Below are 144,179 nucleotides of genomic sequence, written 5' to 3' on the forward strand. Positions count from 1 at the left end.
CTGATAGATTTATCACCAGGCAGTTGAAAGGACGACCTGCAACACAGCTGATAGATTTATCACCAGGCAGTTGAAAGGACGACCTGTAACACAGCTGATAGATTTATCACCAGGCAGTTGAAAGGACGACCTGTAACACAGCTGATAGATTTATCACCAGGCAGTTGAAAGGACGACCTGTAACACAGCTGATAGATTTATCACCAGGCAGTTGAAAGGACGACCTGTAACACAGCTGATAGATTTATCACCAGGCAGTTGAAAGGACGACCTGTAACACAGCTGAGAGATTTATCACCAGGCAGTTGAAAGGACGACCTGTAACACAGCTGATAGATTTATCACCAGGCAGTTGAAAGGACGACCTGTAACACAGCTGAGAGATTTATCACCAGGCAGTTGAAAGGACGACCTGTAACACAGCTGATAGGTTTCTCACTAGGCATTCTGAAGAAAATATATCAAATATATACCCAGACAGTAATTTAGTGCCTCTTTAACTACCCAACTCTGTCAAGAAACGGTAGCTGCTTTGGCAACAGTGGGGCAGTAGTATACTGTTTTTATACAGTAGTATACTGTATTTATAGGACCTTCAGGAGTGGAACAGCCTCCTCTGAATCGGTCAGAAGGCCTAAGTCTTAAATACCAGGGTCGCTGCCCAAACGAGATGTTGGTTCACTTGAGATGTGAGAAGTGTGAGTGATTCAGTCAGTGGGTGGCTGAGCTGAGCGTGGGACTTGTGGAATGCTAGCGAATGAGAACCTTTTCTAACACAGAGAGAGAGAGAGAGAGAGAGAGAGAGAGAGACAGACAGACAGACAGACAGACAGACAGACAGACAGACAGACAGACAGACAGACAGACAGACAGACAGACAGACAGACAGACAGACAGACAGACAGACAGACAGACAGACAGACAGACAGACAGACAGACAGACAGACAGACAGACAGACAGACAGAGAGAGAGAGAGACACACAGAGAGAGACACAGAGAGAAAGAGAGAGAGAGAGAGGATTACAGTTACGTAAATATATATTCAAATATTATTAGAATAGGTATTAGATTAACACATCAATAGGTATTAGAATAACACATCAATAGGTATTAGAATAACACATCAATAGGTATTAGATTAACACAGCAGGTATTAGATTAACACAGCAGGTATTAGAATAACACAGCAGGTATTAGATTAACACAGCAGGTATTAGATTAACACAGCAGGTATTAGAATAACACAGCAGGTATTAGATTAACACAGCAGGTATTAGAATAACCCAGCAGGTATTAGAATAACACAGCAGGTATTAGAATAACACAGCAGGTATTAGAATAACACAGCAGGTATTAGAATAACACAGCAGGTATTAGATTAACACAGCAGGTATTAGATTAACACAGAAGGTATTAGAATAACACAGCAGGTATTAGAATAACACAGCAGGTATTAGAATAACACAGCAGGTATTAGATTAACACAGCAGGTATTAGAATAACACAGCAGGTATTAGAATAACACAGCAGGTATTAGATTAACACAGCAGGTATTAGAATAACACAGCAGGTATTAGAATAACACAGCAGGTATTAGAATAACACAGCAGGTATTAGATTAACACAGCAGGTATTAGAATAACACAGCAGGTATTAGAATAACACAGCAGGTATTAGAATAACACAGCAGGTATTAGATTAACACAGCAGGTATTAGAATAACACAGCAGGTATTAGATTAACACAGCAGGATTTAGAATAACACAGCAGGTATTAGAATAACACAGCAGGTATTAGATTAACACAGCAGGTATTAGAATAACACAGCAGGTATTAGATTAACACAGCAGGTATTAGATTAACACAGCATGTATTCCCAAACTGAGGTATGCGCAATGCCGTCAGGTTTTTGTTTCTGGCCTGAGTTGCCTCGTTTCATTGCCAAAAATACGATTAAACCATCTAGTGTTCAGCGAAATAACAACACAATGTCAGATACAGGTACAGATACAGGTACAGGTTCTCTCTCTCAGGAAACCTTCACTCTTGCGCAGACAAGCAAGAATAAAGATGACTTCCGAGTAGTTAGACATGTATAAAAGCAACAGATACCATTAATAAGGAGGGGCTAGAAACGTCTTATATGGTGAGCTACCGAGTGGCTTGGACAGACAAGCCCCAAACTCTTGTGGAGGACTGGCTTGGACAGACAAGCCCCAAACTCTTGTGGAGGACTGGCTTGGACAGACAAGCCCCAAACTCTTGTGGAGGACTGGCTTGGACAGACAAGCCCCAAACTCTTGTGGAGGACTGGCTTGGACAGACAAGCCCCAAACTCTTGTGGAGCACGTAATTCTTCCTGCTGCCGCAGATATGGCTGGGAAAATGCTGGGGGAAAAGGCCCAAAAAACTATACAGACAATGCATTCATCAAACAACACTATTTCACAACGCATTAGTGACATGGCAGGAGATGTTTTGAAACAATTACCACTTCACATACCAGTGAATTATATGGTTACAGCTGGATGAGTCAACAGACGTGGCCTGGCACAGCTCCTGGTATATGTCTGTTACAGCTGGATGAGTCAACAGGGCCTGGCACAGCTCCTGGTATATGTCTGTTACAACTGGATGAGTCAACAGACGTGGTGGGCCTGGCACAGCTCCTGGTATATGTCTGTTACAGCTGGATGAGTCAACAGGGCCTGGCACAGCTCCTGGTATATGTCTGTTACAGCTGGATGAGTCAACAGGGCCTGGCACAGCTCCTGGTATATGTCTGTTACAGCTGGATGAGTCAACAGACGTGGTGGGCCTGGCACAGATCCTGGTATATGTCTGTTACAGCTGGATGAGTCAACAGACGTGGCCTGGCACAGCTTCTGGTATATGTCTGTTACAGCTGGATGAGTCAACAGACGTGGCCTGGCACAGCTCCTGGTATATGTCTGTTACAGCTGGATGAGTCAACAGACGTGGTGGGCCTGGCACAGCTCCTGGTATATGTCTGTTACAGCTGGATGAGTCAACAGACGTGGCCTGGCACAGCTCCTGGTATATGTCTGTTACAGCTGGATGAGTCAGACATGGCCTGGCACAGCTCCTGGTATATGTCTGTTACAGCTGGATGAGTCAACAGACGTGGCACAGCTCCTGGTATATGTCTGTTACAGCTGGATGAGTCAACAGACGTGGTGGGCCTGGCACAGCTCCTGGTATATGTCTGTTACAGCTGGATGAGTCAACAGATGTGGCCTGGCACAGATCCTGGTATTTTTTAAGTACTGGACAGCTTTGTGATATCAAATTAACTTTGGTGGTCAAGATGTGTTGGTATCTGTACTGATGACTTTGTTTAAGCAAGGCCGCTGAACTCTCGTGTATTTTATTCACTATGCAATGACATGGGCAGGGACCATGTAACGCTTTTACAACATACAGAAGTGCGCTGGTTATCAAGGGGCAAAGTATTGACACGTTTTTTTAAATTGAGAGACGAGCTTAATGTTTTCTTTACTGACCATCATTTTCACTTGTCTGACCGCTTGATGATGATGAGTTTCTCACACGACTGCCCTATATGGGTGATGTTTTTTCTCTCCTGAATGAACTGAATCAAGGATAACAGGGACTCTCCGCAACTATATTCAAAATTGAGGCTATGATTAAGAAGTTGGAGCTCTTCTCTGACTGCATTAACAAGGACAACACACGGGTCTTTCCATCATTGTATGATTTTTTGGGTGTAAATGAACTCAAGCTTACAGACAATGTCAAATGTGATATAGCGAAGCATCTGAATGAGTTGGGTGCGCAATTACGCAGGTACTTTCCCAAAACAGATGACACAAACAACTGGATTCCTCCCTTTCATGCCCTGCCTCCAGTCCACTTACCGATATCTGAACAAGAGAGCCTCATCAAAATTGCAACAAGCGGTTCTGTGAAAATTTTATTTTATCAGATTTCTTGCCTTGGCAAATCGCGTTGTTGAGACACTGATGACCTTTGTAACCACGTACCTATGTGAGAGTGAATTCTCAGCCCTCACTAGCATGAAAACTAAATACAGGCACAGATTGTGTGTGGAAAATTATTTTAGACTGAGACTCTCTCCAATAAAACCCAACATTGCACAGTTATAAGCATCCTTTCAAGCACACCCTTCTCATTAGCCTGTGGTGAGTTGTGTGTGTGGCAGGTTCAGACATAGTAATGTATAGTGTGTGTGTGGGTGGCAGGCTTACAATGATGGCAAAAAACAACATTTGAGTGTGCGCTGACCCTGGTGCTAGAGGGGGTACAGTTGACCCTGGTGCTAGAGGGGGTACAGCTGACCCTGGTGCTAGAGGGGGTACAGCTGACCCTGGTGCTAGAGGGGGTACAGCTGACCCTGGTGCTAGATGGGGTACAGCTGACCCTGGTGCTAGAGGGGGTACAGCTGACCCTGGTGCTAGAGGGGGTACAGCTGACCCTGGTGCTAGAGGGGGTACAGCTGACCCTGGTGCTAGAGGGGGTACAGCTGACCCTGGTGCTAGAGGGGGTACAGCTGACCCTGGTGCTAGAGGGGGTACAGCTGGAGGTTGAATGTTTGAAGGGTATGGGACTATAAAGCGTTTGGGAACCACTGTATTAGAGTAATATAGGTGCCATTGTAAGAGTACAGTGCCAAGAATGTAGTTTGGAGTATAAGCTTACATTAAAGAGGGGTGATCAACATTAAAGGTGCAACCCAAATAGGCTTTACATTGAATTAGCGGAGAGGTGATCAACATTAGACATTGACACTCCCTGTCTGTGGAGCAGGGCTCTCCAACCCTGTTCCTGGAGAGCTACCGTCCTGTAGGTTTTAACTCCAACCCTGTTCCTGGAGAGCTACCGTCCTGTAGGTTTTAACTCCAACCCTGTTCCTGGAGAGCTACCGTCCTGTAGGTTTTAACTCCAACCCTGTTCCTGGAGAGCTACCGTCCTGTAGGTTTTAACTCCAACCCTGTTCCTGGAGAGCTACCGTCCTGTAGGTTTTAACTCCAACCCTGTTCCTGGAGAGGTACCCTCCTGTAGGTTTTAACTCCAACCCTGTTCCTGAAGAGCTACCGTCCTGTAGGTTTTAACTCCAACCCTGTTCCTGGAGAGATACCATCCTGTAGGTTTTAACTCCAACCCTGTTCCTGGAGAGCTACCGTCCTGTAGGTTTTAACTCCAACCCTGTTCCTGAAGAGCTACCGTCCTGTAGGTTTTAACTCCAACCCTGTTCCTGAAGAGCTACCGTCCTGTAGGTTTTAACTCCAACCCTGGTTGGAGAGCCCTGCCGTAGCGTGTACAAACAGCGCTACCTACTGGTGAAACCATCACACTGCATCAATGTGGTGGCAATGGAAGTCAGGCCTTGATGTGGCTGTAACATGTTTGAAGAAGAGATTACTATGTTTGCCTCAGTTGAAATAGAAATCCATTGATTAACAACAAGACAATATTATCAACAAATTCCGGAAAACAAATAAAAACAACAACATTTGAATCACAACCTGCTGAAAATCTGAAAGGGCTTGGATGTTCCCCTCCCAACATCATCACTGAATAATAAAACCCCTACCTTTGACAAACACAGAACACAGAATCCCATCACCTAGGAGACGGACATTTCCATAATGTCGCTGAATACAACGCAGTGGAACATTCTATAAGTATTAATGACAGTATTCACAGTTTCATTCATACTAAGGTACTTTCATAGCACTTTGCTGGGACTGGGACTGGGGATGGGACTGGGACTGGGGATGGGACTGAGACTGGGACTGGGACTGGGACTGGGGATGGGACTGGGGATGGGACTGGGACTGGGACTGGGGATGGGACTGGGGATGGGACTGGGACTGGGGATGGGACTGGGGATGGGACTGGGACTGGGGATGGGACTGAGACTGGGACTGAGACTGAGACTGGGGATGGGACTGGGGATGGGACTGAGACTGGGGATGGGACTGGGGATGGGGATGGGACTGAGACTGGGGATGGGACTGGGACTGGGACTGAGACTGGGGATGGGGATGGGACTGAGACTGGGGATGGGACTGGGACTGGGGCTAGGCAAGTCAGTTAAGAACAAATTCTTATTTTCAATGACGGCCTAGGAACAGTGGGTTAACTGCCTGTTCAGGGGCAGAACGACAGATTTGTACCTTGTCAGCTCGGGGATTTGAACAACCTTTGAACAACATCTAACCACTAGGCTACCCTGCTGCCCCGGTATGACGACTGTGTGGTCCCATGGTGTTTATACTTGCGTACTATTGTTTGTACAGATGAACGTGGTACCTTCAGGCGTTTGGAAATTGCTCCCAAGGATGAACCAAACTTGTGGAGGTCTACAATTATTTTTCTGAGGTCTTGGCAGATTTCTTTTGATTTTCCCATGATGTCAAGGAAAGTGGCACTGAGTTTGAAGGTAGACCTTGAAATACATCCACAGTTACACCTCCAATTCACTCAAATTATGTCATTTAGCCTATCAGAAGCTTCTAAAGCCATGATATCATTTACAGCCCTTGGTTCACCCCAGACTTGACTGCCCTTGACCAGCACACAAATCCCCTGTGGCATACTGCACTGGCTTCGACTAGTCCCCGCGATATGCAACTTTTCAGGGAAGCCAGGAACCAATACACACAGTCAGTTAGGAAAGCAAAGGCTAGCTTTTTCAAACAGAAATTTGCATCCTGCAGCACTAATTCCAAAAATGTTTTGGGACACTAAAGTCCATGGAGAACAAGAGCACCTCATCCCAGCTGCCCACTGCACTGAGACTAGGATCCCCACTGATAAATCCACGATAATTGAGAATTTCAATAAGCATTTCTCTACGGCTGGCCATGCTTTCCACCTGGCTACCCCAAACCCGGCCAACAGCTCTGCACCATTGCAGCAACTGGCCCAAGAGCTGCAAAATCTACAGATCCCTACAAATCAGCTGGGCTAGACAATCTGGACCCTCTCTTCCTAAAATGATCCGCCGCTATTGTTGCAACCACTATTACTTGTCTGTTCAACCTCTCTTTTGTATCGTCTAATATCCCTAAGGATTGGGAAGTGGCCGCGAGACACTTTAGACCCAAACTGTTGCAGACCTATATCCATCCTGCCCTGACTTTCTAAAGTCTTCGAAAGCCAAGTTAACAAACAGATCACCGACCATTTCGAATCCCAACCTGTTTAAAGGCACAGTCAACTTATGTAAACTTCTGACCCACTGGAATTGTGATACAGTGAATTATAAGTGAAATAATCTGTCAGTAAACAATTGTTTGAAAAATTACTTTTGTCATGCACAAAGTAGATGTCTTATTAACTGACTTGCCAAAACTATAGAGATAAAATGGTGATGAAATGCATGAATGATATCAATTTTGTCAGTAAGATAGAATCTATGTAAATTAATTTATTGGGGGAGAGAAGAGACACAACCCTTCAGTGACTTAACATCTTTCCAACATGTAGCTGGGTTCCCCATGTGTATTAACATAATCATCTGATTTAGCTTTTTTAACTAGTTTTACACACAGATTTCTCAAATCGCCTGAAAGACTGCCAGCCTGGGCCCGAGTCTGTGAATCTAGCTTTGGCCCAGGCAGCATCTCTGTTGTGTATGACTTCAGATAGTTCTGGACTGAATCAAGGGGAAGACCGATTTTTCATTCTCAGTTTTTTTAAGGGAGCATGTTAATCTACAATACACTTCAGGTTCAGAGATAAAATAAATGAAATTCCTCTTGTTGATTAAACAAGGTCTGGATCAAAGCATCCGTATATCCCTGACACATATAACAGGACAGTGGCCACTAATATCCAAAGCAAATACTCCACTCCCAGGATATTTCTCTGCAGAATTTGTAAATATGAGCTCAATCAAAGTCGATTTTGTTGGGTCCTCTGTGTTTGGACATGTGGGCTTTTTAATCAGCTTGGTCAAATTTAGATTAGTACAAAAATAATTTAAACATCCTGCGTTCCCCATGCAAGATTAAAATCTCTGGCGATCGGGTAGTAAAAATGGCAATTAAATCAGTGAGTTCATCTAGTACACACTTCTTGGTGGAGGGTGGACGATAGATTCCTACTGTTATTTTTTTAGTTTGAAACCAGCTGAAGTAGGAATAGCAATGACATTTCTCCAGTTTGCACCATTTGGCACCACTTTCAGATACATCATGTGGAACTCACAGTGACCAATGAAACACTGATTGACATGTAATGATAATATTGTCCTCACATCAATTTAGTTGACCAAGAACCTTTCCAATGTTTGATGACAACAGCCGGGACCCATTTTCACCAAGGTGTATTCCGTCTTCCACAAAGTAGCCAGGCCTTTTCCAGAAGATGTCAAAATTGTCGACGAAGGACATGTCCAAGTCCTTGGTCAGAAACATTAACCACTGGTGAAGAGACCAAAGACGGTTAAAACTCTCAGTCCCACAATGGCGAGGAGATGGAATTGAGAAAATGATATGTCCAGCTAATTTCTGAGCATTCTCCAAGAGTTGTAAGAAATTGTCTCTTAGCTTTACAGATTTCACACGCATAATATTATTAGACCCAATATGCAACACAACAGTTTTCAGGGCAGAAATCTGTTTCTTGATGGTGAGCATGACTTCTGATAAGTCCAATACCTCCAGGAAAATAAAGGGTAGTTTAGACTTCCACCTGATCTAACCATGGATCTTCCCATAATAATGGTTGATGGCTGTTGTCCATTTCGATTCGGAGCCCTCAGCCCAACCCAAGCTCTGTTAGGGGCTCCTCTAACTCGCCCCCCACAAACGATAGGACTAGCAGAGTCAAAAGTAGACCCCGGTGAACCAGAACCCACCTTAGACCCCGGCGATGCTCGATCACAATGTTGGCCGATACCGAAGGAACCGCCGACGCTCCATGAGAAGATAGAGCTGGGACATCTCCAGAGCAGCGAAGCTATTCGATGTCAGCATGAATCCCTTCACTGCAGAAAGTGGAGGACGCCACCCTCGACTTCCACGATGAGCGGCGACGTGTCTCCCTGTCTGGCCAACCGGGTCCAGGAGAGGATCATCCCGCGACTCAGCAACAAAGATCCAGCCGACTCCATTCTCCGTCAGTAAGTGATCACTTCCGAGCAGCGGCCAGTCCACGGAAGATAACCTGCCCGAAGGCGAGACTCCCATCAGCCCAGTGCAATGCACTGCCCTCGGCATGGAGGAAAATGAGAAAATAGCAGGTCTTGGAATTTCCCAGCCCTCTGTGAGCAGGCAATTGTTGCACTGAAAGTCGGGGTGTTCGACTCCATCCTGGAACAGGGCAAAGTCCAACAACTCCTGCAGCGTTGATAGCACAACGAGTTAAGTCCAAGCCAAAACTCACAACATCTAGTGGGATGAGTACTCTCACCCTTCTAACCCACAGTTAAGTCCAAGCCAAAACTCACAACATTTAGTGGGATGAGTACTCTCACCCTTCTAACCCACAGTTAAGTCCAAGCCAAAACTCACAACATCTAGTGGGATGAGTACTCTCACCCTTCTAATCCACACTTAAGTCCAAGCCAAAACTCACAACATCTAGTGGGATGAGTACTCTCTCCCTTCTAACCCACAGTTAAGTCCAAGCCAAAACTCACAACATCTAGTGGGATGAGTACTCTCACCCTTCTAATCCACACTTAAGTCCAAGCCAAAACTCACAACATCTAGTGGGATGAGTACTCTCACCCTTCTAACCCACAGTTAAGTCCAAGCCAAAACTCACAACATCTAGTGGGATGAGTACTCTCTCCCTTCTAACCCACACTTAAGTCCAAGCCAAAACTCACAACATCTAGTGGGATGAGTACTCTCTCCCTTCTAACCCACAGTTAAGTCCAAGCCAAAACTCACAACATCTAGTGGGATGAGTACTCTCACCCTTCTAACCCACAGTTAAGTCCAAGCCAAAACTCACAACATCTAGTGGGATGAGTACTCTCACCCTTCTAACCCACAGTTAAGTCCAAGCCAAAACTCACAACATCTAGTGGGATGAGTACTCTCTCCCTTCTAACCCACACTTAAGTCCAAGCCAAAACTCACAACATCTAGTGGGATGAGTACTCTCTCCCTTCTAACCCACACTTAAGTCCAAGCCAAAATCACGTGTGTTTTAAAAGTTTGTAAATTGCATGACACGTTTTCCATCAGGCAACATGCAGAAAAGTGGGTGTGTTCTACACATATAAATATATGGACAATGTCAGAGCGGCATAGACTAAGATACAGTAGAATAGAATACAGTATATACATATGAGATGAGTAATGCATAGACTAAGATACAGTAGAATAGAATACAGTGTGTACATATGAGATGAGTAATACATAGACTAAGAGACAGTAGAATAGAATACAGTATATACATATGAGATGAGTAATGCATAGACTAAGATACAGTAGAATAGAATACAGTGTGTACATATGAGATGAGTAATACATAGACTAAGATACAGTAGAATAGAATACAGTATATACATATGAGATGAGTAATGCATAGACTAAGATACAGTAGAATAGAATACAGTATATACATATGAGATGAGTAATACATAGACTAAGATACAGTAGAATAGAATACAGTATATACATATGAGATGAGTAATGCATAGACTAAGATACAGTAGAATAGAATACAGTATATACATATGAGATGAGTAATACATAGACTAAGATACAGTAGAATAGAATACAGTATATACATATGAGATGAGTAATGCATAGACTAAGATACAGTAGAATAGAATACAGTATATACATATGAGATGAGTAATGCATAGACTAAGATACAGTAGAATAGAATACAGTGTGTACATATGAGATGAGTAATGCATAGACTAAGATACAGTAGAATAGAATACAGTGTGTACATATGAGATGAGTAATGCATAGACTAAGAGACAGTAGAATAGAATACAGTATATACATATGAGATGAGTAATGCATAGACTAAGAGACAGTAGAATAGAATACAGTATATACATATGAGATGAGTAATACATAGACTAAGAGACAGTAGAATAGAATACAGTGTGTACATATGAGATGAGTAATACATAGACTAAGATACAGTAGAATAGAATACAGTGTGTACATATGAGATGAGTAATACATAGACTAAGATACAGTAGAATAGAATACAGTATATACATATGAGATGAGTAATGCATAGACTAAGAGACAGTAGAATAGAATACAGTATATACATATGAGATGAGTAATACATAGACTAAGAGACAGTAGAATAGAATACAGTGTGTACATATGAGATGAGTAATGCATAGACTAAGATACAGTAGAATAGAATACAGTATATACATATGAGATGAGTAATGCATAGACTAAGATACAGTAGAATAGAATACAGTATATACATATGAGATGAGTAATGCATAGACTAAGATACAGTAGAATAGAATACAGTGTGTACATATGAGATGAGTAATGCATAGACTAAGATACAGTAGAATAGAATACAGTGTGTACATATGAGATGAGTAATACATAGACTAAGATACAGTAGAATAGAATACAGTGTGTACATATGAGATGAGTAATACATAGACTAAGATACAGTAGAATAGAATACAGTGTGTACATATGAGATGAGTAATGCATAGACTAAGAGACAGTAGAATAGAATACAGTATATACATATGAGATGAGTAATACATAGACTAAGATACAGTAGAATAGAATACAGTGTGTACATATGAGATGAGTAATGCATAGACTAAGATACAGTAGAATAGAATACAGTATATACATATGAGATGAGTAATACATAGACTAAGAGACAGTAGAATAGAATACAGTGTGTACATATGAGATGAGTAATGCATAGACTAAGAGACAGTAGAATAGAATACAGTGTGTACATATGAGATGAGTAATACATAGACTAAGAGACAGTAGAATAGAATACAGTGTGTACATATGAGATGAGTAATACATAGACTAAGAGACAGTAGAATAGAATACAGTGTGTACATATGAGATGAGTAATGCATAGACTAAGATACAGTAGAATAGAATACAGTGTGTACATATGAGATGAGTAATACATAGACTAAGATACAGTAGAATAGAATACAGTATATACATATGAGATGAGTAATACATAGACTAAGAGACAGTAGAATAGAATACAGTGTGTACATATGAGATGAGTAATACATAGACTAAGATACAGTAGAATAGAATACAGTATATACATATGAGATGAGTAATACATAGACTAAGATACAGTAGAATAGAATACAGTATATACATATGAGATGAGTAATACATAGACTAAGATACAGTAGAATAGAATACAGTATATACATATGAGATGAGTAATACATAGACTAAGATACAGTAGAATAGAATACAGTATATACATATGAGATGAGTAATACATAGACTAAGAGACAGTAGAATAGAATACAGTGTGTACATATGAGATGAGTAATACATAGACTAAGATACAGTAGAATAGAATACAGTATATACATATGAGATGAGTAATACATAGACTAAGAGACAGTAGAATAGAATACAGTGTGTACATATGAGATGAGTAATACATAGACTAAGATACAGTAGAATAGAATACAGTGTGTACATATGAGATGAGTAATACATAGACTAAGATACAGTAGAATAGAATACAGTGTGTACATATGAGATGAGTAATACATAGACTAAGATACAGTAGAATAGAATACAGTGTGTACATATGAGATGAGTAATACATAGACTAAGATACAGTAGAATAGAATACAGTGTGTACATATGAGATGAGTAATGCATAGACTAAGATACAGTAGAATAGAATACAGTATATACATATGAGATGAGTAATACATAGACTAAGAGACAGTAGAATAGAATACAGTGTGTACATATGAGATGAGTAATGCATAGACTAAGAGACAGTAGAATAGAATACAGTATATACATATGAGATGAGTAATGCATAGACTAAGATACAGTAGAATAGAATACAGTATATACATATGAGATGAGTAATGCATAGACTAAGATACAGTAGAATAGAATACAGTATATACATATGAGATGAGTAATACATAGACTAAGAGACAGTAGAATAGAATACAGTGTATACATATGAGATGAGTAATGCATAGACTAAGATACAGTAGAATAGAATACAGTGTGTACATATGAGATGAGTAATGCATAGACTAAGATACAGTAGAATAGAATACAGTATATACATATGAGATGAGTAATACATAGACTAAGAGACAGTAGAATAGAATACAGTGTGTACATATGAGATGAGTAATGCAAAATATGTTACCATTATTAAAGTGACTAGTGTTCCATTTATTAAAGTGGCCAGTGATTTCAAGTCTATGTATATAGAGCAGCAGCCTCTAATGTGATGAATATTTAACAGTCTGATGTCCTTGAGATAGAAGCTGTTTTTCAGTCTCTCGGTCCCAGCGTTGATGCACCTGTACTGACCTCGCCTTCTAGATGTTAACGAGGTGAACAGGCAGTGGCTTGGGTGGTTGTTATCCTTGATGTTTTTGGCCTTCCTGTGACATTGTGTGCTGTAGGTGTCTTGGAGGGCAGGTAGTTTGCCCCCGGTGATGCTTTGGGCAGACTGTACCACCCTCTCGAGAGCCTTGCGGTTGTGGGATGTGCAGTTGCCATACCAGGTGGTGATACAGCCCGACAGGATGTTCTCAATTGTGCATCTGTAAAATAAAATGGAAAGTTTTAGTTGCCAAGCCCAATTTCTTCAGCCTCCTTAGGTTGAAGAGGCGCTGTTGCGCCTTCTTCACCACGCTGTCTGTGTGGGTGGGCCATTTCAGTTTGTCAGTGATGTGTACAAAGAGGAACTTTAACTTTTACACCTTCTACACTGCGGTCCTGTCGATGTGGATAGGAGGGTGCTCCCTCTGCTGTTTTCCTGATGTCCACGATCATCTCCTTTGTTTTTGTTGACGTTGAGTGAGAGGTTATTTTCCTGGCACCACTCAGCCAGTGCCCTCACCTCAGCAAGGGGCTGAGCATGTACTCTTGTCCAGCCCCTGTGTTGAGGATCAGTGAAGTGGCGGTGTTGTTTCATACCTTCACCACCTGGGGGCAGCCCATCAGGAAGTCCAGGACCCTGTTGCACAGGGCGGGGTTCAGACCCAGGGCCCCGAGGTTTCTATGGTGTTGAATGCTGAGCTATAGTCAATGAACAGCATTCTTACACAGGTATTCCTCTTGTCCAGATGGGTTAGGGCAGTGTGCAGAGCGATGGCGATTGCATCGTCTGTGGATCTTTTGGGGCGGTAAGTAAATTGAAGTGGGTCTAGGGTGACAGGTAAGGTAGAGGTTATATGATCCTTGACTCGTCGCTCAAAGCACTTAAATGTTGACAGAAGTTACCTTCGGTTTCTTGGGTACAGGAACAATGGTGGCCATCTTGAAGCATGTGGGGACAGCAAACTGGGATAGGGAGACGTTGAATTTGTCCTTAAACACACCAGCCAGCTGCTCTGAGGGCGCTTGCAAGGGTTTACATGCTGAAATTGTTGCATGTTGCATTTATATATTTTTTCAGTATACATTTAAAGGTATCCCAAACAGCAAAGATATTTGCTGAACCTACATTGTACTGGGAAAATGTAGTTATACATTTAACAAATTGTCCTCCAGTAGATTTTAATACAGTTTACGACATCCCTGCCCAAGATTAAATTCTGAAAGAGCAATGTAAGTTATATGATGGTATGATCATATTCGGTCTCTTATCAATACTTTCTTGTGAAGAGACAAGAAAGCAGTCAAGACGACTAGCTTGATTAAGTCTCCTCCATGTATACGTCACAGGGTTTTTTAGTCTCCAAATATTCACCTTTTATAATGTGTCCATAATATTTGTGATCTCCTTAAGGGCACGGTAATGATAGTTTGTAGAGTGATTTCCTTTACGGTCCATTAGGGTACTTAACACTGTGTTATAGTGTCCCACCATAATGATTAGTGACCCAATTTAGGAAACTAGGTGTGTTACATGTCACTACTTCACAGGAGAGCCATTTGAAGATAAACTTTTTTTAAATCAAAATGTGTTTTTTTGGCAGAAATGTCTTCTGGAACATGTGAACTTTCATGTGCCTTAATAACAATCTTGTATGCCATCTGTAAATACGAATAAAATGGTTAAATTATGACCCTAGTTGGTTTAGTCACAGAAAAAGTGAGCAACCTTCCCGCTAGCCATGATTGGCTGAGATAATGAGTGGGCTGGACATGCCGAGAGATGAGATGGTCTGTCTATTTCAGTTGGTCAGTGTGTGTGGGTAATCCTGTCTTGTTTTGAAAATGTATTGCGTAGTAGAACTGCATAAGTGTTGCTCTCCACTTTCTGGAAGACTGAGTTTTGAAATCAGTGGAATTAGAGTATGATAGCTAAGGAGATGAAGAAAACACCTGTCTCTGGATTACATCTTCAAACTAAGTGCAACCATGGCATATGTGACAGAGAGAGGCATCCATACATGATGTATATGGGTAAGATAGTCTAGCTAGCTATAATCTCAGATATTACAAGTTAAAAAAAAATATTTTTAATTTTAAATTTTTAATTTCACCTTTATTTAACCAGGTACGCTAGTTGAGAACAAGTTCTCATTTACCATTGCGATCTGGCCAAGATAAAGCAAAGCAGTGCGACACAAACAACAACACAGAGTTACACATGAAATAAACAAATGTACATTCAATAACATGTTACTCCTTTAATTCATCCTACATGTTACTCCTTTAATTCATCCTACATGTTATACTCCTTTAATTCATCCTACATGTTATACTCCTTTAATTCATCCTCCATGTTACTCCTTTTAATTCATCCTCCATGTTACTCCTTTAATTCATCCTCCATTTTACTCCTTTAATTCATCCTACATGTTACTCCTTTAATTCATCCTACATGTTACACCTCTTTAATACATCCTACATGTTACACTCCTTTAATTCATCCTACATGTTACTCCTTTAATTCATCCTACATGTTACTCCTTTAATTCATCCTACATGTTACTCCTTTAATTCATTCTACATGTTACTTCTTTAATTCATCCTACATGTTACTCCTTTAATTCATCCTACATGTTACTCCTTTAATTTATCCTACATGTTACTCCTTTAATTGATCTTACATGTTACTACTCCTTTAATTCATCTTACATGTTATACTCCTTTAATTCATCCTACATGTTACTAATCCTTTAATTCATCCTACATGTTACTCCTTTAATTCATCCTACATGTTATTACTCCTTTAATTTATCCTACATGTTACTCCTTTAATTCATCCTACATGTTACACTCCTTTAATTCATCCTACATGTTACTCCTTTAATTCATCCTGCATGTTACACTCCTTTAATTCATCCTACATGTTACTCCTTTAAATCATCCTCCATGTTACTCCTTTAATTCATCCTACATGTTATAACTTCTTTAATTCATCCTACATGTTACTCCTTTTAATTCATCCTCCATGTTACTCCTTTAATTCATCCTACATGTTACTCCTTTAATTCATCCTACATGTTATACTCCTTTAATCCATCCTTTTTGTTACTCTTTTAATTCATCCTACATGTTATTACTTCTTTAATTCATCCTACATGTTACTCCTTTAATTCATCCTACATGTTTTACTCCTTTAATTTATCCTACATGTTACTCCTTTAATTCATCCTACATGTTACTACTCCTTTAATTCATCCTACATGTTACTCCTTTAATTCATTATACATGTTACTCCTTTAATTTATCCTACATGTTACTCCTTTAATTGATCTTACATGTTACTACTCCTTTAATTAATCTTACATGTTACTACTCCTTTAATTCATCCTACATGTTATTACTTCTTTAATTCATCCTACATGTTACTCCTTTAATTCATCCTACATGTTTTACTCCTTTAATTTATCCTACATGTTACTCCTTTAATTCATCCTACATGTTACTACTCCTTTAATTCATCCTACATGTTACTCCTTTAATTCATTATACATGTTACTCCTTTAATTTATCCTACATGTTACTCCTTTAATTGATCTTACATGTTACTACTCCTTTAATTAATCTTACATGTTACTACTCCTTTAATTCATCTTACATGTTATACTCCTTTAATTCATCCAACATGTTACACTCCTTTAATTCATCCTACATGTTACTCCTTTAATTCATCCAACATGTTTTACTCCTTTAATTCATCCAACATGTTACACTCCTTTAATTCATCCTACATGTTACTCCTTTAATCCATCCTACATGTTATTCCTTTAATTCATCCTACATGTTACTCCTTTAATTCATCCTACATGTTTTACTCCTTTAATTCATCCTACATGTTACTCCTTTAATTCATCCTACATGTTTTACTCCTTTAATTCATCCTACATGTTACTCCTTTTAATTCATCCTCCATGTTACTCCTTTAATTCATCCTACATGTTACTCCTTTAATTCATCCTACATGTTATACTCCTTTAATCCATCCTTTTTGTTACTCTTTTAATTCATCCTACATGTTATTACTTCTTTAATTCATCCTACATGTTACTCCTTTAATTCATCCTACATGTTTTACTCCTTTAATTTATCCTACATGTTACTCCTTTAATTCATCCTACATGTTACTACTCCTTTAATTCATCCTACATGTTACTCCTTTAATTCATTATACATGTTACTCCTTTAATTTATCCTACATGTTACTCCTTTAATTGATCTTACATGTTACTACTCCTTTAATTAATCTTACATGTTACTACTCCTTTAATTCATCTTACATGTTATACTCCTTTAATTCATCCAACATGTTACACTCCTTTAATTCATCCTACATGTTACTCCTTTAATTCATCCAACATGTTTTACTCCTTTAATTCATCCAACATGTTACACTCCTTGAATTCATCCTACATGTTACTCCTTTAATCCATCCTACATGTTATTCCTTTAATTCATCCTACATGTTACTCCTTTAATTCATCCTACATGTTTTACTCCTTTAATTCATCCTACATGTTACTCCTTTAATTCATCCTACATGTTTTACTCCTTTAATTTATCCTACATGTTACTCCTTTAATTGATCTTACATGTTACTCCTTTAATTTATCCTACATGTTACTCCTTTAATTTATCCTACATGTTACTCCTTTAATTCATCCTACATGTTTTACTCCTTTAAATCATCCTACTTGTTACCCCAAGAATACCATCCCAACCATGAAGCATGGAGGTAGAAACATCATTCTTTGGGGATGCTTTTCTTCAAAGGGGACAGGACGACTGCACCGTATTGAGGGGAGGTTAGATGGGGCCATGTATCGCGAGATCTTGGCCAACAACCTCCTTCCCTCAGTAAGAGCATTGAAGATGGGTCGTGGCTGGGTCTTCCAGCATGACAACGACCCGAAACACACAGCCAGGGCAACTAAGGAGTGGCTCGGTAAGAAGCATCTCAAGGTCCTGGAGTGGCCTAGCCAGTCTCCAGACCTGAACCCAATAGAAAATCTTTGGAGGGAGCTGAAAGTCCGTATTATTGAAGGATCTGGAGAAGGTCTGTATGGAGGAGTGGGCCAAAATCCCTGCTGCAGTGTGTGCAAACCTGGTCAAAAACTACAGGAAACGTATGATCTCTGTAATTGCAAACAAAAGTTTCGTTACCAAATATTAAGTTCTGCTTTTCTGATGTATCAAATATTATGTCATGCAATACAATGCAAATTAATTACTTAAAAATCATACAATGTGATTTTCTAGATTTTTGTTTTAGATTCCGTCTCTCACAGTTGAAGTGTACCTATGATAAAAATTACAGACCTCTACATGCTTTGTAAGTAGGAAAACCTGCAAAATCGGCAGTGTATCAAATACTTGTTCTCCCCACTGTATATAGTGAAGTCAGAAGTTTACATACACTTAGGTTGGAGTCCTTAAAACTTGTTCTTCAACCACTCCACAAATTTCTTGTTAACAAACTATAGTTTTGGCAAGTCGGTTAGGACATCTACTTTGTGAATGACACAAGTCATTTTTCCAACAAAACACCACCTTTTGTAGAAAATACATGGAAAACACGCAACATTAAGGTTACCTTTAACAATACGGTGTCAAAAAAGACACACTCTAGAACTAAATATGGTACACTGAGTGTACAAAACATTAGGAACACCTTCCTAATATTCAGTTACCCTCAGTTTTGCCCTCAGAACAGCCTCAATTCATCAGGAGTATGGGACTCAATTCATCAGGGTATGGGACTCAATTCATCAGGGTTCACCTACTATTCACCTACTACCATACCCTGTTCAAAGGCACCTCCTACCATACCCTGTTCAAAGGCACCTACCACCATACCCTGTTCAAAGGCACCTACTACCAGACCCTGTTCAAAGGCACCTACTACCAGACCCTGTTCAAAGGCACCTACTACATACCCTGTTCAAAGGCACCTACTACCATACCCCTGTTCAAAGGCACCTACTACCATACCCTATTCAAAGGCACCTACTACCATACCCTGTTCAAAGGCACCTTCTACCATACCCCTGTTCAAAGGCACCTACTACCATACCCCTGTTCAAAGGCACCTACTACCATACCCCTGTTCAAAGCCACCTACTATTCACCTACTACCATACCCTGTTCAAAGACACCTACTACCATACCCTGTTCAAAGGCACCTACTACCATACCCCGTTCAAAGGCACCTACTACCATACCCTGTTCAAAGGCACCTACTACCATACCCTGTTCAAAGGTACCTACTACCATACCCTGTTCAAAGGCACCTACCACCATACCCCGGTTCAAAGGCACCTACTACCATACCCTGTTCAAAGGCACCTACCACCATACCCCGGTTCAAAGGCACCTACTACCATACCCTGTTCAAAGGCACCTACCACCATACCCTGTTCAAAGGCACCTACTACCATACCCTGTTCAAAGGCACCTACTACCATACCCCTGTTCAAAGGCACCTACTACCATACCCTGTTCAAAGGCACCTACTACCATACCCTGTTCAAAGGCACCTACTACCATACCCCTGTTCAAAGGTACTTCAATATTTTGTCTTGCCCAGTCATCCTCTGAATGACACACATACACAATCCACGTCTCAATCGTCTCAAGGCTTTAAAAAAGTATTCTTTATCCTGTCTCCTCCCCTTAATGTACACTGATTGAAGTGGATTTAACAAGTAACATAAATTAGGGATCAAAGCTTTCACCTGGATTCACCTGGTCAGTCTGTGTCATGGAAAGAGCAGGTGTTCTTAATATTTTGTCCAATCAGTGTATAGCTTCACTTACAACAGTGCTGTCTATAGATTGAGGTCTTGGGGGATATCTTCTCTCTGCTTTGTAGCTAGTGATGAGGGGAACGTTAGGGGCACGTTAGGGGAACGTTAGGGGAACGTTAGGGGCACATTAGGGGAACGTTGGGGGCATGTTAGGGGAAAGTTAGGGGCACGTTAGCCTACCTCTCTCTCTCTGTCAAACACACACACACACAAGCGGGGGACATTAAACAAGTATACAGCATTAATATAAAACACACCCTGTCGTGGCTCTGACAGATGGCCTTGATTACATGAACCCTTTAATAGATTTATAAAGAGATGTGTGGTCATAAACCAGAACCCTTATTAGATCAACTAACAACCTGCCCTGCAGTATGGTCTGTCTGGACAATTATACAACACACACACACACGCAAACGACCTGCACTGGGCATCAACCAGACCCAGCCAGCCAGGCTGACTGCATCATATACCTTTTTATTTGCATTGTTATTTAACTAGGCAAGTCAGTTAAGAATAATTTCTTATTTTACAATGACGGCCTACCAGAAGGCAACAGGTCTACTGCAGGGGGACGGGGGATTTAATATAAGGTCAATTAAAGTAAAAAAACATAGGACAAAACACAATCACACAAAATCACGACAAGAGAGACAACACAACACTACATGAAGAGAGACCTAAGACAACAACATAGCAAGGCAGCAACACATGACAACACAGCATGGAAGCAACACAACATGACAACACAACATGGTAGCAAAACACAACATGACAACAACATGGTAGCAACATAACATCAACATGGTAGCAATACAACATGACAACAACATGGTAGCAACACAACATAACATCAACATGGTAGCAATACAACATGACAACACAACATGGTAGCAACACAACATGACAACAACATGGTAGCAATACAACATGACAACAACATGGTAGCAACGTAACATCAACATGGTAGCAATACAACATGACAACAACATGGTAGCAACATAACATCAACATGGTAGCAATACAACATGACAACAACATGGTAGCAACACAACATAACATCAACATGGTAGCAATACAACATGACAACACAACATGGTAGCAACACAACATGACAACAACATGGTAGCAAAACACAACATGACAACAACATGGTAGCAACGTAACATCAACATGGTAGCAATACAACATGACAACAACATGGTAGCAACACAACATAACATCAACATGGTAGCAATACAACATGACAACACAACATGGTAGCAACACAACATGACAACAACATGGTAGCAATACAACATGATAACAACATGGTAGCAATACATGACAACACAACATGGTAGCAACACAACATGGTAGCAACACATGGAATGAAGTGACCTCTATCTCCAAGTATATGTGAAAGTTAGTTCCTTAAGAAGGTTGTACCAGTTCCTGTAAAGACCTACACACCAGATGCCGTGTCTTTATTTGATGATCCTGTTGTTGCAGGAAATGCAAACATGTATTGAAGGTTTATAAAGGATTTTAAAGTTTGTAATTTCCGAAAAATGTAAGACTTGATTTGCCCTACAGAAAAAAATGATCAAACCCATTTAATAATTCATATTTCGTGTTGCTGTTGAATTATTTTTCTGCTGTGAGAAACTGGGTCAAAGTAATATGGCATCTGTAGCCACAGGATGTTGTACAATTAAATAACAAGGTGTCCTGTTAGTTAAGCAGAATGACTCCAAATAGCAGCTTCAAATTGCACCCATTGGTGTAATCAGGATAAGGGGAGTGTCTAAAGATATCACAGACTGGAGACCCAACATTACCTCAAAACCCCTGTCATTATTATAATGAGACTTCTGGAGAACGTGTCCCCTTATATGTCAATGAATTACGCCAGCCACAAAACCATGTGGCCCATTTAAATGTGTCATGAATGAGAGGTTGTTACTCATATGGGATCTTTTTAGGTGACTCATTTTTCAGGCCCAACATTTAACGGGGCATGAGAAATATACCCAGGCTGGGATTGCCTCTTCTCCTTATTTAACATCCAACATTTAGTACTCAACTGTTGATATCTATCCAACACAACATAGGAGATTTTTATTTAACTAGGCAAGTCAGTAAAGAACAAATTCTTATTTACAATGATGGCTTACTCCGGCCAAACCCGGACAATGCTGGGCCAATTGTGCACCGCCCTATGGGACTCCCAATCACAGCCGGTTGTGATACAGCCTGGAATCAAACCAGGGTCTGTAGTGACGCCTCTAGCACTGAGATGCAGTGCCTTAGACCGCTGCGCCACTCGGGAGAAAGATACCATTGTTTCCCAATAGACCAACACAAATCAGTGAGCTAGGCTTACTAGGTACAGTCTATTGTTATTAAACAGATAATTTTTTGCTTAAAATCGCCTGGACAGTATAGGCATATATATATAGTGAACTAAAACCCTCCAAACCCTCCTCAACAGGCCTACTTCTTTACTATAGAACAGTTTATGTTGGCTGTGGCCACTAGGTGGCAGTCTATAGCAGGTTTTTTTCTCCCCCTCCCATGCAGAGCATCCTCACGCAGAACTAGAGTTTGATCGTTCATTCTGACTGCTGTCGTTCACTTTGGAACACTCGGCAAGATTCTAATACTGAATATGTTTAGTGGGGAGTCTAAAAGCAAAATGAATCAAAAATGTGGATCGGTATAATGTTCATTTGGCCTATTCATGTGCAGTATGCTTAAAGGTAAATTGATCAGGTAAGTTAAAGGTATTTAGTCTATTAATACAAGATATATATGCGCTACACTCTACTATACTGTATATTATATTGCATTGTGTAGCTCCAAACAGCTTAGACTCGTGTTTTTTTTTTAAATAGCAAAAGAAACATTGTTCTTGAAACTTTCCCAACAGTTTTATTTCTCTTTCTCTTTGAATTAAAAATAATAATAATTGCACACCGTTTATTGTATATGAGGCAATGCATCCCAGTGCATTCAGTCTCTGCCAATGTGGCAAAACGAACAATTATTTTCTCTAATTATAAAAAAAAATAAAAAAAATAAAAAAAAATAAGGACCTGTAGCTTTAAGAAAGAGGTGTGTTGTACAGGGATGACGCAGGAATAATAATGAAAAGATGCTTCAAAATCCCTCCCCCCCCTCAGCCAGCGTGTGTGGTAGCTGTCTGGGCAGTTACCATATTTAAACAAGAGGAATGACCAGAGAAACAGGAGAATTAGTTAGCAAAACAGAGGGGATACTTCCATCAGTTGAGGAGGTTGCAGGAGACTCTCTGTGCAGGAGCATACACTTCATACATTTAGAATTTTTATTTCATTCATTCAAAGAAAAAGGTTACTTAATTTAGATAATTTATTTTGGAAGACTCCACATTGGTATTTGCAATTTACCTGTGTACTCGGAAGTCTGCGGTTCCAGGGACGCAGTTGACTTGGAGAGCGAGATAAACATTTATTCATGATTATAGACAAAGCATAACTTTTAAAGTTGCATCATGCCATGTTACATTTCAGTGTGTTTGTACATTTGGCTGGGGTTGTTACCTGGCCGGACAAGTGCAACAGTGATTGAGGACATCGAAGTATTGGTGATGTTGCCAAAAAATAACTCTTATATGTTCTCAATAGCAAGAGTGGCCCCGGCAATAGAGTATGCAAAGCAGAGGTTGAAAATCGGAGGTGGTGTGTATTCCGGATTTAACTTTAATTTGCGCTATGAGGATTCTAACTGTGGCAATGATGCGCTCTTCTCCCTGGTGGACCGTTCCTGCGAGAAGAAACCGGACTTGGTGCTCGGTCCGGTGTGTGAATACGCCGCGGCGCCGGTTGTAAGGATGGCATCTCACTGGAACATCCCGGTAATATCGACAGGTGCTCTGGCCAGCGGTTTTAGTGACAAGGAGAAAGAATACTCTCACCTGACCCGAATCTCCCCGTCTTACCTGAAAATGGCAGAAACATTCTCGGCGATGTTCCGTCACTTCAACTGGAAAGACGCGCTGCTGATCTTCGATGACGACAAAGAGGAGAGAAATTGTTACTTCACTCTGGAAGGGGTGCACCTCAAACTCATGGAGGAATATCAGACCGTACACATAGCGATCAACACTAAAGAAGAGGGCCTGAACGCAGATGACATCATCAACTACATCTACGAGAGTGAAGGTAGGCTACTGTACTGAGGAAAGTCTCTACACTGTCCCATTGTATAGCGTAAATGTCAGAAATGTTCAACCATCTACACACGCTACCACTCATTATACTTATTGCACTTAAAATGTTCGCGTTCGTTCACACCCGTTGATTTCCCCCCCCCCCCCCCCCCCCACATTTTGTTGTTACCGCCTGAAAATACAATTGATGAAATTGAGATTGAGTCACTGGCCTACACACAATACCCCATATTATGTTTAAGACGTTTTTTTACAAATGTATTCTAAATGAAAAGCTGAAATGTCTTGAGTCAGTAAGTATTCAACCCCTTTATTATGGGAAGCCTAAATATGTTCAGGAGTAAAAATGTGCTTATCAAGTCACATAATAAGTTGCATGGAGTCACTCTGTGTGCAATAGTAGTGTTTAACATTACTTTTGAATGACTGCCTCATCTCTGTACTACACAAATACAATTATCTGTAAGGTCACTCAGTCGAGCAACGAATTTCAAACACAGATTCAACCACAAAGACCAGGGAGGTTTTCCAATGCCTCGCAGAGAAGGGCACCTATTAGTAGATGGGTCAAAATTGAGAAAAAACCCAGACATTGAATAACCCTTTGAGCATTGTGAAGTTATTAATTACACTTTGGATGGTGTATCAATACTCCCAGTCACTACAAAGATACATGTGTCCTTCAGGTGTCCTTCATTCCTTCAACTCAGTTGCCGGAGAGGAAGAAAACCACTCAGGGATTTGACCATTGGGCCAATGATGACTTTAAAACTGTTACAGAGTTTAATGGCTGTGATAGAAAACTGAGGATGGATCAACAACATTGTAGTTACTCCATAATATGAACCTAATTGACAGAGTGAAAAGAAGGAAGCCTGTGCAGAATAGACATATTCCAAAACATGCATCCTGTTTGCAATAAGGCACTAAAGTAAAACTGTAAAAAATGTGGCAAAGAAATTAACTTTATGTTCTGAACACAAAGTGTTATACTTGGGGCAAATCCAACACATCACTGAGTACCACTCTTCATATCTTCAAGCATGTTATTGGTATGCTTGTCATTGGAAATAACAAGGGAGTATTTTAGGATAAAAATAAATGGAATTGAGCTAAGATGGGAAAAATTCAGAGAGTAAAACCTGGTTCAGTCTGCTTTCCAACAGACACTGGGAGACTAATTCACCTTTTAGCAGGACAATAACCTAAAACACAAGACCAAATATACAATGGAGTTGCTTACAGAGATGACATTGAACGTTCCCGAGTGGCCTAGTTACAGTTTTGACTTAAATTGGAGTGAAAATCTATGGCAAGACTTGAAAATGGCTGTCTAGCAATGATCAACATCCAACTTGACAGAGCTTGATGAATTTTGAAAAGAATAATGTCAGAATATTGTACGATCCAGGTGTGCAAAGCTCTTAGAGACTTACCCAGAAAGACTCACAGCTGTAATCACTGCCAAAGGTGCTTCTACAAAATATTGACGAAGGGGTGTGAATCATTTTGTAAAATAGATTTTTCTGTATGTCAGTTTCAATAGATTTACTACAAATGTAAAAACATATTTAGACTTTGTGAGGAAAAACATTAAGGATGTAATACAACAAAATAATAGAACAAAATGTGTAATATGTCAATGGGTATGAAGACTTTCTGAAGCCTCTGCTTTTCTGCTGCCCAATGTCCAATATGGGAGGAAGTTATTCAGAATATGGGAGGAAATATGCCAAATATTTACAGCTATGTGAAGAATACATTATCTCCAACATGTTGAATCAAGTATAAATTAAAGTGTTTGTGGAATTTACTTCTTGCTTACTTCAATAGCACATAATGCTGTAGGCTGCTGGGCCAACTGCACTGGGACGACTGCACTATGTATAATAGGCTACTGGGTCGACTGCACTGGGACGACTCCACTATGTATAATAGGCTACTGGGTCGACTGCACTGGGCCGACTGCACTATGTATAATAGGCTACTGGGTCGACTGCACTGGGACGACTGCACTATGTATAATAGGCTACTGGGTCGACTGCACTGGGCCGACTGCACTATTTACAATAGGCTACTGGGCCAACAGTACTGGGCCTACTCAAACCCATGATGGGTCCATTCTTGCTACTATTGAATTACTACATGATTTAGCTTCCCTCCCTGTACTGTGTGGAGAGTGGCCTTTGTCTCAGGACACTGTTGCTGTGATATGAGGAGAGAGTGATCTCCCTCCCCCTCTGTGTGTTGTCACAGAGGGGTGAGATGGGTCTTCCCTCCTTTTCAGTTGGCTGTTCCCCCCCTCCCTCCTGCTCTGTATGTTGTCACAGAGGGGTGAGATGGGTCTTCCCTCCTTTTCAGTTGGCTGTTCCTCCCTCCCTCCCTCCCTCCCTCCCTCCCTCCCTCCCTCCCTCCCTCCCTCCCTCCCTCCCTCCCTCCCTCCCTCCCTCCCTCCCTCCTGCTCTGTATGTTGTCACAGAGGGATGAGATGGGTCTTCCCCTCTTTTCAGTTGGCTGTCCCTCCCTCCCTCCCTCCCTCCCTCCCTCCCTCCCTCCCTCCCTCCCTCCCTCCCTCCCTCCCTCCCTCCCTCCCTCCCTCCCTCCCTCCCTCCCTCCCTCCCTCCCTCCCTCCCTCCCTCCTGCTCTGTATGTTGTCACAGAGGGGTGAGATGGGTCTTCCCTCCTTTTCAGTTGGCTGTCCCTCCCTCCCTCCCCTCCCTCCCTCCCTCCCTCCCTCCCTCCCTCCTGCTCTGTATGTTGTCACAGAGGGGTGAGATGGGTCTTCCCTCCTTTTCAGTTGGCTGTTCCTCCCTCCCTCCCTCCCTCCCTCCCTCCTGCTCTGTATGTTGTCACAGAGGGGTGAGATGGGTCTTCCCTCCTTTTCAGTTGGCTGTCCCTCCCTCCCTCCCCTCCCTCCCTCCCTCCCTCCTGCTCTGTATGTTGTCACAGAGGGGTGAGATGGGTCTTCCCTCCTTTTCAGTTGGCTGTTCCTCCCTCCATCCCTTTATAGCTGGAACACTTCATGCCCCTAACTAATGCCCACACACACATGCAGACATACATGCAGACATACATGCAGACATACATGCAGACATACATGCAGACACACATGCAGACACACATGCAGACATACATGCAGACATACATGCAGACATACATGCAGACACACATGCAGACATACATGCAGACATACATGCAGACATACATGCAGACATACATGCAGACACACATGCAGACATGCATACATGCAGACATACATACATACATGCAGACATACATACATGCAGACATACAGTTGAAGTCGGAAGTTTACATAATCGTTAAAGAATCTAATCTTAATGGAGTCATTAACTAATTTTTCAACCACTTCACAAATTTCTTGTAAACAAACTATAGTTTTGGCAAGTTGGTTAGGACATCTTTTGTGTGCAATACACAAGTCATTTTTCCAACAATTGTTTTCAGACAGATTATTTCACTTATAATTCACTGTATCACAATTCCAGTGGGTCAGAAGTTTACATACACTAAGTTGACTGTGCCTTTAAACAGCTTGGAAAATACCCCCAAAAATTATGTCATGGCTCTTAAAAGCTTCTGATAGGCTAATTGACATCATTTGAGTCAATTGGAGGTGTACCTGTGGATTTATTTCAAGGCCTACCTTGAAACTCAGTGCCTCTTTTCTTGACATCATGGGAAAATCAAAAGAAAAAAAATTGTAGACCTCCACAAGTTTGGTTCATCCCTGGGAGCAATTTCCAAACACCCAAAGGTACCACGTTCATCTGTACAAACAATAGTACGCAAGTATGAACACCATGGGACCACACAGCCGTCATACCGCTCAGGAAGGAGACGCGTTCTGTCTCCTAGAGATGAACGTACTTTGGTGCGAAAAGTGCAAATCAATCCCAGAACAACAGCAAAGGACCTTGTGAAGATGCCGGAGGAAACAGGTACACAAGTATCTATATCCACAGTAAAACGAGGCCTATATCGACATAACCTGAAAGGCCGCTCAGCAAGGAAGAAGCCACTGCTCCAAAACCACCATAAAAAGCCAGACTACGGTTTGCAACTGCACATGGGGACAAAGATCGTACTTTCTGGAGAAATGTCCTCTGGTCTGATGAAACAAAAATAGAACTGTTTGGCCATAATGACCATCGTTATGTTTGGAGGAAAAAGGGGGAGGCTTGCAAGCCGAAGAACACCATCCCAACTGTGAAGCACGGGGGTGGCAGCATCATGTTGTGGGGGTGCTTTGCTGCAGGAGGGACTGGTGCACTTCACAAAATAGATGGCGTCATGAGGATAGAAAATTATGTGGATATATTGAAGCAACATTTCAAGACATCAATCAGGAAGTTAAAGGTTGGTCACAAATTGGTTGTTGCAAAATGGCTTAAGGACAACCAATTCAAGTATTGGAGTGGCCATCACAAGGCCCTGACCTCAATCCTATAGAAAATGTGTGTGCGAGCAAGGAGGCCTACAATCCTGACTCAGTTACACCAGCTCTGTCAGGAGGAATGGGCCAAAATTCACAAAACTTATTGTGGGAAGCTTGTGGAAGGCTACCCTTAATGTTTGACCCAAGTGAAACAATTTCAGGCAATGCTACCAATTACTAATTGAGTGTATGTAAACTTCTGACCCACTGGGAATGTGATGAAATAAATATAAAGTTGAAATAAAATCACTCTCTCTAATATTATTATTATTTCCCCTCTCATAACTTAGCCTACTGTTCTGACTTGGTGGTGCACAGAAATGTAATCATTGAATATTGTAAGAGCTTTCACTGTCTGCTTATAAGCCCTCTTTATTTATCTTAGAGTTCTGACTTGGTGTACAGGGAGAACACTGTAAGAACGGCCCATGTTCTGAATTCTGTCGCTGTACGTTTCAAAAGTGCTGAACAAATAGTTATATTGACTACGTCCGTCCTAGCTTGCTCATTAATGTCTTAATCGAAATTACGGATTGCCTCTTATCCGCTTGTCGTCCCCTTATGCCAAAGTTTGTACATCTCAATCGCCAGTAGAAACCACATTTGCTTGTTTGTACATCCGCCAATATCAGCCATGTTTTTTTTAAAGAAAGTAAATGAGGCTGAGTTAACTGTTGGCTGCCAGACTCTGCTGATAGCCAGGTGTACCAGTGGTAAGGTGTTGGGACTGCTGTTGGGACTCTGCTGTTGGGACAGCTTTATGTAGGCCCTAACAGTTTGTGGGCACCGTTTGTCACCGTTATAATGCAATTAATGTATTGTTTAGTGTTGTGTAGTGGCTTTGTTGCAGCTACATCATTTTTTTGCACCACCAAGATTTACATACTGGAATTGCCACTGAAGCTGACAGTCTGCACTTTAACCTCACAGTCATTGTATAATTTCAAATCCAAAGTGCTGGTGTACAAGCCAAAACAACCAAACGTGTCACTGTCCCAATACTGTTGGAGCTAGACACACAAATATTCTATTTCTCCACTGCCAATCACATTATGCTGTGGTGAAACTCTCCCCCATCACTCTTTGCCAAAGACAACACCTGCCCTCCTGTGCCCCCTGCCTGCCTGCCTGCCCCACTCTCTCCCAATGGCAGCTCCCCTCAGCTCCGTCGGTGGCTGTGCCCACTGTTTCCTTTGGAACAGCCCAGGTGTCAACATATCTGCCTGCTGTCAAAACGATCCATTGTCTCTCCGCTGCAGAGCTCTGCGAGATGGCCAGCCATTCCACCATCCTCTGTTCTGAAAAAGAATCACTATTCAGTCAGATCTCATTTCATTGGCACTGAGCAGAGGGATGGGCAGAAGGGTGGAGAGCTGGGTAGATGGGTGGATAGCTGGATGGTTGGACGGTTCTATGTTGTCTTATCAGGGCTATTCCCGACAAAAAATAATAATCTTGTTCGACCAAGAGTCGTCTTTAACATTTTTAAACGTGTATTTTTCCATATATAGACACATCCTATGTGTTTTAATCAAATATACCATTCAACAGTTTGGGGTCACTTAGAAATGTCCTTGTTTTTTAAAGAAAAACACTTTTTTTGTCCATTAAAATAACATAAAATTGATCGGAAATACAGTGTCGACATTATTAATGTTGTAAATTACTACTGTAGCTGAAATGGCTGATTTAAAAAATATATATATATATATCTACATAGGTGTACAGAGGCCCATTATCAGCAACCAGCACTCCTGTGTTCCGATGACACATTGTGTTAGCTAATCCAAGTCTATCATTTTAAAAGGCTAATTGATCACTAGAAAACCCTTTTGCAATTATGTCAGTACAGCTGAAAACTGTTGTACTGATTAAAGAAGCAATAAAACTGGCCTTCTTTAGACTAGTTGAGTATCTGGAGCATCAGCATTTGTGGATTTGATTACAGGCTCAAAATGGCCAGAAACAAAGACTTTTCTTCTGAAACTCGTCAGTCTATTCTTCTTCTGAGAAATGAAGGCTATTCCATGCAAGAAATTGCCAAGAAACAGAAGATCTCGTACAACGCTGTGTACTACTCCCTTCACAGAACAGCACAAACTGGCTCTAACTAGAAAGGAAGAGGAGTGGGAGGCCCCGGTGCATAACTAAGCAAGAGGACAAGTACATTTGAATGTCTTTGCCTTTATTACAGCATTGCACATTCTTGACATTCTCACAACCAGCTTCATTAGGTAGTCACCTGGAATGCATTTCAATTAACAAGTGTGCCTTCTTAAGTTAACTTGTAGAATTTCTTATTTTTTTATGAGCCAATCAGTTATGTTGTGACAAGCTAGGGGTGGTATACAGAAGATAGATCAAATAAGCAAAGAGAAACGACAGTCCATTACTTTAAGACATGAAGGTCAGTCAATACGGAGAAGTTTCTTCAAGTGCAGTCTCAAAAACCACCAAGCACTATGTTGAAACTGGCTCTCATGAGGACAGCCACAGCAAAGGAAGACCCAGAGTTACCTCTGCTGCAGAGGATAAGTTCATTAGAGTTACCAGCCTCAGAAATTATAGCCCAACTAAATGCTTCACAGAGTTCAAGTAACAGACACATCTCAACATCACCTGTTCAGAGGAGACTGCGTGAATCAGGCCTTCATGGTCGAATGTCTGCAAAGAAACCACTACTAAAGGACACCAATAAGAAGAGACTTGTTTGGGCCAAGAAACACAAGCAATGGACATTAGACGGGTGGAAATCTGTCCTTTGGTCTGATGAGTCCATATTTAAGATTTTTAGTTCCAACCGTGTCTTTGTGAGACGTGGTGTGGGTGATTGGATGATCTCTGCATGTGTATTTCCAACCGTAAAGCACAGAGGAGGAGGTGTGATGGTGTGGGGGTGCTTTGCTGGTGACAAGAGAGACGGTGTGCTGCATCAGATGACCTGGCCTCCACAATCACCTGACCTCAACCCAATTGAGATGGTTTGGGATGAGTTGGACCGCAGATTGAAGGAAAAGCAGCCAACAAGTGCTCAGCATATGTGGGAACTCCTTCAAGACTATTGGAAAATCATTCCAGGTGAAGAGTGTGCAAAGCTGTCATCAAGGCAAAGGCTCAAATGTAGCATATTTTGATTTGTTTAACACTTCTTTTTGGTTACTACATGATTCCATATGTGTTATTTCATAGTTTTGATGTCTTCACTATTATTCTACAATGTAGAAAATAGTTAAAATAAAAACCCTTGAATGAGTAGGTGTTCTAAAACTCTTTACCAGTAGTGTACAGTGGGCACTATCAAGCCTGTAGTCTGACTAGGATATACAGCTGTTACTATCAAGCCTGTGGTCTGACTAGGATATACAGCTGGCACTATCAAGCCTGTGGTCTGTAGTCTGACTAGGATATACAGCTGGTACTATCAAGCCTGTAGTCTGTAGTCTGACTAGGATATACAGCTGGCACTATCAAGCCTGTAGTCTGACTAGGATATACAGCTGGTACTATCAAGCCTGTGGTCTGTAGTCTGACTAGGATATACAGCTGGTACTATCAAGCCTGTAGTCTGACTAGGATATACAGCTGTTACTATCAAGCCTGTGGTCTGACTAGGATATACAGCTGTTACTATCAAGCCTGTGGTCTGACTAGGATATACAGCTGGCACTATCAAGCCTGTGGTCTGTAGTCTGACTAGGATATACAGCTGGTACTATCAAGCCTGTGGTCTGACTAGGATATACAGCTGGTACTATCAAGCCTGTGGTCTGACTAGGATATACAGCTGGTACTATCAAGCCTGTGGTCTGTAGTCTGACTAGGATATACAGCTGGCACTATCAAGCCTGTGGTCTGTAGTCTGACTAGGATATACAGCTGGTACTATCAAGCCTGTGGTCTGACTAGGATATACAGCTGGTACTATCAAGCCTGTGGTCTGTAGTCTGACTAGGATATACAGCTGGTACTATCAAGCCTGTGGTCTGTAGTCTGACTAGGATATACAGCTGGTACTATCAAGCCTGTGGTCTGTAGTCTGACTAGGATATACAGCTGGTACTATCAAGCCTGTGGTCTGTAGTCTGACTAGGATATACAGCTGGCACTATCAAGCCTGTGGTCTGACTAGGATATACAGCTGGTACTATCAAGCCTGTAGTCTGACTAGGATATACAGCTGGTACTATCAAGCCTGTAGTCTGTAGTCTGACTAGGATATACAGCTGGTACTATCAAGCCTGTGGTCTGACTAGGATATACAGCTGACACTATCAAGCCTGTGGTCTGTAGTCTGACTAGGATATACAGCTGGTACTATCAAGCCTGTAGTCTGACTAGGATATACAGCTGGTACTATCAAGCCTGTGGTCTGACTAGGATATACAGTTGGTACTATCAAGCCTGTGGTCTGACTAGGATATACAGCTGGTACTATCAAGCCTGTAGTCTGACTAGGATATACAGCTGGCACTATCAAGCCTGTAGTCTGACTAGGATATACAGCTGGTACTATCAAGCCTGTGGTCTGTAGTCTGACTAGGCTATACAGCTGGTACTATCAAGCCTGTAGTCTGACTAGGATATACAGCTGGTACTATCAAGCCTGTGGTCTGACTAGGATATACAGCTGGTACTATCAAGCCTGTAGTCTGTAGTCTGACTAGGATATACAGCTGATACTATCAAGCCTGTGATCTGTAGTCTGACTAGGATATACAGCTGGCACTATCAAGCCTGTGGTCTGTAGTCTGACTAGGATATACAGCTGACACTATCAAGCCTGTAGTCTGACTAGGATATACAGCTGGTACTATCAAGCCTGTAGTCTGACTAGGATATACAGCTGGCACTATCAAGCCTGTGGTCTGACTAGGATATACAGCTGGTACTATCAAGCCTGTAGTCTGACTAGGATATACAGCTGGCACTATCAAGCCTGTGGTCTGACTAGGATATACAGCTGGCACTATCAAGCCTGTGGTCTGACTAGGATATACAGCTGGTACTATCAAGCCTGTGGTCTGACTAGGATATACAGCTGGTACTATCAAGCCTGTGGTCTGACTAGGATATACAGCTGGTACTATCAAGCCTGTGGTCTGTAGTCTGACTAGGATATACAGCTGGCACTATCAAGCCTGTGGTCTGTAGTCTGACTAGGATATACAGCTGGTACTATCAAGCCTGTGGTCTGTAGTCTGACTAGGATATACAGCTGGCACTATCAAGCCTGTGGTCTGACTAGGATATACAGCTGGTACTATCAAGCCTGTAGTCTGACTAGGATATACAGCTGGTACTATCAAGCCTGTAGTCTGTAGTCTGACTAGGATATACAGCTGGTACTATCAAGCCTGTGGTCTGACTAGGATATACAGCTGACACTATCAAGCCTGTGGTCTGTAGTCTGACTAGGATATACAGCTGGTACTATCAAGCCTGTAGTCTGACTAGGATATACAGCTGGTACTATCAAGCCTGTGGTCTGACTAGGATATACAGTTGGTACTATCAAGCCTGTGGTCTGACTAGGATATACAGCTGGTACTATCAAGCCTGTAGTCTGACTAGGATATACAGCTGGTACTATCAAGCCTGTGGTCTGTAGTCTGACTAGGCTATACAGCTGGTACTATCAAGCCTGTAGTCTGACTAGGATATACAGCTGGTACTATCAAGCCTGTGGTCTGACTAGGATATACAGCTGGTACTATCAAGCCTGTGATCTGTAGTCTGACTAGGATATACAGCTGGCACTATCAAGCCTGTGGTCTGTAGTCTGACTAGGCTATACAGCTGGTACTATCAAGCCTGTAGTCTGACTAGGATATACAGCTGGTACTATCAAGCCTGTGGTCTGACTAGGATATACAGCTGGTACTATCAAGCCTGTGATCTGTAGTCTGACTAGGATATACAGCTGGCACTATCAAGCCTGTGGTCTGACTAGGATATACAGCTGGTACTATCAAGCCTGTAGTCTGACTAGGATATACAGCTGGTACTATCAAGCCTGTGGTCTGTAGTCTGACTAGGCTATACAGCTGGTACTATCAAGCCTGTAGTCTGACTAGGATATACAGCTGGTACTATCAAGCCTGTGGTCTGACTAGGATATACAGCTGGTACTATCAAGCCTGTGATCTGTAGTCTGACTAGGATATACAGCTGACACTATCAAGCCTGTAGTCTGACTAGGATATACAGCTGGTACTATCAAGCCTGTAGTCTGACTAGGATATACAGCTGGCACTATCAAGCCTGTGGTCTGACTAGGATATACAGCTGGTACTATCAAGCCTGTAGTCTGACTAGGATATACAGCTGGCACTATCAAGCCTGTGGTCTGACTAGGATATACAGCTGGCACTATCAAGCCTGTGGTCTGACTAGGATATACAGCTGGTACTATCAAGCCTGTGGTCTGACTAGGATATACAGCTGGTACTATCAAGCCTGTGGTCTGACTAGGATATACAGCTGGTACTATCAAGCCTGTGGTCTGTAGTCTGACTAGGATATACATCTGGCACTATCAAGCCTGTGGTCTGACTAGGATATACAGCTGGCACTATCAAGCCTGTGGTCTGACTAGGATATACAGCTGGTACTATCAAGCCTGTGGTCTGACTAGGATATACAGCTGGTACTATCAAGCCTGTGGTCTGACTAGGATATACAGCTGGCACTATCAAGCCTGTGGTCTATAGTCTGACTAGGATATACAGCTGGTACTATCAAGCCTGTGGTCTGACTAGGATATACAGCTGGTACTATCAAGCCTGTGGTCTGTAGTCTGACTAGGATATACAGCTGGTACTATCAAGCCTGTGGTCTGTAGTCTGACTAGGATATACAGCTGGTACTATCAAGCCTGTGGTCTGACTAGGATATACAGCTGACACTATCAAGCCTGTGGTCTGTAGTCTGACTAGGATATACAGCTGGTACTATCAAGCCTGTAGTCTGACTAGGATATACAGCTGGTACTATCAAGCCTGTAGTCTGACTAGGATATACAGCTGGCACTATCAAGCCTGTGGTCTGACTAGGATATACAGCTGGTACTATCAAGCCTGTGGTCTGTAGTCTGACTAGGATATACAGCTGACACTATCAAGCCTGTAGTCTGACTAGGATGTACAGCTGACACTATCAAGCCTGTGGTCTGACTAGGATATACAGCTGACACTATCAAGCCTGTGGTCTGTAGTCTGACTAGGATGTACAGCTGGTACTATCAAGCCTGTGGTCTGACTAGGATATACAGCTGGCACTATCAAGCCTGTAGTCTGTAGTCTGACTAGGTTATACAGCTGGTACTATCAAGCCTGTGGTCTGTAGTCTGACTAGGATATACAGCTGGTACTATCAAGCCTGTGGTCTGTAGTCTGACTAGGATATACAGCTGGTACTATCAAGCCTGTGGTCTGAAGTCTGACTAGGATATACAGCTGACACTATCAAGCCTGTAGTCTGACTAGGATATACAGCTGGTACTATCAAGCCTGTGGTCTGACTAGGATATACAGCTGGTACTATCAAGCCTGTAGTCTGACTAGGTTATACAGCTGGTACTATCAAGCCTGTAGTCTGACTAGGTTATACAGCTGGTACTATCAAGCCTGTAGTCTGACTAGGTTATACAGCTGGTACTATCAAGCCTGTAGTCTGACTAGGTTATACAGCTGGTACTATCAAGCCTGTAGTCTGACTAGGATATACAGCTGGTACTATCAAGCCTGTAGTCTGACTAGGTTATACAGCTGGTACTATCAAGCCTGTGGTCTGTAGTCTGACTAGGATATACAGCTGGCACTATCAAGCCTGTAGTCTGACTAGGATATACAGCTGGTACTATCAAGCCTGTAGTTACTTTGACCTTTTTATCACCTTGGGAATATATCTTCAGACCAGTTTACCTCGATAACCACGAGAGGGCTAAGGTTTGAGACCAGACCAGTACCTCTATCACAGAGGGAAATAACATTTGAGTAGATTGCTGAATCTTTTAACCATCCCACGTGGTTAAACTCTTAGACTATCAATATCAACAGAATAAGACCAAGTCTTTGATATTCATTACTAGTCTGCAGCTAGGAATTCGGTATCATTGAACACGAAGACCGACAACCGCCGAAACATATATTCTATAACAACATCGCTGAACTATCCATTCTAACCATGGAAGAGAGAGAGGGTGGACAAACTTCAACAGAAACAAACATTCCAACGACACACTGAGCGTAAATATATATATATTGCAATTATTCCCGAATGAGTGAGCATTCATGTGCAAAGGATTGGCATTTCAATTGTTATAATTATCACTCTGTCTAACAAGCCGCCATACCGGTTTAGCCCACATGAGACTAACGTGAGGTAAATAATAATTAATTAATTAAGACTAAGTGATCAGATATTAAAATATCTGAAAGTTATAAGGAAAATTATAACTTTGTAATCTGAATATTTTCCTTGGTGCCCCGACTTCTTAATTAATTATAGTTATATACACAGGGGATTATATACACAGCTAGACTAACAGGGATTATATACACAGCTAGACTAACAAGGATTATATACACAGCCAGGCTGCAATGGGGATTAAATACACAGCTAGGCTGTAACAGGGACTATATACACAGCTAGACTAATTACAGAGAATTTTTGATGAAGATTCATCTTCAATTTAATGACACGACACTAGGCTGTAACACTGTCATTAGTTTGAGGATTAGGAACTACCAATACGTATACACAGCCAGGCTGCAATGGGGATTATATACACAGCCAGGCTGCAACGGGGATTATATACACAGCCAGGCTGCAACGGGGATTATATACACAGCCAGGCTGCAACGGGGATTATATACACAGCCAGGCTGTAACAGGCATTATATACACAGCCAGGCTGTAACAGGGATTATATACACAGCTAGACTAACAGGGATTATATACACAGCCAGGCTGTAACAGGGATTATATACACAGCCAGGCTGTAACAGGGATTATATACACAGCCAGGCTGCAACAGGGATTATATACACAGCTAGGCTGTAACAGGGATTATATACACAGCTAGGCTGTAACAGGGATTATATACACAGCCAGGCTGTAACGGGGATTATATACACAGCTAGACTAACAGGGATTATATACACAGCCAGGCTGCAATGGGGATTATATACACAGCTAGGCTGTAACAGGGACTATATACACAGCTAGACTAACAGGGATTTTATATACACAGCTAGACTAACAAGGATTATATACACAGCTAGGCTGCAATGGGGATTATATACACAGCTAGGCTGTAACGGGGATTATATACACAGCTAGGCTGTAACAGGGATTATATACACAGCCAGGCTGTAACTGGGATTATATATACAGCCAGGCTGCAACGAGGATTATATACACAGCCAGGTTGTAACAGGGATTATATACACAGCTAGGCTGTAACGGGGATTATATACACAGCTAGGCTGTAACGGGGATTATATACACAGCTAGGCTGTGACGGGGATTACAGCTTGGCTGTGACGGGGATTATATACACAGCTAGGCTGTAACAGGGATTATATACACAGCTAGGCTGTAACGGGGATTATATACACAGCTAGGCTGTAACGGGGATTATATACACAGCTAGGCTGTAACGGGGATTATATACACAGCTAGGCTGTAACGGGGATTATATACACAGCTAGGCTGTAACAGGGATTATATACACAGCCAGGCTGTAACAGGGATTATATACACAGCTAGACTAACAGGGATTATATACACAGCTAGGCTGTAACAGGGATAAATATACAGCTAGGCTGTGACGGGGATTATATACACAGCTAGACTAACAGGGATTATATACACAGCTAGGCTGTGACGGGGATTATATATACAGCTAGACTAACAGGGATTATATACACAGCTAGGCTGTGACGGGGATTACAGCTAGGCTGTGACGGGGATTATATACACAGCTAGGCTGTAACAGGGATTATATACACAGCTAGGCTGTAACGGGGATTATATACACAGCTAGACTGTAACAGGGATTATATACACAGCTAGACTAACAGGGATTATATACACAACTAGGCTGTAACGAGGATTATATACACAGCTAGGCTGTGACGGGGATTATATACACAGCCTGACTAACAGGGATTATATACACAGCTAGGCTGTGACGGGGATTACAGCTAGGCTGTGACGGGGATTATATACACAGCTAGGCTGTAACAGGGATTATATACACAGCTAGGCTGTAACGGGGATTATATACACAGCTAGGCTGTAACGGGGATTATATACACAGCTAGGCTGTAACGGGGATTATATACACAGCTAGGCTGTAACGGGGATTATATACACAGCTAGACTAACAGGGATTATATACACAGCTAGGCTGTAACGGGGATTATATACACAGCTAGGCTGTAACGGGGATTATATACACAGCTAGACTAACGGGGATTATATACACAGCTAGACTAACAGGGATTATATACACAGCTAGGCTGTAACAGGGATTATATACACAGCTAGGCTGTAACGGGGATTATATACACAGCTAGACTAACAGGGATTATATACACAGCTAGGCTGTGACGGGGATTATATATACAGCTAGACTAACAGGGATTATATACACAGCTAGGCTGTAACGGGGATTATATACACAGCTAGGCTGTAACGAGGATTATATACACAGCTAGGCTGTAACGGGGATTATATACACAGCTAGACTGTAACGGGGATTATATACACAGCTAGACTAACAGGGATTATATACACAACTAGGCTGTAACGAGGATTATATACACAGCTAGGCTGTGACGGGGATTATATACACAGCCTGACTAACAGGGATTATATACACAGCTAGGCTGTAACAGGGATTATATATACAGCTAGGCTGTAACGGGGATTATATACACAGCTAGACTAACAGGGATTATATACACAGCTAGGCTGTGACGGGGATTATATATACAGCTAGACTAACAGGGATTATATACACAGCTAGGCTGTGACGGGGATTACAGCTAGGCTGTGACGGGGATTATATACACAGCTAGGCTGTAACAGGGATTATATACACAGCTAGGCTGTAACGGGGATTATATACACAGCTAGGCTGTAACAGGGATTATATACACAGCTAGGCTGTAACGGGGATTATATACACAGCTAGGCTGTAACGGGGATTATATACACAGCTAGACTAACAGGGATTATATACACAGCTAGGCTGTAACGGGGATTATATACACAGCTAGGCTGTAACGGGGATTATATACACAGCTAGACTAACGGGGATTATATACACAGCTAGACTAACAGGGATTATATACACAGCTAGGCTGTAACAGGGATTATATACACAGCTAGGCTGTAACAGGGATTATATACACAGCTAGGCTGTAACAGGGATTATATACACAGCTAGACTAACAGGGATTATATACACAGCTAGGCTGTGACGGGGATTATATACACAGCTAGGCTGTAACAGGGATTATATACACAGCTAGGCTGTAACAGGGATTATATACACAGCTAGACTAACAGGGATTATATACACAGCTAGGCTGTGACGGGGATTATATACACAGTAGCAACACCTTAAATCCTGTAGCCTGATGACTTGGAGTTCAAATCAAATGGTATTGGTCACATACACATTGTTAGCAGATGTTATTGGTCACATACACATGGTTAGCAGATGTTATTGGTCACATACACATGGTTAGCAGATGTTATTGTTCACATACACATGGTTAGCAGATGTTAATGTGAGGGTAGCGAAATGCTTGTGCTTCTAGTTCCAACAGTGCAGTAATATCTAACAAGTAATCTAACATTTCCCCAACAACTACTTTATACACACAAATCTAAAGGGGTGAATGAGAATATGTACATTTAAGTATATATAATGTATTGTTTAGTGTTGTGTAGTGGCTTTGTTGCAGCTACATCATTTTTTTGCACCACCAAGATTTACATACTGGAATTGCCACTGAAGCTGACAGTCTGCACTTTAACCTCACAGTCATTGTATAATTTCAAATCCAAAGTGCTGGTGTACAAGCCAAAACAACCAAACGTGTCACTGTCCCAATACTGTTGGAGCTAGACACACAAATATTCTATTTCTCCACTGCCAATCACATTATGCTGTGGTGAAACTCTCCCCCATCACTCTTTGCCAAAGACAACACCTGCCCTCCTGTGCCCCCTGCCTGCCTGCCTGCCCCACTCTCTCCCAATGGCAGCTCCCCTCAGCTCCGTCGGTGGCTGTGCCCACTGTTTCCTTTGGAACAGCCCAGGTGTCAACATATCTGCCTGCTGTCAAAACGATCCATTGTCTCTCCGCTGCAGAGCTCTGCGAGATGGCCAGCCATTCCACCATCCTCTGTTCTGAAAAAGAATCACTATTCAGTCAGATCTCATTTCATTGGCACTGAGCAGAGGGATGGGCAGAAGGGTGGAGAGCTGGGTAGATGGGTGGATAGCTGGATGGTTGGACGGTTCTATGTTGTCTTATCAGGGCTATTCCCGACAAAAAATAATAATCTTGTTCGACCAAGAGTCGTCTTTAACATTTTTAAACGTGTATTTTTCCATATATAGACACATCCTATGTGTTTTAATCAAATATACCATTCAACAGTTTGGGGTCACTTAGAAATGTCCTTGTTTTTTAAAGAAAAACACTTTTTTTGTCCATTAAAATAACATAAAATTGATCGGAAATACAGTGTCGACATTATTAATGTTGTAAATTACTACTGTAGCTGAAATGGCTGATTTAAAAAATATATATATATATATCTACATAGGTGTACAGAGGCCCATTATCAGCAACCAGCACTCCTGTGTTCCGATGACACATTGTGTTAGCTAATCCAAGTCTATCATTTTAAAAGGCTAATTGATCACTAGAAAACCCTTTTGCAATTATGTCAGTACAGCTGAAAACTGTTGTACTGATTAAAGAAGCAATAAAACTGGCCTTCTTTAGACTAGTTGAGTATCTGGAGCATCAGCATTTGTGGATTTGATTACAGGCTCAAAATGGCCAGAAACAAAGACTTTTCTTCTGAAACTCGTCAGTCTATTCTTCTTCTGAGAAATGAAGGCTATTCCATGCAAGAAATTGCCAAGAAACAGAAGATCTCGTACAACGCTGTGTACTACTCCCTTCACAGAACAGCACAAACTGGCTCTAACTAGAAAGGAAGAGGAGTGGGAGGCCCCGGTGCATAACTAAGCAAGAGGACAAGTACATTTGAATGTCTTTGCCTTTATTACAGCATTGCACATTCTTGACATTCTCACAACCAGCTTCATTAGGTAGTCACCTGGAATGCATTTCAATTAACAAGTGTGCCTTCTTAAGTTAACTTGTAGAATTTCTTATTTTTTTATGAGCCAATCAGTTATGTTGTGACAAGCTAGGGGTGGTATACAGAAGATAGATCAAATAAGCAAAGAGAAACGACAGTCCATTACTTTAAGACATGAAGGTCAGTCAATACGGAGAAGTTTCTTCAAGTGCAGTCTCAAAAACCACCAAGCACTATGTTGAAACTGGCTCTCATGAGGACAGCCACAGCAAAGGAAGACCCAGAGTTACCTCTGCTGCAGAGGATAAGTTCATTAGAGTTACCAGCCTCAGAAATTATAGCCCAACTAAATGCTTCACAGAGTTCAAGTAACAGACACATCTCAACATCACCTGTTCAGAGGAGACTGCGTGAATCAGGCCTTCATGGTCGAATGTCTGCAAAGAAACCACTACTAAAGGACACCAATAAGAAGAGACTTGTTTGGGCCAAGAAACACAAGCAATGGACATTAGACGGGTGGAAATCTGTCCTTTGGTCTGATGAGTCCATATTTAAGATTTTTAGTTCCAACCGTGTCTTTGTGAGACGTGGTGTGGGTGATTGGATGATCTCTGCATGTGTATTTCCAACCGTAAAGCACAGAGGAGGAGGTGTGATGGTGTGGGGGTGCTTTGCTGGTGACAAGAGAGACGGTGTGCTGCATCAGATGACCTGGCCTCCACAATCACCTGACCTCAACCCAATTGAGATGGTTTGGGATGAGTTGGACCGCAGATTGAAGGAAAAGCAGCCAACAAGTGCTCAGCATATGTGGGAACTCCTTCAAGACTATTGGAAAATCATTCCAGGTGAAGAGTGTGCAAAGCTGTCATCAAGGCAAAGGCTCAAATGTAGCATATTTTGATTTGTTTAACACTTCTTTTTGGTTACTACATGATTCCATATGTGTTATTTCATAGTTTTGATGTCTTCACTATTATTCTACAATGTAGAAAATAGTTAAAATAAAAACCCTTGAATGAGTAGGTGTTCTAAAACTCTTTACCAGTAGTGTACAGTGGGCACTATCAAGCCTGTAGTCTGACTAGGATATACAGCTGTTACTATCAAGCCTGTGGTCTGACTAGGATATACAGCTGGCACTATCAAGCCTGTGGTCTGTAGTCTGACTAGGATATACAGCTGGTACTATCAAGCCTGTAGTCTGTAGTCTGACTAGGATATACAGCTGGCACTATCAAGCCTGTAGTCTGACTAGGATATACAGCTGGTACTATCAAGCCTGTGGTCTGTAGTCTGACTAGGATATACAGCTGGTACTATCAAGCCTGTAGTCTGACTAGGATATACAGCTGTTACTATCAAGCCTGTGGTCTGACTAGGATATACAGCTGTTACTATCAAGCCTGTGGTCTGACTAGGATATACAGCTGGCACTATCAAGCCTGTGGTCTGTAGTCTGACTAGGATATACAGCTGGTACTATCAAGCCTGTGGTCTGACTAGGATATACAGCTGGTACTATCAAGCCTGTGGTCTGACTAGGATATACAGCTGGTACTATCAAGCCTGTGGTCTGTAGTCTGACTAGGATATACAGCTGGCACTATCAAGCCTGTGGTCTGTAGTCTGACTAGGATATACAGCTGGTACTATCAAGCCTGTGGTCTGACTAGGATATACAGCTGGTACTATCAAGCCTGTGGTCTGTAGTCTGACTAGGATATACAGCTGGTACTATCAAGCCTGTGGTCTGTAGTCTGACTAGGATATACAGCTGGTACTATCAAGCCTGTGGTCTGTAGTCTGACTAGGATATACAGCTGGTACTATCAAGCCTGTGGTCTGTAGTCTGACTAGGATATACAGCTGGCACTATCAAGCCTGTGGTCTGACTAGGATATACAGCTGGTACTATCAAGCCTGTAGTCTGACTAGGATATACAGCTGGTACTATCAAGCCTGTAGTCTGTAGTCTGACTAGGATATACAGCTGGTACTATCAAGCCTGTGGTCTGACTAGGATATACAGCTGACACTATCAAGCCTGTGGTCTGTAGTCTGACTAGGATATACAGCTGGTACTATCAAGCCTGTAGTCTGACTAGGATATACAGCTGGTACTATCAAGCCTGTGGTCTGACTAGGATATACAGTTGGTACTATCAAGCCTGTGGTCTGACTAGGATATACAGCTGGTACTATCAAGCCTGTAGTCTGACTAGGATATACAGCTGGCACTATCAAGCCTGTAGTCTGACTAGGATATACAGCTGGTACTATCAAGCCTGTGGTCTGTAGTCTGACTAGGCTATACAGCTGGTACTATCAAGCCTGTAGTCTGACTAGGATATACAGCTGGTACTATCAAGCCTGTGGTCTGACTAGGATATACAGCTGGTACTATCAAGCCTGTAGTCTGTAGTCTGACTAGGATATACAGCTGATACTATCAAGCCTGTGATCTGTAGTCTGACTAGGATATACAGCTGGCACTATCAAGCCTGTGGTCTGTAGTCTGACTAGGATATACAGCTGACACTATCAAGCCTGTAGTCTGACTAGGATATACAGCTGGTACTATCAAGCCTGTAGTCTGACTAGGATATACAGCTGGCACTATCAAGCCTGTGGTCTGACTAGGATATACAGCTGGTACTATCAAGCCTGTAGTCTGACTAGGATATACAGCTGGCACTATCAAGCCTGTGGTCTGACTAGGATATACAGCTGGCACTATCAAGCCTGTGGTCTGACTAGGATATACAGCTGGTACTATCAAGCCTGTGGTCTGACTAGGATATACAGCTGGTACTATCAAGCCTGTGGTCTGACTAGGATATACAGCTGGTACTATCAAGCCTGTGGTCTGTAGTCTGACTAGGATATACAGCTGGCACTATCAAGCCTGTGGTCTGTAGTCTGACTAGGATATACAGCTGGTACTATCAAGCCTGTGGTCTGTAGTCTGACTAGGATATACAGCTGGCACTATCAAGCCTGTGGTCTGACTAGGATATACAGCTGGTACTATCAAGCCTGTAGTCTGACTAGGATATACAGCTGGTACTATCAAGCCTGTAGTCTGTAGTCTGACTAGGATATACAGCTGGTACTATCAAGCCTGTGGTCTGACTAGGATATACAGCTGACACTATCAAGCCTGTGGTCTGTAGTCTGACTAGGATATACAGCTGGTACTATCAAGCCTGTAGTCTGACTAGGATATACAGCTGGTACTATCAAGCCTGTGGTCTGACTAGGATATACAGTTGGTACTATCAAGCCTGTGGTCTGACTAGGATATACAGCTGGTACTATCAAGCCTGTAGTCTGACTAGGATATACAGCTGGTACTATCAAGCCTGTGGTCTGTAGTCTGACTAGGCTATACAGCTGGTACTATCAAGCCTGTAGTCTGACTAGGATATACAGCTGGTACTATCAAGCCTGTGGTCTGACTAGGATATACAGCTGGTACTATCAAGCCTGTGATCTGTAGTCTGACTAGGATATACAGCTGGCACTATCAAGCCTGTGGTCTGTAGTCTGACTAGGCTATACAGCTGGTACTATCAAGCCTGTAGTCTGACTAGGATATACAGCTGGTACTATCAAGCCTGTGGTCTGACTAGGATATACAGCTGGTACTATCAAGCCTGTGATCTGTAGTCTGACTAGGATATACAGCTGGCACTATCAAGCCTGTGGTCTGACTAGGATATACAGCTGGTACTATCAAGCCTGTAGTCTGACTAGGATATACAGCTGGTACTATCAAGCCTGTGGTCTGTAGTCTGACTAGGCTATACAGCTGGTACTATCAAGCCTGTAGTCTGACTAGGATATACAGCTGGTACTATCAAGCCTGTGGTCTGACTAGGATATACAGCTGGTACTATCAAGCCTGTGATCTGTAGTCTGACTAGGATATACAGCTGACACTATCAAGCCTGTAGTCTGACTAGGATATACAGCTGGTACTATCAAGCCTGTAGTCTGACTAGGATATACAGCTGGCACTATCAAGCCTGTGGTCTGACTAGGATATACAGCTGGTACTATCAAGCCTGTAGTCTGACTAGGATATACAGCTGGCACTATCAAGCCTGTGGTCTGACTAGGATATACAGCTGGCACTATCAAGCCTGTGGTCTGACTAGGATATACAGCTGGTACTATCAAGCCTGTGGTCTGACTAGGATATACAGCTGGTACTATCAAGCCTGTGGTCTGACTAGGATATACAGCTGGTACTATCAAGCCTGTGGTCTGTAGTCTGACTAGGATATACATCTGGCACTATCAAGCCTGTGGTCTGACTAGGATATACAGCTGGCACTATCAAGCCTGTGGTCTGACTAGGATATACAGCTGGTACTATCAAGCCTGTGGTCTGACTAGGATATACAGCTGGTACTATCAAGCCTGTGGTCTGACTAGGATATACAGCTGGCACTATCAAGCCTGTGGTCTATAGTCTGACTAGGATATACAGCTGGTACTATCAAGCCTGTGGTCTGACTAGGATATACAGCTGGTACTATCAAGCCTGTGGTCTGTAGTCTGACTAGGATATACAGCTGGTACTATCAAGCCTGTGGTCTGTAGTCTGACTAGGATATACAGCTGGTACTATCAAGCCTGTGGTCTGACTAGGATATACAGCTGACACTATCAAGCCTGTGGTCTGTAGTCTGACTAGGATATACAGCTGGTACTATCAAGCCTGTAGTCTGACTAGGATATACAGCTGGTACTATCAAGCCTGTAGTCTGACTAGGATATACAGCTGGCACTATCAAGCCTGTGGTCTGACTAGGATATACAGCTGGTACTATCAAGCCTGTGGTCTGTAGTCTGACTAGGATATACAGCTGACACTATCAAGCCTGTAGTCTGACTAGGATGTACAGCTGACACTATCAAGCCTGTGGTCTGACTAGGATATACAGCTGACACTATCAAGCCTGTGGTCTGTAGTCTGACTAGGATGTACAGCTGGTACTATCAAGCCTGTGGTCTGACTAGGATATACAGCTGGCACTATCAAGCCTGTAGTCTGTAGTCTGACTAGGTTATACAGCTGGTACTATCAAGCCTGTGGTCTGTAGTCTGACTAGGATATACAGCTGGTACTATCAAGCCTGTGGTCTGTAGTCTGACTAGGATATACAGCTGGTACTATCAAGCCTGTGGTCTGAAGTCTGACTAGGATATACAGCTGACACTATCAAGCCTGTAGTCTGACTAGGATATACAGCTGGTACTATCAAGCCTGTGGTCTGACTAGGATATACAGCTGGTACTATCAAGCCTGTAGTCTGACTAGGTTATACAGCTGGTACTATCAAGCCTGTAGTCTGACTAGGTTATACAGCTGGTACTATCAAGCCTGTAGTCTGACTAGGTTATACAGCTGGTACTATCAAGCCTGTAGTCTGACTAGGTTATACAGCTGGTACTATCAAGCCTGTAGTCTGACTAGGATATACAGCTGGTACTATCAAGCCTGTAGTCTGACTAGGTTATACAGCTGGTACTATCAAGCCTGTGGTCTGTAGTCTGACTAGGATATACAGCTGGCACTATCAAGCCTGTAGTCTGACTAGGATATACAGCTGGTACTATCAAGCCTGTAGTTACTTTGACCTTTTTATCACCTTGGGAATATATCTTCAGACCAGTTTACCTCGATAACCACGAGAGGGCTAAGGTTTGAGACCAGACCAGTACCTCTATCACAGAGGGAAATAACATTTGAGTAGATTGCTGAATCTTTTAACCATCCCACGTGGTTAAACTCTTAGACTATCAATATCAACAGAATAAGACCAAGTCTTTGATATTCATTACTAGTCTGCAGCTAGGAATTCGGTATCATTGAACACGAAGACCGACAACCGCCGAAACATATATTCTATAACAACATCGCTGAACTATCCATTCTAACCATGGAAGAGAGAGAGGGTGGACAAACTTCAACAGAAACAAACATTCCAACGACACACTGAGCGTAAATATATATATATTGCAATTATTCCCGAATGAGTGAGCATTCATGTGCAAAGGATTGGCATTTCAATTGTTATAATTATCACTCTGTCTAACAAGCCGCCATACCGGTTTAGCCCACATGAGACTAACGTGAGGTAAATAATAATTAATTAATTAAGACTAAGTGATCAGATATTAAAATATCTGAAAGTTATAAGGAAAATTATAACTTTGTAATCTGAATATTTTCCTTGGTGCCCCGACTTCTTAATTAATTATAGTTATATACACAGGGGATTATATACACAGCTAGACTAACAGGGATTATATACACAGCTAGACTAACAAGGATTATATACACAGCCAGGCTGCAATGGGGATTAAATACACAGCTAGGCTGTAACAGGGACTATATACACAGCTAGACTAATTACAGAGAATTTTTGATGAAGATTCATCTTCAATTTAATGACACGACACTAGGCTGTAACACTGTCATTAGTTTGAGGATTAGGAACTACCAATACGTATACACAGCCAGGCTGCAATGGGGATTATATACACAGCCAGGCTGCAACGGGGATTATATACACAGCCAGGCTGCAACGGGGATTATATACACAGCCAGGCTGCAACGGGGATTATATACACAGCCAGGCTGTAACAGGCATTATATACACAGCCAGGCTGTAACAGGGATTATATACACAGCTAGACTAACAGGGATTATATACACAGCCAGGCTGTAACAGGGATTATATACACAGCCAGGCTGTAACAGGGATTATATACACAGCCAGGCTGCAACAGGGATTATATACACAGCTAGGCTGTAACAGGGATTATATACACAGCTAGGCTGTAACAGGGATTATATACACAGCCAGGCTGTAACGGGGATTATATACACAGCTAGACTAACAGGGATTATATACACAGCCAGGCTGCAATGGGGATTATATACACAGCTAGGCTGTAACAGGGACTATATACACAGCTAGACTAACAGGGATTTTATATACACAGCTAGACTAACAAGGATTATATACACAGCTAGGCTGCAATGGGGATTATATACACAGCTAGGCTGTAACGGGGATTATATACACAGCTAGGCTGTAACAGGGATTATATACACAGCCAGGCTGTAACTGGGATTATATATACAGCCAGGCTGCAACGAGGATTATATACACAGCCAGGTTGTAACAGGGATTATATACACAGCTAGGCTGTAACGGGGATTATATACACAGCTAGGCTGTAACGGGGATTATATACACAGCTAGGCTGTGACGGGGATTACAGCTTGGCTGTGACGGGGATTATATACACAGCTAGGCTGTAACAGGGATTATATACACAGCTAGGCTGTAACGGGGATTATATACACAGCTAGGCTGTAACGGGGATTATATACACAGCTAGGCTGTAACGGGGATTATATACACAGCTAGGCTGTAACGGGGATTATATACACAGCTAGGCTGTAACAGGGATTATATACACAGCCAGGCTGTAACAGGGATTATATACACAGCTAGACTAACAGGGATTATATACACAGCTAGGCTGTAACAGGGATAAATATACAGCTAGGCTGTGACGGGGATTATATACACAGCTAGACTAACAGGGATTATATACACAGCTAGGCTGTGACGGGGATTATATATACAGCTAGACTAACAGGGATTATATACACAGCTAGGCTGTGACGGGGATTACAGCTAGGCTGTGACGGGGATTATATACACAGCTAGGCTGTAACAGGGATTATATACACAGCTAGGCTGTAACGGGGATTATATACACAGCTAGACTGTAACAGGGATTATATACACAGCTAGACTAACAGGGATTATATACACAACTAGGCTGTAACGAGGATTATATACACAGCTAGGCTGTGACGGGGATTATATACACAGCCTGACTAACAGGGATTATATACACAGCTAGGCTGTGACGGGGATTACAGCTAGGCTGTGACGGGGATTATATACACAGCTAGGCTGTAACAGGGATTATATACACAGCTAGGCTGTAACGGGGATTATATACACAGCTAGGCTGTAACGGGGATTATATACACAGCTAGGCTGTAACGGGGATTATATACACAGCTAGGCTGTAACGGGGATTATATACACAGCTAGACTAACAGGGATTATATACACAGCTAGGCTGTAACGGGGATTATATACACAGCTAGGCTGTAACGGGGATTATATACACAGCTAGACTAACGGGGATTATATACACAGCTAGACTAACAGGGATTATATACACAGCTAGGCTGTAACAGGGATTATATACACAGCTAGGCTGTAACGGGGATTATATACACAGCTAGACTAACAGGGATTATATACACAGCTAGGCTGTGACGGGGATTATATATACAGCTAGACTAACAGGGATTATATACACAGCTAGGCTGTAACGGGGATTATATACACAGCTAGGCTGTAACGAGGATTATATACACAGCTAGGCTGTAACGGGGATTATATACACAGCTAGACTGTAACGGGGATTATATACACAGCTAGACTAACAGGGATTATATACACAACTAGGCTGTAACGAGGATTATATACACAGCTAGGCTGTGACGGGGATTATATACACAGCCTGACTAACAGGGATTATATACACAGCTAGGCTGTAACAGGGATTATATATACAGCTAGGCTGTAACGGGGATTATATACACAGCTAGACTAACAGGGATTATATACACAGCTAGGCTGTGACGGGGATTATATATACAGCTAGACTAACAGGGATTATATACACAGCTAGGCTGTGACGGGGATTACAGCTAGGCTGTGACGGGGATTATATACACAGCTAGGCTGTAACAGGGATTATATACACAGCTAGGCTGTAACGGGGATTATATACACAGCTAGGCTGTAACAGGGATTATATACACAGCTAGGCTGTAACGGGGATTATATACACAGCTAGGCTGTAACGGGGATTATATACACAGCTAGACTAACAGGGATTATATACACAGCTAGGCTGTAACGGGGATTATATACACAGCTAGGCTGTAACGGGGATTATATACACAGCTAGACTAACGGGGATTATATACACAGCTAGACTAACAGGGATTATATACACAGCTAGGCTGTAACAGGGATTATATACACAGCTAGGCTGTAACAGGGATTATATACACAGCTAGGCTGTAACAGGGATTATATACACAGCTAGACTAACAGGGATTATATACACAGCTAGGCTGTGACGGGGATTATATACACAGCTAGGCTGTAACAGGGATTATATACACAGCTAGGCTGTAACAGGGATTATATACACAGCTAGACTAACAGGGATTATATACACAGCTAGGCTGTGACGGGGATTATATACACAGTAGCAACACCTTAAATCCTGTAGCCTGATGACTTGGAGTTCAAATCAAATGGTATTGGTCACATACACATTGTTAGCAGATGTTATTGGTCACATACACATGGTTAGCAGATGTTATTGGTCACATACACATGGTTAGCAGATGTTATTGTTCACATACACATGGTTAGCAGATGTTAATGTGAGGGTAGCGAAATGCTTGTGCTTCTAGTTCCAACAGTGCAGTAATATCTAACAAGTAATCTAACATTTCCCCAACAACTACTTTATACACACAAATCTAAAGGGGTGAATGAGAATATGTACATTTAAGTATATGGCCGATCGGTATCGGCAAGGTGCAGTAGATGGTCTAAAATATAGTATATACATGTGACATGAGTAATGAAAGATATGTAAACATTATTTAATGTGGCATTTGTTTAAAGTTCTCAGGTTTTGCAGTACATGTTTTTAGGCCAAATCGCCCTAAAATTACATCTTGATTTGTTTTTAAATGATGGCTGATTCACTATATACTGTATCTCGATGAAACATGTATGTTTTTTAAAATAAATTAATGAAATGATTAGTGGGTCTTATGGTTGTGGAAGGCTTATATTCAGCCTCAATATAATATCACAAACCCTGAATTCATTAGATTATTGCTGACTGTTTGAAATGCAGTGTATTCCTTATATAATTGTGTTTTATGCTTATTGCTATTTTTTTTATAAAACACAACAGAATAGACAGCTGGTATAACAGTCTTTGGCTACAATGCTGATTGTGGTTCTTGCTCAAGGCCGCGCACAACAAACTGAGCATTCATTTTCAGAATCAGTGTTCACTGATACTCCCGTTTTTAGTAGAGTTGAGAGATACTGTAAAACGGTATTGTCACGTACATGTGGAGAGACAGACCAAGGCACAGCGGATGTTGAGTTCCGCATAATATTTATTAAAGTGACTCTTAGCAAAAACAATAAATCAATAAACGAACAACGAAACGTGACTATGTGGTGCACAAAACAAAATAATATCCCACAAACACAGGTGGGAAAAATAATTCCTAAATAATGATTATCAGCTGCCTCTAATTGGCCATCATACAAATCACCAACATAGAATAATAAACTAGAACCCCACATTAAAAAAATAAACTGGAATACCCTGATTTACTACACTTTAGAGAAACAAAGGCTGTCTATGGTCAGGGCGTGACAGTACCCCCCCCCCCCCCCCCCGCCGGAGGTTCCGGACTGTGGACCGTCGCCGGAGGTTCCGGACTGTGGACCGTCGCCGGAGGTTCCGGACTGTGGACCGTCGCCAGAAGCTCTGGACTGTTAATACTCGCTGGAGGCCTAGTACGTGGAGCAGGGAAAGGTGGCACTGGACTGGTGACACACACTTTAAGGTGAGTGCGGGGAGCCGGCACAGGACGTACCGGACTGGGAAGGCGCACTAGAGGCCTGGTGTGTGGAGCCGGCACAGGACGTACCGGACTGGGAAGGCGCACTAGAGACCTGGTGTGTGGAGCCGGCACAGGACGTACCGGACTGGGAAGGCGCACTAGAGGCCTGGTGTGTGGAGCTGGCGCAGGACGTACTGGGCTGGGAAGGCGCACTGGAGACCTGGTGCGTAGAGCCGGCACAGATTTCACCAGATGGCTAGCACGCTCCTCAGGGCGAGTACGGAGAGCTGACTCAGGTGGCATTAAACTGCTAACACCCTCCTTAGGGCAAATGTCGTGCATCTTGCACCAACTCCACAACTCTGTCCTTTTCTTTCTCCTCCAATACCTCCATCCACTCTCTGACAGACTCTGACTCTCTCCGTTCACTCTCCTCCAGTTTCTCCCTCTTCTCCCAGACTGGCTTTGGTTCACTCCTCGGCTCCGCTGACAGCTCTATGTGCCCCCCCCAGAAAAACTTTGGCGACTCCCGCCAAGCAAGGGTCTCGTGTCCTCTCATGTCCTCCCAAGTCCAAAACTTCCTTACCTCCTTTTCACACGTCTTGGTCCTCTGTTGGTGGGATATTCTGTCACGTACATGTGGAGACCAAGGCGCAGCGGATGTTGAGTTCCGCATAATATTTATTAAAGTGAATCTTAGCAAAAACAATAAATCAATAAACGAACAACGAAACGTGACTATGTGGTGCACAAAACAAAACAATATCCCACAAACACAGGTGGGAAAAAATGCTACCTAAATATGATCCCCAATTAGATACAACGATTATCAGCTGCCTCTAATTGGCCATCATACAAATCACCAACAGAATAATAAACTAGAACCCCACATAGCAATAATAAACTAGAATATCCCCCCCAGTCATGCCCTGACCTACTCTCAAAGGCTCTCTATGGTCAGGGCGTGACAGGTATCGTTAGAATGACTATCTTGTCCTCTAATATAGTGAAATAATGTCTCAATGTGTCGATGTCCATATGTCCCCTTCTGTGGGTCTGAATTTTGTATCTTGTATAATACATTAGTTTATATCAAATCAAATCAAATCAAATGTATTTATATAGCCCTTCGTACATCAGCTGATATCTCAAAGTGCTGTACAGAAACCCAGCCTAAAACCCCAAACAGCAAGCAATGCAGGTGTAGAAGCACGGATACTTATACTGGATTACGTGCACATTTTCATAAACTGTCATTTTGTTTGTTATGCTCCAACTTCCCCTCGATCTTGTCCCTTCATCGGTTATTTTTTAAATCTGATGTATCGTATGAACATCCTGTGTCTGACTCAAATAAGATTCCCTCAAGGTTGCTCTGATGTCCAAAAGATTTAAAATTGAAATTTCGTGATATGTAACTTTAAAAAAAAGTTGTATGTATTTTGAAACCATCTAGATTAGTCAGTCCAAAATGAATTATTTCATGGAAATAATGTATCTCCCGTTACCAAGTCATTTACGGGTTCTATGCCTTTAGTTTTCCATGTGGAACAATTTATCGGTGAATTCTGACACGAATGGTTCCATATGGTTGTGTTTCTAAGGAGTGATATTGGTTCTTGTAAAATAAGACTGGTTCCATATGGTTGTGTTTCTAGGGAGTGATATTGGTTCTTGTAAAATAAGACTGGTTCCATATGGTTGTGTTTCTAAGGAGTGATATTGGTTCTTGTAGAATAAGAATGGTTCCATATGGTTGTGTTTCTAAGGAGGGACATTGGTTCTTGTAAAATAAGACTGGTTCCATATGGTTGTGTTTCTAAGGAGGGATATTGGTTCTTGTAGAATAAGAATGGTTCCATATGGTTGTGTTTCTAAGGAGTGATAGTGGTTCTTGTAAAATAAGAATGGTTCCATATGGTTGTGTTTCTAAGGAGTGATATTGGTTCTTGTAGAATAAGAATGGTTCCATATGGTTGTGTTTCTAAGGAGTGATATTGGTTCTTGTAGAATAAGAATGGTTCCATATGGTTGTGTTTCTAAGGAGTGATATTGGTTCTTGTAGAATAAGAATGGTTCCATATGGTTGAGTTTCTAAGGAGTGATATTGGTTCTTGTAGAATAAGAATGGTTCCATATGGTTGTGTTTCTAAGGAGTGATATTGGTTCTTGTAGAATAAGACTGGTTCCATATGGTTGTGTTTCTAAGGAGGGACATTGGTTCTTGTAGAATAAGAATGGTTCCATATGGTTGTGTTTCTAAGGAGGGATATTGGTTCTTGTAGAATAAGACTGGTTCCATATGGTTGTGTTTCTAAGGAGGGACATTGGTTCTTGTAGAATAAGAATGGTTCCATATGGTTGTGTTTCTAAGGAGGGACATTGGTTCTTGTAGAATAAGAATGGTTCCATATGGTTGTGTTTCTAAGGAGTGATATTGGTTCTTGTAAAATAAGAATGGTTCCATGTGGTTGTGTTTCTAAGGAGTGATATTGGTTCTTGTAAAATAAGTTTCATTTTCTTCATTATTGTTATAATTTTCTCACCTATAAAGTTGTTAATGTTCTCAGCTTTATCCTGTGAAAACAGACACGTAAATATTCTGGGGATGAGCATCTTCAATGTGTACCCATTGTTCCTCTTTGTCGTAAGTAAAAGGTGAGTTGATACAATTACATGTCTGGAACGTTAAAACCACCCTCAGTCTCTGGAACGTTAAAACCACCCTCAGTCTCTGGAACGTTAAAACCACCCTCAGTCTTAGGAAGATGTAAAACCACCCTCAGTCTCTGGAACATTAAAACCACCCTCAGTCTCTGGAACGTTAAAACCACCCTCAGTCTCTGGAACATTAAAACCACCCTCAGTCTCTGGAACATTAAAACCACCCTCAGTCTCTGGAACGTTAAAACCACCCTCAGTCTCTGGAACATTAAAACCACCCTCAGTCTCTGGAACATTAAAACCACCCTCAGTCTCTGGAACGTTAAAACCACCCTCAGTCTCTGGAACGTTAAAACCACCCTCAGTCTCTGGAACGTTAAAACCACCCTCAGTCTCTGGAACGTTAAAACCACCCTCAGTCTCTGGAACGTTAAAACCACCCTCAGTCTCTGGAACGTTAAAACCACCCTCAGTCTCTGGAACGTTAAAACCACCCTCAGTCTCTGGAACGTTAAAACCACCCTCAGTCTCTGGAACGTTAAAACCACCCTCAGTCTCTGGAACGTTAAAACCACCCTCAGTCTCTGGAACGTTAAAACCACCCTCAGTCTCTGGAACATTAAAACCACCCTCAGTCTCTGGAACGTTAAAACCACCCTCAGTCTCTGGAACGTTAAAACCACCCTCAGTCTCTGGAACGTTAAAACCACCCTCAGTCTCTGGAACATTAAAACCACCCTCAGTCTCTGGAACATTAAAACCACCCTCAGTCTTAGGAAGATGTAAAACCACCCTCAGTCTCTGGAACATTAAAACCACCCTCAGTCTCTGGAACATTAAAACCACCCTCAGTCTTAGGAAGATGTAAAACCACCCTCAGTCTCTGGAACATTAAAACCACCCTCAGTCTCTGGAACATTAAAACCACCCTCAGTCTTAGGAAGATGTAAAACCACCCTCAGTCTCTGGAACATTAAAACCACCCTCAGTCTCTGGAACATTAAAACCACCCTCAGTCTTAGGAAGATGTAAAACCACCCTCAGTCTTAGGAAGGTTAAAACCACCCTGGGTCTCTGGAAGTTTAAAACCACCCTCAGTCTCTGGAACGTTAAAACCACCCCAGTCTTAGGAAGGTTAAAACCACCCCCAGTCTTAGGAAGGTTAAAACCACCCTCAGTCTTAGGAAGGTGTAAAACCACCCTAGTCTCTGGAAGGTGTAAAACCACCCCTGTCTCTGGAAGGTTAAAACCACCCCAGTCTCTGGAAGGTGTAAAATCACCCTCGGTTTCTGGAAGATGTAAAACGTTGCTGTTTATTCTATGAGTTTTATTTGTCCAGTTAAAGTCTCTTATGACCAAGTATGCTTTTTTAACCATGTCTTCAATATAAAGCTTTGACCACCATGCCATTCTAAAGAGGTTTATTCTACCTGGAAAATGTATGGGCATCAACATAATAAGCTAAATCACTGAACTCCTCCACTCCCCTCTCTCCTCCACTCCCCTCTCTCCTCCACTCTACTCTCTCATCCACTCCCCTCTCTCATCCACTCCCTCTCTCATCCACTCTTTCTCTCCTCCACTCCTCCTCCTCACTCTACTCTCTCCTCCACTCCTCTCTCTCCTCCACTCCTCCTCCTCACTCCACTCTCTCATCCACTCCTTCTCTCCTCCTCACTCCACTCTCTCATCCACTCCTCTACTCCTCCTCCTCACTCCACTCTCTCCTCCACTCCTTCTCTTCTCCTCACTCCACTCTCTCATCCACTCCTTCTCTCCTCCTCCTCACTCCACTCTCTCCTCCACTCCTCTTCCTCACTCCACTCTCCCCTCCATTCCTCCTCCTCACTCCACTCTCTCCTCCACTCCTGCTCTCCTCCTCACTCCACTCTCTCCTCCACTCCACTCTCTCCTCTACTCCTCCTCACTCCACTCTCTCCTCCACTCCTCTTCCTCACTCCACTCTCTCCTCCACTCCACTCTCTCCTCCACTCCTCCTCTTCACTCCACTCTTTCATCCACTCCACTCTTTCATCCTCCTCACTCCTTCACTCCACTCTCTCCTCCACTCCTTCTCTCCTCCACTCCTTCTCTCCTCCACTCCACTCTCTCCTCCACTCCTTCTCTCCTCCACTCCTCCTCACTCCACTCTCTCCTCCACTCCTCTTCCTCACTCCACTCTCTCCTCCACTCCACTCTCTCCTCCACTCCTTCTCTCCTCCTCACTCCACTCTCTCCTCCACTCCACTCTCTCCTCCACTCCTCCTCACTCCACTCTCTCCTCCACTCCACTCTCTCCTCCACTCCTCCTCTTCACTCCACTCTTTCATCCACTCCACTCTTTCATCCTCCTCACTCCTTCACTCCACTCTCTCATCCACTCCACTCTCTCCTCCACTCCTCCTCTTCACTCCACTCTTTCATCCACTCCACTCTTTCATCCTCCTCACTCCTTCACTCCACTCTCTCCTCCACTCCACCCTCTCCTCCACTCCTTCTCTCCTCCACTCCACCCTCTCCTCCACTCCTTCTCTCCCCCACTCCACTCTCTCGTCCACTCCTTCTCTCCTCCACTCCACCCTCTCCTCCACTCCTCTCTCCTCCACTCCTTCTCCACTCCACTCTCCACTCCTCCTCCTCACTCCACTCTCTCATCCACGCCTTCTCTCCTCCTCCTCACTCCACTCTCTCCTCCTCACTCCACTCTCTCCTCCACTCCTCTTCCTCACTCCACTCTCTCCTCACTCCACTCTCTCCTCCACTCCTTCTCTCCTCCTCACTCCACTCCTCCTCCTCACTCCACTCTCTCATCCACGCCTTCTCTCCTCCTCCTCACTCCCCTCTCTCCTCCACTCCACTCTCTCATCCACTCCCCTCTCTCATCCACTCCCTCTCTCATCCACTCTTTCTCTCCTCCACTCCTCCTCCTCACTCTACTCTCTCCTCCACTCCTCTCTCTCCTCCACTCCTCCTCCTCACTCCACTCTCTCATCCACTCCTTCTCTCCTCCTCACTCCACTCTCTCATCCACTCCTCTACTCCTCCTCCTCACTCCACTCTCTCCTCCACTCCTTCTCTTCTCCTCACTCCACTCTCTCATCCACTCCTTCTCTCCTCCTCCTCACTCCACTCTCTCCTCCACTCCTCTTCCTCACTCCACTCTCCCCTCCATTCCTCCTCCTCACTCCACTCTCTCCTCCACTCCTGCTCTCCTCCTCACTCCACTCTCTCCTCCACTCCACTCTCTCCTCTACTCCTCCTCACTCCACTCTCTCCTCCACTCCTCTTCCTCACTCCACTCTCTCCTCCACTCCACTCTCTCCTCCACTCCTCCTCTTCACTCCACTCTTTCATCCACTCCACTCTTTCATCCTCCTCACTCCTTCACTCCACTCTCTCCTCCACTCCTTCTCTCCTCCACTCCTTCTCTCCTCCACTCCACTCTCTCCTCCACTCCTTCTCTCCTCCACTCCACCCTCTCCTCCACTCCACTCTCTCCTCCACTCCTTCTCTCCTCCTCCTCACTCCACTCTCTCCTCCACTCCTCCTCACTCCACTCTCTCCTCCACTCTCTCCTCCACTCCTTCTCTCCTCCTCACTCCACTCTCTCCTCCACTCCACTCTCTCCTCCACTCCTCCTCACTCCACTCTCTCCTCCACTCCTCCTCCTCACTCCACTCTCTCCTCCACTCCACTCTCTCCTCCACTCCTCCTCTTCACTCCACTCTTTCATCCACTCCACTCTTTCATCCTCCTCACTCCTTCACTCCACTCTCTCATCCACTCTCTCCTCCACTCCTCCTCTTCACTCCACTCTTTCATCCACTCCACTCTTTCATCCTCCTCACTCCTTCACTCCACTCTCTCCTCCACTCCTTCTCTCCTCCACTCCACCCTCTCCTCCACTCCTTCTCTCCCCCACTCCACTCTCTCGTCCACTCCTTCTCTCCTCCACTCCACTCCTCCTCCTCCACTCCTTCTCCACTCCACTCTCCACTCCTCCTCCTCACTCCACTCTCTCATCCACGCCTTCTCTCCTCCTCCTCACTCCACTCTCTCCTCCTCACTCCACTCTCTCCTCCACTCCTCTTCCTCACTCCACTCTCTCCTCACTCCACTCTCTCCTCCACTCCTTCTCTCCTCCTCACTCCACTCCTCCTCCTCACTCCACTCTCTCATCCACGCCTTCTCTCCTCCTCCTCACTCCACTCTCTCCTCCACTCCTCCACTCCTCCTCACTCCACTCTCTCCTCCACTCCTCTTCCTCACTCCACTCTCTCCTCCACTCCACTCTCTCCTCCTCACTCCACTCTCCTCCTCACTCCACTCTCTCATCCACTCCACTCTCTCATCCACTCCACTCTCTCATCCACTCCACTCTCTCATCCACTCCACTCTCTCATCCACTCCACTCTCTCATCCACTCCTTCTCTTCACTCCACTCTCGCATCCACTCCACTCTCTCATCCACTCCTTCTCTTCACTCCACTCTCTCATCCACTCCACTCTCTCATCCACTCCTTCTCTTCACTCCACTCTCTCATCCACTCCACTCTCTCATCCACTCCACTCTCTCATCCACTCCTTCTCTCCTCCTCCTCACTCCACTCTCCACTCCACTCTCTCATCCACTCCACTCTCTCATCCACTCCTTCTCTCCTCCTCCTCACTCCACCCTCTCCTCCACTCCTTCTCACTCCACCCTCTCATCCAACTCCTTCTCTTCACTCCACTCTCTCCTCCACTCCTTTTCTCCTCTTATACTTGTTCTCTCCTCTTCTCTCTGCCTCTGCCCACAGCAGCATTCTCAGCATCTCAGTAGTAACAGACAGGCAGATAGGCAGGCAGGGAGGCAGACAGGCAGGCAGCGTTACAGATTTGCACAACGTCGTTCCCCTATTTGCATAATGCACTCACACAACACCATGTTTATAATGAGCCAAGGAGACACATAAAACGTCCTGTGAGCCACGATAAGTAGGGCCCGTGTGTAGCGCCCCTTCTCTGCATTCCTGAGCTCAGTGCTCCCTACCTAGAGGGGAGAACAGACAGACAAACAGACAGACAGGGAGATGCAGACAGACAGACAGGCAGGGAGATAGACATACAGGCAGACAGACAGGGAGATGCAGACAGACAGACAGGCAGGGAGATAGACAGACAGGCAGGGAGATAGACATACAGGCAGACAGACAGGGATACAGACATACATAGGCAGGCAGACAGACAGACATAGGCAGGGAGGCAGACAGACATAGGCAGCGAGGCAGACAGACAGGCAGGGAGGCAGACAGACAGACACAGGAAGACACCGACGCACAGTCGCAGGGAGACACACAGACAGACGCAGGGAGACAGACAGGCGCAGGGGGACAGACAGACGCAGGGAGACACAGAGCTGGTATTGTTGTCTCTGTCCCAGTAATGCTGTCAGCAGGACTGAGGTGAAGTGTGTCCCCTCTCTGGACCCCCCCTGACCAACCGGGCGCTACAGTGACAGGGGAATGTTTCAGCAGACTCTGGTTGTGTTCCAAATGGCCCCCCGATTTCTTATTTAGTGCACTACTTTGACCCCTATCCTTTTATATAGAGCCCTATGGGCCCTGGTCAAAGTAGTGCACTATATAGGGGATTGGATGCCATTTGATGCTCAACCCTATTAACCACGGCTGGTCAACGCTGGGACACTCCCCGAGTTATTTCCAAACCTTTTCCAAATGCCCCCTTGGCCTCTCCTCGTTGTTTGTTTGTGTGCCTGTTTTGTTGGGTTGTATTTTTAACCTCGCTCCATAGTAACCAGACAGGTTTTCTGTTGATGTTTGGGTCAGGACTAGGGCCGCCGAGCCCCTCTCTGACTGTCCCCTACTGTATCTTACTTATGTACTGTAACTAGCGCACAGGTTTTCTGTTTGTTGGAGCTGGGTCTACCTTCTCTACTGTACGCTGCTATGAGCTGTTGCCTAACCTGGCGTATATTTCAACAAGGTACAGTATCACAAATTTAATTTCAGAATCAGCTGTTTTCAATTCACTTTCGGAATCAGCTGTTTTCAATTCACTTCGGAATCAGCTGTTTTCAATTCACCTCGGAATCAGCCGTTTCAATTCACCTCGGAATCAGCCGTTTCAATTCACCTCGGAATCAGCCGTTTCAATTCACCTCGGAATCAGCCGTTTCAATTCACTTCGGAATCAGCCGTTTCAATTCACTTCGGAATCAGCCGTTTCAATTCACTTCGGAATCTTCGGAATCAGCCGTTTTCAATTCACTTCGGAATCAGCTGTTTTTACAGTGGAGATAACCACCTCACCCATAGATATTTAACTTGACACGTTGTTACCCTATGGACTATGTTACCCTATGGACTATTGTTGTTACCCTGTGAACTATGTTGTTACCCTATGGACTATGTTGTTACCCTATGGACTATGTTGTTACCCTATGAACTATGTTGTTACCCTATGGTCAAGATCAAGATCCTGCTAGTCCCCACTGTAACAACTGGCAACTGTAGTGATCCAAGATGGCGTAGCAGTAAGTCGTCCTGTCGTGTCGTGTCCCTGTATATTTTGTTTATTTTTCGTTTTTTACATATTTTTCGTTTTTTACATAGCTATCCCTTTAAAAACATTTTGCTAAACCTAAGCTTCCAAATACGCTGGATCTTCACAACTAGCTATCTAGCTAAACCGCAACCCCGGATGATTACCCCTGGCTAGCGTCTCCACCCACTTAGCTTGAAGCTAGCCCGGCCTGCGCTACCACCGTAGCATACTCCTGAGCTACAATACCCGGGCCCACGACCGGTCTATCGATGTCACCGCATGAAGAGGAATAAACAGACTCACCCCATCGCGACGTCCCCCAAAGGCTAACTCTCTAGCCCTCGCTATCTCCCTGCTTGCTAATTCGGCCTGCTAACTGCTAGCTTGTCCAGCTCCGGTCCGCTAACTGCTACCTTGTCTAGCCCGGGCCTACAAACTGTTAGCTTGTTAGCACAGGCCTGCTAACCGCCTGAATCGCCGCGTCCCAAACGCCCACCGGACCCATATTTACTTTCTATCTCTTTTGACTTTTAATTTGTTTATACCTTCCGGAAATCTGCCTCACCCAATGTGATACGGAATCGCTATTGTTTTTTATTTATTTTTAGAACACACTCAAGAACCTCCAGAAGCTAACCAGCTAACTAGCTACAAGCTATTTAGTCATTGTTCGTTTTTTTTTTTTTTTACCTGGATAACACTCGCCAGTCCAGCTTCCCTTCCCCATCCACCGCTGCCCCCTGGACACTGATCTCTTGGCTACATAGCTGATGCACGCTGGACTGTCCATAAATCACGGTACTCCATTCTGCTTGTTTGTTTTATCTGTTGGCCCCGTTGCCTAGTCTACGCCATTTTACCTGCTGTTGTTGTGCTAGCTGATTAGCTGTTGTCTCACCTACTGTTTTAGCTAGCTTTCCCAATTCAACACCTGTGATTACTGTATGCCTCGCTGTATGTCTCTCTCAAATGTCAATATGCATTGTATACTGTTGTTCAGGTTAGTTATCATTGTTTTAGTTCACAATGGAGCCCCTAGTTCCACTCTTCATACCCCTGATAACTCCTTTGTCCCACCTCCCACACATGCGGTGACCTCACCCATTACTACCAGCATGTCCAGAGATACAACCTCTCTCATCATCACCCAGTGCCTGGGCTTACCTCCGCTGTACCCGCACCCCACCATACCCCTGTCTGCGCATTATGCCCTGAATATATTCTACCATGCCCAGAAACCTGCTCCTCTTATTCTCTGTCCCCAACGCTCTAGGCGACCAGTTTTGATAGCCTTTAGCCGCACCCTCATACTACTCCTTCTCTGTTCCGCGGGTGATGTGGAGGTAAACCCAGGCCCTGCATGTCCCCAGGCACCCTCATTTGTTGACTTCTGTGTTCGAAAAAGCCTTGGTTTCATGCATGTCAACATCAGAAGCCTCCTCCCTAAGTTTGTCTTACTCACTGCTTTAGCACACTCTGCTAACCCTGATGTCCTTGCTGTGTCTGAATCCTGGCTCAGGAAGGCCACCAAAAATTCAGAGATTTCCATACCCAACTATAACATCTTCCGTCAAGATAGAACTGCCAAAGGGGGAGGAGTTGCAGTTTACTGCAGAGATAGCCTGCAAAGTAATGTCATACTTTCCAGGTCCATAACAGTTCGAACTACTAATTTTGAAAATTACTCTCTCCAGAAATAAGTCTCTCACGGTTGCCGCCTGCTACCGACCCCCCTCAGCTCCCAGCTGTGCCCTGGACACCATTTGTGAATTGATCGCCCCCCATCTAGCTTCAGAGTTTGTTCTGTTAGGTGACCTAAACTGGGATATGCTTAACACCCCGCCAGTCCTACAATCTAAGCTAGATGCCCTCAATCTCACACAAATCATCAAGAAACCCACCAGGTACAACCCTAACTCTGTAAACAAGGGCACCCTCATAGACGTCATCCTGACCAACTGGCCCTCCAAATACACCTCCGCTGTCTTCAACCAGGATCTCAGCGATCACTGCCTCATTGCCTGTATCCGCTACGGAGCCGCAGTCAAACGACCACCCCTCATCACTGTCAAACGCTCCCTAAAACACTTCTGTGAGCAGGCCTTTCTAATCGACCTGGCCCGGGTATCCTGGAAGGACATTGACCTCATCCCGTCAGTTGAGGATGCCTGGTCATTCTTTAAAAGTAACTTCCTCACCATTTTAGATAAGCATGCTCCGTTCAAAAAATGCAGAACTAAGAACAGATACAGCCCTTGGTTCACCCCAGACCTGACTGCCCTCGACCAGCACAAAAACATCCTGTGGCGGACTGCAATAGCATCGAATAGTCCCCGTGATATGCAACTGTTCAGGGAAGTCCGGAACCAATACACGCAGTCAGTCAGGAAAGCTAAGGCCAGCTTCTTCAGGCAGAAGTTTGCATCCTGTAGCTCCAACTCCAAAAAGTTCTGGGACACTGTGAAGTCCATGGAGAACAAGAGCACCTCCTCCCAGCTGCCCACTGCACTGAGGCTAGGTAACACGGTCACCACTGATAAATCCATGATTATCGAAAACTTCAATAAGCATTTCTCAACGGCTGGCCATGCCTTCCGCCTGGCTACTTCAACCTCGGCCAACAGCTCCGCCCCCCCCGCAGCTCCTCGCCCAAGCCTCTCCAGGTTCTCCTTTACCCAAATCCAGATAGCAGATGTTCTGAAAGAGCTGCAAAACCTGGACCCGTACAAATCAGCTGGGCTTGACAATCTGGACCCTCTATTTCTGAAACTATCTGCCACCATTGTCGCAACCCCTATTACCAGCCTGTTCAACCTCTCTTTCATCTCGTCTGAGATCCCCAAGGATTGGAAAGCTGCCGCAGTCATCCCCCTCTTCAAAGGGGGAGACACCCTGGACCCAAACTGTTACAGACCTATATCCATCCTGCCCTGCCTATCTAAGGTCTTCGAAAGCCAAGTCAACAAACAGGTCACTGACCATCTCGAATCCCACCGTACCTTCTCCGCTGTGCAATCTGGTTTCCGAGCCGGTCATGGGTGCACCTCAGCCACACTCAAGGTACTAAACGACATCATAACCGCCATCGATAAAAGACAGTACTGTGCAGCCGTCTTCATCGACCTTGCCAAGGCTTTCGACTCTGTCAATCACCATATTCTTATCGGCAGACTCAGTAGCCTCGGTTTTTCAGATGACTGCCTTGCCTGGTTCACCAATTACTTTGCAGACAGAGTTCAGTGTGTCAAATCGGAGGGCATGCTGTCCGGTCCTCTGGCAGTCTCTATGGGGGTGCCACAGGGTTCAATTCTCGGGCCGACTCTTTTCTCTGTGTATATCAATGATGTTGCTCTTGCTGCGGGCGATTCCCTGATCCACCTCTACGCAGACGACACCATTCTATATACCTTCGGCCCGTCTTTGGACACTGTGCTATCTAACCTCCAAACAAGCTTCAATGCCATACAACACTCCTTCCGTGGCCTCCAACTGCTCTTAAACGCTAGTAAAACCAAATGCATGCTTTTCAACCGGTCGCTGCCTGCACCTGCATGCCCGACTAGCATCACCACCCTGGATGGTTCCGACCTAGAATATGTGGACGTCTATAAGTACCTAGGTGTCTGGCTAGACTGCAAACTCTCCTTCCAGACTCATATCAAACATCTCCAATCGAAAATCAAATCAAGAGTCGGCTTTCTATTCCGCAACAAAGCCTCCTTCACTCAAGCCGCCAAGCTTACCCTAGTAAAACTGACTATCCTACCGATCCTCGACTTCGGCGATGTCATCTACAAAATGGCTTCCAACACTCTACTCAGCAAACTGGATGCAGTCTATCACAGTGCCATCCGTTTTGTCACTAAAGCACCTTATACCACCCACCACTGCGACTTGTATGCTCTAGTCGGCTGGCCCTCGCTACATATTCGTCGCCAGACCCACTGGCTCCAGGTCATCTACAAGTCTATGCTAGGTAAAGCTCCGCCTTATCTCAGCTCACTGGTCACGATGGCAACACCCATCCGTAGCACGCGCTCCAGCAGGTGTATCTCACTGATCATCCCTAAAGCCAACACCTCATTTGGCCGCCTTTCGTTCCAGTACTCTGCTGCCTGTGACTGGAACGAATTGCAAAAATCGCTGAAGTTGGAGACTTTTATCTCCCTCACCAACTTCAAACATCAGCTATCTGAGCAGCTAACCGATCGCTGCAGCTGTACATAGTCTATTGGTAAATAGCCCACCCTTTTCACCTACCTCATCCCCATACTGTTTTTATTTATTTACTTTTCTGCTCTTCTGCACACCAATATCTCTACCTGTACATGACCATCTGATCTTTTATCACTCCAGTGTTAATCTGCAAAATTGTAATTATTTGCCTACCTCCTCATGCCTTTTGCACACATTGTATATAGACCCCCCCTTTGTTTTCTACTGTGTTATTGACTTGTTAATTGTTTACTCCATGTGTAACTCTTTGTTGTATGCTCACACTGCTATGCTTTATCTTGGCCAGGTCGCAGTTGCAAATGAGAACTTGTTCTCAACTAGCCTACCTGGTTAAATAAAGGTGTTCTCAACTAGCCTACCTGGTTAAATAAAGGTGTTCTCAACTAGCCTACCTGGTTAAATAAAGGTGAAATAAAAAAATAAAAAAAAATAAAATGGACTATGTTGTTACCCTATGAACTATGTTACCCTATGGACTATGTTGTTACCCTATGAACTATGTTGGTACCCTATGGACTATGTTGTTACCCTATGAACTATGTTACCCTATGGACTATGTTGTTACCCTATGGACTATGTTGGTACCCTATGGACTATGTTGTTACCCTATGAACTATGTTACCCTATGGACTATGTTGTTACCCTATGAACTATGTTGTTACCCTATGAACTATGTTGTTACCCTATGAACTATGTTGTTACCCTATGAACTATGTTGTTACCCTATGGACTATGTTGGTACCCTATGGACTATGTTGTTACCCTATGAACTATGTTGTTACCCTATGAACTATGTTGTTACCCTATGGACTATGTTGTTACCCTATGGACTATGTTGTTACCCTATGGACTATGTTGTTACCCTATGGACTATGTTGTTACCCTATGGACTATGTTGTATCCAGGTATCCCCTGGCTGTGATGTGTAGTGTTGCCATTAACAGATCTGGGACCAGCCTAAGGACAGGTATCCCCTGGCTGTGATGTGTTGTTTTGCCATTAACAGATCTGGGACCAGCCTAAGGACAGGTATCCCCTGGCTGTGATGTGTAGTGTTGCCATTAACAGATCTGGGACCAGCCTAAGGACAGGTATCCCCTGGCTGTGATGTGTAGTGTTGCCATTAACAGATCTGGGACCAGCCTAAGGACAGGTATCCCCTGGCTGTGATGTGTAGTGTTGCCATTAACAGATCTGGGACCAGCCTAAGGACAGGTATCCCCTGGCTGTGATGTGTAGTGTTGCCATTAACAGATCTGGGACCAGCCTAAGGACAGGTATCCCCTGGCTGTGATGTGTAGTGTTGCCATTAACAGATCTGGGACCAGCCTAAGGACAGGTATCCCCTGGCTGTGATGTGTAGTGAATTGCCATTAATGGAATCTTAGTACTTGTAGGGACAATTGGTTGAAGCTACTGTGGGGCTACTTAGCCTGCGGTACTTGGTATGTCTCCAGGGAAGACTTGACTTCTTTTTCCTTGTGATCGTCACCTAGAAGTAGGTAGGTCCACTATGTAGTTACATTTACATGACCAGCACATAATACTATTGCAACTGTGTTGTCTGTCACCAGCCCCCCTCTTGTTGTCCTTCACCAGCCCACCCACCCTCTTGTTGCCCATCACCAGCCCCCCTCTTGTTGTCCGTCACCAGCCCCCCTCAACTGTGCGGGAGGCTCATGCCTCTAGCTGTGACATCGGTTTCTCTTCATCACCTCATTGTCCCGCTTGCTCAGCTTCTGATTGATTTTATTTGCTGTTGTCTGTGCCCAATAATGTTTGTACCCTGTTTTGTGCTGCTACCATGTTGATGTTATGTTGTGTTGCTACCATGCTGTGTTGTCTTAGGTCTCTCTTTATGTTGTGTTGTCTCTCTTTATGTAGTGTTGTGTTGTCTCTCTTTATGTAGTTTTGTGTTGTCTCTCTTTATGTAGTGTTGTGTTGTCTCTCTTTATGTAGTGTTGTGTTGTCTCTCTTTATGTAGTGTTGTGTTGTCTCTCTTTATGTAGTGTTGTGTTGTCTCTCTTTATGTAGTGTTGTCTCTCTTTATGTAGTGTTGTCTCTCTTTATGTAGTGTTGTGGTGTCTCTCTTTATGTAGTGTTGTATTGTCTCTCTTTATGTAGTGTTGTGTTGTCTCTCTTTATGTAGTGTTGTGTGTTTTGTCCTATATTCTTATTTAATTTATTATTATTTTTAATTCCAGTTTATTTTTATTTTTAATTTAGCCTTTTGTTAGGCTGTCATTCTTAATGAGAATTTGTTCTTAACTGACTAGTTAAATAAAAGGTTAAATTAATAAAACAAAACATACACACACACAGAACAGGCGGCTGGTGGCACCTTCATTGAGGAGGACGGGCTCATTATAATAGCTGGAATGGAATAAATGGAACGGGTATCAAACACATTGTTTCCATATGTTTCAATACCATTCCAGTCTCTCCATTCCAGCTATTATAATAAGCCGTCCTCCCGTCACCAGCCTCCCGTGACACATGGCACATACATGGAAATAAGTTAGTTCCACCTGTTGAAATGAGGAGGCATAAGCAGAAAAGAACCCCATACCTACTGAGAAATATGGTGGTGTAACATTTGATGTAATGGGGTCAAAGGCATCATGAACCCTACCTAGTACCTGGACATTTGTCTTAGCCGTGTCTGAATCCTGGCTTAGGAAAACCACCAAAAACCCTGAAATCTCCATTGCTAACTATAACGTTTTCCGCCAAGATAGAACTGCCAAAGGGGGCGGTGTTGCAATCTACTGCAAAGATCAAGAGTAATACAGAACTCTACAGGCTAAGTCTGTACCCAAACTATTTGAGCTTCTACTTCTAAAAATGAACCTTTCCAGAAACAAGTCTCTCACTGTTGCCGCTTGCTATAGACCACCCTCTGCCCCCAGCTGTGCCCTCGACACCATATGTGAACTGATTGCCCCCCATCTATCTTCTGAGCTCGTGCTACTAGGTGACCTAAACTGGGACATGCTTAACACCCCGGCCATCCTACAAACTAAGCTTGATGCCCTCAATCTCACACAAATGATCAATGAACCTACTAGGTACAACCCCAAATCAGTAAACACGGGCACCCTCATAGATGTCATCCTAATTAATTCGCCCTCCAAATGCACCTCTGCTGTTTTCAATCAAGATCTCAGCTATCACTGCCTCATTGCCTGCATCCGTAATGGGTCTGCGACCAAACGACCACCCCTCATCACTGTCAAATGCTCCCTAAAACACTTCTGCGTGCAGGCCTTTCTAATCGACCTGGCCGGGGTATCCTGGAATGACATTGACCTCATCCCGTCAGTAGATGATGCCTGGCTATTCTTTAAAAGTGCCTTCCTCAACATCTTAAATAAGCATGCCCCTCTCAAAAAAATTTGAACTAGGAATAGATATAGTCCTTGGTTCACGCCAGACCTGTCTGCCCTTGACCAGCACAAAAACATCCTGTGGCGTTCTGCAATAGCATCGAATAGCCCCTGTGATATGCAACTTTTCAGGGAAGTTAGGAGCAAATATACACAGGCAGTTAGAAAAGCTAAGGCTTTTTCAAACAGAAATTTGCATCCTGTAGTACTAACTCAAAAATGTTCTGGGACACTGTAAAGTCCATGGAGAATAAGAGCACCTCCTCCCAGCTGCCCACTGCTCTGAGGCTAGGAAACATTGTCACCACCGATAAATCCGCTATAATTGAGAATTTCAATAAGCATTTCTCTACGACTGGCCATGCTTTCCACATCGCTACTCCTACCCCGGTCAACTGCCCGGCACCATCCACAGCAACCCGCCAAAGCGCCCACCATTTCTCCTTCTCCCAAATCCAGATAGCCAATGTTCTAAAAGAGCTGCAAAATCTGGACCCCTACAAATCAGCCGGGTTAGACAATCTGGACCCTCTCTTTCTAAAATGATCTGCCGAAATTGTTGCAACCCCTATTACTAGCCTGTTCAAAACGACATCATAACCGCATAACCGCCATCGATAAGAGACATTGCTGTGCAGCCGTATTCATCGACCTGGCCAAGGCTTTTATACTCTGTCAAACACAACATTCTTATTGGCAGACTCGACAGCCTTGGTTTCTCAAATGATTGCCTCGCCTGGTTTACCAACTACTTCTCTGATAGAGTTCAGTGTGTCAAATCGGAGGGCCTGTTGTCTGGACCTCTGACAGTCTCTATGGGTGTGCCACAGGGTTCAATTCTCGGGCAGACTCACTTTTCTGTATACATCAATGATGTTGCTCTTGCTGCTGGTGATTCTCTGATCCACCTCTACGCAGACGACACCATTCTGTATGGTGGCCTCCAACTGCTCTTAAACGCAAGTAAAACTAAATGCATGCTTTTCAATCGATCGCTGCCCGCACCTGCTCGCCCGCCCAGCATCACTACTCTGGACGGCTCTGACTTAGAATACGTGGACAACTACAAATACCTGGGTGTCTGGTTAGACTGTAAACTCTCCTTCCAGACTCACATTAAGCATCTCCAATCCAAAATTAAATCTAGAATCGGCTTCCTATATTGCAACAAAACATCCTTCATTCATAAAACTGTAAAACTGACCATCCTACCGATCCTCGACTTCGGTGATGTCATCTATAAAATAGCCTCCAACACTCTACTCAACAAACTGGATGCAGTCTATCACAGTGCCATCCGTTTTGTCACCAAAGCCCCATACACTACCCACCATTGCGACCTGTACGCTCTCGTTGGCTGGCCCTCGCTTCATACTCGTCGCCAAACCCACTGGCTACAGGTTATCTACAAGTCTCTGCTAGGTAAAGCACCGCCTTATCTCAGCTCACTGGTCACCATAGCAGCACGCGCTCCAGCAGGTATATCTCACTGGTCACCCCCAAAGCCAATTCCTCCTTTGGTCGTCTTTCCTTCCAGTTCTCTGCTGCCCATGACTGGAACGAATTGCAAACATTTCTGAAGCTGGAGACTCACATCTCCCTCACTAGCTTTAAGCACCAGCTGTCAGAGCATTTTTACAGTTCACTGCACCTGTACTTAGCCTATCTGTAAACAGCCCATCTATCTACCTACCTCATCCCCATACATATTTATTTATTTTGCTCCTTTGCACCCCAGTATCTCTGAGGCTGAAAACGTGTTGTAACAGTTTCCTCCATGTCTTCTCGTCTTGTTGTTGCTGGGTTGAGTTGTAACAGTTTCCTCCATGTCTTCTCGTCTTGTTGAAGCTGGGTTGAGTTGTAACACAGTTTCCTCCATGTCTTCTCGTCTTGTTGAAGCTGGGTTGAGTTGTAACAGTTTCCTCCATGTCTTCTCGTCTTGTTGTTGTTGCTGGGTTGAGTTGTAATACTGTTTCCTCCATGTCTTCTCGTCTTGTTGAAGCTGGGTTGAGTTGAAACAGTTTCCTCCATGTCTTCTCATCTTGTTGTTGTTGCTAGGTTGAGTTGTAACACTGTTTCCTCCATGTCTTCTCGTCTTGTTGTTTTTGCTGGGTTGAGTTGTAACACTGTTTCCTCCATGTCTTCTCGTCTTGTTGTTGCTGGGTTGAGTTGTAACACTTTCCTACATGTCTTCTCGTCTTGTTGTTGCTGGGTTGAGTTGTAACACTGTTTCCTCCATGTCTTCTCGTCTTGTTGTTGCTGGGTTGAGTTTTAACAGTTTCCTCCATGTCTTCTCATCTTGTTGTTGCTGGGTTGAGTTGTAACACTGTTTCCTCCATGTCTTCTCGTCTTGTTGTTGCTGGGTTGAGTTGTAACACTGTTTACTCCATGTCTTCTCGTCTTGTTGTTGCTGGGTTGAGTTGTAACACTGTTTCCTCCATGTCTTCTCGTCTTGTTGTTGCTGGGTTGAGTTGTAACACTGTTTCCTTCATGTCGTTTCCTTGCAGTTGTTATCATGTGTGCGGGAGCAGACATTGTCCGAGACATCATGCTAGCGGTTCACAGAAGGAGGCTCACCAACGGCAGCTACATCTTCTTCAACATCGAACTCTTCAACTCCTCGTCCTACGGTAAAAATACACATCAGCACAACGTTGCCAGCCCTACATATATACTCTGTTCCCAGCCCTACATATATACTCTGTTGTTCCCAGCCCAACATATATACTCTGTTGTTCCCAGCCCAACATATATACTCTGTTGTTCCCAGCCCTACATATATACTCTGTTGTTCCCTACATATATACTCTGTTGTTCCCAGCCCTACATATATACTCTGTTGTTCCCAGCCCTACATATATACTCTGTTGTTCCCAGCCCTACATATATACTCTGTTGTTCCCAGCCCTACATATATACTCTGTTGTTCCCAGCCCAACATATATACTCTGTTGTTCCCAGCCCAACATATATACTCTGTTGTTCCCAGCCCTACATATATACTCTGTTGTTCCCTACATATATACTCTGTTATTCCCAGCCCTACATATATACAACCATGTTGTAATGCTTGGCCATGTTGTGATGCTTGGGCATGTTGTAATGCTTGTAAAGACCTTCCCACTATGCACATCTCCATGCCGAGCGCTGCACTACATGGTTATAGACAGAAACTTTTCAACATGTCAAAAATGTCACCTCTTTTTCATCTCTCCCTGTTTGGTTTCCTAGGCAACGGCTCGTGGAAGCGAGGGGATAGGTACGACAGTGAGGCGCGACAGGCGTACTCTGCCCTCAACACGGTCACGCTGCTCCGGACGGTCAAACCAGAGTTTGACAACTTCTCCCTGGAGGTCAAGAGATCAATTCAGAAAGCTGGACTACCGGACTGTGACGACTGTGACAATGTACGTATGTCTGGCATCCTAAACTCTAAACCAACTGTTAACTGTGAAGACTGTGACAATGTACGTACGTCTGGCATCCTAAACTCTAAACCAACTGTTAACTCAAATCAAATCAAATCAAATTGATTTATATAGCCCTTCGTACATCAGCTGATATCTCAAAGTGCTGTACAGAAACCCAGCCTAAAACCCCAAACAGCAAGCAATGCAGGTGTAGAAGCACGGTGGCTAGGAAAAACTCCCTAGAAAGGCCAATACCTAGGAAGAAACCTAGAGAGGAACCAGGCTATGTGGGGTGGCCAGTCCTCTTCTGGCTGTGCCGGGTGGAGATTATAACAGAACATGGCCAAGATGTTCAAATGTTCATAAATGACCAGCATGGTCGAATAATAATAAGGCAGAACAGTTGAAACTGGAGCAGCAGCACAGTCAGGTGGAAGTTGAAACTGGAGCAGCAGCATGGCCAGGTGGACTGGGGACAGCAAGGAGTCATCATGTCAGGTAGTCCTGGGGCATGGTCCTAGGGCTCAGGTCCTCCGAGAGAGAGAAAGAAAGAGAGAAGGAGAGAATTAGAGAACGCACACTTAGATTCACACAGGACACCGAATAGGACAGGAGAAGTACTCCAGATATAACAAACTGACCCCAGCCCCCCGACACATAAACTACTGCAGCATAAATACTGCAGTTAACTGTGAAGACTGTGATCATGTATATACAGTACCAGTCAAAAGTTTGGATACACCTACTCATTCAAGGGTTTTTCTTTGTTTTTACTATTTTCTACATTGTAGAATAATAGTGAAGACCTCAAAACTATGATATAACACATGGAATCATGTAGTAACCAAAAAAGTGTTAAACAAATCAAAATATATTTGATGACAGCTTTGCAAACTCTTGTCATTCTCTCAACCAGCTTCACCTGGAATGCTTTTCCAACAGTCTTGAAGGAGTTCCCACATATTCTGAGCAATTGTTGGCTGCTTTTCCTTCACTCGCTGGTCTGACTCATCCCAAACCATCTCAATTGGGTTGAGATTGGGGGATTGTGGAGGCCAGGTCATCTGATGCAGCATTTCATCACTCTCCTTCTTGGTAAAATAACCCTTATACAGCCTGGAGGTGTGTTGGGTCATTGTCCTGTGGAAATACAAATTATAGTGGGACTAAGCCCAAATCAGATGGGATGGCATATCGCTGCAGAAGGCTGTGGTAACCATGCTGGTTAAGTGTGCCTTGAATTCTAAATAAATCAGACCGTGTCACCAGCAAAGCACCCCCACACCATCACACCTCCTCCATTACACCATTACACTTCTTTCTCCATGCTTTATGGTGGGAAATACACATTCGGAGATCATCCGTTCACCCACACAGCGTCTCACAAAGACACGACGGTTGGAATCAAACATCTCAAATTTGGACTCATCAGACCAAAGTACAGATTTCCACCAGTCTAAATGTTCATTGCTCGTGTTTCTTGGCCCAAACAAGAGTCTTCTTCTTATTGGTGTCCTTTAGTAGTGGTTTCTTTGCAGCAATTCAACCATGAAGGCCTGATTCACGCAGTCTCCTCTGAACTGTTGAGATGTGTCAGTTACTTGAACTCTGAAGCATTTATTTGGACCTACATTTCTGAGGCTGGTTACTCTGAACTTATCCTCTAAAGCGGAGGTAACTCTGGGTCTTCCTTTCCTGTAGCGGTCCTCATGAGAGACAGTTTCATCATAGCTCTTGGTTTTTTTGCGACTGCACCTGAAGGAACTTTCAACGTCCTTGAAATGTTCTGTATTGACTGACCTTCATGTCTTAAAGTAATGATGGACTGACCTTCATGTCTTAAAGTAATGATGGACTGACCTTCATGTCTTAAAGTAATGATGGACTGACCTTCATGTCTTAAAGTAATGATGGACTGACCTTCATGTCTTAAAGTAATGATGGACTGTCATTTCTCTTTGCTTATTTGAGCTGTTCTTGCCATAATATGGACTAGGGCTATCTTCTGTATACCAACCCTACCTTGTCACAACACAACTGTGTGTGTGTGTACTACATGTCTGTGCTATGCTAGGCCCAATGGCTGTGTGTGTGTGTGTGTGTGTGTGTGTGTGTGTGTGTGTGTGTGTGCACTTCATGTCTGTGCTATGCTAGACCCAGCGGCTGGGAAACCTCTCCAGTTAGTCTGTAGTTGAGTCAAGGTAAACAACATAACGGACTGGGCCTAGAAACGGACTGGGCTATACGCTCTTAGAAAAAGGATTCCAAAAGGGTTCTTCATCCCAGAGAGGATGAGGGGGGATGATACGGGGGAGAGGATAGGGTCATATTTTACCAGTACCACCCCCTACTCCCCATATACTTTATGATTCCCTATAATGTAACATAAACATAACACACCAAACTCTCTGGCCTGGTTGGACCAGTTGTTAGCTAGTTAGCTGGTGCTCCAAGCTGAGGTAATGTGAAGTTCTTTCACTATGGCAGAGAGGATCAGGGGGATGTCTGGGAGGGAGAAAGGAGGCGTTATTCTTGGGGGAACTCAGCACCGCTAATTCCTAGGCTGCTCGTCAGATATATGTAAATTAGACACGCCAGCCACAACCATCACAAGAGACTTCATTGTCAATAAGCCGTTCAGCTAGGGCTCTGCAGGAGGAGGGAAAGAGGGAGAGAGGGAGAGAAAGATTTCTTTTCACATGGCCGTGGGTTGAGACAGGGATGCAGCTTAAGCCCCACCTTCTTTAACATGCAGTTGAAGTCGGAAGTTTAGATACACTTAGGTTGCAGTCATTAAAACTCGTTTTTCAACCACTCCACAAACTTCTTGTTAACAAACTATAGTTTTGGCAAGTCAGTTAGGACATCTACTTTGTGCATGACACAAGCAATTCTTCCAACAATTGTTTACAGACACAGTAAATTATAAGTAAAATAATCTATCACGATTCCAGTGGGTCAGAAGTTTGCATACACTAAGTTGACTGTGCCTTTAAACAGCTTGGAAAATTCCAGAAAATTATGTCATGGCTTTAGAGGTTTCTGATCGGCTAATTCACATCATTTGAGTCAATTGGAGGTGTCCCTGTGGATGTATTTCAAGGTCTACCTTCAGACTCAGTGCCTCTTTGATTGACATCATGGGAAAATCAAAAGAAATCAGCAAAGACCTCAGAAAATAAATGGTAAACCTCCACAAGTCTGGTTCATCTTTGGGAGCAATTTTCAAATGCCTGAAGGTACCACGTTCATCTGTACAAACAATAGTACGCAAGTATAAGCACCATGGGACCACGCAGCCATCATACCGCTCAGGAAGGAGACGGGTTCTGTCTCCTAGAGATGAACGTACTTTGGTGCGAAAAGTGCAAATCAATCCCAGAACAACAGCAAAGGACCTTGTGAAGATGCTGGAGGAAACCGGTACAAAAGTATCTATATCCACAGTAAAACGAGTCCTATGTCGACATAACCTGAAAGGCCGCTCAGCAAGGAAGAAGCCACTGCTCCACAAACGTCTGACCCACTGGGAATGAAAGAAACAAAAGCCGAAATAAACAATTATCTACTATTATTCTGACATTTCACATTCTTAAAATAAAGTGGTGATCCTAACTGACCTAAGACAGGGAATTTTTACTTGGATTAAATATCAGGAATTGTGAAAAACTGTGTTTAAATGTATTTGGCTAAGGTGTATGTAAACTTCAGACTTCAACTCTATATATCAACAAATTGGAGAGGGCACTAGAACAGTCTGCAGCACCTGGCCTGATCCTGGGGCTCTGTTCACAAACAGACCCGACAGAGCACAGGGACAGCAACACAATTAGACCCAACCAATTCATGAGAAAACAAAAATATAATTACTTGACACATTGGAAATAATTCACAAAAAAATAGAGCAAACTAGAATGCTATTTGGCCCTAAACCGAGAGTACACAGTGGCAGAATACTTGACCACTGTGACTGACCCAAACTTAAGGAAAGCTTTGACTATGTGCAGGCTCAGTGAGCATAGCCTTGCTATTGAGAAAGGCCGCCGTAGGCAGACATGGCTCTCAAGAGAAGACCAGCTATGTGCACAGTGCTCACAAAATGAGGTGGAAACTGAGCTGCACTTCCTGATCTCCTGCCAACTGTATAACTGTATTAGAGACACATATTTCCCTCAGCTTACACAGATACACAAAGAATTTGAAAACAAAATCAATTTTGATAAACTCACATATATATTGGCTGAAATATCAGTGTGCCATCACAGCAGCAAGATGTGTGACCTGTTACCACAAAAATAGGGCAACCAGTGAAGAACAAATACCATTTGTAAATACAAACGGTTTATGTTTATTTATTTTCCCTTTTGTACTTTAACTATTTGCACATCATTACAACATTGTATATAGACAAATATACTTGCTTTGGCAATGTAAACATATGTTTCCAATGCCAAAACATCCCCTTGTGGAGAGAGCGAGCGGAGAGAGAGAGAGCAGAGAGAATTTAAGTGGATGGCCATAACTCCAATATTTCTATCCAATCACAACCAGTAGGTGGGTGTGTTGCATTAAAGCTCTGTTTTTACTTTCACTAACGTGACGTGACACACAGTACGTTGGTAAAAGGACCAGGCATGAATCATTTGATTTGTGTCAGGAATCAAAACAAGAACAGGCCCTGAACGTCCAGAACAGACTGATGCTTTTCAACAGCTCCAAACACATTCAGCCCTGACCAACGGCTCCAAACACATTCAGCCCTGACCAACGGCTCCAACACACATTCAGCCCTGACCAACGGCTCCATACACATTCAGCCCTGACCAACGGCTCCAAACACATTCAGCCCTGACCAACTGCTCCAAACACATTCAGCCCTGACCAACGGCTCCAAACACATTCAGCCCTGACCAACGGCTCCAAACACATTCAGCCCTGACCAACGGCTCCAACACACATTCAGCCCTGACCAACGGCTCCAACACACATTCAGCCCTGACCAACGGCTCCATACACATTCAGCCCTGACCAACGGCTCCAAACACATTCAGCCCTGACCAACTGCTCCAAACACATTCAGCCCTGACCAACGGCTCCAACACACATTCAGCCCTGACCAACGGCTCCAAACACATTCAGCCCTGACCAACTGCTCCAAACACATTCAGCCCTGACCAACGGCTCCAACACACATTCAGCCCTGACCAACGGCTCCAACACACATTCAGCCCTGACCAACGGCTCCATACACATTCAGCCCTGACCAACGGCTCCAACACACATTCAGCCCTGACCAACTGCTCCAACACACATTCAGCCCTGACCAACGGCTCCAAACACATTCAGCCCTGACCAATGGCTCCAACACACATTCAGCCCTGACCAACGGCTCCAACACACATTCATCCCTGACCAACGGCTCCAACACACATTCAGCCCTGACCAACGGCTCCATACACATTCAGCCCTGACCAACGGCTCCAAACACATTCAGCCCTGACCAACTGCTCCAAACACATTCAGCCCTGACCAACGGCTCCAACACACATTCAGCCCTGACCAACGGCTCCAAACACATTCAGCCCTGACCAACGGCTCCAACACACATTCAGCCCTGACCAACTGCTCCAACACACATTCAGCCCTGACCAACGGCTCCAAACACATTCAGCCCTGACCAACGGCTCCAACACATTCAGCCCTGACCAACGAGTCCAAACACATTCAGCCCTGACCAACGGCTCCAACACACATTCAGCCCTGACCAACGGCTCCAACACACATTCAGCCCTGACCAACTGCTCCAACACACATTCAGCCCTGACCAACGGCTCCAACACATTCAGCCCTGACCAACGAGTCCAAACACATTCAGCCCTGACCAACGGCTCCAACACACATTCAGCCCTGACCAACGGCTCCAACACACATTCAGCCCTGACCAACGGCTCCAACACACATTCAGCCCTGACCAACGGCTCCAACACACATTCAGCCCTGACCAACGGCTCCAAACACATTCATCCCTGACCAACTGCTCCAAACACATTCAGCCCTGACCAACGGCTCCAAACACATTCAGCCCTGACCAACTGCTCCAACACACATTCAGCCCTGACCAACGGCTCCAACACATTCAGCCCTGACCAACGGCTCCAAACACATTCAGCCCTGACCAACGGCTCCAAACACATTCAGCCCTGACCAACGGCTCCAAACACATTCAGCCCTGACCAACGGCTCCAAACACATTCAGCCCTGACCAACGGCTCCAACACATTCAGCCCTGACCAACGGCTCGGTATGTTACTTCGCCATGTTTTGTTGAGTTGTTCTGAGAGCTCAAGTAAAAAGGTTTACAAGAGGGCATTCTCCCTGACCTTGTTGTGCAAGAAGCACTTAAAGCAAATCCTGTTCTATTCCCTGGATCCATCAAATCATATTTTAGAAAGTTCACCCTATCTGCCGTGGAGCAACTCTACCGGTAATTTACTAACGTTACCGGATTCCTCAGTAATCTTGGCAATTAACAGAAAATCTATTTTAACTAATTTTCACTCAAACTTAAAAATATTCCTATATATTTAGTCCATGTTGTTTTTATGTTGTTTTTATTACATATTGAGTTTCTAGTAGATAGACCATTCTGTTTAAGTGGAAGAAGTCTAATTAATGAAAAAAGCATTTAATGAACGATGACATTATTTTCAATTACCTCTACAACTCTTATGGGTCTTCACTTTTTTCACAACTGCCACCAGTTTGGCGCCAAAACTACACACTGACACAGTAAAAGGATGTGTCACTACACACTGACACAGTAAAATGATTTAGGCAGCAGGCTGTTATGGTCTTTATTCAGGCAGCAGGCTGTTATGGTCTTTATTCAGGCAGCAGGCTGTTATGGTCTTTATTCAGGCAGCAGGCTGTTATGGTCTTTATTCAGGCAGCAGGCTGTTATGGTCTTTATTCAGGCAGCAGGCTGTTATGGTCTTTATTCAGGCAGCAGGCTGTTATGGTCTTTATTCAGGCAGCAGGCTGTTATGGTCTTTATTCAGGCAGCAGGCTGTTATGGTCTTTATTCAGGCAGCAGGCTGTTATGGTCTTCATGCAGGTATCAGTGTGTGTGTGTACACATGCCTTATTGTGTTGTTGATTGTGCATGTATGTATGTGTGTGTGTGTGCGGTCTCTCTAATATCTACCGTGTGTCAGGGAGAGACAGGGCATCAGGTCGGTACTTGAAGCAGCCCCCTCAGTGGTAAGTTATTAACAGAAAGGTTGTCATTCCTGACAGACTGTCAGAGCAGATTTTAATCCTACCTCCAAGCCGATCGATTTACGCAAAAGGACTGAGGAAGTGAATAGCACTCGTCCATTCCTTCATAGCATTATAGCTGGCTTGCATATGCGTGTCGCAGAGGGCTACGTTACCAACTAGCAAACAAGACCAAAAGAAACATTCTATGAAATGGCCAGATTTATTTTTTATGTTATGTGTAATTCATATTTAACCATCGTTTAAACGAAGGAAGTGTCATTAAGAGGCAAGACATGGCCAAGCACGCAATATAAGGCAATAGGAGACGATAAATAATAAATAAGTTAATGGTCTTGTCTTAAGGCCCAACAGAGTGGAACCAGCTCTTTGAAGAAACCCCCTGTAGAGTCACATTACATCCCAGTACACTTCACTAGTCAGCAGATAAATGTAGACTTCCTTTTGTCTCTGCATGCATAGAGACTGGCTTCTGGGGCTAGTCTGATGGGGGTAATAACTGTGTAATAACCATGTCTAGTCCACTGGGGGTAATAACCATGTCTAGTCCATTGGGGGTAATAACCATGTCTAGTCCGCTGGGGGTAATAACCATGTCTAGTCCGCTAGGGGTAATAACTGTGTCTAGTCCGCTGGGGGTAATAACCGTGTCTAGTCCTCTGGGGGTAATAACCGTGTCTAGTCCTCTGGGGGTAATAACCGTGTCTAGTCCTCTGGGGGTAATAACCATGTCTAGTCCACTGGGGGTAATAACCATGTCTAGTCCACTGGGGGTAATAACCGTGTCTAGTCCACTGGGGGTAATAACCGTGTCTAGTCCACTGGGGGTAATAACTGTGTAATAACCGTGTCTAGTCCGCTAGGGGTAATAACCATGTCTAGTCCACTGGGGGTAATAACCGTGGCTAGTCCACTGGGGGTAATAACCGTGGCTAGTCCACTGGGGGTAATAACCGTGGCTAGTCCACTGGGGGTAATAACTGTGGCTAGTCCGCTGGGGGTAATAACCGTGTCTAGTCCGCTGGGGGTAATAACCGTGTCTAGTCCGCTGGGGGTAATAACCGTGTCTAGTCCACTGGGGGTAATAACTGTGTAATAACCATGGCTAGTCCGCTGGGGGTAATAACCGTGGCTAGTCCGCTGGGTGTAATGACCGTGTCTTGTCCACTGGGGGTAATAACCGTGGCTAGTCCTCTGGGGGTAATAACTGTGGCTAGTCCGCTGGGGGTAATAACCATGGCTAGTCCGCTGGGGGTAATAACTATGTAATAACCATGGCTAGTCCGCTGGGGGTAATAAATATGACATAACTTCTTCTTATGGCTTAGATCCCGCTAACGGGATCGATATGACAACAGCCAGTGAAAGTGCAGGGCGCCAAATTCAAAACAATAGAAATCACATAATTAAAATTCCTCAAACATAGAAGTATTTTACACCATTTGAAAGATAAACGTGTTGTTAATCCCATGACAGTGTCTGATTTCAAAAGGCTTTACGACGAAGCACACCAAACGATTATGTTAGGTCAGCACCTAGTCACAGAGAAACAGCCATTTTTCCAGCCAAAGAGAGGAGTCACAAAAATCAGAAATAGAATTAATCACTAACCTTTGACGATCTTCATCAGATGACACTCATAGGACTTCATGTTACACAATACATGTATGTTTTGTTCGATAAAGTTCATATTAATATACAAAAATCTGAGTTTACAGGTGCGTTATGTTCAGTAGTTCCAAAACATCCAGTAATTTTGCAGAGAGCCACATCAATTTACAGAAATACTCATCATAAATGTTAATGAAAATACAAGTGTTATGTATGGAACTTTAGATAAACTTCTCCTTAATGCAACCGCTTTGTCAGATTTCAAAGAAGCTTTACGGAAAAAGCACACCATGCAATAATGAGTACTGCGCTCAGACAACAAAACAAGCCATACAGATATCCGCCATGTTGTGGAGTCAACAGAAGTCAGAAATACATTATAAATATTCCCTTACCTTTGATGATCTTCATCAGAATGCACTCCCAGGAATCTCAGTTCCACAATAAATGTTTGATTTGTTCGATAAAGTCCATCATTTATGTCCAAATACCTCCTTTTTGTTTGCGCGTTTAGTACACAATCCAAACTCATGATGTGTGGGCAAGTCTAGGAGAAAGTTTAGACGAAAAGTCATATTACAGTTCGTAGAAACATGTCAAAAGAAGTATAGAGTCAATCTTTAGGATGTTTTTATCATAAATCTTCAATAATGTTCCAACCGAAGAATTCCTTTGTCTGTAGAAATGCAATGGAACGCAAGCTACCTCTCACGTGAGCGCGCGTGATCAGCTCATGCCACTCTCGCAGACCTCTGACTCATTCAGCTCCCATTCCCCCCTCCTTCACTGTAGAAGCATCAAACAAGGTTCTAAAGACTGTTGACATCTAGTGGAAGCCTTAGGAAGTGCAATATGACCCCATAGACACTGTATATTCGATAGGCAATGACTTGAAAAACTACAAACATCAAATTTCCCACTTCCTGGTTGGACGTTTTCTCAGGTTTTTGCCTGCCATATGAGTTCTGTTATGCTCACAGACATCATTCAAATAGTTTTAGAAACTTCAGAGTGTTTTCTATCCAAATCTACTAATAATATGCATATATTAGCAACTGGGCCTGAGTAGCAGGCGGTTTACTCTGGGCACCTTATTCATCCAAGCTACTCAATACTGCCCCCAGCCATAACAAGTTACAGACTGACTATACAACAGAAACTCATTAACAGACTGACTATACAACAGAACCTCGTTAACAGACCGACTATACAACAGGGCCTCTTTAACAGACTGACTATACAACAGGACCTCTATAACAGACTGACTATACAACAGGACCTCTTTAACAGACTGACTATACAACAGGACCTCTTTAACAGACTGACTATACAACAGGACCTCTTTAACAGACTGACTATACCACAGAACCTCTTTAACAGACTGACTATACAACAGGACCTCTTTAACAGACTGACTATACAACAGGACCTCTTTAACAGACTGACTATACAACAGGACCTCTTTAACAGACTGACTATACAACAGGACCTCTTTAACAGACTGACTATGCAACAGGACCTCTTTAAATTAACAGACTGACTATACAACTGAGGCTACACAACACAAACTCTGTTTGCAGAATATGACCATCTTTGGTAGGAAGCTGATTGGTCCAGTATGTGTGTTCCAGAGATGTTGTATTGTGGTCAAGATAACTAACCAGCAAACCCACCCAGCCATTCTCACTATCACACACTACATTCTGGCCCAGTTATTCAGTGCAGAGCAACTAGACAAAGGCCCCAGTCTCTGTTTCTCTGTGCCCTGTCAGATTAGGCTGTGCAGTAGGGTCACTCCTGTGTCACTCCAAGTCTCCCCTTTACAGAGCACTACTTTGGACCAGGACACATAACTCTGGTCAAACGTATTTCACTATGTAGAGAATAGAGTGCTATTGGGGAACTCCAGACTGGAGGACAGGGGAAGGCTGTGGCTCGACCTACTGTGGGAGGGAGATAACTATTTCAGTCGCTCTCCAGGCTCCTTGTTCCCAGCAGATATCACCATCCACACTGTCCTGTTGGGAGAGATAACGGTCGGTAGAGGTTGCCACCAACAGACCAGACCTGCAATGCCTCAACGGCATATAAACCACCTTATTGTTCAGTTGTCCCATTATTCTGACCAGTTGCCATTCGACTCTAGCCAGTTGTCCCAAAAGTGTTTGTGCTGTGAAGTCTTATGGTCGTTCACATGTTCAACTAATTCAACTGTCTCTTCTGGTTCAACGGCTGCAGGATCAGAATATCCTCAAGACAAGACAAGGCTAGGTTACTGTTAGGCTGCAGGATCAGAATATCCTCAAGACAAGACAAGGCTAGGTTACTGTTAGGCTGCAGGATCAGAATATCCTCAAGACAAGGCTAGGTTACTGTTAGGCTGCAGGATCAGAATATCCTCAAGACAAGGCTAGGTTACTGTTAGGCTGCAGGATCAGAATATCCTCAAGACAAGGCTAGGTTACTGTTAGGCTGCAGGATCAGAATATCCTCAAGACAAGGCTAGGTTACTGTTAGGCTGCAGGATCAGAATATCCTCAAGACAAGACAAGACAAGGCTAGGTTACTGTTAGGCTGCAGGATCAGAATATCCTCAAGACAAGGCTAGGTTACTGTTAGGCTGCAGGATCAGAATATCCTCAAGACAAGACAAGACAAGGCTAGGTTACTGTTAGGCTGCAGGATCAGAATATCCTCAAGACAAGGCTAGGCTAGGTTACTGTTAGGCTGCAGGATCAGAATATCCTCAAGACAAGACAAGGCTAGGTTACTGTTAGGCTGCAGGATCAGAATATCCTCAAGACAAGACAAGGCTAGGTTACTGTTAGGCTGCAGGATCAGAATATCCTCAAGACAAGGCTAGGCTAGGTTACTGTTAGGCTGCAGGATCAGAATATCCTCAAGACAAGGCTAGGCTAGGTTACTGTTAGGCTGCAGGATCAGAATATCCTCAAGACAAGACAAGGCTAGGTTACTGTTAGGCTGCAGGATCAGAATATCCTCAAGACAAGACAAGGCTAGGTTACTGTTAGGCTGCAGGATCAGAATATCCTCAAGACAAGGCTAGGTTACTGTTAGGCTGCGGGATCAGAATATCCACAAGACAAGACAAGGCTAGGTTACTGTTAGGCTGCAGGATCAGAATATCCTCAAGACAAGGCTAGGCTAGGTTACTGTTAGGCTGCAGGATCAGAATATCCTCAAGACAAGACAAGGCTAGGTTACTGTTAGGCTGCAGGATCAGAATATCCTCAAGACAAGGCTAGGTTACTGTTAGGCTGCAGGATCAGAATATCCTCAAGACAAGGCTAGGTTACTGTTAGGCTGCAGGATCAGAATATCCTCAAGACAAGACAAGGCTAGGTTACTGTTAGGCTGCAGGATCAGAATATCCTCAAGACAAGACAAGGCTAGGTTACTGTTAGGCTGCAGGATCAGAATATCCTCAAGACAAGGCTAGGTTACTGTTAGGCTGCAGGATCAGAATATCCTCAAGACAAGGCTAGGTTACTGTTAGGCTGCAGGATCAGAATATCCTCAAGACAAGACAAGGCTAGGTTACTGTTAGGCTGCAGGATCAGAATATCCTCAAGACAAGGCTAGGCTAGGTTACTGTTAGGCTGCAGGATCAGAATATCCTCAAGACAAGACAAGGCTAGGTTACTGTTAGGCTGCAGGATCAGAATATCCTCAAGACAAGGCTAGGTTACTGTTAGGCTGCAGGATCAGAATATCCTCAAGACAAGGCTAGGTTACTGTTAGGCTGCAGGATCAGAATATCCTCAAGACAAGGCTAGGTTACTGTTAGGCTGCAGGATCAGAATATCCTCAAGACAAGACAAGGCTAGGTTACTGTTAGGCTGCAGGATCAGAATATCCTCAAGACAAGGCTAGGTTACTGTTAGGCTGCAGGATCAGAATATCCTCAAGACAAGGCTAGGTTACTGTTAGGCTGCAGGATCAGAATATCCTCAAGACAAGGCTAGGTTACTGTTAGGCTGCAGGATCAGAATATCCTCAAGACAAGACAAGGCTAGGTTACTGTTAGGCTGCAGGATCAGAATATCCTCAAGACAAGGCTAGGCTAGGTTACTGTTAGGCTGCAGGATCAGAATATCCTCAAGACAAGACAAGGCTAGGTTACTGTTAGGCTGCAGGATCAGAATATCCTCAAGACAAGACAAGGCTAGGTTACTGTTAGGCTGCAGGATCAGAATATCCTCAAGACAAGGCTAGGTTACTGTTAGGCTGCAGGATCAGAATATCCTCAAGACAAGACAAGGCTAGGTTACTGTTAGGCTGCAGGATCAGAATATCCTCAAGACAAGACAAGGCTAGGTTACTGTTAGGCTGCAGGATCAGAATATCCTCAAGACAAGGCTAGGTTACTGTTAGGCTGCAGGATCAGAATATCCTCAAGACAAGGCTAGGTTACTGTTAGGCTGCAGGATCAGAATATCCTCAAGACAAGACAAGGCTAGGTTACTGTTAGGCTGCAGGATCAGAATATCCTCAAGACAAGGCTAGGTTACTGTTAGGCTGCAGGATCAGAATATCCTCAAGACAAGACAAGGCTAGGTTACTGTTAGGCTGCAGGATCAGAATATCCTCAAGACAAGGCTAGGTTACTGTTAGGCTGCAGGATCAGAATATCCTCAAGACAAGGCTAGGTTACTGTTAGGCTGCAGGATCAGAATATCCTCAAGACAAGGCTAGGTTACTGTTAGGCTGCAGGATCAGAATATCCTCAAGACAAGACAAGGCTAGGTTACTGTTAGGCTGCAGGATCAGAATATCCTCAAGACAAGGCTAGGCTAGGTTACTGTTAGGCTGCAGGATCAGAATATCCTCAAGACAAGACAAGGCTAGGTTACTGTTAGGCTGCAGGATCAGAATATCCTCAAGACAAGGCTAGGTTACTGTTAGGCTGCAGGATCAGAATATCCTCAAGACAAGGCTAGGTTACTGTTAGGCTGCAGGATCAGAATATCCTCAAGACAAGACAAGGCTAGGTTACTGTTAGGCTGCAGGATCAGAATATCCTCAAGACAAGACAAGGCTAGGTTACTGTTAGGCTGCAGGATCAGAATATCCTCAAGACAAGGCTAGGTTACTGTTAGGCTGCAGGATCAGAATATCCTCAAGACAAGGCTAGGTTACTGTTAGGCTGCAGGATCAGAATATCCTCAAGACAAGACAAGGCTAGGTTACTGTTAGGCTGCAGGATCAGAATATCCTCAAGACAAGGCTAGGTTACTGTTAGGCTGCAGGATCAGAATATCCTCAAGACAAGGCTAGGTTACTGTTAGGCTGCAGGATCAGAATATCCTCAAGACAAGACAAGGCTAGGTTACTGTTAGGCTGCAGGATCAGAATATCCTCAAGACAAGACAAGGCTAGGTTACTGTTAGGCTGCAGGATCAGAATATCCTCAAGACAAGGCTAGGTTACTGTTAGGCTGCAGGATCAGAATATCCTCAAGACAAGGCTAGGTTACTGTTAGGCTGCAGGATCAGAATATCCTCAAGACAAGACAAGGCTAGGTTACTGTTAGGCTGCAGGATCAGAATATCCTCAAGACAAGGCTAGGTTACTGTTAGGCTGCAGGATCAGAATATCCTCAAGACAAGACAAGGCTAGGTTACTGTTAGGCTGCAGGATCAGAATATCCTCAAGACAAGACAAGGCTAGGTTACTGTTAGGCTGCAGGATCAGAATATCCTCAAGACAAGGCTAGGTTACTGTTAGGCTGCAGGATGTTGTGGGACTTCTCACCAGTGTGCAGAAGTTAAAGCGGAAGTTCACCCAAAAACACTGGGCCCTTTATAACACTTGCCTCGACGTTTGGCAATACCCCCAGACCGTTTTTAGGTTCATTGCTTGAGAATTTAGATTTCTGTATTTTATATTTTTTTTAAAGCAACATTTATGAAATTACTTAAAATGCATTCAAAACTATGTGTATTTAGTATTAAATAAACAAAAATTGGTGCCTCTGCATTGAATTGCCAAGTATAAAAAACAAAGACGTACTCATAGCAAAGGTGTTCCATACCGTCTGTACCGGGGCGGCAGGGTAGCCTAGTGGTTAGAGTGTAGAGGAGGCAGGGTAGCCTAGTGGTTAGAGTGTAGAGGAGGCAGGGTAGCCTAGTGGTTAGAGTGAAGAGGTGGCAGGGTAGCCTAGTGGTTAGAGTGTAGAGGAGGCAGGGTAGCCTAGTGGTTAGAGTGTAGAGGAGGCAGGGTAGCCTAGTGGTTAGAGTGTAGAGGAGGCAGGGTAGCCTAGTGGTTAGAGTGTAGAGGAGGCAGGGTAGCCTAGTGGTTAGAGTGTAGAGGAGGCAGGGTAGCCTAGTGGTTAGTGTAGAGGAGGCAGGGTAGCCTAGTGGTTAGAGTGTAGAGGAGGCAGGGTAGCCTAGTGGTTAGAGTGTAGAGGTGGCAGGGTAGCCTAGTGGTTAGAGTGTAGAGGAGGCAGGGTAGCCTAGTGGTTAGAGTGTAGAGGAGGCAGGGTAGCCTAGTGGTTAGAGTGTAGAGGAGGCAGGGTAGCCTAGTGGTTAGAGTGTAGAGGAGGCAGGGTAGCCTAGTGGTTAGAGTGTAGAGGAGGCAGGGTAGCCTAGTGGTTAGAGTGTAGAGGAGGCAGGGTAGCCTAGTGGTTAGAGTGTAGAGGAGGCAGGGTAGCCTAGTGGTTAGAGTGTAGAGGTGGCAGGGTAGCCTAGTGGTTAGAGTGTAGAGGAGGCAGGGTAGCCTAGTGGTTAGAGTGTAGAGGAGGCAGGGTAGCCTAGTGGTTAGAGTGTAGAGGAGGCAGGGTAGCCTAGTGGTTAGAGTGTTGAGGAGGCAGGGTAGCCTAGTGGTTAGAGTGTAGAGGAGGCAGGGTAGCCTAGTGGTTAGTGTAGAGGAGGCAGGGTAGCCTAGTGGTTAGAGTGTAGAGGTGGCAGGGTAGCCTAGTGGTTAGAGTGTAGAGGAGGCAGGGTAGCCTAGTGGTTAGAGTGTAGAGGAGGCAGGGTAGCCTAGTGGTTAGAGTGTAGAGGTGGCAGGGTAGCCTAGTGGTTAGAGTGTAGAGGAGGCAGGGTAGCCTAGTGGTTAGAGTGTAGAGGAGGCAGGGTAGCCTAGTGGTTAGAGTGTAGAGGAGGCAGGGTAGCCTAGTGGTTAGAGTGTAGAGGAGGCAGGGTAGCCTAGTGGTTAGAGTGTTGAGGAGGCAGGGTAGCCTAGTGGTTAGAGTGTAGAGGAGGCAGGGTAGCCTAGTGGTTAGTGTAGAGGAGGCAGGGTAGCCTAGTGGTTAGAGTGTAGAGGTGGCAGGGTAGCCTAGTGGTTAGAGTGTAGAGGAGGCAGGGTAGCCTAGTGGTTAGAGTGTAGAGGAGGCAGGGTAGCCTAGTGGTTAGAGTGTAGAGGTGGCAGGGTAGCCTAGTGGTTAGAGTGTAGAGGTGGCAGGGTAGCCTAGTGGTTAGAGTGTAGAGGAGGCAGGGTAGCCTAGTGGTTAGAGTGTAGAGGAGGCAGGGTAGCCTAGTGGTTAGAGTGTAGAGGAGGCAGGGTAGCCTAGTGGTTAGAGTGTAGAGGAGGCAGGGTAGCCTAGTGGTTAGAGTGTAGAGGAGGCAGGGTAGCCTAGTGGTTAGAGTGTAGAGGAGGCAGGGTAGGCTAGTGGTTAGAGTGTAGAGGAGGCAGGGTAGCCTAGTGGTTAGAGTGTAGAGGAGGCAGGGTAGCCTAGTGGTTAGAGTGTAGAGGTGGCAGGGTAGCCTAGTGGTTAGAGTGTAGGGGCGGCAGGGTAGCCTAGTGGTTAGAGTGTAGAGGCGGCAGGGTAGCCTAGTGGTTAGAGTGTAGAGGCGGCAGGGTAGCCTAGTGGTTAGAGTGTAGAGGCGGCAGGGTAGCCTAGTGGTTAGAGTGTAGAGGCGGCAGGGTAGCCTAGTGGTTAGAGTGTAGAGGCGGCAGGGTAGCCTAGTGGTTAGAGTGTAGAGGTGGCAGGGTAGCCTAGTGGTTAGAGTGTAGAGGCGGCAGGGTAGCCTAGTGGTTAGAGTGTAGAGGTGGCAGGGTAGCCTAGTGGTTAGAGTGTAGAGGTGGCAGGGTAGCCTAGTGGTTAGAGTGTAGAGGAGGCAGGGTAGCCTAGTGGTTAGAGTGTAGAGGAGGCAGGGTAGCCTAGTGGTTAGAGTGTAGAGGAGGCAGGGTAGCCTAGTGGTTAGAGTGTTGAGGAGGCAGGGTAGCCTAGTGGTTAGAGTGTAGAGGAGGCAGGGTAGCCTAGTGGTTAGTGTAGAGGAGGCAGGGTAGCCTAGTGGTTAGAGTGTAGAGGTGGCAGGGTAGCCTAGTGGTTAGAGTGTAGAGGAGGCAGGGTAGCCTAGTGGTTAGAGTGTAGAGGAGGCAGGGTAGCCTAGTGGTTAGAGTGTAGAGGTGGCAGGGTAGCCTAGTGGTTAGAGTGTAGAGGAGGCAGGGTAGCCTAGTGGTTAGAGTGTAGAGGAGGCAGGGTAGCCTAGTGGTTAGAGTGTAGAGGAGGCAGGGTAGCCTAGTGGTTAGAGTGTAGAGGAGGCAGGGTAGCCTAGTGGTTAGAGTGTTGAGGAGGCAGGGTAGCCTAGTGGTTAGAGTGTAGAGGAGGCAGGGTAGCCTAGTGGTTAGTGTAGAGGAGGCAGGGTAGCCTAGTGGTTAGAGTGTAGAGGTGGCAGGGTAGCCTAGTGGTTAGAGTGTAGAGGAGGCAGGGTAGCCTAGTGGTTAGAGTGTAGAGGAGGCAGGGTAGCCTAGTGGTTAGAGTGTAGAGGTGGCAGGGTAGCCTAGTGGTTAGAGTGTAGAGGTGGCAGGGTAGCCTAGTGGTTAGAGTGTAGAGGAGGCAGGGTAGCCTAGTGGTTAGAGTGTAGAGGAGGCAGGGTAGCCTAGTGGTTAGAGTGTAGAGGAGGCAGGGTAGCCTAGTGGTTAGAGTGTAGAGGAGGCAGGGTAGCCTAGTGGTTAGAGTGTAGAGGAGGCAGGGTAGCCTAGTGGTTAGAGTGTAGAGGAGGCAGGGTAGCCTAGTGGTTAGAGTGTAGAGGAGGCAGGGTAGGCTAGTGGTTAGAGTGTAGAGGAGGCAGGGTAGCCTAGTGGTTAGAGTGTAGAGGAGGCAGGGTAGCCTAGTGGTTAGAGTGTAGAGGTGGCAGGGTAGCCTAGTGGTTAGAGTGTAGGGGCGGCAGGGTAGCCTAGTGGTTAGAGTGTAGAGGCGGCAGGGTAGCCTAGTGGTTAGAGTGTAGAGGCGGCAGGGTAGCCTAGTGGTTAGAGTGTAGAGGTGGCAGGGTAGCCTAGTGGTTAGAGTGTAGGGGCGGCAGGGTAGCCTAGTGGTTAGAGTGTAGAGGCGGCAGGGTAGCCTAGTGGTTAGAGTGTAGAGGCGGCAGGGTAGCCTAGTGGTTAGAGTGTAGAGGCGGCAGGGTAGCCTAGTGGTTAGAGTGTAGAGGCGGCAGGGTAGCCTAGTGGTTAGAGTGTAGAGGTGGCAGGGTAGCCTAGTGGTTAGAGTGTAGAGGCGGCAGGGTAGCCTAGTGGTTAGAGTGTAGAGGTGGCAGGGTAGCCTAGTGGTTAGAGTGTAGAGGTGGCAGGGTAGCCTAGTGGTTAGAGTGTAGAGGTGGCAGGGTAGCCTAGTGGTTAGAGTGTTGGACTCGTAACCGGAAGGTTGCAAATTCAAACCCCCAAGCTGACAAGGTACAAATCTGTCGCCCTTCCCCTGAACAGGCAGTTAACCCACTGTTCCTAGGCAGTCATTGAAAATATGATTTTTTTCTTAACTGACTTGCCTAGTTAAATAAAGGTAAAATAATAAAAAAATAAAATATCCCGTCACTTCCTGGATTATGGTCACTTCCTGACGAAAAGTTGCTTTCGGGTCACAGTTATACTTGCTCTAGTCACAACCCAGAATACAATCCACTGATTTAATTTCTTCACAAAGGTTAAGTTAGCAGCTCAACATACTTGTAAATATAAAAACCAATGGACACATAACTACCTCCAACTACCATAAATGTTTTAATCAGGTACCGGGTTACCTACAGACGAGAGTGCTGTGACACACGGAGAACACCATCGTGTTTGTGAGATGCTCCTCTTTCCATTTCCGTACTGCTCCTACAGCAGTACTATGTAACAGGTCCTACAGCAGTACTATGTAACAGGTCCTACAGCAGTACTATGTAACAGGTCCTACAGCAGTACTATGTAACAGGTCCTACAGCAGTACTATGTAACAGGTCCTACAGCAATACTATGTACTGCGTAACAGGTCCTACAGCAGTACTATGTAACAGGTCCTACAGCAATACTATGTAACAGGTCCTACAGCAGTACTATGTAACAGGTCCTACAGCAGTACTATGTAACAGGTCCTACAGCAGTACTATGTAACAGGTCCTACAGCAGTACTATGTAACAGGTCCTACAGCAGTACTATGTAACAGGTCCTACAGCAGTACTATGTAACAGGTCCTACAGCAGTACTATGTAACAGGTCCTACAGCAATACTATGTAACAGGTCCTACAGCAGTACTATGTAACAGGTCCTACAGCAGTACTATGTAACAGGTCCTACAGCAGTACTATGTAACAGGTCCTACAGCAGTACTATGTAACAGGTCCTACAGCAGTACTATGTAACAGGTCCTACAGCAGTACTATGTAACAGGTCCTACAGCAAGTACTATGTAACAGGTCCTACAGCAGTACTATGTAACAGGTCCTACAGCAGTACTATGTAACAGGTCCTACAGCAGTACTATGTAACAGGTCCTACAGCAGTACTATGTAACAGGTCCTACAGCAATACTATGTAACAGGTCCTACAGCAGTACTATGTAACAGGTCCTACAGCAGTACTATGTAACAGGTCCTACAGCAGTACTATGTAACAGGTCCTACAGCAGTACTATGTAACAGGTCCTACAGCAGTACTATGTAACTGGTCCTACAGCAGTACTATGTAACAGGTCCTACAGCAGTACTATGTAACAGGTCCTACAGCAGTACTATGTAACAGGTCCTACAGCAGTACTATGTAACAGGTCCTACAGCAGTACTATGTAACAGGTCCTACAGCAATACTATGTAACAGGTCCTACAGCAGTACTATGTAACAGGTCCTACAGCAGTACTATGTAACAGGTCCTACAGCAGTACTATGTAACAGGTCCTACAGCAGTACTATGTAACAGCTCCTACAGCAGTACTATGTAACAGGTCCTACAGCAGTACTATGTAACAGGTCCTACAGCAGTACTATGTAACAGGTCCTACAGCAATACTATGTAACAGGTCCTACAGCAGTACTATGTAACAGGTCCTACAGCAGTACTATGTAACAGGTCCTACAGCAGTACTATGTACTGCGTAACAGTGTGTATTCTGCTTACAATCCTCTGTACCTACTTATATAACTTCTGTAACATACATGGGTTTTAAAGGTGCTCGTTGTTAAGTGGAAGCAGGATGTCATGTACTGTAGACCGAAACCTTGGCTCCTATATATTTCTTCAGAATAGATCAGGTCAGCATTTTTGTTCTGCAAAAATATTCTCTGATAATCTCAGCTCTGTGTGGGTATTTTGGAACTGTGTAATTCCCTTTCCTTTATTGAAACAATTTAACCATATATTTGGAACGGGGGAAAGTACGTCAACTGCTTGTGTTGTCAGCGTTGAGAAAGCAAACGCACTCTGAGATATGAAACCACAGCCCTCTGTGAATAGTATCAGCCTCGTGGGTCAGCTTATGTCCAATTTGACGTGAAAAATATATATTTTGGGCATTTTTAGCTAACCCTAATCCTTCTCCTAATCTTCTCCTAATTCTCCTAACCTGCTACATTTGTTGTCCGAACCTACTGCGTATGTTCACCAAATCTGCTACGAAAAGTCAATTTTGACAAAAGCTGTATCCCTTCTAGACCAAACCGCTTTAGTGCCCCCCCCCCAAAAAACCATGTATTGTTTTCTTGACAACTTCCCCTGCCAGGAATGGGCCCCAGCTTGAGTTCCAAAAAATACATTCTATATTGTAAAAAAATAAATAATAATAATAATAAATAAAGTATTATTAGCTATATCAGCCTGTTCCCCGCCGCTGCAGACCGGCTGATAGGCTGCTGAAGGTGATTGTAAATACACAGACATCACCTCAGCTAGTACTGAGTACGCCCTGAGCAGTCCTGTTTAGATTGGGCAACGGATAGATATATAGAGAAGACATGGAGCAACTATTAGTGTCCGTCTATCAGGATCCACAGCTCTTAGGGTATCAACTATTAGTGTCAGTCTAACGGCATCCACAGCTCTTAGGGTATCAACTATTAGTGTCTGTCTAACAGTATCCACAGCTCTTAGGGAGTATCAACTATTAGTGTCTGTCTAACAGTATCCACAGCTCTTAGGGTATCAACTATTAGTGTCAGTCTTACGGTATCCACAGCTCTTAGGGTATCAACTATTAGTGTCCGTCTAACAGTATCCACAGCTCTTAGGGGTTATCAACTATTAGTGCCAGTCTAACAATGTCCATAGCTCTTAGGGTGTCAGTCCAACAGTATCCACAGCTCTTAGGGTGTCAACTATTAGTGTTTGTCATCGGCAGCACACAGATAATTGTCTTGTGAAGGGGATTGAGTAGGAGGCACCTTCATCCACGTTTGGTTGATCTTTATCATTCCTGAAAGGCATCTTCATCCACGTTTGGTTGATCTTTATCAATCCTGAAAGGCATCTTCATCCACGTTTGGTTGATCTTTATCAATCCTGAAAGGCATCTTCATCCACATTTGGTTGATCTTTATCAATCCTGAAAGGCATCTTCATCCACGTTTGGTTGATCTTTATCATTCCTGAAAGGCATCTTCATCCACGTTTGGTTGATCTTTATCATTCCTGAAAGGCATCTTCATCCATGTTTGGTTGATCTTTATCATTCCTGAAAGGCATCTTCATCCACGTTTGGTTGATCTTTATCATTCCTGAAAGGCATCTTCATCCACGTTTGGTTGATCTTTATCAATCCTGAAAGGCATCTTCATCCATGTTTGGTTGATCTTTATCATTCCTGAAAGGCATCTTCATCCACGTTTGGTTGATCTTTATCATTCCTGAAAGGCATCTTCATCCACGTTTGGTTGATTTTTATCATTCCTGAAAGGCATCTTCATCCATGTTTGGTTGATCTTTATCATTCCTGAAAGGCATCTTCATCCACGTTTGGTTGATCTTTATCAATCCTGAAAGGCATCTTCATCCACGTTTGGTTGATCTTTATCATTCCTGAAAGGCATCTTCATCCACGTTTGGTTGATCTTTATCAATCCTGAAAGGCATCTTCATCCACGTTTGGTTGATCTTTATCATTCCTGAAAGGCATCTTCATCCACGTTTGGTTGATCTTTATCATTCCTGAAAGGCATCTTCATCCATGTTTGGTTGATTTTCTTCATGTATGAAAGGCATCTTCATCCACATTTGGTTGATTTTCTTCATGTATAAAAGGCATCTTCATCCACGTTTGGTTGATTTTCTTCATGTATGAAAGGCATCTTCATCCATGTTTGGTTGATTTTCTTCATGTATGAAAGGCATCTTCATCCATGTTTGGTTGATTTTCTTCATGTATAAAAGTGTTTTACAGTTTTTTCTTATGTATTTTTAATATTTTTAATCTCAATTTCCATCTTCGGACTGAACATACTCTCCTGCAACCCGCCTCACCCAATGCGGTATGGATTCGCTATTTGTTATACTTTAGAACCGTAACTTTCATCAGTGCCAGCCAGCTAACTAGCTACTAGATAGTAGTCAGTTAGCCACATCACCGTTAACTTGGACATCAGCCAGCCTCAGCCTGTGCACAGCGTGATATCAATCCAGAGAATATCGGACTGCTTTTTCTCTCCGGATTTACTGCAAGCTCTGAACCTTCACTCTGGATCATCGCAGCTAGCTATCTGCTATCCGAGTGGCTACTCCTGGCTAACGTCTCTGTCCCGAAGCAAGCACCAGTTAGCCTGGAGCTAGGCCCATCTTCCGGCTAGCCGAAGAGATCCATCAGACAATTCCTGGGCTTCAATATCTCTTTTGCCAAGTGGCCCGTACCCTCTGCTGCTGATACAGAGCCCCGCCGATCCATCACGACTGGTCTGCCGACGTAACTGTCCGAGGATGTTTCAACAGGCTCTCCCGTTGCGACGTCACTCTGAGGCCCATCTGCCAGCCCCGGCCTGCTAGCTGTCTGAATTGCCGTGCCTCCAGCTCGCCTAGCTACTCACTGGACCCTATGATCACTCGGCTATGCATGCCTCTCCCTAATGTCAATGTGTCGTGTCCATTGCTGTTTTGGTTAGTGATGATTGTCTTATTTCACTGGAGAGCCTCCAGCCCTGCTCAATATCCCTTAGCTAGACCTTTTGTTTCACCTCCCACACATGCGGTGACCTCACCTGGTCTAAATGATGTCTCTAGAGACCAAACCCCTCTCATCATCACTCAACGCCTAGGTTTACCTCCACTGTACTCACATCCTACCATACCCTTGTCTGTACATTATGCCTTGAATCTATTCTTCCTCACCCAGAAATCTGCTCCCTTTTCTCTGTTCCGAACACACTAGACGACCAGTTCTTTTAGCCTTTAGCCGTACCATTATCCTATTCCTCATTTTTTCCTCTGGTGATGTAGAGGTTAACCCAGGCCCTGCAGCCCCCAACATCACTCCAATTTCCCGTGCCGCTCTCATCTGTTGACTTCTGTAACCGTAAAAGCATTGGTTTCATGCATGTTAACATTAGAAGCCTCCTCCCTAACTTTGTTTTATTCACTGCTTTAGCACACCAACCCTGATGTCCTTGCCGTGTGTGAATCCTGGCTTAGGAAGGCCACCAAAAATCCTGAAATTTCCATCCATAATAATATAATTTACCAACAAGATAGAACTGCAGAGTTCTGTCAAACTATCCAGGTCTGTGCCCAAACAATTCAAGCTTCTACTTTTAGAAATCCACCTTTCCAGAAACATGTCTCTCACCGTTGCCACTTGTCAAAGACCCCCCTCACCCCCCAGCTGTACCCTGGACACCATACTGTATGTGAATATCTTCAGAGTTTGTACTGTTAGGTGACCTAAACTGGGACATGATTAACATCCCGGCTGCCCTACAATCTAAGCTAGATGCCCTCAATCTCACACAATTATCAAGGAACCTACTAGGTACAATCCCAAATCCGTAAACATGGGCACCCTCATAGATATCATCCTGACCAAACTGCCCTCTAAATACACCTCTGCTGTCTTCAACCAGGATCTCAGCGATCACTGCCTCATTGCCTGCGTCCGTTATTGGTCAGCGGTAAAACGACCACCCCTCATTACTGTCAAACGCTCTAAAACACTTCTATTTTTTTTACACCCCCTTTTTCTCCCCAATTTCGTGGTATCCAATTGCTGGTAGTTACTGTCTTGTATCATTGCTGCAACTCCCGCACGGACTCGGGAGAGGCAAAGGTCGAGAGCCATCTGTCCTTCGAAACACAACCCAACCAAGCCGCACTGCTTCTTAACACAGCGCGCATCCAACCCAGAAGCCAGCCGCACCAATGTGTCAGAGGAAACACCGTACACCTAGCGACCTGGTCAGCTTGCACTGCGTCTGGCCCGCCACAGGAGTCGCTAGCGTGCAATGCGAACCCAGAGTCTCTGGTGGCACAGCTAGCACTGCGATGCAGAGCCACCCGAGAAGCTCCTAAAACACTTCTGCGTGCAGTCCTTTCTAATCGACCTGGCCCGGTTATCCTGGAAGGACATTGAGCTCATCCCGTCAGTAGAGGATGCCTGGTTGTTCTTTAAAAGTGCTTTCCTCACCATCTTAAATGAGCATGCCCCATTCAAAAATGTTGAACTAAGAGCAGATACAGCCCTTGGTTCACTCCAGACTTGACTGCCTTCGACCAGCACAAAAACACCCTGTGGCTTTCTGCATTAGCATCAAATAGCCCCACATTATGCAACTTTTCAGGGAAGTCAGTAACCAATATACTCAGTCAGTTAGGAAATCTAAGGCTAGCTTTTTCAAACAGACATTTGCTTCCTGTAGCACAAATTCCCAAAAGTTTTGGACACTGTAAAGTCCATGGAGAACAAGAGCATCTCCTCCCAGCTGCCCACTGCACTGAGGCTAGGAAACACTGTCACCATTGAAAAATCTACTATAATAGATCATTTCAATAAGCATTTTTCTACGGCTCCCCTTGCTTTCCACCTGGCTGCCCCTACCCCGGCCAACACCTCAGCACCCCCTGCAGCAACATGCCCAACCCCCCCCCCCCCCCCCCACTTCTCCTTCACCCAAATCCAGATAGCTGATATTCTGAAAGAGCTGAAAAATCTGGACCCCTAAAAATCAGCTGGACTAGACAATCTGGACCCTCTCTTTCTAAAATGATCCACCGAAATTGTTGCAACCCCTATTACTAGCCTATTCAACCGCTCTTGTGTATCGTCTGAGATCCCCAAAGATTGTAAAGCTGCCGCGATCATCCCCCTCTTCAAAGGGGGAGACACTCTAGACCCAAACTGTTACAGACCTATATCTATCCTACCCTGTCTTTCTATGGTCTTCGAAAGCCAAGTCAACAAACAGATCACTGACTATTTCGAATCCCACTGTACCGTCTCCGCTACACAATCTGGTTTCCGAGCTGGTCATGGGTGCACTCAGCCACGCTCAAGGTCCTAAACGATATCATAACCGCCATTGATTAAAGACAGTACTGTGCAGCCGTCTTCATCGACCTGGCCGAGGCTTTCAACTTGGTCAATCACCGCATTCTTATCGGCAGACTCAGCAGCCTTGGTTTCCTCGTCTGGTTCACCAACTACTTGTCAGATAGAGTTCAGTGTGTCAAATCGGAGGGCCTGTTGTCTGGACCTCTGGCAGTCTCTATGGGGGTGCCATAGGGTTAAATTCTTGGCCTGACTCTTTTCTCTCTATATATCAATTATGTCGCTCTTGCAGCTGGTGACTCTCTGATCCACCTCCAAGCTGATGACACATTCTGTATACATCTGGCCCTTCAATGGACACTGTGCTAACAAACCTACCAATGAGCTTCAGCGCCATACAACTCTCCTTCCGTGGACTCCAACTGCTTTTAATTGCTAGTAAAACTAAGTGCATGCTCTTCAACCAATTGCTGCCTGCACCCTCCCGCCCGACTAGCATCGCTACTCTGGACGGTTCTGACTTAGAAAATACAAATACCTACAGTAGGTGTCTGGTTAGACTGTAAACACTCCTTCCAGACTCAAATTAAGCATCTCCAATCCAAAATGAAATCTAGAATCGGCTTCCTATTTTGTCACCCAAGCCACATATAGTACGACCTGTATGCTCTCATTGGCTGGCCCTCACTACATATCTGTCGCCAAACCCACTGGTTCCAGGTCATCTATATGTCTATGCTAGGTAAAGCCCGCCTTATCTCAGCTCACTGGTCACCATAGCAACACCCACCCGTAGCACACGCTCAGGCAGGTATATCTCACTGGTCATCCCCAAAGCCAACACTTCCTTTGGCCGCCTTTCCTTCCAGTTCTCTGCTGCCAATGACTGGAACAAAAATTGCAAAAATCGCTGAAGCTGGAGACCCATACCTCCCTCTCTAACTTTAAGCATCAGCTGTCTGAGCAGCTTATCGATCACTGTACCTGTACACAGCCAATCTGTAAATAGCCAATCCATCTACCTCATCCCCATATTGTTATTTATACTCTTGCTCTTTTGCACCCCAGTATCTCTACTTGCACATCATCATCTGCACATCTATCACTCCAGTATTAATGCTAAGTTGTAATTATTTTCACCTCTAGGGCCTATTTATTGCCTACCTCCCTAGTCTTCTACACTGTACATATATATTTATATTTTTCTTTCTATTGTGTTATTGACTGTACTTTTGTTTATGTGTAACTCTGTTGTTGTCTGTGTCTCACTGCTTTGCTTTATCTTGGCCAGGTCGCAGTTGTAAATGAGAACTTGTTCTCAACTAGCCTACCTGGTTAAATAAAGGTGTTCTCAACTGGCCTACCTGGTTAAATAAAGGTGTTCTCAACTGGCCTACCTGGTTAAATAAAGGTGTTCTCAACTGGCCTACCTGGTTAAATAAAGGTGTTCTCAACTGGCCTACCTGGTTAAATAAAGGTGTTCTCAACTGGCCTACCTGGTTAAATAAAGGTGTTCTCAACTGGCCTACCTGGTTAAATAAAGGTGTTCTCAACTAGCCTACCTGGTTAAATAAAGGTGTTCTCAACTGGCCTACCTGGTTAAATAAAGGTGTTCTCAACTGGCCTACCTGGTTAAATAAAGGTGTTCTCAACTAGCCTACCTGGTTAAATAAAGGTGTTCTCAACTGGCCTACCTGGTTAAATAAAGGTGTTCTCAACTAGCCTACCTGGTTAAATAAAGGTGTTCTCAACTGGCCTACCTGGTTAAATAAAGGTGTTCTCAACTAGCCTACCTGGTTAAATAAAGGTGTTCTCAACTAGCCTACCTGGTTAAATAAAGGTGTTCTCAACTGGCCTACCTGGTTAAATAAAGGTGTTCTCAACTAGCCTACCTGGTTAAATAAAGGTGTTCTCAACTAGCCTACCTGGTTAAATAAAGGTGGAAATATATATATATATATATAAATATTACTGAAAGGAAGTAAAGACACATAATTACAGTTGATTAAAGAGAACATTGTTTTAGAAAACTGATTACTGTGTTGGAAAATGGAGGCTTGGTTCCTCCATGAATCATCTGGCTTAGAGGAGACCACGTAGAACGAGGTAGAACATGTTGTTGTGCCCCATTAGAACGCAGCATACAGGTCTTCTACAGGACCACGCTATGAGATGGGTATCACACCCAATGACGCACTGTGTCTAAGTGGAATGGAAAACATTTCAATATCTTTTTCTTTTCTTTTTTTGAAAACAAATATAGACCAAATTGTTTGTTTAGTAAGAGACTGTGTATGCGGAGTAACTCATTATTTTTCTAGACTGTGATTTTCTGTGGTGTTTCATGACTGATATGGTAAGCAGTGCTCATTTTGTTTCCACAAACACAAAACAGAAATCAGGCTGAAATAATCACAGTGTTCCTTTGTTAATGACGTAGAAGATCATACAACTCTATGATACTAGACATTACTAACCGATACCCCCTCTATATAGCCCTGTTATTGTTATGTTATTGTGTTACTTTTTATTATTTTTAAAACTTTATTTGGTCAATATTTTCTTAACTCAACTGCGCTGTTGGTTAAGGGCTTGTAAGTCAGCATTTCACAGTAAGGTGTCACGACTTCCGCCGAAGTTGGCTCCCCTGCCTGTTCGGGCGGTGCTCGGCAGTCGTCGTCACCGTCCTACTAGCCGCTACCGATCCCTTTTTCGTTTGTCTGTTGGTTTTGTCTTATTAGTTTCACCCGTGTGTATTTTAGTTTAATTAGCTTCCCTATATGTAGTAGTTTGACCTGCCCTTGTTTTGTGCGGGATTGTTTTTTTGTTACTCAGTTGGTTGTGGTTTCATGTTTGTATTCTCCGGACTGTTTGGTCCTGTGTTTGGGCTGGTCTGTTTTATGCGCCCTGTATGTTGGCGTGACCGTTTTTTGGCCGGAGAATAAATCACGATTTACTGAACCCTGCTCTCTGCGCCTGATTCCAACCCACCACTCCTAGAAGGTTGTGACATAAGGTCTACACCTGTTGTATTCGGCGCATGTGACAAATAAAGTTCGATTTGATTTGAATCATCATTCTGAGATGTTACGTATGCATTGGAATTCAGTGTTTCCCCTGCCATCACCAGACTGGGGCGGGGACGACCTCTTCTGTACCTTACCCTACCATCCTCTGTTATCAGCTCTCCTTCCTCCCATCATCCCCCCTCCCTCCCTCCATTCAATAAATTGCCAAATTAGTTGTTGGCAGTTGCCTTGACAACCTGAGTAAAGAGGAAGGAATCCATCTAAGAGACTTTGCATCTGGGTCCAATGTTTTCTTCTCATGAATCACTCTAAAGTATTTGAAGGCCAGAGACCCACTGCAAGACAACACCGTGTTTATATAGTATGAAAGGACTATTTGGTTTCTGTTTTGGTTTCTTTATTTAAGTGATGAATCTGTCATTCATTCATTAGTTTCATCCCTATCTTCATGTATTATTACGATTCTAATATTACTGTTGTTTTCCTCCAGATCAACATGTTTGTGGAAGGGTTCCATGATGCATTGCTGCTGTACGCCCTGGCGTTGCACGAAGCCATCAGGAACGGCCTCACCAAGAAGGACGGAGCAGAGATCACCTATCGTATGTGGAACAGAACATTTGAAGGTAAAAAAACAAAAACCCTCTGCTCATTATTCAACCTATGTCCCAATGTCACCCTATTCCTTACACAGTGAGATACGTGTCCCAATGTCACCCTATTCCTTACACAGTGAGATACGTGTCCCAATGTCACCCTATTCCTTACACAGTGAGATACGTGTCCCAATGTCACCCTATTCCTTACACAGTGAGATACGTGTCCCAATGTCACCCTATTCCTTACACAGTGAGACACGTGTCCCAATGTCACCCTATTCCTTACACAGTGAGATACGTGTCCCAATGTCACCCTATTCCTTACACAGTGAGATACGTGTCCCAATGTCACCCTATTCCTTACACAGTGAGATACGTGTCCCAATGGCACCCTATTCCTTACACAGTGAGATACGTGTCCCAATGGCACCCTATTCCTTACACAGTGAGATACGTGTCCCAATGGCACCCTATTCCTTACACAGTGAGATACGTGTCCCAATGGCACCCTATTCCTTACACAGTGAGATACGTGTCCCAATGGCACCATATTCCTTACACAGTGAGATACGTGTCCCAATGGCACCCTATTCCTTACACAGTGAGATACGTGTCCCAATGGCACCCTATTCCTTACACAGTGAGATACGTGTCCCAATGGCATCCTATTCCTTACACAGTGAGATACGTGTCCCAATGGCACCCTATTCCTTACACAGTGAGATACGTGTCCCAATGGCACCCTATTCCTTACACAGTGAGATACGTGTTCCACTGGCACCCTATTCCTTACACAGTGAGATACGTGTCCCAATGGCACCCTATTCCTTACACAGTGAGATACGTGTCCCAATGGCACCCTATTCCTTACACAGTGAGATACGTGTCCCAATGGCACCCTATTCCTTACACAGTGAGATACGTGTCCCAATGGCACCCTATTCCTTACACAGTGAGATACGTGTCCCAATGGCACCCTATTCCTTACACAGTGAGATACATGTCCCAATGGCACCCTATTCCTTACACAGGGATTCTGTCTCAGTGTAATAAAGAGTGGAGTGAGCAGCCAGTGCAGCATTCTGTCTCTCCAGACCTGTTAACCAGAAAGTCATATCCCCAGACCTGTTAACCAAAAAGTCATATCCCCAGACCTGTTAACCAGAAAGTCATATCCCCAGACCTGTTAACCAGAAAGTCATTTCCCCAGACCTGTTAACCAGAAAGTCATATCCCCAGACCTGTTAACCAGAAAGTCATATCCCCAGACCTGTTAACCAGAAAGTCATATCCCCAGACCTGTTAACCAGAAAGTCATATCCCCAGACCTGTTAACCAGAAAGTCATATCCCCAGACCTGTTAACCAGAAAGTCATATCCCCAGAGCTGTTAACCAGAAAGTCATATCCCCAGAGCTGTTAACCAGAAAGTCATATCCCCAGACCTGTTAACCAGAAAGTCATATCCCCAGACCTGTTAACCAGAAAGTCATATCCCCAGACCTGTTAACCAGAAAGTCATATCCCCAGAGCTGTTAACCAGAAAGTCATATCCCCAGACCTGTTAACCAGAAAGTCATATCCCCAGACCTGTTAACCAGAAAGTCATATCCCTAGACCTGTTAACCAAAAAGTCATATCCCCAGACCTGTTAACCAGAAAGTCATATCCCCAGACCTGTTAACCAAAAAGTCATATCCCCAGACCTGTTAACCAGAAAGTCATATCCCCAGACCTGTTAACCAGAAAGTCATATCCCCAGACCTGTTAACCAGAAAGTCATTTCCCCAGACCTGTTAACCAGAAAGTCATATCCCCAGACCTGTTAACCAGAAAGTCATAACCAGAAAGTCATATCCCCAGACCTGTTAACCAGAAAGTCATATCCCCAGACCTGTTAACCAGAAAGTCATATCCCCAGACCTGTTAACCAGAAAGTCATATCCCCAGACCTGTTAACCAGAAAGTCATATCCCCAGAGCTGTTAACCAGAAAGTCATATCCCCAGACCTGTTAACCAGAAAGTCATATCCCCAGACCTGTTAACCAGAAAGTCATATCCCCAGACCTGTTAACCAAAAAGTCATATCCCCAGACCTGTTAACCAGAAAGTCATATCCCCAGACCTGTTAACCAGAAAGTCATATCCCCAGACCTGTTAACCAAAAAGTCATATCCCCAGACCTGTTAAACAAAAAGTCATATCCCCAGACCTGTTAACCAGAAAGTCATATCCCCAGACCTGTTAACCAGAAAGTCATATCCCCAGACCTGTTAACCAGAAAACTGTTGAAATCCCCCAGCTTTCCTTTGCAGAATGTGTGTAGGATTGCAGCACCAGAATATCTCCTCAAGACAACAGAATATGAAAGCTAAACTACAATTAATGTGTTGTCTAATTGGAGGGGGATGAGTCAGAGGCAACACTGACTACAGTGTTGCCTTACATCTGCAATGATTAGATTGCAGTCGCAGAGCACATGTCCACTGGACAAACCGGTGAAGAGGCCAAACCGCCACATTGCCAGATCTTAAATAACGATGTTTTGATCAGTAGGAATTGTCAAGAACAGGGTCATATTTTCTTGTTAATAGAAATAATATTTTTTAAATGCCAAACATTTGGGAACACAGGCGGAGGGATTAAATGAAATTTCTAGTAGGGCCTGCCAACACAAACGGCGGGAGGAGAGATGGGATTTCCTGTTATATTGGCCGGTGATGGAATTTCTCCACTCCGCTCTCTGTTCTCTGTTTTCCTTGGAATGTTGGGCTCTTGTAGCTAATTAATTCTGCCATTCTTTGCATGCCGCTGGTCCTCTGGTCGCTGGGCAGGCATCGCAGGCCAGGTGTCTATGGACTTCAACGGGGACAGATACGGAGACTTCTCTGTGATGAGCATGACAAACACAGAGGCAGGCACCTATGAGGTAAGAACAGAGCCTCAACCTAATCCTGAACCTCCTGCACGGCTCTTGATCAGGGCCGTCATTCATAGAGCTTCCCAGAGAAGGAGTGGTGATCTAGGATCAGGTCATAAAGAGTCTCTCAGTAGGAGTGCTGATCTAGGATCAGGTCATGAAGAGTCTCTCAGTAGGAGTGTTGATCTAGGATCAGGTCATAAAGAGTCTCTCAGTAGGAGTGGTGATCTAGGATCAGGTCATAAAGAGTCTCTCAGTAGGAGTGCTGATCTAGGATCAGGTCATGAAGAGTCTCTCAGTAGGAGTGGTGATCTAGGATGAGGTCATAAAGAGTCTCTCAGTAGGAGTGGTGATCTAGGATCAGGTCATGAAGAGTCTCTCAGTAGGAGTGGTGATCTAGGATCAGGTCATGAAGAGTCTCTCAGTAGGAGTGGTGATCTAGGATCAGGTCATAAAGAGTCTCTCAGTAGGAGTGCTGATCTAGGATCAGGTCATGAAGAGTCTCAGTAGGAGTGGTGATCTAGGATCAGGTCATGAAGAGTCTCTCAGTAGGAGAGCTGATCTAGGATCAGGTCATAAAGAGTCTCTCAGTAGGAGTGGTGATCTAGGATCAGGTCATGAAGAGTCTCTCAGTAGGAGTGGTGATCTAGGATCAGGTCATGAAGAGTCTCTCAGTAGGAGTGGTGATCTAGGATGAGGTCATAAAGAGTCTCTCAGTAGGAGTGGTGATCTAGGATCAGGTCATGAAGAGTCTCTCAGTAGGAGTGGTGATAAAGAGTCTCTCAGTAGGAGTGGTGATCTAGGATCAGGTCATGAAGAGTCTCTCAGTAGGAGTGGTGATCTAGGATCAGGTCATAAAGAGTCTCTCAGTAGGAGTGGTGATCTAGGATCAGGTCATGAAGAGTCTCTCAGTAGGAGTGCTGATCTAGGATCAGGTCATAAAGAGTCTCTCAGTAGGAGTGGTGATCTAGGATCAGGTCATAAAGAGTCTCTCAGTAGGAGTGGTGATCTAGGATGAGGTCATAAAGAGTCTCTCAGTAGGAGTGCTGATCTAGGATCAGTCATAAAGAGTCTCTCAGTAGGAGTGCTGATCTAGGATCAGGTCATAAAGAGTCTCTCAGTAGGAGTGGTGATCTAGGATCAGGTCATAAAGAGTCTCTCAGTAGGAGTGGTGATCTAGGATTTAGGTCATAAAGAGTCTCTCAGTAGGAGTGGTGATCTAGGATCAGGTCATAAAGAGTCTCTCAGTAGGAGTGCTGATCTAGGATCAGGTCATGAAGAGTCTCTCAGTAGGAGTGTTGATCTAGGATCAGGTCATAAAGAGTCTCTCAGTAGGAGTGCTGATCTAGGATCAGGTCATGAAGAGTCTCTCAGTAGGAGTGTTGATCTAGGATCAGGTCATAAAGAGTCTCTCAGTAGGAGTGGTGATCTAGGATCAGGTCATGAAGAGTCTCTCAGTAGGAGTGCTGATCTAGGATCAGGTCATAAAGAGTCTCTCAGTAGGAGTGGTGATCTAGGATCAGGTCATGAAGAGTCTCTCAGTAGGAGTGGTGATCTAGGATCAGGTCATAAAGAGTCTCTCAGTAGGAGTGGTGATCTAGGATCAGGTCATGAAGAGTCTCTCAGTAGGACTGCTGATCTAGGATCAGGTCATAAAGAGTCTCTCAGTAGGACTGCTGATCTAGGATCAGGTCATGAAGAGTCTCTCAGTAGGACTGCTGATCTAGGATCAGGTCATGAAGAGTCTCTCAGTAGGACTGCTGATCTAGGATCAGGTCATAAAGAGTCTCTCAGTAGGACTGCTGATCTAGGATCAGGTCATAAAGAGTCTCTCAGTAGGAGTGCTGATCTAGGATCAGGTCATAAAGAGTCTCTCAGTAGGAGTGCTGATCTAGGATCAGGTCATGAAGAGTCTCTCAGTAGGAGTGGTGATCTAGGATCAGGTCATAAAGAGTCTCTCAGTAGGACTGCTGATCTAGGATCAGGTCATAAAGAGTCTCTCAGTAGGAGTGGTGATCTAGGATCAGGTCATAAAGAGTCTCTCAGTAGGAGTGGTGATCTAGGATCAGGTCATAAAGAGTCTCTCAGTAGGAGTGCTGATCTAGGATCAGGTCATGAAGAGTCTCTCAGTAGGAGTGGTGATCTAGGATCAGGTCATAAAGAGTCTCTCAGTAGGAGTGCTGATCTAGGATCAGGTCATGAAGAGTCTCTCAGTAGGAGTGCTGATCTAGGATCAGGTCATAAAGAGTCTCTCAGTAGGACTGCTGATCTAGGATCAGGTCATGAAGAGTCTCTCAGTAGGACTGCTGATCTAGGATCAGGTCATAAAGAGTCTCTCAGTAGGACTGCTGATCTAGGATCAGGTCATAAAGAGTCTCTCAGTAGGAGTGGTGATCTAGGATCAGGTCATAAAGAGTCTCTCAGTAGGAGTGGTGATCTAGGATCAGGTCATAAAGAGTCTCTCAGTAGGACTGCTGATCTAGGATCAGGTCATAAAGAGTCTCTCAGTAGGAGTGCTGATCTAGGATCAGGTCATAAAGAGTCTCTCAGTAGGACTGCTGATCTAGGATCAGGTCATGAAGAGTCTCTCAGTAGGAGTGCTGATCTAGGATCAGGTCATAAAGAGTCTCTCAGTAGGACTGCTGATCTAGGATCAGGTCATAAAGAGTCTCTCAGTAGGAGTGCTGATCTAGGATCAGGTCATGAAGAGTCTCTCAGTAGGAGTGCTGATCTAGGATCAGGTCATAAAGAGTCTCTCAGTAGGAGTGCTGATCTAGGATCAGGTCATAAAGAGTCTCTCAGTAGGACTGCTGATCTAGGATCAGGTCATGAAGAGTCTCTCAGTAGGAGTGCTGATCTAGGATCAGGTCATAAAGAGTCTCTCAGTAGGAGTGGTGATAAAGAGTCTCTCAGTAGGACTGCTGATCTAGGATCAGGTCCCACCTGTCTATGTGATTGTATTAATAATGATAATCTAAAAAGCAAACCGACCCTATACCTATGATGTAAGAACAGATAACTTCAACCTAATCCTTTAACCTAGATCAGACTCTTTATGACCTGATCCTAGATCACCACTCCAGTGATCCGACGGGTTTAAACCATATACTGCCATTTGTCATGTCAAATGCCCCCTTATAGATTCTCTTGTAATGTAACTGGGAATCAAATTGGTATGCAAATACTCCAATATTTCACAATAATCCTTCGCAATCGCGAGGGCCGTCTTTTGCATCCCCCTATGTTCCAAATGTGTGATCCGTACCCTATCCATGTCATAGATAGTAATGGTTTGAAAGAAATTCCAAGATATTACATTTAGATTTGAAATACACATGACCAGGCAACTCCTTTTTTTCTAGATTTACAATTTAGGTCAGCAATGTTGGCCTCTGGAGTCCCTTGGGAAACCCAACTACCGAACCATCTAATGATGGAATTTAAAAAGAAATTATCTGGGCTTCCGAAAGGACTGATCTCCATAGTATATAAACCCTGTAGCACTTTTCCTGGAGTCAATGCTCAAAAGCGAGTGGAATGTGATTCGTGTTTTTCATAATTTCATAGTTAATAAAGATAATTTCCCCAAAAAACTTGCCAGTGTTTCTATGTCGAACAGGTGTGTTATATTTCAGTCTTCTGTGACGTATATAAAGTATAATATTGGGATGCAAACTCAAAATGTAATACATTTCAACTCTATATCTGACATAGTCCCCAGAACCATGTGTGTGAGGTGTATAAGGTGATTTGTTTGAGACTACCAATAAACACTGTGTGACCCTGATTTAGTCCACTGCAGTAGAAGGTTAAAGAACTCTGTGTGACCCTGATATAGCCCACTGCAGTAGAAGGTTAAAGAACTCTGTGTGACCCTGATTTAGCCCACTGCAGTAGAAGGTTAAAGAACTCTGTGTGACCCTGATTTAGTCCACTGCAGTAGAAGGTTAAAGAACTCGTGTGTGACCCTGATTTAGCCCACTGCAGTAGAAGGTTAAAGAACTCTGTGTGACCCTGATTTAGTCCACTGCAGTAGAAGGTTAAAGAACTCGTGTGTGACCCTGATTTAGCCCACTGCAGTAGAAGCCTAATTGGAACAGAATATGGAAAAATATGACCTTGGAATGGGATGGGGGAATGGGATGGGGCGTTGGGGGAATGGGATGGGGCGTTGGAGGAATGGGATGGGGCGTTGGGGAAATGGGATGGGGCGTTGGGGGAATGGGATGTGGCGTTGGGGAAATGGGATGAGGGGTTTGGGGAAATGGGATGAGGGGTTGGGGGAAATGGGATGAGGGGTTGGGGGAAATGGGATGAGGGGTTGGGGGAAATGGGATGAGGGGTTGGGGGAAATGGGATGAGGGGTTGGGGGAAATGGGATGAGGGGTTTGGGAAATGGGATGGGGGGGTTGGGGGAAATGGGATGAGGGGTTGGGGGACTGGAATGGGACGCAGGGGGAATGGGATGAGGGGTTGGGGGACTGGGATGGGACGTTGGGGGAATGGGATGGGGCGTTGGAAGAATAGGATTGGACGTTGGGGGAATGGGGGGGTTGGGGGACTGGGATGAGGGGTTGGGGGAAATGGGATGAGGGGTTGGGGGAATGGGATGTGACGTTGGGGGAATGGGATGAGGGGTTGGAGGAAATGGGATGAGGGGTTGGGGGAATGGGATGGGACGTTGGGGGAATGGGATGGGACCCTGGGGGGAATGGGATGGGATCACTTCTTTCAGTTTCTTTGCGTGCTGTGTTTATTGTTACTGATTCTGTAATATGATCTTAATGATCTTTATATTTATGGACCTTTTTTTGAGTTGCAGCCAACAGGAAAATGCTAACAGAGTATGAGATTGACTGTCCTTGTTTCAGAGGTCTGTAGCTAACTACTTTGGTGTTTGTGTTTTCAGACAGTGTGTAACTACTTTGGTGTGAACGAGAGTTTCCAGATGCTTCCGGTGTTCAACCCTGAACTCTTCACACTGAAAGGACGGCACAGAGTGCACCACACAGACCTGCCAGACAAATCATGTAAATTATCTCTAATATATAGGGACAAGAAAAACTATGTGAACCTTTTGGAATTACCTGGATTTCTGCATAAATTGGTCATAAAATTTGATCTGACCTTCATCTTAGTCACGAAAATAGACAAAAACACAGTGTGCTTAAACTAATAAGACACAAATGATTGTGTATGTCTCCACCACTACACGCACCAACAAACAGACCTGTCCTGTTCTCTCTGTCTCCACCAACAAACATACCTGTCCTGTTCTCTCTGTCTCCACCAACAAACAGACCTGTCCTGTTCTCTCTGTCTCCACTAACAAACAGACCTGTCCTGTTCTCTCTGTCTCCACCAACAAACAGACCTGTCCTGTTCTCTCTGTCTCCACTAACAAACAGACCTGTTCTGTTCTCTCTGTCTCCACCAACAAACACAGACCTGTCCTGTTCTCTCTGTCTCCACCAACAAACAGACCTGTCCTGTTCTCTCTGTCTCCACTAACAAACATACCTGTCCTGTTCTCTCTGTCTCCACCAACAAACACAGACCTGTCCTGTTCTCTCTGTCTCCACCAACAAACAGACCTGTCCTGTTCTCTCTGTCTCCACCAACAAACAGACCTGTCCTGTTTTCTCTGTCTCCACCAACAAACACAGACCTGTCCTGTTCTCTCTGTCTCCACCAACAAACACAGACCTGTCCTGTTCTCTCTGTCTCCACTAACAAACAGACCTGTCTGACACATCATGTAAATTATCTCCACAGCTTCTGTCTCTGTCTCCACACATCAAACCATGAGATTGAAACACCCCAAGTTTTGTCTCAGATGTTTAATGTAGGGGTTCAGTGCAGATGTTCAGGTATTCAGATCTAGCATGCAGGTATTCAGATTTGGCATGCAGGTATTCAGCTCTAGCCTGCAGGTATTCAGCTCTAGCCTGCAGGTATTCAGCTCAAGCATGCAGGTATTCAGATCTAGCATGCAGGTATTCAGATCTAGCATGCAGGTATTCAGATCTAGCATGCAGGTATTCAGATCTAGCCTGCAGGTATTCAGATCTAGCATGCAGGTATTCAGCTCTAGCATGCAGGTATTCAGCTCTAGCATGCAGTTATTCAGCTCTAGCCTGCAGGTATTCAGCTCTAGCATGCAGGTATTCAGATCTAGCATGCAGGTATTCACCTCTAGCATGCAGGTATTCAGATTTGGCATGCAGGTATTCAGCTCTAGCATGCAGGTATTCAGCTCTAGCCTGCAAGTATTCAGCTCTAGCATGCAGGTATTCAGCTCTAGCCTGCAGGTATTCAGCTCTAGCATGCAGGTATTCAGATCTAGCATGCAGGTATTCAGCTCTAGCATGCAGGTATTCAGCTCTAGCATGCAGGTATTCAGCTCTAGCCTGCAGGTATTCAGCTCTAGCCTGCAGGTATTCAGCTCAAGCATGCAGGTATTCAGATCTAGCATGCAGGTATTCAGATCTAGCATGCAGGTATTCAGATCTAGCATGCAGGTATTCAGATCTAGCCTGCAGGTATTCAGATCTAGCATGCAGGTATTCAGCTCTAGCATGCAGGTATTCAGCTCTAGCATGCAGTTATTCAGCTCTAGCCTGCAGGTATTCAGCTCTAGCATGCAGGTATTCAGATCTAGCATGCAGGTATTCACCTCTAGCATGCAGGTATTCAGATTTGGCATGCAGGTATTCAGCTCTAGCATGCAGGTATTCAGCTCTAGCCTGCAAGTATTCAGCTCTAGCATGCAGGTATTCAGCTCTAGCCTGCAGGTATTCAGCTCTAGCATGCAGGTATTCAGATCTAGCATGCAGGTATTCAGCTCTAGCATGCAGGTATTCAGCTCTAGCATGCAGGTATTCAGCTCTAGCCTGCAGGTATTCAGCTCTAGCATGCGGGTATTCAGCTCTAGCATGCAGGTATTCAGCTCTAGCCTGCAGGTATTCAGCTCTAGCATGCAGGTATTCAGCTCTAGCATGCAGGTATTCAGATCTAGCATGCAGGTATTCAGATCTAGCATGCAGGTATTCAGATCTAGCATGCAGGTATTCAGATCTAGCATGCAGGTATTCAGATCTAGCATGCAGGTATTCAGCTCTAGCTTGCAGGTATTCAGATCTGGCATGCAGGTATTCAGATCTAGCATGCAGGTATTCAGATCTAGCATGCAGGTATTCAGATTTGGCATGCAGGTATTCAGCTCTAGCATGCAGGTATTCAGATTTGGCATGCAGGTATTCAGCTCTAGCATGCAGGTATTCAGATCTAGCATGCAGGTATTCAGATCTAGCATGCAGGTATTCAGCTCCGGTTTTCGATATACATTTGAAATCATCCTCCACACGATTGAGCTTGTCTGAGGTAGTCCCCTAAGGGCAGAATACCTGCACACCCCACCTATCTGACACTCCAGACAATCAAGTTAAAAATATAGTGCAACACAGGTGTGTAGCAGAGGTGTCGTTAGCCTAACTAATAGCCTCCGTCTTCCTCTCCGAGCAGGTGGACTAGGAGTATCTGCTGTTACTGGGATCATAGTGGGAGCTCTGCTGGGGACTGCACTGCTCATAGCCTTCTACTTCATCAGGTAAAACAGAATTTCAACCGCTTAAACTGAAAGTTACGTTCAGTGGTGTTTGGCTCATTTCAACTGGATTCGAGCTTCATTTTAACCTCAAAGACAGCACTGATCTATAGGAAAAGCATAATGACTGACAGCTATAGGGGGAATACAGACATGACTGGCTATAGGGGGAATTCAGACATGACATCTATAGGGGGAATACAGACATCTATAGGGGAACACAGACATCTATAGTGGGAATACAGACATCTATAGTGGGAATACAGACATCTATAGGGGGAATACAGACATGACATCTATAGGGGGAATACAGACATGACATCTATAGGGGGAATACAGACATGACAGCTATAGGAATACAGACATGACAGGCTACAGGGGGAATACAGACATGACAGGCTACAGGGGGAATACAGACATAACATCTATAGGGGAATACAGACATCTATAGGGGAATACAGACATCTATAGGGGAATACAGACATCTATAGGGGAATACAGACATCTATAGGGGAATACAGACATCTATAGGGGAATACAGACATCTATAGGGGAATACAGACATCTATAGGGGAATACAGACATCTATAGTGGGAATACAGACATCTATAGTGGGAATACAGACATGACAGCTATAGGGGGAATACAGACATCTATAGTGGGAATACAGACATGACAGCTATACATTAAGCATCAATGTAAACATATATTATTGCCTGGTCTAAATAAAATTGTAATGAATGTGAACTCAAAGCTTTTGTTGTTGTTCCTAACAGGAAGAACTACACCATAACCATTGAGAGACGCTCCGCCAGGGAGGAACATGACATCGGGAAACATCGTCAGTTACGAGAAGATTCTGTCAGATCTACCTTCTCGGCGGCGTAGAGCATCACTGAGTTCGTCTGTGGCTCCTGACGTTTCCGTTCCAGCGAAGCATCATGGGAATGTGACCAAAGACTCGACTGCTGTCAGAGTACTCATGCTATTTAAAGAAAGACATCATGTCATTGTTTTGTGTTTTTAATTTTTTGGTGTTTTAACGTTTTGGAATTTCATTTTTCTCAGGAAAGTTAGCCGTCACAAAGCACCACTTGCATCTCGTCTCTGTAGAAGGATATAGGTGTGTATTCTCCCCTTAAGAGGGCCAGCACGGAAACATTTATAGTCTGTGCAAATTGCTTTTAGTAATTATCAAGACCATAGTAGTATAACACTGCGTAGTTGTTAATGTACAGGACCGTGGGTGTGAATGTATTCAGATAATGGACGCTCTTGTGTCATGAGACTTTGAAAAGGTTTTGGCCTGTTTGTCAGAAAAAAACATTTGCTCTCCACCCTGCTGTGTTTTAGTCAAACCTGAGAGGACTGGTTTTGGTCAGATCAGAGGTAACTAGAATAACAGTGAAGACATCAAAACTATGAAATAACACATATGGAATCATGAAGTAAACAAAAAAGTGTTAAACAAATCAAAAATAGATTTGAGATTCTTCGAAGTATCCACCCTTTGCCTTGATGACAGCTTTCCACACTCTTCTCTCAACCAGCTTCACCTGGAATGCTTTTCCAGCATGCGAGTTCCCACATATCCTGAGCACATGTTGGCTGCTTTTCCTTCACTCTGCGGTCCAACTCATCCCAAACCATCCCAATTGGGTTGAGGTCGGGTGATTGTGGAGGCCAGGTCATTTGATGCAGCACTCCATCACTCTCCTTCTTGGTCACATAGCCCTTACACAGTCTGGAGGTGTGTTGGGTCATTGTCCTGTTGAAAAACAAATGATAGTCCCACTAATCACAAACCAGATGGGATGACGTATCGCTGTGGTAGCCATGCTGGTTAAGTGTGCCTTGAATTCTAAATAAATCACTGACAGTGTCACGAAAAAAGCACCCCCACACCATAACACCTCCTCCTCCATGCTTCACGGTGGGAACCACACATGCGGAGATCATCCGTTCACTTGTTTCTTGGCCCAAGTAAGTCTGTTCTTTTTATTGGTGTCCTTTACTAGTCGTTTCTTTGCAGATATTCGACCATGAATGTCACGACTTCTACCGAAGTCGGGTCCTCTCCTTGTTCGGGCAGCGCTCGGCGGCGTCGTTCTTCTAGCCATCATCAATCCACTTTTCATTTTCCATGTGTTTTGTCTTGTTTTTCCTCACACCTGGTTTCAATTCCCTCAATTACTTGTTGTATATTTAACCCTCTGTCCCCCCCCCATGTCTTTGTGTGGGATTGTTTATTGTAGTGCTTGTGCCCGTTCCCCGTGAGCGCACCACAGGTTATTTTTGTGCCTATTTAGCTAGTTCTGGATGCCGTTGGTTTTGCTTAATACATCTCCGGTTATCACCCAGTTCTGCTCTCCTGCGCCTGACTTCTCTGCTGCCAATTACGCACCCGCTACAATGAAGGCCTAATTCACGCAGTCTCCTCTGATCAGTTGATGTTGAGATGTGTCTGTTATTTGAACTCTGTGAAGCATTTATTTTGGCTGCCATTTCTGAGGCTGGTAACTCTAATGAACTTATCCTCTGCAGCAGAGGTAACTCTGGGTCTTCCTTTCCTGTGGCGGTCCTCGTGAGAGCCAGTTTCATCATAGTGCTTGATGGTATTTGCGACTGAACTTGAAGAAACTTTCAAAGTTCTTCACATTTTCTCTTTGTTTATTTGAGCTGTTCTTGCCATAATATGGACTTGGTATTTTACCAAATATGGCTATCTTCTGGATACCACCCCTACCTTGTCACAACCTTGTCACAACACAACTGATCGTCTCAAAGCCGCTAAGGAAAATAATTCCACAAATTAACTTTTAGCACGGCACACGTGTTAATTAAAATGCATTCCAGGTGACTACCTCACGAAGCTGGTTGAGAAAATACCAACAGTGTGCAAAGCTGTCATCAAGGCAAAAGGGTGGCTACTTTGAAGAATCTCAAATATTTTTTGATTTGTTTCACACTTTTCTGGTTACTACGCGATTCCATATGTGTTGTTTCATAGTTTTTATGTCTTCACTATTATTCTACAATGTAGAAAGTTGTAAAAAATATAGAAAAACGCTTGAATGAGTCGGTGTGTCCAACATTTTGACTGATACTGTGCACAAAATATAAACACAACATGTAAAGTGTTGGTCCCATGTTTCTTGAGCTGCACAAAAAGCTTATTTCTCTAAAATGTTGTGCACACATTTTTTTATATCCCTGTTAGTGAGCATTTCTCCTTTGTCAAAATGATCCATCCACCTGACAGGTGTGGCATATCAAGAAGCTGATTTAACAGCATGCTCGTTACACAGGTGCACCTTGTGATGGGGACAATAAAATGCCACTCTAAAATGTGTAGTTTTCACACAACACAATACCACAGAAGTTTTGAGGGAACGTGCAATTGGCATGCTGTCTGCAGGAATGTCCACCAGAGCTGTTGCCAGAGAATTTAACGTTCATTTCTCAACCATAAGCCGCCTCCAATGTCGTTTCAGAGAATTTGGCTGAACTTCCAACCGGCCTCACAACCACAGACCACGTGTATTGCGTCATGTGGGGGATCGGTTTGTTGATGTCAACGTTGTGAACACAGTGACCCATGGTGGCGGTGGGGTTATGGTATGAGCTACGGACAACGAACACAATGGCATGTTATTTTACCGACGGCAATTTGAATGCACAGAGATGCCATCCTGAGGCCCATTGTAAGTAATAATAGAAACACAACATAAAACATAGTTAACAACACTTCTGATATGAAGAAACTGTGCCGTTTCAGGGTTAGGGAAACTTCCAGATAGTATTCATTACACCTTGACTTATTACACATTGTGTTACATCCTGAATTCAAAATGGATTCAATTGAGATTTGGTTTCTCACCCATCTACACACAATACCTCATAAAGACAAAGTGAAAACTTGTTTGTAGCTTTCTTTTGCAAATTTGTTGCAAATTAAATCAAATAAAAAATCGAATTTACATAAGTATTCACAACCCTGGGTCAATACATGTTAGAATCACCTTTGGCAGCAAATCACCTTTGGGGCAGCAGGTAACCTAGTGGTTAGAGCGTTGGACTAATAACCAGAAGAGTTGCAAGATCGAATCCCCGAGCTGACAAGGTAGAAATCTGTCGTTCTGCCCACTGTTCCTAGGCCGTCAACGAAAATAAGTTGTTCTTAACTGACTTGACTATTTAAATAAAAAAGCCTTTGCCAGCGATTACAGATGTGAGTCTTTCTGGGTACGTCTGTAAGAGCTTTGCACACCTTCTTCAAGCTCTGTCAAGTTGGTTGTTGATCATTGCTAGACAGCCATTTAAGCTGATTTAAGTCAAAAGTGTAACTAGGTGACTCAGGAACATTCAATGTCATCTTGGTAAGCAACTCCAGTGTAGATTTGGCTTTGTGTTTTAGGTTATTGACCTGCTGAATTAGTCACTGTGTCTATTGGAAATCAGACTAAAACAGGTTTTCCTTTAGGATTTTGCCTGTGCTTAGCTCTATTCCATTTGCTTGTATCCAGAATGCTGATGACAAGCACACCCATAACGTGATGCAGCCATCACCATGCTCTATGAAGATGGTTACTCAGTGATGTGTTGTATTGGATTTAACACTTTGTGTTCAGGACGTCAAGTTAATTTCTTTGCCACATTTTTTAGCTGTTTTCCTTTACAGAATGCATGTTTTGGAACATTTGTATTCTGTACAGGCTTCCTTCTTGTCACTGTCATTTAGGTTAGTATTGTGGAGTAACTACTATGTTGTTGATCCATCCTCAGTTCTCCTATCACAACCATTAAACTCTAACTGTTTGTGAAATCCCTGAGCGGTTTCCTTCCTCTCTGGCAACTGAGTTAGAAGATACACTCAGTCACCACAAAGATACAGGTGTATTGATACACCATCCAAAGTGTAATTAACTTCACCATGCTGAAAGTGACTCAATGTCTGCTTTTTTTTTAACCCATCTACTAATAGGTGCCCTACTTTGCGAGGCATTGGAAAACCACCCTTGTCTTTGTGGTTGAAATTCACTGCTCGACTGAGGGATCGTACAGATAATTGTATGTGTGGGGGGTACAAAGAGGAGTCATTCAACAATCAAGTTAAACACTATTATTGCACACAGAGTGAGTCCAACTTATTATGTGACTTGTTAAGCACATTTTTACTCCTGAACTATTTTAGGCTTCCCATAACAAAGGGGGTTGAAGACTCAAGACATTTCATCCTTTTCATGTTTTATTCATTTGTCTAAAAACATAATCCACTTTGACATTATGGAGTAGTGTGAGTAGGCCAGTGACACAGCATCTCAATGTAATTTATTAACAACAACAAAATGTGGAAAAGGTCAAGGGTTGTGAATACTTTCTGAAGCCACTCAGTATGATGACTATCTTCTCCTATTCATGGGCAGCAGGAGCAGGAGCATCTCATTGGCCGTAATTATATATTTTATGGTATTATTATTCTTCAACCATGTTAAGCATCCGCTCTGCAGTAAAGCATCCGCTCTGCAGTAAAGCATCCGCTCTGCAGTAAAGCATCCGCTCAATCAATTACATTCATCGCCAGTTTCTTAGCAACAGTTTGGTGAGAATGAAAAGCGTGTAAAACTATTTTGAAATGAATCCTCTGCTTGTCTCTTCAGTTATCAGTTGTGTGAATACATTCAAACCCATGAGAGATGATGACACAGAAAATAAATGTATCTGACGAGCGACGCTTCAGGGAGTCTATTTTTACTTCGAAGGCCAGGTGTTGTCAAGATAATTTTACTGGAGCTTCAGGGAGTCTAGTATAATTCTGAAGGTGTTTGAACAAGTGAAATAAGGTTGTATGATTTGATACTCTATTATAACTAATTTGAATATAATTCCTGTAGTTTTTCCAATTTGGAGGTGATCTAACAGGTTTTTGTTTTTCAAAGCAGACTTTGACAGACATTGAAAATCACCCTCATTCCCTCCAAACATCCAATTGACAGACATTGAAATCCCCCTCATTCCCTCCAAACATCTAACTTTGGTGGCTGTTTAGTGTTAAATGACCTAGGGACATTTTCAATGACAAAATGTAATGTCAGTCGGAAAAATCATAATTTGAATAATCCCGAAACAGACCAGCCAAAAAAGTAATCTGGCAAGGCTGGGGTTGGGGAACACAGAGGCTAGTCACTGCAGGCCTTGCAGAAGGCAAATACATCCACACAGATTATTGGCAGTCTGCTGCTGAACCAGGGCCAATACTGGGTGATTCAAATGATATAATGCTGATAGGAACTTTTTAAACCTACAGTAGTTAAACGATAAGCCTTCTATTGGAGTGGAACCAATCCCACTCACTGCAACAACGTCAGGAAGCCTAGTGGTTAGATGGGATAAGTGTGTGTGTCAGAGCTGTGTGTAAGTTGACTGTGTGTTAGTGTCTTCTAAAAACAAGATGATAGTACTGCAGTAATGACAGAATGGTCAACATAATATTAGGTAATGACAGAATGGTCAACATAATATTAGGTAATGACAGAATGGTCAACATAATAGTACTATAGTAATGACAGAATGGTCAACATAATAGTACTATAGTAATGACAGAATGGTCAACATAATAGTACTATAGTAATGACAGAATGGTCAACATAATAGTACTATAGTAATGACAGAATGGTCAACATAATATTACGTAATGACAGAATGGTCAACATAATAGTACTATAGTAATGACAGAATGGTCAACATAATATTAGGTAATGACAGAATGGTCAACATAACATTAGGTAATGACAGAATGGTCAACATAATAGTACTATAGTAATGACAGAATGGTCAACATAATATTAGGTAATGACAGAATGGTCAACATAATATTAGGTAATGACAGAATGGTCAACATAATAGTACTATAGTAATGACAAAATGGTCAACATAATATTAGGTAATGACAGAATGGTCAACATAACATTAGGTAATGACAGAATGGTCAACATAATAGTACTATAGTAATGACAGAATGGTCAACATAATATTAGGTAATGACAGAATGGTCAACATAATATTAGGTAATGACAGAATGGTCAACATAATAGTACTATAGTAATGACAGAATGGTCAACATAATATTAGGTAATGACAGAATGGTCAACATAATATTTCCTACTAGAAATTCAAATAAAGGTGCCGTACAGGATTGAACTATTGTAGTCATGTCATAAGCAAACAATAAATTAATGTTTGTGTCACGACTTCCGCCGAAGTCGGTCCCTCTCCTTGTTCGGGCGGCGTTAGGCGGTCTACGTCACCGGCCTTCTAGCCATCGCCGATCCACTTTTCATTTTCCATTTGTTTTGTCTTTGTTTTACACACCTGGTTTCATTACATGTTCATTATTTAACCCTCTGTTTTCCCCATGGTTTTTGTGCGTGATTGTTTTATGTATCTTCGGTCCCTTGGGCTCGGTATTACGACATGCTATTGTAATATTTGAGTAAAGTTACTTGTGTTACTCATCTCTGCTGTCCTGCGCCTGACTCCTCTGCACCAGCTACACCCAGACCACTACAGGGACACATCTCTGCTGGCCTGCGCCTGACTCCTCTGCACCAGCTACACCCAGACCACTACAGGGACACATCTCTGCTGTCCTGAGCCTGACTCCTCCAGCTACACCCAGACCACTACAGGGACACATCTCTGCTGGCTTGAGCCTGACTCCTCTGCACCAGCTACACCCAGACCACTACAGGGACACATCTCTGCTGTCCTGAGCCTGACTCCTCTGCACCAGCTACACCCAGACCACTACAGTTCCTTTTGTTAACAGCATATTAAACAAATGACATTTGTAATGACATCCTCATGATATAAGTTACTTATAGTAAAGAAATGAATGTATCTTAAACGATAAGACTTATGTTGTGCATTATAAGGGTCAGAGAACATCTACCTATTGGAATGTCCACGTTGGCATGGCAGCGCCTCTAGGGTTGCCCTGATATGCACCCCCCACAGCATCACATGAACCACAGGACATTGGGGCTCAATTGCAAAGTATGAAAATAATCGGAAAATGAACCGTGCTTTCTCTGTACGTACAGCCATGTGTCATCTGTCCCACAAATACTTCCTTTGGCCTTAAGCACCGATATGAGTATTAAATATTTCGCTGCAGATGAAAGTGGACATTTTATTATCCCTTTCACTGCACAGAGGAGTGATTAACACATGCACAACACATATATACACACAATGCATTCTCCAATGAACAATTCCCATTGAATCCCCATAGTAGCGTCTTCAGCTAACGCCTACCATCTGGGGGACTAGCAGAGCTGTTTGTTTGTGCACGTTAGAGTAACTGTAGCTTCTGTCAGTTACAACACTGCACTTATCTGCTTTTCTGCACAGTGCTATCCTGTATGTACCCAGAACGTACGTAGCATTCTCGCTACACTCGCATTAACATCTGCTAACGATGTGTATGTGACCAATAACATTTAATTTGATTTGATTTGGTAACAGTGTCCTACATTGTTCTTCCTTAATTGCCTTTTAATAGCATGCAATGGAGATGAAGGAATGAATTCTGTTCTTCAGTGATAAGACACTCATTTCCATTACGAGGTGCTTACTAAAGTTATATCTTGTAACAATTACAATAATTATTGTACAGGTTTTACGAGCCACTTAGTGTGAAGAGTTACTGTGGTGATTGGATTGGATTTACAATTTACATGTTGTTAATTACCATTAAAAACAGACATGTACCCTACAAAACAAAAATGTGTCTTTAGGACGTGCCTAGAACGTCAGGAAGTTGTGTCACGGTCCCGTAGGACGTTTCGCTATTTTGCTGGGTTATTTCCTGTTGAATCCAAAACATTTGTTCACTAAATCATAGCTGGACTATCCAATCATAGCTGGACTATCCAATCATAGCTGGACTATCCAATCATAGCTGGACTATCCAATCATAGCTGGACTATCCAACGGGATGCTTACAAGTTAGTGGTTTCTCTTCTCTACACTTTGTTATAATAGTATACTGTAGGTAGGGGGCATTGGAGGAGGAGGAAGCTGTAGGTAGGGGGCATTGGAGGAGGAGGAAGCTGTAGGTAGGGGGCATTGGAGGAGGAGGAAGCTGTAGGTAGGGGGCATTAGAGGAGGAGGAAGCTGTAGGTAGGGGGCATTGGAGGAGGAGGAAGCTGTAGGTAGGGGGCATTAGAGGAGGAGGAAGCTGTAGGTAGGGGGCATTGGAGGAGGAGGAAGCTGTAGGTAGGGGGCATTGGAGGAGGAGGAAGCTGTAGGTAGGGGGCATTGGAGGAGGAGGAAGCTGTAGGTAGGGGGCATTGGAGGAGGAGGAAGCTGTAGGTAGGGGGCATTAGAGGAGGAGGAAGCTGTAGGTAGGGGGCATTGGAGGAGGAGGAAGCTGTAGGTAGGGGGCATTGGAGGAGGAGGAAGCTGTAGGTAGGGGGCATTGGAGGAGGAGGAAGCTGTAGGTAGGGGGCATTGGAGGAGGAGGAAGCTGTAGGTAGGGGGCATTGGAGGAGGAGGAAGCTGTAGGTAGGGGGCATTAGAGGAGGAGGAAGCTGTAGGTAGGGGGCATTAGAGGAGGAGGAAGCTGTAGGTAGGGGGCATTGGAGGAGGAGGAAGCTGTAGGTAGGGGGCATTAGAGGAGGAGGAAGCTGTAGGTAGGGGGCATTAGAGGAGGAGGAAGCTGTAGGTAGGGGGCATTGGAGGAGGAGGAAGCTGTAGGTAGGGGGCATTAGAGGAGGAGGAAGCTGTAGGTAGGGGGCATCAGAGGAGGAGGAAGCTGTAGGTAGGGGGCATTAGAGGAGGAGGAAGCTGTAGGTAGGGGGCATTAGAGGAGGAGGAACCTGTAGGTAGGGGGCATTAGAGGAGGAGGAACCTGTAGGTACGGGGCATTGGAGGAGGAGGAAGCTGTAGGTAGGGGGCATTAGAGGAGGAGGAAGCTGTAGGTAGGGGGCATTAGAGGAGGAGGAAGCTGTAGGTAGGGGGGCATTAGAGGAGGAGGAAGCTGTAGGTAGGGGTCATTGGAGGAGGAGGAAGCTGTAGGTAGGGGGCATTAGAGGAGGAGGAAGCTGTAGGTAGGGGGCATTAGAGGAGGAGGAAGCTGTAGGTAGGGGGCATTAGAGGAGGAGGAAGCTGTAGGTAGGGGGCATTGGAGGAGGAGGAAGCTGTAGGTAGGGGGCATTAGAGGAGGAGGAAGCTGTAGGTAGGGGGCATTAGAGGAGGAGGAAGCTGTAGGTAGGGGGCATTAGAGGAGGAGGAAGCTGTAGGTAGGGGGCATTAGAGGAGGAGGAAGCTGTAGGTAGGGGGCATTGGAGGAGGAGGAAGCTGTAGGTAGGGGGCATTAGAGGAGGAGGAAGCTGTAGGTAGGGGGCATTGGAGGAGGAGGAAGCTGTAGGTAGGGGGCATTAGAGGAGGAGGAAGCTGTAGGTAGGGGGCATTAGAGGAGGAGGAAGCTGTAGGTAGGGGGCATTGGAGGAGGAGGAAGCTGTAGGTAGGGGGCATTGGAGGAGGAGGAAGCTGTAGGTAGGGGGCATTGGAGGAGGAGGAAGCTGTAGGTAGGGGGCATTAGAGGAGGAGGAAGCTGTAGGTAGGGGGCATTAGAGGAGGAGGAAGCTGTAGGTAGGGGGCATTAGAGGAGGAGGAAGCTGTAGGTAGGGGGCATTGGAGGAGGAGGAAGCTGTAGGTAGGGGGCATTGGAGGAGGAGGAAGCTGTAGGTAGGGGGCATTAGAGGAGGAGGAAGCTGTAGGTAGGGGGCATTAGAGGAGGAGGAAGCTGTAGGTAGGGGGCATTGGAGGAGGAGGAAGCTGTAGGTAGGGGGCATTAGAGGAGGAGGAAGCTGTAGGTAGGGGGCATTAGAGGAGGAGGAAGCTGTAGGTAGGGGGCATTGGAGGAGGAGGAAGCTGTAGGTAGGGGCATTAGAGGAGGAGGAAGCTGTAGGTAGGGGGCATTGGAGGAGGAGGAAGCTGTAGGTAGGGGAGCATTAGAGGAGGAGGAAGCTGTAGGTAGGGGGCATTGGAGGAGGAGGAAGCTGTAGGTAGGGGGCATTAGAGGAGGAGGAAGCTGTAGGTAGGGGGCATTGGAGGAGGAGGAAGCTGTAGGTAGGGGGCATTAGAGGAGGAGGAAGCTGTAGGTAGGGGGCATTAGAGGAGGAGGAAGCTGTAGGTAGGGGGCATTAGAGGAGGAGGAAGCTGTAGGTAGGGGGCATTGGAGGAGGAGGAAGCTGTAGGTAGGGGGCATTAGAGGAGGAGGAAGCTGTAGGTAGGGGGCATTAGAGGAGGAGGAAGCTGTAGGTAGGGGGCATTGGAGGAGGAGGAAGCTGTAGGTAGGGGGCATTAGAGGAGGAGGAAGCTGTAGGTAGGGGGCATTAGAGGAGGAGGAAGCTGTAGGTAGGGGGCATTAGAGGAGGAGGAAGCTGTAGGTAGGGGGCATTAGAGGAGGAGGAACCTGTAGGTAGGGGGCATTAGAGGAGGAGGAACCTGTAGGTACGGGGCATTGGAGGAGGAGGAAGCTGTAGGTAGGGGGCATTAGAGGAGGAGGAAGCTGTAGGTAGGGGGCATTAGAGGAGGAGGAAGCTGTAGGTAGGGGGCATTAGAGGAGGAGGAAGCTGTAGGTAGGGGTCATTGGAGGAGGAGGAAGCTGTAGGTAGGGGGCATTAGAGGAGGAGGAAGCTGTAGGTAGGGGGCATTAGAGGAGGAGGAAGCTGTAGGTAGGGGGCATTAGAGGAGGAGGAAGCTGTAGGTAGGGGGCATTGGAGGAGGAGGAAGCTGTAGGTAGGGGGCATTAGAGGAGGAGGAAGCTGTAGGTAGGGGGCATTAGAGGAGGAGGAAGCTGTAGGTAGGGGGCATTAGAGGAGGAGGAAGCTGTAGGTAGGGGGCATTAGAGGAGGAGGAAGCTGTAGGTAGGGGGCATTGGAGGAGGAGGAAGCTGTAGGTAGGGGGCATTAGAGGAGGAGGAAGCTGTAGGTAGGGGGCATTGGAGGAGGAGGAAGCTGTAGGTAGGGGGCATTAGAGGAGGAGGAAGCTGTAGGTAGGGGGCATTAGAGGAGGAGGAAGCTGTAGGTAGGGGGCATTAGAGGAGGAGGAAGCTGTAGGTAGGGGGCATTAGAGGAGGAGGAAGCTGTAGGTAGGGGGCATTGGAGGAGGAGGAAGCTGTAGGTAGGGGGCATTAGAGGAGGAGGAAGCTGTAGGTAGGGGGCATTAGAGGAGGAGGAAGCTGTAGGTAGGGGGCATTGGAGGAGGAGGAAGCTGTAGGTAGGGGGCATTGGAGGAGGAGGAAGCTGTAGGTAGGGGGCATTAGAGGAGGAGGAAGCTGTAGGTAGGGGGCATTGGAGGAGGAGGAAGCTGTAGGTAGGGGGCATTAGAGGAGGAGGGAGTCTTAAACTTTAAACTTGTTCTAGAACACTTTTTTTTTTTTTGATTTTTTTTTCCAAAAACAAATTGCATCAAGGCCCGGGAAATATAGAAGTTTACAGTTTAATTGCCGGGCAGCTCTGCTGAGTAGCTAATGTCACAGACTGGATCTGTTCATTCTCCTTTTTTTTTGGTTTAAGAGTCTGAGGACAACAATCCGTGCTTGACGGAACACGTGGTCATGGTATACAACAGACCAGATGGATAACAACCTATGTCTTATGTCTTACAATTTTAGAATCTACTTTAATGCATCTCAACTAAGGAACCTATAGGATCAAACCTAGGTACTGTTGACATAGTTCCAAAACCATTATTTTTTCTCAATATTAGGTTTAGTAGACCTAGCCTGGATGCTTTGATTTCACTGTCTACATCCCCCTCTGCATCAGATATCCTCTGCTCTGTGTCCTGCAGCATTCCACATTAGACTATCATATTCTAGGCATATCAGCCAAATGCATCTTCTGTTGATCTCTCTGATCTGAGGAAGAAGCCTCCCCAGGCACTCGTTGGGGCCAGATCTTACCCCACAAGAACTCTCCCGATACCCTTTGGAAAATAAACGCAAGGCTGAAATTGCTGGGCAAGCAGGACACGTTAGTTAAACAAACAGGGGGCTAACAGAGACTCTCACGATACTGTGACTGTCAGGAGTCCATCAGGGAGAGTTGGGCTCATAATCACGCCAGTCTATCAATCCATCCACAATGAAGCTGTTGGATCGCCTGTTGCAGTGAAATGACACTGTATAATAGCTAATGTTAAATGCTCCCATGTTTTGACTATTCAGATTACTGTACTTAGCCAGTTGACAATTCTGTCTAGACTATTTAGTCAGGTGACTATTCTGTCTAGACTATTTAGTCAGGTGACTATTCTGTCTAGACTATTTAGTTAGATGACTATTCTGTCTAGACTATTTAGTCAGATGACTATTCTGTCTAGACTATTTAATCAGGTGACTATTCTGTCTAGACTATTTAGTTAGATGACTATTCTGTCTAGACTATTTAGTCAGATGACTATTCTGTCTAGACTATTTAGTCAGGTGACTATTCTGTCTAGACTATTTAGTCAGGTGACTATTCTGTCTAGACTATTTAGTCAGATGACTATTCTGTCTAGACTATTTAGTCAGGTGACTATTCTGTCTAGACTATTTAGTCAGGTGACTATTCTGTCTAGACTATTTAGTCAGGTGACTATTCTGTCTAGACTATTTAGTCAGATGACTATTCTGTCTAGACTATTTAGTCAGGTGATTATTCTGTCTAGACTATTTAGTCAGATGACTATTCTGTCTAGACTATTTAGTCAGGTGACTATTCAGCCACAGTGCCAATTTACTGTATAGGAGCTGTTTTCTTTTTTCTTTTCTGAACATGGAGAATGTCTAGAACTGGAAATACTGTATGTGTGGTATGTATGTCCGAGCTACATGTTCAACTACTGTATATGTTGACTGCCCCTGTTTTTCTCTTGTCTGTCTTTCTATAGAAAAGGGCAGGCTTGTATTGAGGAAAGGGCAGGCTTGTATTGAGGAAAGGACAGGCTTGTATTGAGGAAAGGACAGGCTTGTATTGAGGAAAGGACAGGCTTGTATTGAGGAAAGGGCAGGCTTGTATTGAGGAAAGGACAGGCTTGTATTGAGGAAAGGACAGGCTTGTATTGAGGAAAGGACAGGCTTGTATTGAGGAAAGGACAGGCTTGTATTGAGGAAAGGACAGGCTTGTATTGAGGAAAGGACAGGCTGATGACAACATGCTGTAAACGATCAGAGAATCAAAGTCAACGTCTACAGGCCCTTCAGATCTCTTCAGCCTGTAGCTCAGTGGTCTTTCCTTCCAAGGCATGTAAAAGCCCAGCCCATTCAAAGTCACCCTTTTCATTTCACATCTGGCAATGGTAACAAACCTTGGTGGAAAAATTCCTTGGATTCTTTTTAATCAAAGGACTGCGAACTATGAGGATGAACCTGTTCGCTGTGTTTCGGCAGCTGTGTTTTTCAGCCTGGCCCGAGTAGTGACCTGCGCTGTTCGAATTCCTAGGCCACAAACATCAGAGTACGTCTTTAACATGGACATTCCTGTACCTTACAGAAGACGGTTTTACAATGCAGTGACTGACCGTTCATTTTATGACTCTGGCATTTCTCCTCTTGTTAGAGGAACTTAAGAACAGGAAACACCATGATAATTGGTTATCACTTGGCCATTGTATATAGCTGTCAAAGGGGTGTTTGGATGCTTGTCATTGTTCCATTTTCACATACACTATATATACAAAAATATATGGACACCCCTTCAAATCAGTGAATACGGCTAATTCAACCACACCCGTTGTTGACAGATGTATAAAACCGAGCACACAGCCATGCAATCTCCATAGACAAACACTGTCAGTTAAAGCTCCATGTGAGGAAACATAACGTCACATTTGACGGCAGTGACACCTCAGGGGAAGCTAACATGGTTGTGGTTGAAAAGCGATATAAGTGCTATTGTTGGAAATCTTCTCTCTTGTAATGCTAATCATTATCTTTGTGTTAAATTACCCGAAACATCACAACAGTGGAGGTTGTTCCTTTGTCTGTCTCCGTAAAATAAAATAGAAGAGAAGGAATATAAAATGTTGTGTCATGTAGCTTGTCTGAAGGAGCTATCTTGACGATAGCAGTGCTCTCGTATTCCTATTCATCGCTGATGAACAATGCCTTTCCCAGTGTTAATGTACCTACTGGAAACATTTCCATTAGTCCATTAGTACCCAGTTCTATAATGAGGGTCTCTTTTTTTATTGAGAACACCTTGTAAACACTGAAAGAAAACAAAAAAAAAGAACCTCAGCCGTGTTTTTATTCTGCTGTGGATATTGGAAGAGAGTGACTGGTTCTCTGTCAGTGAAAGTGAAAGACAGAGGAGGATTCTACTAATTTGTTCACCGCTGGTTGGAAAAGGGTCTGGAAACATTGAAAATGACTGACTACAAGCTTTTATGTCTACTGTCTGACTGGTAGGCCACCGGTGTCTGTCAGAAATATGCTAATGCACTGACGGTGGCTCTTAGCATGGCCTTCTATTGACTCCTCTCAGAAATATGCTAATGCACTGACGGTGACTCTTAGCATGGCCTTCTATTGACTCCTCTCAGAAATATGCTAATGCATTGACGGTGACTCTTAGCATGGCCTTCTATTGACTCCTCTCAGAAATATGCTAATGCACTGACGGTGACTCTTAGCATGGCCTTCTATTGACTCCTCTCAGAAATATGCTAATGCACTGACGGTGACTCTTAGCATGGCCTTCTATTGACTCCTCTCAGAAATATGCTAATGCACTGACGGTGACTCTTAGCATGGCCTTCTATTGACTCCTCTCAGAAATATGCTAATGCACTGACAGTGACTCTTAGCATGGCCTTCTATTGACTCCTCTCAGAAATATGCTAATGCATTGACGGTGACTCTTAGCATGGCCTTCTATTGACTCCTCTCAGAAATATGCTAATGCACTGACGGTGACTCTTAGCATGGCCTTCTATTGACTCCTCTCAGAAATATGCTAATGCACTGACGGTGACTCTTAGCATGGCCTTCTATTGACTCCTCTCAGCTTCTGGTCAGACAGAGACATAAATTATATGAATTAATAGATGACTTTGCTGTCCTTCAAAACATCTAACTGTTGTTACATTCCGATACAGTCAGTCCTGGGATTTGAAAAGGCAACCTTCTGATTAACAGCCCACTTCTCTAACTTTGAGACTGCCAACCTCTTATGCGTGCAGTAGTGGAATGATAATGGGCAACAAAACGATAAGATGAAACCTGAGATAGCTATGGGTCTCTGTTCTCTGACAGGGTAAATATCCCTGTTCAGTTGAAGGCTTGCAGAGCTCAGGGACTCCCATACATCTTGCATTAGTTATACATCCTTTGACTTGGCTGGCAGCCAACAGACACATTTTTGACATTTTTTTAGGGCTGTGTTGTGCTTCGATACAGAACTTGAATTACTGCAATTGAAGGAACACCTACACTGCACGGCCAAAAGTATGTGGACACCCTTTCAAATTTGTGGATTCGGCTCATTTCAGCCACACCTGTGCTGACAGATGTATCAAATAGTGTACACAGCCATGCAATCTCCATAAACAAACATTGGCAGTAGAATGGCCCGTACTGAAGAGCTCAGTGTCTTTCAACGTGGCACCGTCATAGAATGTCACCTTTTCCAAGCCACCTTTCCAAGTCAGTTTGTCAAATTTCAGCCCTGCTAGAGCTGCCCCGGGAAAACTGTAAGCGCTGTTATTGTGAAGTCAAAACGTCTAGGAGCAACACCTGCTCAGCCGTGAAGAGGTAGGCCACACAAGCTCACAGAACTGGACTGCAGAGTGCTGAAAAATTGTCTGTCGTCAGTTGCAACACTCACTACCGAGTTCCAAAGCTTCATGAAATGGGTTTCCATGGCTGAGCAGCCACACACAAGCCTAAGATCACAATGCCCATTGCCAAGAGTTGGCTGGAGTGGTGTAAAGCTCGCAGCCAATGGACTCTGGAGCAGTGGAAATGCGTTCTCTGGAGTGATGAATCACGCTTCACCATCTGGCAGTGCAATCGATGAATCTGGGTTTGACGGATGCCAGGAGAACACTACCTGCCCGAATAGTACTAACTGTAAATTTTGGTGGAGGAGGAATCTGGGTCTGTTTTTCATGGTTCAGGCCCCTTAGTTCCAGTGAGGGGAAATCTTAACGCTACAGCAGACAATGACCTTCTAGACTATTCTGAACTTCCAACTTTGTGGCAACAGTTTGGGGAAGGCCCATTCCTGTTTCAACACGACAATTCCCCCGTGCACAAAGCGAGGTCCATACAGAAATGGTTTGTTGAGGCCTGTGTGGAAGAACTTGACTTGCCTGCACAGAGCCCTGACCTCAACCCCATCGAACACCTTTGGGATGAATTGGAACACCGACTGCAAGCCAGACCTAATCGCCCGACATCAATGCCCAACCTCACTAATGCTCTTGTGGCTGAATGGAAGGAAGTCCTTGCAGCAATGTTCCAACATCTAGTGGAAAGCCTTCCCAGAAGAGTGGAGGCTGTTATAGCAGTAAAGGGGGACCAACTCCATATTTATGCCTTCCCAGAAGAGTGGAGGCTGTTATAGCAGCAAAGGGGGACCAACTCCATATTAATGCCCATGATTTTTGAATGAGATGTTCGACGAGCAGGTGTCCACATACTTTGGTCATGTAGTGTATTCGCAAAAATATTATATGAATATGAGAATTACCCAAGAGATGATAATGCCTTCTTTATTAATGTACATATCCTTTGTAAAATATTTGGCTTTGCAGGTTTGAAAACAAAATCCCTTATTAAAATCTCCCCCGTAGCAATTAAGAGCATTGGGACAGTAACCGAAAGGTCATTGGTTAGAATCCCCGTTCCAGCAAGGTGGAAAAATCTGCCATTCTGCCTTTGAGCAAGGCAGTTAACCCCCAGCAACAACTGCAAGCCTAGTTGAAGGAGACTGCGATCCAGAGGGCTCAGTGGACCAGAAAGAATGGGGCCAAGACAATCTAGATAGTCCGAGAGTATCTGTGACTGCTGTTAAATTGTTTACACAAACATGAGACTTGAATTTGATTCTGTTTCCTGTGATTAATGCAATATTTGCTCATAAATAATGCGAAAGGGCTTGATTGGTTCTCTCAACAACAACAACAACAAAAATCATTGGGTTGAATCTTGTGGCTGTTTGAGTGAGAAAGACACAGGAGAGCCAACCAGGAAAAGCACAGCCCCCTTCATTATTGACACATTGTGCCGACAATATCAAAGAGACATTCCAGAATGGTGTCAGGATGACTTCGAGAGTTAAGGTGTTAGCCAGACTAATGAGTAACTGTAATGGTCTGCTTCACTACAGATTGCTCAGGACTTCTCTATTTTAAACCGAGAACTGGATCGAGGGCTTCAAGAAAATCTTGGTGTTGGGTGTGTTTAATATCGATATAAACGTCTTTATAGTATACAAAATAAATTGTGTGTGACGTCATTGTCAGTGTGCCTCCATGCTTTGCACTAGACCTCATATTCTAAAATCGAATGATTTCTATCTAACATCAACATGGTTGGTGCCAACCAATGGAGGTGACCAGACCCGGCCCATTTGTGTTGGCTGTTGGGGACTCATAGTTGTTTACATTGTTTTACTGAACAGGCTTTTTTCTTTTGTTAATGTTTTATTTACCTCAGGCAAGTCAGTTAAGAACAAATTCTTATTTACAATAACGGCCTACCCTGGCCAAACCCTACCCTGGCCAAACCCTACCCCGGCCAAACCCTACCCTGGCCAAACCCTACCCCGGCCAAACCCTACCCCGGCCAAACCCTACCCTGGCCAAACCCTACCCTGGCCAAACCCTACCCTGGCCAAACCCTACCCCGGCCAAACCCTACCCCGGCCAAACCCTACCCTGGCCAAACCCTACCCCGGCCAAACCCTACCCCGGCCAAACCCTACCCTGGCCAAACTCTACCCTGGCCAAACCCTACCCTGGCCAAACCCTACCCTGGCCAAACCCTACCCCGGCCAAACCCTACCCTGGCCAAACCCTACCCCGGCCAAACCCTACCCTGGCAAAACCCTACCCTGGCCAAACCCTACCCCGGCCAAACCCTACCCTGGCCAAACCCTACCCCGGCCAAACCCTACCCCGGCCAAACCCTACCCCGGCCAAATCCTACCCCGGCCAAATCCTACCCTGGCCAAACCCTACCCCGGCCAAACCCTACCCCGGCCAAATCCTACCCCGGCCAAACCCTACCCCAGCCAAATCCTACCCCGGCCAAACCCTACCCTGGCCAAACCCTACCCCGGCCAAACCCTACCCCGGCCAAAGCCTACCCCGGCCAAAGCCTACCCCGGCCAAACCCTACCCCGGCCAAACCCTAACCCGGACAACGCTCGGCCAATTGTGCGCCGCCCTATGCGATTCCCAATCAACGGTCGGTTGTGATACAGCCTGGAATCGAACCAGGGTCTGTAGTGACATCTCACTGAGATACAGTGTCTTAGACCGCTGCTGCCACTCGCGGGCATTGCAGTGAGGTACACTGCTTGGTGTACAAGATGTGTGCTTCTAGTCCTATTATGTCTGTTGATATCAACTTTCCTACAGACCAAGGTGTATCAGCTGCCAGGGACAGAATCCCCCGCAGTACAACCGTTGCAAACATGTATTTTATTTCCAAATGAACAATAGTGAATAAGTATCTGTTCGTTTATGTAGTGTGAGAAGTGACAGGAGGAAGCACAGTGTTTGTGTTCCTGTGAAGTAATAGATCAACGGATGGATGAGCCGTGAGTGTCTCTCTGATTCAGAGGGGTTGGGTTAAACATGGAAGACACACCTCTCTGATTCAGAGGGGTTGGGTTAAACATGGAAGACACACCTCTCTGATTCAGAGGGGTTGGGTTAAATGTGGAAGACACACCTCTCTGATTCAGAGGGGTTGGGTTAAATGTGGAAGACACACCTCTCTGATTCAGAGGGGTTGGGTTAAATGCGGAAGACACACCTCTCTGACTCAGAGGGGTTGGGTTAAACATGGAAGACACACCTCTCTGATTCAGAGGGGTTGGGTTAAACATGGAAGACACACCTCTCTGACTCAGAGGGGTTAAATGCGGAAGACACACCTCTCTGACTCAGAGGGGTTGGGTTAAACATGGAAGACACACCTCTCTGATTCAGAGGGGTTGGGTTAAACATGGAAGACACACCTCTCTGATTCAGAGGGGTTGGGTTAAACATGGAAGACACACCTCTCTGATTCAGAGTGGTTGGGTTAAACATGGAAGACACACCTCTCTGATTCAGAGGGGTTGGGTTAAACATGGAAGACACACCTCTCTGACTCAGAGGGGTTGGGTTAAACATGGAAGACACACCTCTCTGATTCAGAGGGGTTGGGTTAAACATGGAAGACACACCTCTCTGATTCAGAGGGGTTGGGTTAAACATGGAAGACACACCTCTCTGACTCAGAGGGGTTGGGTTAAACATGGAAGACACACCTCTCTGACTCAGAGGGGTTGGGTTAAACATGGAAGTCACACCTCTCTGACTCAGAGGGGTTGGGTTAAATGTGGAAGACACACCTCTCTGACTCAGAGGGGTTGGGTTAAACATGGAAGACACACCTCTCTGACTCAGAGGGGTTGGGTTAAATGTGGAAGACACACCTCTCTGACTCAGAGGGGTTGGGTTAAACATGGAAGACACACCTCTCTGACTCAGAGGGGTTGGGTTAAACATGGAAGACACACCTCTCTGACTCAGAGGGGTTGGGTTAAACATGGAAGTCACACCTCTCTGACTCAGAGGGGTTGGGTTAAATGTGGAAGACACACCTCTCTGACTCAGAGGGGTTGGGTTAAACATGGAAGACACACCTCTCTGACTCAGAGGGGTTGGGTTAAACATGGAAGACACACCTCTCTGACTCAGAGGGGTTGGGTTAAATATGGAAGACACACCTCTCTGACTCAGAGGGGTTGGGTTAAACGTGGAAGACACACCTCTCTGACTCAGAGGGGTTGGGTTAAATGCAGAAGACACATTTCAGTTGAAAGCATTCAGTTGTACAACTGAGGAGGTATCCACCTTTCCCATTCATATTCCAATGCTAATTATGCTCCTAAGGCTCTTATTTATAGCTCTGCTAAATGGGACTTTTAGTTTGTTTTAATGCATTTTCTGCCTGATTTATGCCTACTGTATGGTGTGTGCTTGATTGCCTTTAGTTCAACTACTGTTTAAATCTTTATAGACTTTGTTAGTTTGATTAATATATATATATATAATATAATATATGACATTTTTGGTAAAAGCTGGGCTAAAGGGTTCAGCTGCACTTTCATTCTACTTTCATTCGCTATCCGAATTTTCAGATTGTTTCAGTGCTTTCATTCAACAAGCCATCTCCAAAGTTCCCTCAGGCAATAGTTCTTAACTGGTTTTGATTCAGTTTTTGTTTCAATTATTACAAATTATTGAATTATCTTTTAAACTTCCAGTGGTTGAAATCTATTGCTCAGTTATCACTTGGCTCATGTAAATAATTCTTTACTTGCCCCTTTAAACATCCTAAGGTCAACATCCCCATGTACACATTTCTCTTATGTAAATGTTGTAGCAACATAAAAAGTAAACGATTTAATTTGATCTTTTAAGACATTGAATACATGTTTAGTATATTTACTCATTTTAATGGTTTAGTTTTTTTCTTTGAGAAGTAAGTTCATCTAAACTTATGTGATTTGGTTTTTAATTACATGTTCTGGTCGACAGAGATCTCTGAGATTAGATGTTCTGGTCGACAGAGATCTCTGAGATTAGATGTTCTGGTCGACAGAGATCTCTGAGATTAGATGTTCTGGTCTACAGAGATCTCTGAGATTAGATGTTCTGGTCCACAGAGATCTCTGAGATTAGATGCTCTGGTCCACAGAGATCTCTGAGATTAGATGTTCTGGTCCACAAAGATCTCTGAGATTAGATGTTCTGGTCCACAGAGATCTCTGAGATTAGATGTTCTGGTCCACAGAGATCTCTGAGATTAGATGTTCTGGTCCACAGAGATCTCTGAAATTAGATATTCTGGTCCACAAAGATCTCTGAAATTAGATGTTCCGGTCCCATTTGTTCAGTTCAGAGTAATGATCAGAGACTTCTATGTTGATAAATGTGTCTGTTTTTCTGAATATGTTTTTGTAATTTTCTATACTGTATGTTGTATATATGTTTTGGATATTTATGCAGGGCCCATCTGAAAAAAGAGAGACCCTAGTCAGTAAGACTTCCCTGTCAAAATAAAGGTTTATTAATAATAATGATTATAATAATTAATAATTACCCAGTCGAAACATGTTGAATGTCACCATGTAGAAAATAAAACATCAGACATAAAACATTTAAAAAATGCTCCATTGTCGAATTTGTGTTGACTTGAACCCACTGCATTCTGGTCAGTTCTTTCAGTTTTGCCAATAAGGATTGTGTTTTTAGTGTCCGCCTCACTTTTTTTTTTAAAGCCCACCTTGGGGGAGGGGCCAGAGCACAAAGTACAGCACCACACAAGTTTGGTCTGTTTGTATTTTTAGCAATGAACCTGTCTATAGGAACATCGCTGAAAGACATCCAATGGAAAAACATATAGTGATCAGTATCACATCCTTCTCGGTAGGAAGTAGAACTACATTTATTATCAGATCTCCGCCCACCCCCATCAGTACACTGGAAGATGTCATAGGGTGTATCATTCTGCGTGTGAGGTCCTGATCAGGCTAAAATTCCCCTCGGACATGATGAAAACAAGCCCAGATTCCACCAGGGTAAAAGTCCCCTCAGACATGATGAAAACAAGCCCAGATTCCACCAGGGTGAAAATTCCCCTCAGACATGATGAAAACAAGCCCAGATTCCACCAGGGTAAAATTCCTTTTAACAGACCAAATGAACATGTTTCTGAAAAACATTTACCCAGTGTTTACAGTCTTAATCAATTTAACCAAATGAACACACTTTTCATAAAAACATTTACCCCCCCCCCCCCCCATTTTGGTCGGAAACACATTCTCACGTCGGAGCTTGACTCGGCTGAATATGAAACATTTTAAAAGTGTGGCCCTAGGTACATACGAAAGCAAACTGTTGTACTTAAATTTGGCCGGTGGACAGTGAGACTGAGAGGATCTGGACGGCTGTCAAACCACAGAGGTTCTCAGCTGTTTTTCCCATTCCCTCTAGGTACTCCCAGCACTGGAGCCCGTAACCAGAGTAACCAGAGAGGCTGTGAGAAATGCAGGCCACACAAGATGTGTTAGTAGTTTTAAAAATTAGCCTTCTAAGGCTGATGGGGGAAGGAGGGAAGCAGAGCTGTTGGACCAGAATAGACTGTGACAGCAGCATACGATTAATAACGGACATCACTGAGATCTAAAAGGAAAGGCCAAAAATGACATCAGGACTGCGATTACTCACCACAGACTAGCAGAATCCTCTTTTTCCTTTCATGACTCTGACGAGCCCGACGCGAAGGAACTTCTGCTTCCTCGGGAACAGGCCCGATCCCTGTGATCTGCGTGAAGAGGAGGCGGAGAGGGAGGGGGTGAAGGGCGGGCTGCCTTCTGAGAATTTGTAGGCGATCAAATAAACCCCCACTTCCACCCATTCTGCTAGCAAACGTGCAATCTTTGGACAATAAAATTGTCGAGTTACGAGGAAGATTAAACTACCAACGGGCCATTAAAAAATGTAACATCTTATGCTTCATGGACTCGTGGCTGAACGATGACATCATCAACATACAGCTGGCTGGTTATACAATGTACCGGCAGGATAGAACAGCGGCGTCTGGTAAGACAAGGGGCGGTGGGCTATGTGTTTTTGTAAATAACAGCTGTTGAACGATATCTAAGGAAGTCTCAAGCTATTGCTCGCCTGAGGTAGAGTATCTCATGATAAACTGTAGACCACACTACCTACTGAGAGAGTTTTCATCTGTATTCTTTGTAGCTGTTTATATACCATCACAGTCAAAGGCTGTCTAGGACAGCATTAAATGAGCTGTATTACGCCACAAGCCAATAATAAAACGCTCACATAGTGGCAGCGCTCCTAGTAGCCTGGGACTTTAATGCAGGGAAACTGTCACGCTCTGGTATTCTGTGTATTCTTAGTATTCTGTGTTCTCTTTATTATTTTGGTTAGGCCAGGGTGTGACATGGGTGATTTATGTGGTGTGTTTTGTCTAGGGGTTTTGTAGTTTATGGGATTGTGTTTAGTTAAGTATTCTAGGTAAGTCTATGGTTGCCTGGAGTGGTTCTCAATCAGAGGCAGGTGTTTATCGTTGTCTCTGATTGGGAACCATATTTAGGCAGCCATATTCTTTAGGTGTCTTGTGGGTGGTTGTTCCTGTCTTTGTGTTTGTTGCACAAAATGTTTCGGTTTTCTACGTTTCCTATTTTGTATTATATGTTGTTCAAGTTATCATCTTTATTAAAGATGTTTATAAATAACCACGCTGCGTTTTGGTCCACCTCTCCTTCCCAGGAAGAATCCCGTGACAGAAACGTAATTTCTATCAGCATGTTAAATGTGCAACCAGAGGGAAAAATAACTCCGGACCACCTTTACTCCACACACAGAGACTCATACAAAGCTCTCCCCCGCCCTCCATTTGGCAAATCTGACCATAATTTTATCCTCCTGATTCCTGCTTACAAGCAAAAATTAAAGCAGGAAGCACCAGTGACTAGATCAATACAAAAGTGGTCAGACTAAGCAGATGCTAAGATACAGGACTGTTTTGCTAGCAGAGACTGGAATATGTTCTGGGATTCCTCCAATGGCATTGAAGAGTACACCACATCAGTCATTGGCTTCATCAATATGTGCATTGATGATGTCGTCCCCACAGTGACCGTACGTACATACCACAACCAGAAGCCATGGATTACAGGCAACATCCACACTAAGCTAAAGGCTAGAGCTGCTGCTTTCAAGGAGCGGGACTCTAACCCGGAAGCTTATAAGAAATCTGCTATGCCCTCCGACAAACCATCAAACAGGCAAAGCATCAATACAGGACTAAGATCGAATCGTACTACATCAGCTCGGATGCTCGTCGGATGTGGCAGACCTTGCAAACCATTACGGACTACAAAAGGAAGCACAGCCGAGAGCTGCCCAGTGACACGAGCCTACCAGACGAGCTCAACTACTTCTATGCTGGTATGGCAACTGCCTGGTATGGCAACTGCTCAGCCTCTGACCGCAAGGCACTATAGAGGGTAGTGCGAACGGCCCAGTACATCACTGCGGCCAAGCTTCCTGCCATCTAGGACCTCTATACCAGGCGGTGTCAGGGGAAGGCCCTAAAAATTGTCAAAGACTCCAGCCAGCCTAGTCATACTGTGTTCTCTTTGCTACCGCACGCAAGCGGTACCGGAGCGTCAAATCTAGGTCCAAGAGGCTTCTAAACAAGAGGCCCCGCACATTGACTCTGTACCGTAACACCCTGTATATAGCCTCCACATTGACTCTGTACTGTAACACCCTGTATATAGCCTCCACATTGACTCTGTATCGGTACCCCCTGTATATAGCCTCCACATTGACTCTGTACCGTAACACCCTGTATATAGCCTCCACATTGACTCTGTGTCGTAATACCCTGTATATATCCTCCACATTGACTCTGTACTGTAACACCCTGTATATAGCCTCCACATTGACTCTGTACCGTAACACCCTGTATATAGCCTCCACATTGACTCTGTACTAGTACCCCCTGTATATAGCCTCCACATTGACTCTGTACCGTAATACCCTGTATATAGTCTCCACATTGACTCTGTACCGTAACACCCTGTATATAGCCTCCACATTGACTCTGTACCGTAACACCCTGTATATAGCCTCCACATTGACTCTGTACCGTAACACCCTGTATATAGCCTCCACATTGACTCTGTACCGTAACACCCTGTATATAGCCTCCACATTGACTCTGTACCGTAATACCCTGTATATAGCCTCCACATTGACTCTGTACCGTAACACCCTGTATATAGCCTCCACATTGACTCTGTACCGTAACACCCTGTATATAGCCTCCACATTGACTCTGTACCGTAACACCCTGTATATAGCCTCCACATTGACTCTGTACCGTAACACCCTGTATATAGCCTCCACATTGACTCTGTACCGTAATACCCTGTATATAGCCTCCACATTGACTCTGTACCGTAATACCCTGTATATAGCCTCCACATTGACTCTGTACCGGTACCCCCTGTATATAGCCTCCACATTGACTCTGTACTGTAACACCCTGTATATAGCCTCCACATTGACTCTGTACCGTAACACCCTGTATATAGCCTCCACATTGACTCTGTACCGTAACACCCTGTATATAGCCTCCACATTGACTCTGTACCGTAACACCCTGTATATAGCCTCCACATTGACTCTGTACTAGTACCCCCTGTATATAGCCTCCACATTGACTCTGTACCGTAACACCCTGTATATAGCCTCCACATTGACTCTGTACCGTAACACCCTGTATATAGCCTCCACATTGACTCTGTACCGTAACACCCTGTATATAGCCTCCACATTGACTCTGTACCGTAACACCCTGTATATAGCCTCCACATTGACTCTGTACCGTAACACCCTGTATATAGCCTCCACATTGACTCTGTACCGTAACACCCTGTATATAGCCTCCACATTGACTCTGTACCGTAACACCCTGTATATAGCCTCCACATTGACTCTGTACCGTAACACCCTGTATATAGCCTCCACATTGACTCTGTACCGTAACACCCTGTATATAGCCTCCACATTGACTCTGTACCGTAACACCCTGTATATAGCCTCCACATTGACTCTGTACCGTAACACCCTGTATATAGCCTCCACATTGACTCTGTACCGTAACACCCTGTATATAGCCTCCACATTGACTCTGTACCGTAATACCCTGTATATAGCCTCCACATTGACTCTGTACCGTAACACCCTGTATATAGCCTCCACATTGACTCTGTACCGTAACACCCTGTATATAGCCTCCACATTGACTCTGTACCGTAACACCCTGTATATAGCCTCCACATTGACTCTGTACCGTAACACCCTGTATATAGCCTCCACATTGACTCTGTACCGTAATACCCTGTATATAGCCTCCACATTGACTCTGTACCGTAACACCCTGTATATAGCCTCCACATTGACTCTGTACCGTAACACCCTGTATATAGCCTCCACATTGACTCTGTACCGTAACACCCTGTATATAGCCTCCACATTGACTCTGTACCGGAACACCCTGTATATAGCCTCCACATTGACTCTGTACCGTAATACCCTGTATATAGCCTCCACATTGACTCTGTACCGTAACACCCTGTATATAGCCTCCACATTGACTCTGTACCGTAACACCCTGTATATAGCCTCCACATTGACTCTGTACCGTAATACCCTGTATATAGCCTCCACATTGATTCTGTACCGTAACACCCTGTATATAGCCTCCACATTGACTCTGTACCGTAACACCCTGTATATAGCCTCCACATTGACTCTGTACCGTAATACCCTGTATATAGCCTCCACATTGATTCTGTACCGTAACACCCTGTATATAGCCTCCACATTGACTCTGTACCGTAACACCCTGTATATAGCCTCCACATTGACTCTGTACCGTAACACCCTGTATATAGCCTCCACATTGACTCTGTACCGTAACACCCTGTATATAGCCTCCACATTGACTCTGTACCGTAACACCCTGTATATAGCCTCCACATTGACTCTGTACCGTAATACCCTGTATATAGCCTCCACATTGCCTCTGTACCGTAACACCCTGTATATAGCCTCACTATTGTTATTTCACTGCTGCTCTTTAATTACTTGTTACTTGTATCTCTTATTGTTATCTGTATTCTTTTTAACTGCATTGTTGGGCTCGTAAGGAAGCATTTCACTGTAAGGTCAACATCTGTTGACTAATAACATTTGATTTGATTTTTAAATTCTGTTAAAGCAAAAGGATGGCGTGACTGAGAGACTTGCTATTCTGAATCTGTTCATCTTAAAAACTTCTGGTCCTCTTCCTTGTACCTGGTCTAATCAACTTTTGATTGGACAGCGTTAATTTACCTCCATGAACAACATCTTGAGCAACAGACCAATCAGACCAAGATTCTCAGACTAACGATCATAACCGCCTGAATGATGATTATACCCTCTAACTCTCCTGATGCGATGAGATACAGAAAGATACAGAAAAAGTATTCACATCCCTTCTTTTGAATTTAAGCTGAGATTTTGTCACTGGCACAACTGGCCTACACACAACTGGCCTACACACAACTGGCCTACACACAACACCCCATAATGTCAAAGTGGAATGATGTATTTTGACATTTTTACAAACTAATCAAAAACGAAAAGCTGAAATGTCTTGTGTTTTTTTTAATTAATTTTTTTACCTTTATTTAACTAGTCAAGTCAGTTAAGAACAAATTCTTATTTTCAATGACGGCCTGGGAACAATGGGTTAACTGCCTGTTCAGGGGCAGAACAACAGATTTGTACCTTGTCAGCTCGGGGATTTGAACTTGCAACCTTCCGGGTTACTAGTCCAACGCTCTAACCACTAGGCTACCCTGCCTAACACAAGCCCAAATAAGTGTGTCTTATGTGTCTTACAAGTAATATAAGAAGTTGCATGGACTCACTCTGCAGTAATAGTGTTTTAATATGATTTTTTGAATGATTATCCGTAAGGTTCCTCAGTCTAGCAGTGAATTTTAAACACAGATTCAACCAGAAAGGCCAAGGAGGTTTTCCAATGCCTCGCAAATAAGGGCACCTATTGGTAGATTGGATTTTTTTTTTTAAACAGACATTGAATAACCCTTTGAGCATGGGGAAGTTATTAATTACACTTTTGATGGTGTATGTATACACCCAGACACTACAAAGATACTGGTGTCCTTCCTAACTCAGTTACCGGAGAGGAAGGAAATGGCTCAGGGATTTCACAAGACTTTGGGTTTTAAGAACTGGGGAGGATTTCAAGTTAAACAGAAACGGAATGGAGCAAAATCCTTGAGGAAAGGCTGGTTCATTCGGGTTTCCACCAAACACTGGGAGATTAATTCACCTTTCAGCAGGACAGTAACCTAAAACACAAGACCAAATCTACACTGGAGTTGCTTAAAAGTCCAAGTTACAGTTTTGACTGAAATCTGCTTGAAAATCTATTGGAAGACCTGGAAATGATTGTCCAGCAATGATCAACAACCAATTTGACAGAGCTTGAATAATTTTGAAAAGAATAATGGGCAAATGTTCCACAATCCAGGTGTGGAAAACTCTTAGAGATTTACCCAGAAAGCCTCACAGCTGTAAAGGTAACTCTAACGTGTATTGACTCATGGGGTTTAATATTTCTATAATAAATACATATAAGTGTTGTTTTATTATTATAATGTTAGCATTGTTCTTACACTTTGACATTACATAGTATTTTGTGTAGATTATTGACAGAAATGTTTTAATTAACTCCATTTGAATCCTACTTTGTAACAAAATGTGGAAAAAGTCAAGGGGTGTGAATACTTTCTGAAGGCACTGTAGTATATTCAATTGATTCAATCCAGTCCAAAGTGTCAGAAACTGGAAAACGGTTATGAAATAGGTCTTAAGTTACAACAGTTCCAGAGGTCCTTCCACTAGTTTCCCTAAATACAGTGACAATCACAGAACAACAAAATGTGTTATTAATCGTCTGCTCATACATACATCCTTGGAGTATTACATCACTATTTTGTTTTCATACAGTTCCTGAAAAGCAGATGAGAACATTATGTTCACCCTGATGAGGAGACGCTTGGTGTCTGAGTGCTCTCAGCTGCGACTGTTTTTACAACCTTAAAATATGATCTTCATTCTGAAATCTTTGCTAGTCATGCCACCAGACATCTCCTGGCTATAACTACTCCCATGTCCCATGCCTCGCAAAGAAGGGCACCTATTGGTAGATCTGTAAAAAAATATATATATATAATAAATGAATAAAAATAAAGCAGACCCTGAACATGCCTTTCATCATGGTGAAGCCATTAATTATGCTTTGGATGGTGTACACCCAGTCACTACAAACATACAGGCGTCCTTCCTAACTCAGTTCCCGGAGAGAAAGGAAACTGCTCAGAGGTTTCACCATGAGGCCAATGCTGACTTTAAAACAGTTACAGAGTTTAATGGCTGTGATGGGAGAAAACTGAGGATGGATCAACAACGTTGTAGTTACTCCACAATACTAATAACCTAAATGACAGAGTGAAATGAAGGAAGCCTGTTCAGAATACAAATATTCCAAAACATGGATCCTGTTTGCAACAAGGAACTTAAGTAATACTGCAAAACATGTGGCAAAGAAATGAACTTTTTTGTACTGAATATGTTTGGTGCAAATCCAACACAACACATCTATGAATGACACTCTTCATATTTTTAAGCATGGTGATGGCTGCATCATGTTATGGGTATGCTTGTCAGGGACTAGGGAGTTTTTAAGGATATAAAGAAACGGAATATAGCTAACTTAAAGATATCAGTTATTACAGTGAATTTGGAGGCTAGCTAGCTATCCCTGTAATGAACGTTTGGACATTTTGTTCTCTATGCTGCTCGTTCAAGCTGCTCGCTGTCACGTGTGCTCCTTCTCCGGCCTCTTGGCTGCTGATTATTGCGCACACCTGTCACCATTGTCACGCGCACCAGCGCCTCATCACACTCATCTGGACTCCATTACCTCCTTGATTATCTTCCCTATATCTGTCACTCCCCTTGGCTATTTCCTAAGGTGTTATTGACTCTGTCTCGTGACACTCACCTGGACTCCATCACCTCCTTGATTATCTTCCCTATATGTTGTAGAC

The 144,179-nt window shown here is 44.1% G+C and overlaps 1 protein-coding gene across 1 annotated transcript; it reads left to right on the forward strand.

The window, feature by feature from the left end:
• The first annotated feature begins 23,615 nt into the window (after window positions 1-23,615).
• LOC109880156 (atrial natriuretic peptide receptor 3-like) lies at window positions 23,616-114,620 on the forward strand. The gene is made up of 8 exons (XM_031816561.1): window positions 23,616-24,592; window positions 72,543-72,665; window positions 73,267-73,442; window positions 102,529-102,664; window positions 105,472-105,566; window positions 110,467-110,587; window positions 113,082-113,166; window positions 113,940-114,620. The coding sequence occupies exons 1-8, from the start codon at window positions 23,923-23,925 to the stop codon at window positions 114,049-114,051; spliced, it is 1,518 nt and encodes a 505-aa protein (XP_031672421.1). The 5' UTR covers window positions 23,616-23,922; the 3' UTR covers window positions 114,052-114,620.
• The last annotated feature ends 29,559 nt before the right edge of the window (window positions 114,621-144,179 follow it).

Source organism: Oncorhynchus kisutch, linkage group LG3 (assembly GCF_002021735.2).
Source record: "Oncorhynchus kisutch isolate 150728-3 linkage group LG3, Okis_V2, whole genome shotgun sequence".
NCBI lineage: Eukaryota > Metazoa > Chordata > Actinopteri > Salmoniformes > Salmonidae > Oncorhynchus > Oncorhynchus kisutch.

Excerpts from the sequence above, each read along its gene's own strand:
- LOC109880156 (XM_031816561.1), top strand. The coding sequence starts at position 23,923 with ATGCCATGTTACATTTCAGTGTGTTTGTACATTTGGCTGGGGTTGTTA. Across the intron at positions 105,567-110,466 it reads CAGAGGCAGGCACCTATGAG|ACAGTGTGTAACTACTTTGG; the intron begins GTAAGAACAGAG and ends TTGTGTTTTCAG. Across the intron at positions 110,588-113,081 it reads AGACCTGCCAGACAAATCAT|GTGGACTAGGAGTATCTGCT; the intron begins GTAAATTATCTC and ends CTCTCCGAGCAG.